Source organism: Neopelma chrysocephalum, unplaced genomic scaffold (genome assembly GCF_003984885.1).
Source record: "Neopelma chrysocephalum unplaced genomic scaffold, ASM398488v2 Primary Assembly neopelma1_71, whole genome shotgun sequence".
Taxonomy (NCBI): Eukaryota; Metazoa; Chordata; class Aves; order Passeriformes; family Pipridae; genus Neopelma; species Neopelma chrysocephalum.
In genome coordinates this window covers 15,739,962-15,884,140 of record NW_020897731.1, presented here as the reverse complement: position 1 = coordinate 15,884,140, position 144,179 = coordinate 15,739,962, and the positions used below count along the sequence as shown (strand labels likewise).

At 38.8% G+C, this 144,179-nt stretch overlaps 3 protein-coding genes and 1 long non-coding RNA gene across 6 annotated transcripts; 2 read left to right on the top strand and 2 right to left on the bottom strand.

Moving 5' to 3' along the window:
• The first annotated feature begins 39,490 nt into the window (after positions 1-39,490).
• On the top strand, positions 39,491-72,372 carry BEND4 (BEN domain containing 4). 3 transcript variants are annotated; one of them, XM_027686599.1, is made up of 6 exons: positions 39,491-39,894; positions 48,077-48,643; positions 60,889-60,980; positions 64,914-65,154; positions 67,886-67,970; positions 68,342-68,457. In XM_027686599.1, exons 1-5 carry the CDS (start codon positions 39,531-39,533, stop codon positions 67,942-67,944), a joined length of 1,323 nt encoding a protein of 440 aa, XP_027542400.1. In that variant the 5' UTR covers positions 39,491-39,530; the 3' UTR covers positions 67,945-67,970; positions 68,342-68,457. The 3 variants fall into 3 exon arrangements, with proteins under 3 accessions (XP_027542400.1, XP_027542399.1, XP_027542401.1); XM_027686598.1 differs by lacking the exon at positions 67,886-67,970 and having other exon boundaries at positions 68,342-72,372; XM_027686600.1 differs by lacking the exon at positions 67,886-67,970 and having other exon boundaries at positions 64,914-65,083; positions 68,342-68,458.
• A 3,697-nt stretch (positions 72,373-76,069) lies between these two features.
• Positions 76,070-114,208, bottom strand: SLC30A9 (solute carrier family 30 member 9). The gene is made up of 18 exons (XM_027686603.1): positions 114,062-114,208; positions 112,195-112,371; positions 109,638-109,700; positions 105,846-105,945; positions 104,402-104,494; positions 103,949-104,031; positions 102,820-102,878; positions 102,008-102,075; positions 98,478-98,580; positions 96,539-96,594; positions 95,023-95,158; positions 94,590-94,629; positions 94,074-94,145; positions 93,514-93,621; positions 92,394-92,559; positions 87,919-88,048; positions 85,156-85,269; positions 76,070-83,707 (listed from the first exon to the last, which is right to left on the bottom strand). The coding sequence occupies exons 1-18, from the start codon at positions 114,156-114,158 to the stop codon at positions 83,663-83,665; spliced, it is 1,710 nt and encodes a 569-aa protein (XP_027542404.1). The 5' UTR covers positions 114,159-114,208; the 3' UTR covers positions 76,070-83,662.
• Positions 114,209-114,400: 192 nt separating this feature from the next.
• Positions 114,401-117,103, top strand: LOC113969216. The gene is made up of 2 exons (XR_003534787.1): positions 114,401-114,531; positions 115,157-117,103. It is a non-coding gene; the product is annotated as an uncharacterized LOC113969216 (long non-coding RNA).
• A 7,012-nt stretch (positions 117,104-124,115) lies between these two features.
• TMEM33 (transmembrane protein 33) lies at positions 124,116-133,530 on the bottom strand. The gene is made up of 8 exons (XM_027686604.1): positions 133,470-133,530; positions 133,321-133,385; positions 131,895-131,989; positions 131,280-131,467; positions 130,244-130,311; positions 129,315-129,448; positions 127,298-127,381; positions 124,116-125,929 (listed from the first exon to the last, which is right to left on the bottom strand). The coding sequence occupies exons 2-8, from the start codon at positions 133,375-133,377 to the stop codon at positions 125,800-125,802; spliced, it is 756 nt and encodes a 251-aa protein (XP_027542405.1). The 5' UTR covers positions 133,378-133,385; positions 133,470-133,530; the 3' UTR covers positions 124,116-125,799.
• Positions 133,531-144,179: the final 10,649 nt, after the last annotated feature.

The window sequence follows — 144,179 nt, the reverse complement described above, 5'->3', positions numbered from 1 at the left end:
TTCAGGAAGAAACAGCCTGATTTCCCATGTAGCCATATATATTAAGCTCTACATAATCAAGACTTGAATGCTGAGATATATTTGGGATGTGATTGCTGATTTGTCCATTTCTGATTATCATCAGGACATTTCTGTATTAGCTAGATATTGCAGAAGTAGCATCCTTGGAATACTAGAATATGTATAAGGAAACAATTTCTACTAAATGACACAAACAAAATTAGTTCGATTGTAAACTATGTTGTGCAGATATATAAATAATTAGAAAACTTTGCATGTTAGAAGTGGTGATGAGAGGCTCAGAAAGACAACCACTAGACAATCTTGGAGGGAAAAATCCACACAAGGAAAAGATAAAACTGCCACCTGATGTGAGTGGAAGCAGAACTACAAGCAGTACTATAATCTACTTGACTCTGACTGACAGAAGCTCACCAAACCTCAGAGGGAGTGACTGCACTTGAGATGCATCTGTATGCCATGATTTTACCTTGCACTTGTGTTTAGAATCTAGAGCCACGTATTCAGGCATGTGCTGGTGCATTTCATAGAATCACAGAATCACAGGATGATATATCATTGAATGATATTCAGGCATGCTGCTGGTGCATTTGGAAAGGCATCCTTCCCAGTGGAGTCCTAGCTGAGGCTGGGGACTAGGGAAGCACCTGGGGCACCCAGAGGGCACATGGACACAAGGTCCCCTGGTCATTAGGTCTCTCCTAAGTAAGGATGATGGCTGTCATGAATGTCACCGCTGGTAAAGGTGTAGTACAGGTTGGTTTTGCAACTATGATGGAGCCTTCTCTCCTCCCCTCCCCTCTCCTCCCTTGTCCTCCCCTCTCTTTTCTCCTCCTTCCTATCAAAGAAGGAATGAGAAGATAGCCTGCAACAGAATTTACTTATTTCTTTTCATTCGTAAAAAACATTTATAAGAAATGGTGTTGGAACAAAAATTTTAATGAGTCACATCTCAAATGCTTCACATAATGTTTCCTCCATGATAACAGTAAAAGATCATCAGAGTAAGGAGGCTGAAGTTCCTGCGTCTGAAATCTTGTACGTACGTTTATCATTTAATGCTGTACAAAGTCAGGGTCACATTAACACCTTTGATCCTCTGGAGTCATTAATTCCATCAAAGTCAATGCAGCCAGACCTATTAAAGCTTAAGATTAGCAAAAAAATTACCACATCAGGAGGTAAATGCATTCTAACATGGTGGCACAACCTTTTCATTTGTGAAGATAACTAAAGTTTGAGGACAGAGATGTCTTTTCCTAAACTTTAATCCTTCAGCAAAGTCAGTGTAAAGAGGAGCACAATATCTGGATCCATATTCATTATTATCTGTTAGAGATAGCTCTTTGTGACAGGGCTACTTACATCTTAAAGCAAAGGAGGAAAGCTTTTGGACTCCAGACTTGGGAAACCACCACCACTGTTCAACAGAGGGGTTTGGGTAATGCCTGCTGTAGGAACAGAGGGAACATCCTCATGTCATTCATGAATGAGACCACTTATAGTGATTTTATCTCCTTATAGTGATTTTACATTGCTGTAAAGTGCAGCATTAAAATTTTAAAAAGAGAGGCCATATAATTAATAAATTAAAAAATATTCTCTTAGTTTGAAAATTGTTCTGTTAGTCTGAGACATAATGATGACAGAGGCTACCAAGAAGCCACTTGTCCATAAACAATTTTACTGAATAATTAAACTTATTTCATTTTACTGTTAGCAGCTGGAAGCACGATTGCTTCTTTTCCTTGGAGTTAGCATTAAGGTTTGATTTGAAAGGTGCTGCTTCAGTGAATGAGTAGTACAATTACAAAATACACTCAAATATCCCAGGAGCACTATTTTTAAGCTATGATTTGGTAAGATACTAGTTGCTGGTATAAAATTTTCAATGCTATCTTGTGCACAGATGTTATTTTTAAGGATAAAAAAAAAACCTTCTGGTGCTAAAGCTGTGGGAATGAGGCCATTTTCATGTCAAGAGTGATGTATGGACTGATTGCTCATGAAAGGTGAAGACTTGACTAACTTATCAGATGTCTACCTTTAGAATTATGGCTGGATGAAGCAATTTGATCAATTACCTTTACTGATGTCCTGAGCAATCTGAAAGCTTGTTTTTTTGTTACCAGTTTCAGTAGGGTCCAGTTTGATGCCCTCAGACCAACATAACTAAACAAATTGCTTTCCATTCCAAAGAAAATGTAACCTAAAGCAAGATATGATTTATGTGACACAAATGCTGGCTACAGCCCATGGGGTCTGCAGTGCTTAGCTCTGTCCAAATTACTTTTAAAACCACACAGGAAAACTCTGAAGTTCAAAGAATGAGTAGGACTTACTACCAAAAAATAAATTACTAGGACCTATGTGGATACTGGCAAACATATCAAACCTTCCAGAAGTGCAGCTTTTTATGAAATGTTTAAATGGCTGGAGAGGTTGGGGCGCCGGGCGAGCAGCTCTGCTCAGTAGGAGCAGCTGAGGGAGCAGCAGCACACAACCTGCTGCTCCAGGTTGACTTTTCTGTGAAACCATATATCATGCAATTAAAAACTGAAAACATGGGTACCTAACTGAAAATGCGTCTGCTTTGTTGGCGCCTGATACAGAAGCAGAAATCACTTTGCATTTTGCATAGTCCAAATCTCTTTCCTTTTTCTGTTTTCCCATTTAAGGGAGCCAGTGTTCTACTGCCTTTCAAAAACTAGAAGGTGGGAGGGTGCTGTTGGATAAAGATTAAAAAAATAATAAACCATTCCAGTAACAATCAAGTTTCTTACCTTCCTTCCATTTTGTCAACTCTGTGTGGTGCTGAGGTGTGGTGTGAGTAACAACAAAAACCAGAAAAAAAAAAAAGGACTTCAATCCCTGTTGTCTTTTTTTCATATTTGATATGAACTAAACTAAAGTAACATAAAATTGAAATGTTTGGAACGCCTTTATAACATAGGAAACGTTTAGGCAATGTGAGAATACACTGCATTTCCAGAGAGTATGAAACACTGGAGGTTTTTTTCCCACCTGTCAGGAGAGAGAAGAAGAGGACAAGAAAGGACAGTAACTTTTTTAGAGCTCCAGCCCCTGGAATGATAACATTTTGAAAATAATATTTTTTTCCTGTTTTCAAGATAGTTGTCTGGCCTTGTGGAACTGGGCAACTCTTACAATAGTTTGCTTAGGAGAGAAAACAAGAGTCTGACTAATTATTTCAGAAGAGGTGAGACAGGTAAGATACTCCAGTGCATATTTTCCCCACTTTTCTATGACTCCTGAGCATCTCTCCTTGAATTAATGCATTTCTTCACTTTTTTAAGGAACTTATTTAAGCTACATGTCCAAAATCATATCAATGTGCATGCCTCTCTCTTTAGGTTGTTTAGCTTTACACAAATGTCAAAAATGTTTACTTTTGTTAAGTATCACTATAGTTACTTGTAGTTCTTAGAAAGAAATTCAAGGCTAGTTGTTTATCTTGATTATTCGCATTATACTGGGCTTACAGCATGACATCAAAATTATCTGTGTATATTTGAGGATCAAAGGACTCTTAACAATACCTTTGTAGAATTAGATATCAGGCTGGACTTTTCTATAATGAAAATATCCAATTGTATATTCTACATGTCTTGTTGCTGCCATCCTTATTTGGGCCAACTATTCAGCAACTGCAGTCACATGGATTTACTCAAACATGGGATGCAGACTGTGAAGCAGGGGCAATAAAAAAACTACTCCAATGGAAAGCATTTCAACTGAGACTTCGGATGTCCTTCAGAAATTTTCTTTTTACAGGAACCCTGTGAAATTCAGCTGCAGCAGTCATACAGAATAAAGAACAGATTTCTCGCATATGCCTGTGTTCTCCAAAAATATGGTATGGCATTTATCAAACACACACCCCTATGCACAAAGTGGAAGTTTATAGTTCCCATTTCAAAGTGTAAATATGTTTGGGATTTTGCTTTTGACAAGTACCATTGATGGATTTACACTTGTGGAAATTGGAACTGGATTCCTGCAGGGTGCAAGTGTGCCTTTACTTCTTATAGGAATGAAATTGTATTTCCAAAAATCACGTAGGCAAAGATTTAACTCTGAATGAATTGCAGATTATTATTTCCGCCCTTTAAGTTGAAATTATACTTTCGAAAAATCCCTTGTTATTTTCTTTCGTCACAAATAACTCTTCTAAATATAAGATCTAGTTCAGACTCAAAATGTGATCTGAGATCCCAGCTGATTTCTTTCTATTCCCATATTCATCCCAGCTGTAAAGGTCTGTTGGTTAAATCAGGCCTTTAAAATGACTGCTCTGTAATTCTGTGTCTTACAATTCGGCCTTTCCCAATCATCTTTGTAACTCAACTGCCCTCCAAGGATTCACAGAGGAGTGACTGACTGGCATTGAGACTAGATAAATTATTCTGTTGATGGTGCCTAGGAGGTAATAAAATTCACTTTAGTCCCTCAGATCTGGAAAGCCAACGAAGCCAGGAGAAGGAAATAGCAGTAAAAGCTGTGTTTTGTCAAAAAGTTAGTGAGTGTGTGACTGTGAATTCCTACAAGGGGTAGTCTCTAGAAGAAGAAGATACCATTTCTGCAGCCACCTTTAGACACAGTCAAAAACTAGAAATAATGGATGATTTCTCTATTACATAGAACTATACCTCATTCATTTTCTTTGTGACCAGAAGATATTTATATAACAGTTTCCAGCCAGGGAGCTCAAGAAGCTTTAAAAACTCCAATTAGTCGCACCTCTGAATTCGGGCAGTGCTATCTCTATTGCACAGATGGAACAACAGTGACACAGGGAAGCTGTTTATCAAATGAGCAAAACCAGCCTGAAGAGAAGGTAAAGCATAAGCCCCCAAATGCCTGCCCCCTCTTCCTGCACTTTGACCATTCTTCTGTCAAAGAGTCTTAATGAGCTTTATATATGTATAGAAATATCAATGCATAATAATCTGCCTTAGCATTCCAAGGGAGGGCTAATAAATGTAAGAATAAGACATAAATCATTGATTAAAATGTCAGAAGTGATGAGAATAAAAGATTGGTCCTGCCTTTGCTGAATTACATATGCAAATTTGCATACACTACAAAATGAACATCTCTAAATGAATGAATTAGAATCTCATGTAGAAATGACTGAGCCACATTTGCATGCAACATTTATTAGGAGGAGATGTGCTTATTTTTGGAATAAACAGTGACAATAAATCCCTGGAATCTGCTGAAGCAGCCTATGCCTGCAGCTTGTCAGAGCACACTGTCAGCCCTGCCAGTGTCTGCAAACAAATATAAGTTGTGCCCTGAAAAACCATAACTGGCGGGTTCAGGAAAACATTGACACGTCCCAAACATTTACAGGAGTTTACCACATTGTTTATAGTATGAAAAAAATTAAAAACACTGAGTTTTTCTTGCTTTATTTCCTTTTCAGAAAGACAGATTAGTACTTTGGCACATTTGAATTCACCATCAGGACAGGAGCATCCATATTTATTTGAAGCAAACTCTATTAGCTGAAAGACAGGCAACTTTTCAGGGAGACCCATCCCAAAGGTATTGATGCAATTAAAAAGTATTGGAATTGCAAAGTACAGCATACCCTGCTATATATCTATCATCCTAAAATATCTGGCATAGAGAATCATGAAATAAAAGAACTGCCTGAAATCTAAGTTAACTCATTTGATGTATTCATTCAAAAAATTGTACTTTTCATAAGATTTCATGAAGTACTGAATCTTCTTTGAGACTTTATTTCACCCGCAGCTCCTTTTATTTGAAGCTGAGCATGCTCAGCATCTGCATTTTCAGCCACTATCAAAACTATTCCAAGCATAGGAAAGTCGTTTTAACTAGTTATAGTTAAAGCACAAGGGGGAGAGAGGAGACCAGGAGGAAGCATGTGAAATCCTCCCTGAGTCCCACCCACGAGCATCCCACAAGAGACTGACCACTTTTTCTTCTTCCTTTGTTGCTGGTTACTTCTTGAAACGAAGAGCTTATCGAAATAAATGTAACCCGTTTTTCCCTGTGCGTGGTATTTGCAGTAGTGACCCTACAATTATTTCAAGAGCTTTGTGTATTAATGTCGTAGTTTGACCCCAGCCGGCAGCTCAGCCCAACGCAGCCTCTCACTCACTCCCCTCGGTGGGATAGGGGAGAGAGTTGGAAGGGTAAAATCCCCATAGGAACACCTACGAAAAAAATTAACCCTACCCCAGCCAAAACCAGCACGATTTATCAAAACAATGATCCTTAAGGAAGAAAAAACTCCACCTTTTCTATGGACCTTACTGCTTTTTTCTAGAAAGTCTGTCGCCTGTATTAGTGGCTTTCATTAACGAGCATGTTGTGAGTTCCGACGACTGGCACATGCAAACCTCAGTCAGTGTCGGGGCCGGCGCCGGGGGCTCCGCGGGCCGGGGCTGCCCGGCCGCCTCCAAAAGGGGGCTGGGAGCGCCCTCTGGGGGCGCTGCCGGGACGTGCGGGTCCCTCCCGCTGCAGGAAACGGCGTGCGGACATGCGGGAAATCTCACATCCTGAACCCACTCCTGCTCGTCAGCACACCTTGGTCTGTCCCACCGCGTCCCCTGGTGGAGCATCCCCCGGCAGGTGCTCACCTCTTCACTCACTCGGAGCCGGAGCAGTCAGGTGCACTGGCTGAAGGCACTCTCAGCAAGTTCACAGGTGAACCCAAGCTGATTGGTGCTGTTGACATACACGAAGGATGAGATACCATCCAGAGGGATCAGGACAAGCTCAAGAAGTAGGCCCACGGGAACCTCAGGAGGTTCAACAAGGCCAAGTGCAAGGTGCTGCATCTGGGTCGGTACAAGCCCCGGTATCAACACAGGCTGGGGGATGAACAGATCGAGAACAGCCCTGCCGAGAAGGACCTGGAGGTGCTGGTGGATGAGAGACTGGACATGAGCCAGCAATGTCCTCTCACAGCCCAGAAAGCCAATTGTATCCTGGGCTGCATCAAAAGCAGTGTAGCCAGCAGGCTGACGGAGGCAATTCTTTCCCTCTACTCCGCTCTCCTCTCGTGCATAGCAACCTTTCCCATCTTAGCCATTCTATCTTAACATTTGGCAAGCTTCTATGTCAGTCCCTTCAAGCCCACAGCTGTTATTTGGAGGGACTAATTTTTAAAAAGGAGTGCAAAGCACAAGTTTGAGCAAGGAAGAGGGCATTGCTTTTCATAGTTTTAGCACTTCAGTCGACTGGTCATAATGTGGATCCCTCTGAACAAGCCACAGCACAAGCACAGAGCAACAGGGTGGTTCCTGCTCTAGCTCACTGGTCTTCCAGGGAGATAATTTTAAAAGAATTAAAATTTAGAAACCTTGGGAAGTTCACTTATCAATAAGCATATTTGATTCCAAGCAAGAGGATTTCTTCTAGGTTTCATCTTAGCAGTGTCACCAGCAATCTACTGGCATTTCTAAATTGTTTCTCAAGGCAAGGTGAAGCCTGAAGAGATTGTCCTAATCTTTGTTAGGACACCAGATTTCCCATTTTACTTTAGGTTAATTGAACACCTACAGACTCTGTTCTTCTCATCATAAACAAGAAGGGCAGCTTCCTAAAACAGACCCAAACAAACGAAAAAAAATTCCCAAACCAAGAGGGAGTTCCCTCAACTTACAAATCCATAAACAAACAAGAGGAATAAAAAAGATGTCCAAGCAGCTTATCTTTTAAAGATAATTGTATTCTTGAAAACACAGTATGCACTACCGCGCATACATTTTGGGGGGAAAAGCCTACGTGCTAAATGTATTTCTCCAGCTTTAGAAACAATCTTGTCATGTTGGAGAGATGCCAACCAGCTTGCATTCCCTGCTCACCTTAATGGACTGAGCATGTCCCCAGAGAGTCATTCCTCTGAAGTTAAACCCTGGATGGATTTATCCATCGTATACACTCATCAGGTTTCACCAGACACCACTAAGAGGAGGGCAGAAGGAAATATTGGCAAATGTGTCAAAAACTGGTCATAGCTATCTGACCATTCTGAGTCTGAATATAATAAGTATTGACTTTTTTTCTCTTTCTCTTGTATTTGGTACTATTAGTTCAGCATTTTGTTACCATAAAATTATTATCAAAAAAACAGAATTGATATAAGTACAGCCTTTCAGTTCTTAATTTTCTGTGTTATCTACACTCATTGTGCATTGGCTTCATGGGCATTTTTGTTAAAAATTCTCTGTTATCATTAAAGGAAATTAAAAAAAAAAAAAGAAAGAAATAAAAAAAGGAAGTCCAGTCCTACAATTCCAGAAATTTCTGGTAAGTTCAGTAGGGGAGGTACTAGGCATTTACAGCAAAAGTCAGACTTGTGCTTCAGGAGCTTCATTCCCAGTCTGGAAATCACAAACTGATGTTTATTCTGTGGATGTGTACAACATCCAAACTGATGGGATTCTCACTCAGCAGTCATCCACGAAGTACTTGAAAAATAAGTATTTCATAGCAGAGGGAAGTTTCTTTAGAAACCTCTATAGAAATAAATGAAAATTTTATGCCGTTTCTGTTGTCATGGTTGTCTGTGCCCAAATCCCAAAACTTTTAAAACACGTCCCAGTAGCAGGTACTGTGTTATCATGGTCAGGTAGAAGCACAGGATCTAGTTAGTCTTCAGGATACAGAAAAGATAGACCAATCTCTCTGAGAGAGAGACTGTGGAAGCTCTGACCAACTCAAGTCACAAACTCTTCACATTACTTTATTCAATTTTGCACTTGCCTTGATGATCAAAAGGAGACTTCGAGGTCTTGGTTTTCCCAAGTCACACCAAATTTGTCATTATGACAAAGTGTGATCTTAAATACCACAAGGCTGGTAAAATCCATAAATACCCACAGGGTCACATGTTCTACCAAGAAACCTGCCCCAGCCTGGGCTCCTCTCTCCAAGGGTCCTCAGGTCCCTGCCAGGACCCTGCTCCAGCACAGGTTTCCCATGGGTTCACAGCCCTCTTTCAGGCATCTACCCGCTATGGCGCAGGTCTCCTCCACAGGCTGCAGGTGGATCCCTGCACCTCATGGTCCTCCATGGGCTTCAGGGGCGCAGCTGCCTCACCATGGTCTGCACCATGGGCTGCTCTGCTCTGGTGCCTGGAGCATCTCCTGCCCCTCCTGCACTGACCTTTTTGTCTGAAGAGTTGTTCCTCTCACATCTTCTTACTCAGCTCCTTTCTGGCTGCAATTATATCTGCACAATAGGGTTTTTTCCTTCTTTAATATGTTATGTCAGAGGCATTACTACAATTGCTGATGGGCTTATCTTTGGCCAGTGACATGTCCATCTTGGAGCTGGCCAGCAGTAGCTCTGCTGGACATGGAGGATATTTCTGGCAGCTTCTCACAGAAGCCACCCCTGTAGCTGCCCCACTACCAAAACCTGGCCACACAAACCCAACAAAAATATTGACTGTATTTAGTTGCTGAACAGTTAGTGTCTGAATTTCCAACATCTGCAACAACACTATCAAGCCTAAAAATAATTGCAAGAGTTTCCTAAATCTCTGAAACCCTTGCCTCTCTGTCAGCAACAGCTGTTCCATTAGTTTAATAGTCCGCACAATGCCCCCAAGATCCTCAAATTACCGCTTCATATTTCTGCCTTGGCAATGCTGATGTATTTTGTGTGCTTTTTTGCCACCAAACCACTCTACTTCCAAAGAGAAATATATAAAACCAGGAAACTCTCTTCTATAGTTGCAAGCAAATGGTGCAAATGGTCCATGAGATGTGAAACTTTCCTGGGAAGTTTCCCCCCCCTGTGCACTTCTGGAGCGTTAATTTGACAATATTGTCTGCATAAATTAATGAAAGCACTGTAACATCTGAGTATCGTATAAATAAGGCTAGTAGCTTACAAAAGCAATTACTTTTCAGTGTGAAACACTAGGAGCATATAGGCTATTTTAAAAATACTTTCTGAATTTCTACTGTCCATTATTGCTAAATGTTGTCAATTCCAGAAAGAGTTTCTTTTGCCTTTATTATTCTTTTTTTAATTTACTTTGATATTATAAATATGCATTAAAAACACTTTAAAAACATGATCAAAATAAATATAGAGTGTGCTTAAAATATCCTGTCAGAATATGTTTTGATTAGAAAAATTCCACAACTCGATACTAAAATGTGTTGCAGGAAGATATTCAATAACATTGTGTTTCAGTTAGCGAAACATTTTCAAAAAGTTATAACATCTGTTGCAACGTATTTGGTGTAGATTAATTTGATTTTATCCTCCAGTTACTTAGTTCAGAAATTTTAAATTAAATATAAAATTGTAAATGTAATTCATGCCAAGCAGAACGTTCAGCTCTCTTGCTCCACAGGAATTTTTTTTCTGTGTCTTCCACAGAATGGGAATTCCACTAGAATTTCCCACAGAATCAGGGATCTGGGCAAAGATTGTCAGCCCTATTGTCAGCTCTGTGGGAACTTCTTGTCCCTAGTTCCTTGGCATCACCTCTCTGCTCCCTTCACTAGTAGCATTAATGAAGATGTGGTGTCTTGAAGGTTGATAGATTTGAACTCAGGGTGGCAGTTCAAAAAGGATATCAAAAGGATACCGGATTTCAGAGCTTCAGGATGGGTTTGGTCTCCAAGGTAGGTTGCCTCCTGTTTTCCACAGAGAGGAACCCAAAGGAAGATGTCTTTGGACGCCAGCTCAGCTGGCCATCGGCCCAGCCAGGCACAGCCTGTGAGCAAATGCAGGAGGGCTCTGCAGATTCCGCTCCAATTGAGTCAGTGTGGATGGAGATGAGACCAACCCTCAGGAAGCCTATCAGAAGGGTGCCCTCCTCTCCTTTGGATGGAGATCCACAAGCTCTTTACCAAAAGAGAATACTGAAAATGAGGCTTTTCCATGAAATCAAATGAGTTGTGGGCCCATTCGCCTCTCTCCAGTTTGTCTCCACAGGAGTGCTGTGAAGCAAAATCTGTCTTTCTAAAGCACTCAAAGCACAGAGGTGGGATTCACGGCATGGCCAGAGGCAGAGTGAGGGTAACCAGCCCCTGAGTCTTCCCCAGAACCTGTCACCAAGTGGAAAGCATTCACTCTGCAAGACTGATGTCACCCTGTGAGACACTGGATTATTATGCTAATTATTGGCTCCAACCAGTTGAAGTGTGTGTGTGTGGAGGAGGGGGCAGGTCAAATTTCACGAAGGTGAAGTGATGCCCTGCTCCATACCCCAGTCCTTTCGAGCCTCCTTGGGCAGCCCTGGAACAGCTGTCATTTACTGGACACTGGGAACACTGCCCCACAGCATCCTCTGGAGCCCCTAACCCAGCCCCAGAATGGCCAGCAGACTGGAAGTCCCATCTGGGGGTGGTGGCCACAGGGAGCCAGAGCAGATGAAACTAACACCATGTGGCCATCGCGTGGTTGCAGCCCTGCTATTTACTGGACTCCTGGTAGCTGGATCTATGCTGGATCTGGGGTGGTAGCTTTAATTCTCTTTCTCTCTCTTTCGTTACTTCTTCTTCTTCTCCTAATCTCCTTTCTTGATATTTGGGTAACTTAAAGCTGGATGGGTTGGACTTTGCTAAGTTGTATGAGTTAACATGTGCTAAGTCATTGCTTTGTAAAATGCTTTATTTCTAAACTTTTGTCAAATTCCCTTATTTTCTGAAGTTTGCTAAAAAAAGTTATTTGACCTCCTGAGAAACATGTGCAGTGCCTTCTCCCATGCACTTTCTCAAAGTATTAAAAGAACTGAAGTCCCTTTAAATAGATCCAGCAAATGGATTTTGGGAGTCTTGTATATTTTTAAAGTAAAATGCCACTGACGGGCTCATAGCTCAAACCTGGGGTCTTACCACCCCTGAAAGCCAAAAAGTCAGGAGAAAGGGAGTCAAGAAGATGAATAGTATTTAGACTAACAACTAACAGGTTGCTTAACCAACAAAACAATGTTAAAGATCAATCAAGCTGACAAGAGGTGTGAGCAGGACACTGGCACTTGCTCAGGGAACATGAGCAGCATTGTTGTCCTCTTGCAAGAATGTGCCAACACGTTTAGCTCACCAGGTTACAATAAGGATCACCAGCTTTGTCCACAGCCTTCAGGGATGAACTGCCTTGACATACCTACAGCCCTGCAGCTCACCTATGCATAAAAACTGCACAGTTTTAAGCCACTGGTTTTAAATCCTCATATTTCTCTATTAATGCATGACTTAAAAGCTGGCTTAGGTTTAGATTGTTACTCTTCAAGAATTAGGCTCTGCATTTCTCTTGAGAATGTAGTATATAAAAAGGAACAATGACAAAGGGCTGAGAACAAAGAGGACCATATTCTATCACAGTACAATGGTACAAACCCATGGTATATAAAAATTTTTAAGATTGTTCAGTTTAAGTCTTGGTAAGGAGATGAATGGAAAGGAAATATACTAAAACAATGTTCATTTATGGGCATTCATCATACACAGTTATCTGCATGATGACCCACAACTTATTGATAATGTACACCATGCAGTTAAGCATTGTTCTCACATTCTCATGTTGTCACATAATTACTCTGGGTCTGAGAAAGTACTGCCATTCCATTTTGTCAGTCCCAACCTTTAGTTGCTCAGGCCTTTGGCATTCCCACATTTCAGTATTCACCCTCACACATCTGATCTGTGTGAGCAGCTTCATGACTTCCTTTCTCCATTTTAAAAGGCTTATTAATTGCCATGTATGCTCATTTACAATTAAGAGGTCCCGATCTACACAAGAAATCAAAGCAAGTACTTTTCCTCACAAAGTCTAATTAAATTGTGGTGTTTAATACCAGAGGATGTTACAAAGACCAGGCATAAATGAGCTCAGAAGAGACTAGACACATTTATGGATGCTGGTGCTATTGCCACCTGTTAAACTCAGGTTCAGTGGCAACCTCTAGCTCAGGAAGTCCTTCAGTACCTGAAGGGAAGGCTTGTGCTACATGTGCACTGTTATTTATGTGCTTTCTTAGGCATCCACTTCTGGCAATTTCAAAGAGCAAATACTGGGCCAAATGTATGTGCCTTCTTTTCCGCCTGGAGTCTCTGATGTCACTAATTTTTACAGAGCAGGACAGACACAGTCGTTCATGAGCAACCAGACAAGAAAGGTGCAGTTCCTACTTCTTGAGCTGAAGGGAGATTTGGTTCAGGTTTGGGATACAGCTCCCTTAAACAGCACTAGGGGGATCTGCAGTGCCCACTCTCAAAGCCCACAAGGCTGCACAGAGCTAGTACCAAACACATTTCTCTGCCTTATTTCTCAGCTCAGAGCAGGTGGAGTGTGTGACAGGAGAAGGAATTGCAAAACACAGATGAATGGAAGAAAATGCAACCAAGCTACACATACAGACATCCACAGTCTTCAGTTTAATGCTACTAATCACTGTGTGACCAATTCAGACTAGATCCCTGATTTACAGGCCCTTGTGTGTATGTAGAAGATAACTGCTTTCAAGAAACCCAAAGATCACAGGTCCAGAAATACGTGCAGGATCAGTGCCTACAGGTACCTGCCTCTGGACTGACTGACATCCTCATCTCAATGGCACCTTGCCCCACTTCCCCTGCTTGGGAAAACACCTACAAAACAAGCCAGTCCCCCAGCACAGAGGAGACCCAGCCCAGCCTATTTATTTTTTTCTAGCTGCCTATTTGCATTTTGACAGCATCAATTATTGCTCTATAACAACATCCTTTCTTCTCAGGAACAGGTTACTGTGTAACTCTTTCACCTTCAACTTTCTCTGCATTGGCAAAAGCTATGTATTCTAGGCTTAAAATCTTGGTATTTCATCTTGGTACCTCAACCTTCCTATACAAAAAGCATGTCACCCTTTTTTGATGTCAAGTATCTCTAGCTGCAGCCCTAAATCCTACTTATAGCAATGAATAATAATAATCAATATATACTGTCTGTTTTCTTTCATAATTTCATGTATAAATTGCCCATATCCCTTAAGAATTGGTGTGGGAAAATACATTCTGTAGCATTCTTTGTAACAAAATAGTTACAGCCTATGCTACATACTAGAAATTCAGTGAGACACAGCAAGAAATCAATAAAAACACAAATTGCTCCATCAATACGTACATTCATCTATACTCTTCAAGGTTATCTTTGCTATGCCAACATAGAGACACATTTTCTCCATATATAGCCTTGCATATTAAACTAGGCAAGAGAGAAGGGAACGGAAACAAAAGCTATCAGTACAAATCTAATCTAGCTAGCATTTACATTCAAAGACTTCAGGGTTGTTTTTCTCCTCTGTTCAGGAAGCAGTCTGAAATCTAGGCACACCAGCTGACACTGACTCTACATTCCATGTACAATGGTCTTCTCCCAAGGCAGGTATGCTTAGCCATGGAAAAGATCCCCAAATTCACCTTATGTGTGTATTACTCTATCCACTGGTATAATATCTATTGAACAGGACTTCTTTTGCATCAGTGACAGATGAATGTGTTATAACAAATGAACTGATGTGTTAAATCTTGGTTGGTGATCATCCATGTCAAGGGAGAACAAAGAGAACCCACATAAATGGCTTTTGGGCATTTACGTACATGGACTTGTGTTGAAACCACCACCCCAGGAAGACCCCACAAAGCTTACATCTTTACTCATGTTCCAGTTCACAGATTATGAAGGTGGTATTTTCAAAGCAGAAGTAGGTCTGTCATGCACAAAAGCAGATTCTGCAAATGTTGAGCTTTAGGGCCAGAAGAGTTCATATTTTCAGTAAAAAATGGAAAAATACTAGGAAAGATGTGAGGTTGGGCCTGTCAGAGGTCTCTAATAGAGTCTAAACAAGAACAGCAGTGACAAGGAAAAGTTTCTTTGCATGAGGTCTCTGACACAGGCTAGCTGCAGCAGGAGATGCCTTTCTTCCTGTAGTAGTCAGTCACTGCAGAGAACAACATATCAAGAGATCACACTGGTGAATACATGCACTGTTGGTTTGGCGTGTTATTAATATTGAACACAATAATGCATTGTTTAGTTGCCGAATTCTAATTGCATCATTTATATATCATTTGTATGAATCAATCAAAGCCTGACTTGCCATGCCAGTATCATTGGTATTTTCCCATTGTGTTTGGTCCTGATGAAGTCTCTGGTCTTTTATTTCTATTTCTACATTACTATGTTACTATTATATGCAAAATTTCTGCAAGGTTATGCATTTTCCAATAGGAAGCGATCATTAAATTTTTTATGGTGGATATCTATTATTTTTGTGGGCAGATCTTCCTGATGTTCCCAAGAACAGAAAATGAGCCTTGAAAAAACCCAGAAAGAGCTGCTTCCTTCATGCCATTTTCCTTATGCTGAGTGTATGGGCAAGAGCTGTTCTCTTTACTCTCACCCATCACTAGTGAGAACATGAAGGTACAGATGTGAATGAATTTGATACGTTCTGGGCATCTCAAGTCTTAATGTAGGATCAGTCATGTGTTACTGGAGAGTGTCATGGATTAGTTCTTCAGTTTCTGATCAGATTTCCCTGCTGGATTGACCTAGAATTTATATGCCTTGATCCAATTTTTTTCTGGAAACTTGTATACATTTTAATTACTATGGATTTTTCTTTTCCCATCAGCTTGTCTTCTACTTCTTAGAGGAAAACTTCATAAAAGACCTTACCAACACCATACAAGAGAGTAAGATGGAAGTCATTGTTCTTGGAAAGTATCTTGCTGCTCTAGAGACTACTAAGTACATCTCTTTGGCCATGTAACACTTAATATGACTCTCCATTCTTCTGCATGTGAGGTGCATTTTTATTACTCCTCACTTTAAACGCATGTACAGTGTTTCTATGAGCTTTGCCATGAAACCTCAGTGAATCTTGCAGGCAGCAGCAGAAGTATCAAAGAGCCCAAACATCCATATACCATAGGAACTGCATAGTGGCACCATCTTAAAACTGTAGAAACTTTGTGTGCTGCAAAAGTTAAATAGAACATTTAGGAACTTGTTTGTTTCCTTATCTGAAGGCTGAAAGCAGACTTCATAAGTGTTTTCCCCTACATGAGGAGTCTCAGCAATACACGTGTTGTTATGATTTTTGCCCAGTCCGTGTTCAATATGGAAATGACAGTCTTGCAATTTTTGTAATCATCTCCCAATCTATCTCTGGATTTCAGCATTTAAGAAGACAGGGGCACCGCAATGCCCCATGATTAGCTCTGATTGTGAAACTCCTTCTATAACCAAAATGATAAAAGTGATCAATCACCTTAACAATAGTTAATAGCTCTTATCCAAAGCCATAATAATCCCACTCTGCAGTTTGACTATAGCAAGCTATTACCCTCTCAACCTAGTCTTGTGTCTGAAACATCACTGTTCTCTCTCATCCAAAAGCCTGAAAGGACACCATATACCATGGTCCTACAGGCTTCTTTCCACCTTCCTCCACCCCTGCACAGTAATTCCTGCTCCTCTCTGACTCTCAGTCACCATCCTAAAATCTCAGTTATCTCCCTAGGAGGATCTTATAGGAAGTCCTCAGTCTTTGAGACCACCTCTTGCTGTCTGGCTGTCTTTTACCTCAACGTATGTCACATCAGTACCAGACCATTCTCTTTCACACCCATCCTTTTTCCTAGCAAAATGGAAAAATACCACGAATTTTTAAACACATTATCTCTTGGCATTTGCATGTTAACAAAGAGCAGGAAAATGAGCTTGTTTCATAACAAGTGTGATCCCCCTGGCCTTCATTCCAGACCTGAAGGCCTGCAGTGAGGCTTACACAACCTATAACATCGCTCTGAGGGGTGCAGGGATGCAGCGACTCTACCTGTTCCAGTTCAGCTACTGCCTGTCACAAGGAACAGGCAATTACTGATGGTGCCACAACTTTAGGGTCATTCCGCTGAACTGTCTCGGCCTCTCTGGTTTGCCTCAAACATATTTCTATTCCTTTCTAATCAAACTAAGCTGAGTATAATGAATGTTAAAGGACTTTTCACTTTTACAGGTTATGAAATAAACCTTCTGAGAAAGTGAAGACAAAGTTTGTGAGAATGGTGGGGTATGAACATATGATGTTTTCACACAGAGGCAAATTCAACTGGGCAGCACACAGGAGGGATCATAGAATCATAGAATAGTTTGGGTTGGAAGGGACCTTTAAAGGCCATCTACTCCAGTGCCCTCTGCAATGGATGGTCATCACCATTTGTGTTTCAGAAAAAGTCATCTTCCTTATGCTAGACTCAGAAGGCAGCAGGATCTTCAGCATCCTGTAACTGGGTATTCATTATTGCCATCTGCATATGTGCTGCCTCAAACTTGTTGCTATTTTTCACACATTTCATTTGCAAAGCCAGGCAGGGCACTTGTGATGCTGATTTAGGGACTGATAAGTTAATATTTCTCAATCATTTTTCTGTGGATTTATCACTGAGAGCTGGTGCAGCTCATCAGCAATCCTGCATGGGTAAACTCATGAATGAAAAAAGGAATTCCTGCTGAGGTAAGACTTCTCTATAACCTTTGGAGAGCCACACAAACCTCTGTCCTGAGAGAAGCAAAGGGCACCATGGAGTGGGGAGAGATCTGCAACCCAGATCGCAGGATGAACCAGGAACACTTACAGTCTCCCAAGGCTTGAAGAGTAGCAGAGTTTCAAAGTATGCTCTCATTAATCATCTTTTCATTAAGTAATTCATTAAATAGTGGACAGAAAGAGAGAAAAAATCAACTCATCAGTATTGTAACATAGGTAGGATCATAAACAAGGTAGAGTAGGACAAAATGACTGTGAAAGTGGAAACAAATTTCTCAACAAGACAAGGGAAAATCTGGATACAGGATGGTGAGGGTGTTGCTGAACTCTCCCCAGGAACAGAACTTGGTCCTATGTGCACATATATTGATCTAGTGCAGTCAGCAGCTCCTCAGCTGTTCCCTGGGGAGACACAACATGGGATGAGCAAACACTTTTTCACTAAGGCTGGCCAGCACTGGCACATCACACACAGAGTGTTTTTGGCAAGATTCGTGTATCCAGAGATGTCTCTCTCTGAGAAGCACACTTCAGCTTCCACATCCTTATTTAATATATCAATAAGTAACCACAGGTTCTCTTTTCCCCTGCAATGCCCAGAAGTTGCATCCACTCTAGAGGGATGCTTCACTTACTCTGTGATTCAACAGAAAAGACTTCCCTAGCTGAGCTTTTGCATTATGGCTTAGGATGAGAGAAAACCCTGATTTGAAAGCATTCGATGGAGGATAAATAGGTTTATTCAGATTTAGTCTGGGGTTTTTTGCCTCCTTGCCTACCCTCAAATTCTTATCAAATAGATTTAGTATTTTTTTCACTGCAATGACTGTACTTTTTTTATTACATGGATTTTTTAGTTCAAAATTAGATCCCCTCCCCTTTGGCACATCTGCAAGTCCTTTTTTCTTAATTTATTATTTGCTTATACATTGAGTTCACACACTCTCTAAGTAGAGATAAGTTTCCCACTGTAAGCTCCAATGTTTCCATCTCACTTCCCACTGCCTGTGGTTGTTATGTCCATGAGAATATCTGTGTGGGCTAGAAAAATCAGAAATTTGTAGCTATAATCCATCCAGACCAGGCCCAGTCCAAGCGCCAGGGACTGTCTGGGGAACACCACCATGCAAACTGCTGATTGATGAAGAAGTTTGCACAAGGTTTCAGGCTGCCACAGTGTGGGAGATCTGGTAGGTGCCAAGAGCAGACATGCTGCAGGCGGCAGGGCATCACGGCATCACAAAGCCCCACATCTTCACTGAGGGCTGTGTGACAGCTGACAGCAAGTCATACAGCAGCAACACCAAGCACCAGTTTTGGTTCACAGGATCTCCCTTCCTCACTTCAGTCTCGTCTTCTTTTTCTGTGGGCTAACTTCATCTCTTGTCTGACTTGGCAAGACTAAAAGATTGTGAAGGGCAGCAAAGCCCTGCTTATGTTTGTCCTGCTTTTGTCAGAAATGCTGATCTAATGAATATATCATAAAAGAGATTGCTTAGGCTTAGCCAAATGTTTTCAGAACCAAATGATTCGGGGAAATAGTAGTTATTCAGTTAGATTATAGACACAGCCAAGAACATCAAAGTCCTCAAGAGCTTACTGTTTACCAGCTGATATAGAGAAGATCATGGAAACATCTAGCCCCTGCAAGAAGACTGCTGGTAAAAGAATTCCTCCAGTGAAGGTTTGAGACATGTAACCACATTGGAGGCACAAAGATAGTGGTCATTACAGTGCTTAGTGCAGGGAGTCATACATGTTCCCAAAATTGAGTGGTTTGTGAAAGACTCATAAATACTTGAATACCAGTCCTCAGACTACAAAATCACAGAGATCTCATCTTGAACAACCCTGACTGTAAACCCACTTTGGGCACGAGCTGCTCTGATACATGATGTCTCTTCAGAACTTACTTAAAAATGTGCCACAAGAACAACTATAAGAATTCACTGTCTCTAGAGGACTTACCCTTATTGCAGTGATTCTCCCACTTTTCTTTAAAACCACCATTTTATCCCTCAATGTGAAAGGCCCCATGAGACAATGGGCCTTGAATGATTGTGCTGGGATTAATTCTTTTTTTTCACTACTATATTAAAATTATCTGAGGCAATACAGTTTTTAGCCTGAGAAGATCTTATGTAATCAAACTTCTCAACAATGTCATTCATAATAATGACAATCCAGTGGGAATGTGCAGCATCTTGAATTAAATCAAGTAGTGTATAAATATAACCAAGGTATTCTCAAAGTAAATGCAACTAACCAGTTTAAAAATGGCAACTGGCTTTCAGTTTCTAATTAGGGTGACATTTTGCAAGGCCATTTCTGGGTGAGTTTCATGTTCTTTCATTCTGTTCTGCTTTTCTTATTTGTATAATGTTACCAAGGCATATATAAAATACATTTCAAAGTACAGATATCAGCTCATTTACAGCTAATTATAATAGGCAAGTGGTGCAGTAAATGGAACACCCGATTTTCTCCCCTCTTTTTTTTCCTTTTGTGATGTTCTCCAGGTGACTCCCATGCATAATGTAACACTAGCAATGCTGTTTGCATAATAAGCTATTTTCTACCACAGAAGCAGAAACATTTTATCACTACAGAGAAGGCTTGGATTGTGAATACATTTTCATATAAGTTGATTTATGTGAAAATTACCAATAAATGCATTCTAGCCATAAGTAAAATGTTTGTTCTTACTTTAAGAAGTAGTATTATTTGAAACTTAGGGGGAGGGGAAATGCACATCCGATCAAGGGAAAGTATTTTATTAGTATGATTCAAATGTCAGAGCTTGCAGTCACCTTTCAAGGTATGGAGCCCCCTGAGTTTCCTCCAGTGAAGTCAATGAGAGCAGAAAATACTCGGCACTAGACAGAATTACTCTGCATCTCACCACACTGAACCCCCACTCTATGGCTTTTACTGCAGTATAAACACTAAACCAATTTTGGCTCTAACACGGTGGTACCTTCTGCAGTCTTCACAACAGTTGTTTGTTGCCATCTTGTTTAAAAGGCAGCTACATTTTACTACTGTGAGGTTTCCTTTTTTAACATGTTTATTTGAATTAGAGCCACATTGTCAGTAAGACCAGCTCTGGAGTCTGACCTCCCTGCCACTGCTATAGGAACAGGACCATGAAGTCTCGGTCCAGTCCAGCAAATGCAGACAGATACCAACCCCTCCATGTGCTCCGGTAGCCCCACACCACTCTCATATACCCACGCTGCAGCAAGCAGAGCAGTGGTGTTAAAAAAGCCTCTACATGGCCCTACACTCCTCTCAAGATCAGCACAGGATCACAGCTCACGTGTTTGGTCGCAGATGAAATGCGACCTAGATGCATGTAAAGCACCAGCACCAGTCTCAAAACTGACACCCTTGAGACTAAGTTGGTGCCCTTTAAAGCCAGCAGAATAGAGGGCTTTGGATCCAGCCATTTACATTGGAGGGTATCCCAGAACCAATTAACTGCCATTGCAAGTGCGCTTTTCATGGGCTAGGGTAAAGAGGCATTCCTTGGGAAGTGCTGGACTTGCTCCTATTCGGTGGGGAGCTGATCCTGCAAAGTACAGTCTGTAAGCAAACTTTGGTCCTCGTGAACCTGTGGGGACCTCGGCAGAGCTGCCTGACACAGCAAGGCTGCATCCTAGCAGAGCAGATCAAGTTTCTACCTTTAAAACAATGAATAAATGTACACCTCAATTTTTCAAGGCAATACGCTGCTCAGATCTCCCGCTACTGTAAATCAAGGTGGGTTTATTGACACCAGAGGAGTTTTGCTGAGTTACATGAGCTGAATGTCTGATCCAGTGCTGGTGATCAAGATTATTTCTGCTTAAAACATAACTCACAGAAGAAAACTTTTCTTACAAAGAAAGTCCCTGGCTTTCAACCCTACAAAATTAAAAGGCTAACACTCCAGTTGGAGGAGGATTGACTACTCCAAATGAACAACGCATAACATTTTTTTGCCTGAAACACCACTCTGTAGTTGTAAACATTGCTTAATGTCATAATTTCCCTGTAGATTTCGTAAACTTCTGCAAAACCACTCTCTGTAGAAATCCATTGATTTCACCTGCATTATACCAAATAGATTGGCACGAATTTTCTTCCAAATACATACTTATTTTTCTAAATGCCTTCCAGTTTTACTAATTAACTTCTCTTCCTTTTCCCTACAGACCTGCCTGTGAGGAAGAGCACCGTTCAGCAAACAGCCTTGAGCACTACACACCGTTCTTCAGTTCAGCAGCTGAGAAAATGCTGTGACTCTTTAGCAGGTGTCACTGAACCTCAGTGGAAACTGAGCCTTCTGCAGCAGGCTCAGCAGTGCTTAGGCCTGCACTGCTTGTGGTCCAGCCCTTGCTGATGGCAGGATACACAGTGAACTGTCTTTGAGCGAGATCTGACAATGCTTCTGCCCTGGGTTGCCTCCAGGCAAAATCCTGCATCATTCATTCCCACGCTCTGCTGCTGAGAAGTGTGTGTACCTACCTCTGCTTCTCATTTACATTTGCTATTAGGGTCACCTTATAGAGCCCAACTCACTGTATTTCTCACTGAAGTGAAGGATGTTTTGTATAGAAAGGTAAATTAAACCCTTCTCATAAGGGAATGTTTCCTGGACACAACTGAGTCCAGGCTTTCCTGTGTGACTCAGCAGCACTTCTGTGCCCTGAAGTCTACTGCTTAGATGTCCAGCTCCACACCATCAGCCCAGAGGCACAAGTTAGCCAGCCTCTGCTGCTTGAGACCCCTGTTATATTTTCATCCCCTTTCAGGTGAGCATTGCAAGCTACATATTTTGGCTCAGGATCCCTTTTTATGGGTACTGCAAATCCTCGCAGGTCTCCCCTGCATGATATCCTCTTCCTGCTGTGCACTCATCCAGTCCCCACCAAAGATGGTCCCTGTCCTCTAGCCTGCTTGGTAGCTCTCCCTGCATGCCCAGGAGACTGGCTAGTACCTCTAAAGATGCCTTAGCAAAGTTTCTTGCCATTTCAGATTTCTGTCTGTTCTCTGTGCTCTGACACTGTCACTGCTGGCACCGGTGCTGTGGCAGCTCCATTGGCCGCAGTTGTGGGTCACTGAGTCAAAATCTCTGACATGAAGAAGGAGCAGCCCAGGTTACCCAACTGTAGGCATGCCAGGCTCTCCCAGTAACAGGTACCAAGAAGAAAGTCTTGGATAGGTTCCTTCACTTGTCCCCGAACTTGGGGCTCCCAGCATGAATAGTCCGGTTCAACTTCCCTTGTCCCAGACATAACAAAACTGATGCTAATTCACAAAGTAACACTATGTTTTCACATTTTCAATTTAAAAGCATTTTAAAACTATATTTATTTTACTACTCTTAAATACATTTGTGTCTCTAAGGTAGTAACTAGTATAGGTGGTGGAGTGTGGAATCAAGAAATTAAACTAACTCATTCAGACGAGATAGTGTGGAGACTAAAGGTGGGAAGCAAGCTACAGAATAGGGGTGTTAGATCATGCATTCTTAGTTACACATTTACTATGTCTATAACAGCACACTTTTCTATTTTAAACCCTACTAAGTGGAGACTGTTTAAATGTACTGCTGTAGTAATAAAGAAAAGGTCAACTCAATGTCTGTCTTGGCCATTAATCAATCTTTCCCATACTTTCTAATTATCTTGATTGCCTGATTGAGTGAAGCATGGGACACTGATCATCTATATGTTCCTTGGTTATATCTGCTCTTGGCACTTTTTTTTTGAGACCAGAGGATATTTTCATGTAGTCACTATTTTTTCAAAAGAGATCCCCAACTTCTTCCTCTGACAACCATCTCTTTTTCTGCCTTATCTCCCACCATTTTCTATAGCAATTTTGCAGGCTGTTCCCTATAAAATGTTGAAGTGTCTTTAATCATCTCAGGCAGCAATTTTGTGTTGTTTTTTGCCTCTCCTTTTCAGTAATCTGGGATTCCCAGTACTATTCTCTCTCTCTCTCCCTCTGATTATGAATTGTAGCTTTTTGTTTTTAGAGGGAGCTTAATGCAATGCAATAACACACAAACACAGGAACAAATTATAGACATGAAAAGATCAGATTTTTTTATAGTGATAATTTCCTTTTACTCCTGGGTGTCACATATCCATGAGGGACCCCAGAATTTCACCAAGACCAGCCAGATAGCTCATTACCAAGACACCTGGGACTGCACAGCATGTCTCCAACCCCAGGTGACAGGGAGTACCTTGTAGAAAGATATGACAGGGGAGAGGCAGCAGGTCACATTCAAACTGCATAGATCCACCCCAGGGATTGGAAATGCATGTGACAAATGGCACACAGAAAGGGGCAGTTGTGTAGCTCCCATATGAGCTCTGGGAGATGGTTTAGTCTCAGTTCAGCTGTACAGAAAGTACCAGGGAGACATGAGACCTGCAAGGATGGAAACTTCATCTTAATTCTTCCATACTGAATTCACTGGGAGTCTGAAATGTTTGAAGAATGCAGAATAGGATCCTTCAGAAACATTTCTCACCCTCTTTGATTATCTCTACAGCTTGATTGAATGAGTCATGCAACCCAGCTCCTTCAGATATCCATTAATGCCCAGCAAACAAAGCATATTCAACACATCACTGTTTTTTGTTAGGTTTGTTTTTTTTCCTGTTCACAAATAGCTTGAGAACAAATGTATTCATTGGCCAGTAATTTTTGCAACTTACACAGAGTCTACCATTTTCTCAAGTAGTTGATGGTCTGAGCACTGTCTTCCTCCAAAGCTGCATCAGTGGGCAGACAGCCTCCACAGGCTTTCAGTGAGAGGCACCAGCAACTGCTCCAAACCACTGCAAACCTTGGCCCTCGCTAGAACTAGTGCGCACTGGCGGTGTGAGGCTCAGGTACCCCAGCCACAACCCAAAAACCTGAATCAGACCGAGTTTCTGTGGCATGATATAAAAATGGAACTGGAATATGCCTGGGCAAGGGTTCTCCTATTTTTCCTAGTGCAAATGCTGTTACCAGAGAGACAACTCCAATTGTTAAACATCCCCTTTACACACTGACATCCTCAAAATCGAGGTAATTTCCCCAGCAACTCGGGGGCAGTGGGCTAAATCTAGGGAAAGCCACTGAATTCCCCAGTGCAGCACCAGGATCCACAACCCTGGGCTGAGTAAGCTGTCACCTTTCCAGAGCAGATATCCCCTTGGGTCCTGAAAGAAGTCAGTTGAGGTTGCTAGAGTGTCACACTCGTTTCTCCTCTCCTCCACTTTTCACACACTAATGGCAGAAACAATCCACAATATGTCTGAGTAGCTCCTGCTGCTCAGCATAGCTCAAGTCTTGGTGCTTCCCTGCTCTGCACATTAACCACCCACCAGATGTGTGCATCTCTCCCCACTGAATTGCCAGAGAGCCTGGCAATCTGATTTTCTTTCTTTCTTTTTTTTTTTTGATGCACTTTGTTGGAGCCAGCTACTGATTTTATAAATTGAGAGCCATGCTGGCAGGACTTGTGGTACCCTGCTAGATTCCACCCCTGGCAAATGGTGCAGTCTACTAGAAATAAACAGTACAGCCAGGTTAGCATGGATTAAGGGAGATTATTGTTGTATGACTTTATCTTATTTCCTAGTCTTCCAAAGAAAACTCCACAGTAATAAATGAAACAGTACCCCTAATGGAGAATTACTAGCTGCAAAATTATAAACTTTAGATTCAGTAATAGTACATTCAGGCAATATTTACATGAAAAATAAGAAAAACCTCTGACAGAAGAATCCTTCATGTACTTGTCTGGTTTTATCACTCAGCTCACAGTTTTATCTTGCATTTAATCATATTGCCCTTCATCTGCCATCCAGTAGCCAAAGTACTAAAATACCCTTAATCTCTCTGTATCTCATTACAATGTGAGACTATGGTTTTGCAAAACTTTCTGTTAAGTATGATAAATCTCAGCTGCATAAAGTATATGCTCAAAATTCATACAGTACATGGAACAGCATTAAAAATTCTAGGACTATTTTTAAGCAGAAAAACTGGATAAAATGATGCAGAAAATACAGACTGATAGGTAGGTAAAGTGTTATTAATAGATCATAAAGGCAAATGAAAAATATCAAATGCAATTTCATGTAATAAAAAACAGAGAGAAATATACATCAGTGGGTCTGATGGCATAAGACTTACTTGAAGATTGTATCCTTCCTTCCTCAGAGGAGGGTTCCCTGATATCTGTTTAGGGCAAGTACAATTGAAATCACTTTGTTTTGGTTTTAATCTCTAAATCTATAGTCAGTATGACATAACATATTTTCAGGCCAGAAGAACTTGATACAATAAGTCAACAATATTTATAAAGATAGCTATTTACTTGATTAACTCCTCATCAGTTTTAGACCACACATACTCCGTGACACATAGCACTACGTCCTTAATTGAATATGATTGTCGTTACACCTTGGCATTAAAATTATTTGTCACCTGCCTGCTTTTACAAGTGGAAATCCCTTTAAGCAAATGTATGTGTGAATAAATTGTTATTATTGTTGTTGTTGTTGTTGTTGCTATTATTGCTATTATTTTAGCCTTCTCTTGATGGAGTTTTACATTCTGAAGAGTACCAAGTGGCACTGTGGAAGTCTCTGGAATGACTGGATTTGGGCTGCATTATTATACTGCAAATAGCTGGCAATTTATTAGTTACACATTCCATTTGACTACACCAGTTTCTGTGTATTTTAAGATCTCTCCTTTTGAGTATCTCTAAGACCCCTGTTGTTTCAATTACTTATCACTGTAGCCTGAGGTATCATCACTATGCTGAGGATAATAAACAACTCCTCCTATTTCTGCTGCTAGAGCTGCGACTAACTTAGCATGATCAAGAAGCAGCATAGGATGGCGAAGTAAGTGCCATATGGTAGGTGGTTGATCCTAAATCATATTCTGCTCTGCCAGCTTTATTGTGTGGTCTGGGGCAAATCTCTAAAAATCACTTTTTGGAAGAGCTGAGCCCATAATATATACTGAGTACATAAGATTGCATAGTAGTTTTGAAATTATATATCCTCTGCTGTTTCTTTGCTGTAATAGGGTTGAGGTCTAATGCTAGGGACATAGCAGGAGTCTATTTAATACAGCAAATTTATAAATGCAACATTGAAGGACTAAGCATCAGAGCCATTTCATTTGCATTACAGCATGCAGCTGGATGTCAAATGCACATTCTGATGAGGATAGCTTTAACACTTAGGGTCCGAGGTGTTTGTCTTCTCAAATGTAGTCATAATGCTTTACTGAGTATTGGTTTTGACAACTATCCCACAACCCTACTGTTCCCTTCAAAGTTTGGATACAGCTTCGCCTGGTTCTTCTAGTGAACGTCTTATTAACACTCTCTCCATAGCTTATTTCTATTTTCTCACACCCAATACCAATATTTGACCCGTTTAACACAGAATTTGGGTCATGTAACTTCTGCTAACTTGTTATAACCAGGTCCATCCCGTTGATTAAAAAAGTCTTAGTTTACAAGAACTTCACCTGCCCTGAAGAATGTTGTAGTTTAGAGATATATCTCGTCTGTGTCTATTCATCATCTAACTTGAGTCAATTTAAAGGGCAAGGAATTTTGTCATCTTTTATTTGCTTACAGTGCCATAGAAGTTATACATTAAGAGCTTTTTCCTTTACAGAGGAGTAGAGAAAACAGTCTCTGAACTCCAAAATCATAGAGAATCCTTCTGTTACCATGCTTGCAATCATGTCTTTCAGCTAATTTATTCACATTAAGTCTAGTGTCACAAAGAAAAAATGCTTTGCAAACATTTATGGCTTCTATGAGTCTGAACAAATGAATCTATAAGTTCCTGCCTCTTTAAATACCTTTCTCACTCTCCCCTCAATATTCAAAAGAAGCAGTCTGGTTGCTTTCTCCTGCTGGTGAGAGACTGTGAGGTCTCAGGCATTTGAATGTGGCTTCTTTTTCTGGGTCTTATGGACAGATCAACTTGCAGACTTTCAGGCTCAGATATTGCCCAGCTCTATTGCAGGACTGTATTCTTTCCTTATTCTGACTGTACTCTTTCCTTATTCTGACTGTACTAGGCTACAAGCACAAAAACCCTGGTGGTGGGACCAGGCCAAGAGCTGGAATCAATCTCAAAATGGCTAGTGTGATTTACTAAAGAATGGTAGAGTCCAAAATCTTTGATGCTGCCTTCCCCCACAAATTTTGCTACCTCAGACCCCTTGGAGGGGTTACCCAGTAAATCAAGTATCGAAAAACAAACGGGAGAGTAAATGTGAGAAGAAAAGAAAGAGACGGCAGAAGCTTTCCATTCTGGCATGATGATTCGTTTGACCTAATTAGGGAATTTAGCTAGTACCAAGTTAGGACTGAATTTATAGCACAGCAACTAACCATGCATAAACTGTACAGATGCTGTTCATGCATGGCCAATCCAAAGCACCATTCCACCTGCAAAGAGCACCAGCTGCCTCAAACAGGCACATGTTAAACCTGTCCATGCTATGGATGAGATTAAGTCCAACCTTTGACTAAATACCACCCATGCCCATTAAACCATACCACTTCATACTTAGGCATTATCCCTTTGTCTCAGTAATATGTATTACCAGAACATGTTTTATCTATATTTTGTATTTGCCTTAATGGATGTTGTCATCTGCAAAGTAGGTGCCAAATCTTGCAAGGCACAAGTGTAATGTAACAGAGTAGGGGACAGGAACTGGAGACACATCTCGGGAGACAGAGCTGCTTCCAACTATGTCAGCCCTCCAGGACAGCTGTCTTCCACAGATCTGGCCCTGGAGGGAATAACAACCAGCAGAGCTGAGTGTTGAATAACTCCAGGGTCCTTATTTTGGAAGGAAATTCTTTGTACAAGAAGGGAAGAGTCCACAGAGAACTCATACAGGTCCCCATGGATGAACTGTGAGCAGAGCAAGGCTGCCAGGCTCTCCAGGGGCACTAGCTGCTGGTAGCTGGGTCTCTCGCAGAGATGAAAAGATTGACAGCATCTTGTGTATCCTTATTGGAATGGTTAGTCTTCAATCTGGGAAAAAAAAATATCACTGAAAAATTAAACAGAGAGACAAAAGGTTTGTTTACCCTCTCTGCATTGAAGATGTTCAATAGGATGCAGAGTTACATTCCCCAGTGCTGGGGGTGTTGTGCAGTGATTTGTTCCAGTGCAAAGTGTTTCTACAATGCCCGTATTTTATATCCCACAAAGAAAGCAAAACAACCTCCCCCCAAATTACTGATGATCTCATTTTTTAGCATGTAGGTAAGTAATGGGACAACTCCCTACAGTCAGCACTTTAAGTTTGTGTCCTTAAAATGAGACTCTGATTCCTCTCACATTAACTTTTCCTATGTCTGCTTGAAAATCCTACGGTATGAGTCACTGTAGCATGGCAGGAGTAAACATCAAGCAAGTCTTCCCCATATGCAGAAAACTAGCTCCTCCCTCAATAAAGACAGAACAGTTTTTTTAATTTGTACCTCACCAAGATGTAATCTTGAGATGTTACAGATAGATCTGCATTACAGATGGTTACAGGCATTTTAAAGAATACAAAATTAAGAATTCAGGTCTTTTAAAGTGAAAACTGACACTGTTTTTATACTGCTTTATCTGCAAAGGCATGAAAAATCTCAGACTTCAGAAGGAGTAAAAATCATCACTCATATGTTTTTCAAAGTATCATTGATTTCCCAAAATAACCTTTGTACATGCATAATCTTCTAATTGTAGATTTTTTGGTGTTAATTATACATAATACCTTGCTATCTGTCAAGACTTTCTCAAAATCTAATTCCCAGAACTAATATTTCTTGATCTTTAACTAGTGAAATACTGACTTCTAGACCCAACGAAGAGTGAAACAACTGGAGACCTTAAACCTCCAGTGGAAAAACACTGTCATTTCAGGCCTGTCGAGGAGTAAAGAAAGGACTGTTCTGCATTTTGGGAAAAGAAAGGACCATTTCTCTAGAAACTCGGTGAGTTTTTAGCAACAATTGTTTAAAGAACCTCATTAGCATAAGAAAAAGGCTCTTGGTGGAAATGAATTAGCAGTCACAGCGCAGGTGAAGCAGGCAGATAATATATGCAAGGTAAATGGAATTTATTGTGAAAATGGTCTATCACATGGCTGTCATCTCCACCTGCTTTTCGCCTGACATACACTCCCATGTCATAGGAAAACAACCCCACTTAAGTTTCCCCCCCATGTGGGAACACAGCCTGTACCTGGAGAGTGTGTCAACTCCTATGCCCCCTAGGGTATCTCTGGTCCAAAGCCCCCAGGGTTGGTTGCCATCACTAGCTGGCCCACCAAGGGCACCCCATCCCAGCCAGCAGCTGATTGCAACAATCTCACAACCAGCACCCCTGGCATTTGAGTCAGGGAGAGAAGCCACTGAGGTACAGATATATATGCCTCAAACTGCAGAGAAACATCAAGAAGGATTCAGTTGTCCTCCACTCATTGCCTTATAAACATCCAGTTCTACAGATCTAAGGTAGGATCCTGCTTGAGTATGGAGCAGTGAACAGGAATGGAGTTTTACGGGGACAGTCCTACAAAGTTTTTAGGCTGGTGTCACTGAGTTATTGATGTACATAGAAACATTCCCAGTAAGGAGTAGTTCTCAGGGGTTCTCCGATGGTAAACAGTTAGACCAAGGGGTCATCTCCATCTCTCCTTTCCTTGTGGCAGGGATCCCAAATATAGGGTATTACTGTCACCATCATCAGCATCATCAGTATTTTGTATAGAAACACTGGCAACTTCTACACTTTGAAAGCATGGTTAGCAGTGGTTGTTTGGAGAAAGAATAGAAAAAAATTAAATGAGCCCTTGGCAGGTAGATCCTCCCAACTCGTGGTTACCAACAATATAGTGACTTCTTGGCACAGACATTGTATCCGTAACTCACATGTAATAGTCAGTAATAGCCCCATGCTCTACACATTTCTCTGATGTCTTTTGGATGCATTATACTTTGGGTCTTCTTAACAGTCTAAGGTGGTGGTATGTTCATGCGTGTGGCATGTGAAATAAGCTTGTTTAAACTTGCTAGTTGAATGAATGTCCCCCAGCTTTTACAGTTAAAGGAACACTGAATCTTCATTCTTCATTTACCTTTCCTACACCACTTATCCTTCTATAACCCCTTGTTATAACTCTTATAACTCTTTTTAGTTATCCCTTCTCCAAACTGACAAGTCCATGTTTATTTGCAGTCTTTCTATATGGAGGTTTATAGAAATCTAGTTGGATTCTGCCTAATTCACCTCACACTTTGCAAGATGAAAAAAACGTGGATATTATACTGTATAATCTGAGAAATAATATTTGATCATGTAATTAGACTGTATCATAGGCAAATGCACTAGGGAACAGAGTTAATGTTGCATGTACAACCTTAATTTTGTTTCCTGACTTTTAAATGCCGAACTAGGCAACTTTAACATTTTCTTAATGCAATTTTTGTATGGAATATTATATAGCCTATTACATATGCATGCATATTGAAATATGGAATACATTAGGCTGCAGCACACAGGCTGTGGCACACACATCTCAGTACTAGATACCAGCACTAGTCTTGACTGGCACTGGCTCTGTTACACAGGTCATATCAGAGTGGTGGTCTCAATGTTTCTGAGTGTCACTGCCCTGTTGTTTATTCAGTATTTACTGTAAGTCATACGGGAATGTTACAGATTGTTATCTTAAGAAGTTGTTGGGGGTTTTTTAAACTGAATTGATACTTAAGAAGTTGTTGGGGGTTTTTTAAACTGAATTGATACTACTTTTTACAGCCTCCTCTTCTAGAAAGCTAGCCTTATTCAAATATTTAGGCTTCAGCAGCTTAAGAGAAAAAGTATGTCCTTGGAAGCTTTAAAAATTATGAAAATGTAAAAGAATACTATAAAAACATAAAACAGTTTTCCAAACATAATGACACCATGGCTTTACTTCCTGATCTCTGCAGATCTCCGTGGGTATTAAAACAGTATAATCAAAAGCTAATCATCTCCCCTTTCAAGTGTAAGAAGACCTTTTCTAGCTACAAAGAGCTATAAGATGATTGACTTCAACGCTGAATTGTAAAGGATTAGACACTGTCCTTTCTTCATCTTGTTCCACACTGTAATATCAGGGTATCTCTGAAACTGTATGGCAGTTTCAGAGGTTAGAAGAAATCCTTTGCAGAGACATATTACTGAACACACTGCTGGGAAGACACTTGGATGAACCAGAATATAGGATTGATTGATGTAGCTAATCTAAATAATTCAATACTCAGTCATCAAATGAAAAATAAAGCACATCACACATGTATTGTCATGCATTTGAGACACAAAAGGGTGCTGTTGGACATCAGGTTTTATTTCCTTGGTCAAAGACATCTAATATGTGTTAGGATTACAGAAAGTTAATATCGTATGACAGGAGTAAGAATTCTACTGTCTTTGGAGGTTACTCTTGAAGAATGTCACCATGGACTAGATGGAATATACCACTTATAAATCACAGCAATGTTCTTCCAATAGATTAAGTGATTTTTGAAAAGGGCAAAAAAAATCAAATAACATATTCAGCTCAGCCGATCATCTAGTGAATATTAAAAAACCTGATCTGATGAATAAATTATTCAGTAGAAGCAGGCAAAATTAACAAATTATATATTTGCTGAACAACAGTTAAACCATTCAGCACATATATAATTAAATATTTATTCATACATATTTATAAATAGTTCTTACACATTTTTTTGTTTCATCCAGGTGAATAAAAACTCTCAACTCTTTTATTCTTTCTTCTGAGGATAGTGGAAATAGCCTGCCTTCACAAAGCCTGATCTCAAGTCAGCATCTCATCAAAGCCAGCTTCATTTGTATTTTTAATCAGATGCCTATGTAAGTGAACATGTAAAATCTTAACTGTGTAAGCATCCATTTCAATGTTTAGTATTCAAGCTTTCTGGATGTTTATGTGTCTGTCTGCAAGGCAGTGTAAAGAAAGGAAGGCTATGTTTGTCCTCACGCTTTGGCCAGAGCTGGGGCAGTGCATTTTCTTTCAAACCTGGACAGCTGTCTTTCTTGGTACTTGGGTTTTCCAGAAGCCACAGCATATTGCTTTCATACATATATATGGTTACAAAACAACAATTTGCTTGGAAATCATGGTCTCATCCATCATTAATAGAGATGATCAGAAAGGATGTTTATTCCAGCAAAAGAAAATTACAATAACTGTAATATTGAAAAATAAAAGGGGCTGGAAAAGTACAGAGACAAAAAAAAAATCCCGCAAGCCTTTTTTTCTCAACAAGTTAAGTTCTACATAAGTGAAATTCTTGTTCATGGAGGGACAGTAAGAAATGCTGTCTTCCTTGCTTCCTTGAAGAGCCACTCTTCTACTAGCTGGGAAGATTTTCATAAATTTTTAAATATTAGTTCAAATTAAAATAATGTAAATTATCTAAATTCTGATCTCCTTTATCCTACCTAAAGGTGGCAGAACCAGCACCAAACCCAGTAGATATTTCCAAGGATGGTAGATGATACAAGATTTCCTCCATTATAAATTAAGATTCAGAGACAGAGCATGAGCTAAAGTTGATCTCAACTCTTTGTTATCAATGGCCAAGTCTCTCTTCTGTTGTAAGTCACAAACTCATTGTTACATAGCAAAGAAACAAGAATATAATAATGAGGATGCTGAAAAATGGTCAGGATATAAAGAAATTCTCATGAGAGAGTAATCACAAACATAAAGCTAATAGATGCTCAGCATATTATCATATTATCTGAGACAACTACATATCATAATTTTTTTCCAGATCCTTTTCATTTAAACAAGTAAAAGCACACATTTTTATAGAATGTTACTTATTTGAAGTGCTGTTCTGAGATCACCTCTTGATGTCTTTTGGGTGCAACTCATCCATGTGCAGAGAGACAGAGGTGGGTGGTGCATTAGGTGAATTCCAGCCTCTGCCAATACAGCATCTCTACATTTACCATTGAGAAAACATAGTTTCACCTTTTTTTTTTCCTAAGCAGATGCAGCTTGTGGTGGACACACTCCCAGGCATAAAGACTTGTAGGGTGATGGAATTTCTTCTCACTTGAAACTGCAGCAGTCTCCTGGCCCTGCCCCCACACAATTTTGCCTTTACATGCTGTTGGGTTTTTTTTTCTGTTTCTATGAATGTGGAATTAAACTGAGTTTGTGTTTCAAAGCACCTCTTACAACTGAGCCATTCTGTGCTGCGTCAGTCAGTGTGCAATTGCGCCTCAGGAGACTCCAGGTTTTGCCCATCACTTTCCTCTTTTATGGACTGCAAGTAATGATTTTGCCTCCAAGGACAGTTCTTCGGGGTTTTGCAGAGGATTAATTGTGGTACTTCTACACTATTACTAATGTAGAGAAAGTCTTTCATTTCAGTTCTGTGAAGTGGTTGAACTCTGCATTTAAGAATGAGTTGTTGTCATGATTTCATGTAAGTTTTAGGGGTTGCTTGAGAATGGGATAGTGATAAAGGGAAACATAGGGAAGAGTTTATACCTTCAGTTCCTAAGAGGCCCTCTTTAAATCTGGGAAAGGCGTCTAATTTGGGCTGAAGCCTTTCTTCAGCAAATAATCAGGTGTCATTCCCATACTTCCATCACTGTTGGTATCTCCAGGCATCTGTCAGGCCTGTGTTTTTCATCAGATTAAGCCTAGTTGACTCTCTGCTTGGTAGACACTACAAAGCTGATCATGTATATCCTGTTGTGCTTGAACCGCAGTTAGGTTTCCCATCTAGATGAGTTTAAGGAAGATTCTGCTTCCAGATGTTTTCCTCTGTCCATCCCATCTGTGTTTTAATTGCAACTGATGTGCACAGCTTCCTTGACAAAATCTGACAGTATTTTTGAACAGCCACCAAGCTGTGTGGGTGCTGGGCCCAAACATAACACTTCAGTGCAAAGTAACAGTAACATCTCCACTGGGGGAAGTCAGTGATTTCTACTCTAATTGAGTTCTAGCTCAGTGTGACTTCTAACCTGCAAGGACAACCTTTTTGCAAGCCTGGACAACAGAGATTGGAAAGTTAAAGGGCAGAAACTAGAAGGATCAGCAAGAGTCACAGAGGTTTGGCCAAGAATCACAGAATCATAGAGTATGTCGAGTTGGAAGGTATCCATAAGAATCATCCAATCCAAATCCTGGCCCTGCTCAGGACCATCCCCAAGAGTCACACTATATGTCTGAGAGTATCACCCAAACACCTCTTGAACGCTGGCAGGCTTGGTACTGTGACCACTTCCCTGGTGAGCCTGTTCCAGCAGCGAACCAACCTTCAGGTGAAAAGTCTTTTTCTAATATCCAACCTAAACCTAATGTTCCAGAGAGGAGAGGCTATTCCAAAAGAGTACAGCATAGACAATGAAGCTTTTTTAGGGCAGATGGAAGTTGAGACTATGTTATGTCATCTGTTTTATCCATGATATATTTCTAAAAAATTCTTAGCAACAAGTGCCCTATTCTGTTTCTCCCTTCTTGAAACTGCTTTATGTAAGCTATCTTTAATTAAAATGAACTTTTCCATGTGTCCACAATTGATTCCTTAAAATATTAATAATTTTCCCTACATTGAATATCAAAGCCATTACTTTTTCCTGTGTATCCTTTAACTCTACTTAAATAATTCATTTATCCATTTTCCATCCCTCAGGGAGACCCTTTTTTTGTTAATACAATGTGATCGCATTTAAAACAGAGGATATTTCCTTCTCCTAAAGATATAGGATATTTTCTTTCTTTCCAGTGTTTATTCAGCATAAGAATCCAGTTAGCAACCACTTTATTAAGATACAAATGTAGCATGGAAATATGTATCTGCCTGTGTATAAATGCCCTTTCCACTGCTCATCAATCTTGCACTAATTAGAAAGACAAAAATATTTTAAAACCAATTAATGTCACTGAGAAACATTCCAGTAATTCTCAAAATACAGTGTAACTATGATAGATACATTTCAATTATTTCAAAGCATTTTCTCAGAGCACTGAGTAAGCAGAAGGGAAAAGAAGGGGCTCAGAGCTGCATTACTTGGCTGCTGAATCTCTGACATAGGATGTGGATTAAGGTTTAAGTGAGACCAGCAGTTCATGTTCTCTCTCAAAAAACTCCCAAGTCACCTGATTAAAGTGCAACCTTGACAAATATGCACAGCGTTGTCTCTCACAGTTGGAATCACCAAAGAGGCTAAAAACAGCACCATGAGCTGCATAATCTCTAACCTCAGGGGACAACAAAAACAGAGAATTGCTGTGTCAATCTCATTTCCTTGTTAGGCTCATTATCATAAATGCAGGCCTTTGGTTTTGAATGCCACACTTCAATAACATTTACCTATCAACAGCTGCTGAAATATTGAATTCCACAGTCATCTTTTCCTTTTGATGCTTTCCCTTTTGTTTCTTTATCCATAAACATGAGCAACTGAGCTAAGCTTAAATTAACTAGCTGGGGTTAAATGTTTAGGGCAGCAAATTATGGCTAGCCTGCTTGCAGAGTGGTTTAGATTACAGAGGAGAGTTGCCAATCTTAGCTCTCATCATGCACTCCAAACGTGCAGAGCAATATTGGCAGTTCATGGTCAAATCCTGCATGCTTTAGTTATCACAGGAGCACTGCTCCCATGAATAAGTGGAGCAAGATTTAGCCCCAGCTCAGAAGATAGAGATGAATCACACTTTTATTCTTTGAGTACCTCACGGTACCTTCAACACAGGCATGTTCAGTGATTGATAGTCTGTGTCTAGATTAGGTATTTTTCTATATACTGACAAATATTCTCTTAGCGGTGGTTTCTAGGAGCAGAGGAGTATACACTGCACCAATGTTGGGTTTCTTATTTTTCATTGTGCCCTTTGTCTTTGTTTTGATTAGGGGTTTTTCTAAGGGTCAGTTACTTCCTATCATTTTTCCACTCTGAGTGCTCCACAATAATCCTGTTACACATCTCCAGCCCTTATCATCAGTAAAACAGTGGAAACTTGCATCAGTAAACAGGTAGGGAAAGACACAACCTTCGCTTCAGGGTCACATCCCAAGTGGTGGCACAGTCTAAGGGAAATGAAGGTGTTTGGCTTTCTGAAAATGAGCTCCTGGTATCAGTTAAGGCTTTTTTTTTGTTTGTTTTTTAGTTGATCAAGGCAAGGGCTATGTGTTAACTGTTTTCATCCAGTGTCCAATCAAACTGGGACTGTAATTCAGAGATAAATGTTTGGTTAATAATAATTTTGTGATTGCAATGCTGTTACTCTGAAGACCACTGGGGAGCTGTAGGCTGTGCTGCAGGGAGCAGCCATGGAAAGGGGCAGCCCACAACTACTCACGGCAGGCACAGCAGCATCTCCCCCCCAGTTTGACACCATTGCTTCACCCAGCCTACCACTTTGCCAGTCCAGGGCCACACTCCTCAGATGCAAAGGCACAGAGTCCTCCTCCAAGAGTGACTGCATACCTACAGAGCTTATGAGGAAAATGGTGTTTCCCTAAAAAAAGATATCCCATAAAGGAAAAGGTGGGACCACCTTTCGTTACACAGGATTGAGCTGCAGGAGCCTCTCAGGTTAGGCACAACACACAGTCTTTTGGCCACAGGACCACAGTCCCTTTTATGAAACTCAGGGGAAGTCACAGAAGGAAAGGGGGAGACACCAACACATTTTTTAGGTCAACATACCCAAAAGAATCACTGACAGCAAAGTAGAGGAAAAGTTGAGCCTTCATAAAAACAAAGGGGTATTTTGGTGGTGATGGGCACTGTCAAAAAGCTCAGCAGAAAGAAATCCAGTGCATATTCCATTTTCCTCACAGATGAGGTCCCTGTCTCATTTCAGTGGATAAACCTGCTTCTCTCTTCATATCCATAGAGACCCAGCATCTGCCTGATGAGCTGCAGGGACCCCAGTAAAGAAGGCAGCTTGGAGAACATGATCTGCCATCCTTGGTTTTCTGTGTTTGTACAAGGTTCACATCAGGCAAGGGCTGTTTCCTCCCACCAGGAGCTGAAGGGTAGGCATCAACACCAAAGAGTAGTGAGCTCCTAGGAATGTAGTTGACACCTCAGCAGGTAATTTTTGGCTGTTTATTTGAATCTAACTATTAAGAGCCCAATATTAACTTTATACAATTTTAATACTGACCTCCGAGAGCTGCTGACCACAGCTGTAGCAGAGGCCAGTCAGATGAGAAAAGGTGGAGGACAGATTTTGTTTCTGAGTGGAAGCAGACTGTATCTCACACATATTTCCAGTCTCTCTTTTGTCTTACAGTACAATATTTTTTTAAAGCACAAGTGATCAGAGACAGTCTGAAAACAAAAGATTTATGATTGATTTTGCTTAGGTAAAAAAGCGATTTCTATTACACTAGCCTTTCCTTAGATGCTTTTGGCTTCTACAAGGAATCAATTTATTCTATTTGTCAAAAAAATCAAAATCAGAAAAAGCCCAGCTCCAGGTATGCCCTGCATGAAAGAAATGCCCAGTTGTAGAACTTAGCTCCACTTTTCTGCTGTAGATGGGCTGAAGACCGCAGGAGTTAATTACGTCAATAAAGAAGGTTCGCTTTTAATTTCCAGCAAGCCAGACTCTGACTAAATAAATAAAGCTGAAATGGGAGAGTGATGACCACAATAAGTAGCTGAAACTCCATGTCATGACAGAGGAATGATTTCCCACCCGCCACTTAAATACAACTAAGGTGTTCTGTAATTTTACTTCCACAAGCTAAAGGGTTTATTGTAATCCTGATAAATTATAGCAACAGAAGCAGGCGAGAAGTGGGACAGAAGAAGGAAAATGTTAATGCAAAATATAAAATTGCCTTGCAGAAAAGAATAGGGAGAGCAAGCAAGCAGTTTGTTATCATTTATTTTTCTTCAACATATCATTTGGTTTCAGCTGTCTCCCATCTCACCCAGATCTCCACCATTTCTCAGAAACGTCTCTCGATGGCATCTCATTCTCCTCCTGTCTTTCACCAGCGTTTCATTATTTCTTAACTGTCCCTGAAAGGGCCCGGGAAGGCGGTGGGGGGAGCGGGCGCGGAGGGAGAGGGACCAGCCTGCGCCCCACGCGTCGGCCCCATTTAAGCAGTTTCCAAAAAGCGAGGGGGGGGGAGGTGTGGTGTGTGTGAACTGGGCGTTAATGTTAAATGTGATTATTCTCCCGGATTCCTGGAAATCTGACATGCATGAGTTACAGCGAAACCTCTTTTATTTCGCCATGAAATGCTTTTGCATAATGAGAAAGAAAACGTCCTCTGTGCCCTAATCAACTCTGACAGGTCCTGGACTCCCAAATACTTTTATTTATGGCATTATTTATTTCACCCCTAATAACTGGGGAGGCGGGCCCGCGGCTCGCTCCGCGCGGGGAGAGGAAGGGAGGGAGGGAGAAAGGGAGGGATGGCTGGCCGGGCGGCGGGGCTCCGCGCCCGGCCAAGGGGACACAAAGTTTTTGCGGCGGCCGGCGCTCGGCGGGGCGGAGCGGGGCCGTTCCCCGAGGCCCGGCCATGCCGTACCGCGCGCTGCCGACCAGAGCTCGCAAGGCTCCGCGGCCGCTCGCCCCCCCGCTCCGCAGCTCACCTGCCCCGCAGAGGGGGGCCGGAGGCGGTGGCTGCCCCGCCAGCGCCCGCCTCCCACCCCACTGCCATTAGCAGACATTACCCTAAACACTTGCCGGTCGCCGCCCGTCTCCCTCCAGGCATTGGCGCGGCCGCCTGTCAATCAGGCCGGCGCCCCGCCGCGCCGGGGCTCCGCCGTGCCACAGAGACGAGCCGCGGCGGCGGCAGACACAGCCCTGGAGCGGGGCCGCGCCGCGCCGGGGGAGGCGGCGGAGGATGGAGGAGGAGATGCAGCCGGCGGAGGAGGGGCCCAGCACCCCCAAAATCTACAAGCAGCGGGGCCCCTACAGCGTCCTGAAGACCTTCCCCGGGAAGCGGGCGGCGCTGGCCAAGCGCTATGAGAGACCCACCATGGTGGAGGTGCCCCGCGGGCGCGGAGCGGGGCAGCCCTTCCCGCACGCCGCCGAGCCGCTGCCCTACGCGTCGCACGGCCCCTTCCCCAACGGGCCCGCCCGCCCCGCCGCCGCCCCCGGCGCTGCCCAGGGCCACCCCCGCCCGCCGCCGCCGGCCCCGAGCTCGTCGGGCCGCTATGGCCCCTGCCCGGCGGCGGCGGGGGGCGGCGGCGCGGAGCTGAGCGCAGGTACCGGCAACTCCTCTCCTCCGCCGCGCAACTTCGCGGGGCACTTTGCAGCAGGCAGGAGCGGGATGGGGGCTGCGGGCTCCCCTTTCCCCGACGCGCACACCCCTCTCCTGGGCGGCTGGCGGCGGGCTGACCCCCGCTGGGTCGGTCCCTCGACTGGGGGCTGGCGGCGCCGGGCGCCCCGGTGCTGGGTGTGGGGGTACGGGACGGGCGGCTGTGTCCGCCCGTCGGTCGGGCATCGGCCGAAGTTCCCGGGGCGGGCAGGGAAGGGTCGCGCTGAGGGCTGTGCCACAGCCGCGCAGGACTTGCCAGGGCGGGCGCCGCCGGCCGTGCGCACCTGCGGGAGGGAGCGCTGCTGTCACCGCTGCCGGCGGGGCGGGGGGCGGACAGGCTGGGGGAACCCCGGGCCGGCCGCTCCGCCGGGGAGGGCAGCAGGCTGGGGCCGGCTGCCGGAGGAGCTGCTGGTAATGGAAAGGCTGCTGATGGAGAGGTGGTGATTTTAGCAGAAAGAAAATAGATCGGCTGCTTGCCTGCACCGTTTTCGTAAGATGCAGCGAGGAACAGGAGATCAAATTATTTTTATTTTTTTCCTTCCAAGGTGTAAGATACCGTGATGCTAAACGTGCATCTTTCTTCTTGTGATGGCTTGGAGTTAAAAACCACGTAGATCTTGATATGCAACCTAAATTTGGCATCAGGAAATGGGAAATTGCATCTTTAAGCAGAGTACAATCAAAAATGAATTACAATAAATCCTATATAATTGCATAGGTCATTCTCTTTAATGAGATTTTATTAACCTGACTGTCAAGCTTTTGAGTCAGGCAGATATTTTATCTTCTTCAACTGATAAAAGTGTCAGCTATAAACCACCATATAAATATTCATAAATCTACACATCTGTGGCAGCCTATCAGCATCATTCTTTTGGACATTAAAAGCATTCTAATTACTTTCTGTCTAGCAGAGCTGAAATGCTGCCTGTTATAGTATGTGCTTGGCAGGCATGATTGCTTTTGTTTGCCATCACAAATAGCAGCATCCTATTTTATATACTGATGGTCCAGAATATATTCAGGGTTTGACTGAACAGGATGAATATTATGAAGCACCATCTGGTTTTGATAACATTGGGTATATTAACTCATCTGTTAATTTTTGACACATCATTGATTTATTTATTTAGAAAAATTGGATCCTGTTTTGGTATGTTGCTGTTTGCCTTTGTAACAAATGTGATGACATTTCCTTACTAAACAGGGAGATACGCTAGTTAATAGGATATATGGCTGTGTTTTAATGCCTGTTTTCACTTAGAAGCAGCCGTGTACTGGAGGAATTTATCATGTCTTGTTACAAATAATTCAAGTACTTTACCAAAAAAGTTTAATACTTGAATAGATTAGCCTGAAAATTCACGTCTCTGACGCATAGCTCTGTGATCTGTGGCAGAAGGTCATCTTTTTCCATGAAACTACTTCTTGAAATGCCCAAGTGGTGGTACTTAGGTATTCTATGTGGCTCACAATCAAAACAGTGATGATAAATGTAACACCTACATTTCTTTACAAAAGCAGATTACGCCATGGAAAACATTCAGCTGTCTGGTAGATGATATACAATGCCATATTCCCTACAAAGCCCTCTGGGCTTTGGTGAGCAGAAGTTTGGACTCTTTTCTGCCTGTGTACATTGTACTAACCAGGCACTAGAGTGATCGGCAGAGTTTGTCATTGATTCAGTCCTGTGCTAAAGAAAGACATAGTTGAGGAACTGCCATTTGTGCACTGAAGTTCTTTGAAGTCCCTGCCCCTTCATCTGCACGTTCAGGCTTTACTTTTACTTTAGGTTCCTAAATGGGTCCCAACATACCCTTTGCTCAGACTTAAGTACCAAGAGAAACAGAACAGGAGAAAACAAAAAAAAAAACTTGTTACAGTGTGCAGAAGTGGGATTTTGTACACGTTCTTACCAGAGGCTGATAGTTGTTATCAGAGGTGGCCCACGAAGGTAAGGCGACTAGAGCACGTCTCCTATGAAGACAGGCTGAGAAAGTTGGGGTTATTAAGCCTGGAGAAGAAAAGCCTGCATGGAAACCTCACAGCAGCCTTCTAGTATTTGAAGAGGACCCACAAGGAAACCAGAGAGAGACTCTTGAAGAAGTACTGTAGGGATAGGACAAGGAGTAATGGGCTCAAAGGGGAAATTTAGGTTAGATATATGGGAAAAAATTCTTTATGTGAGGGTGATGAGGCACTGGAACAGGTTGCCCAGAATCGTGGATGCCCCATCCCTGGCAGTGTTCAAGGCCAGGTTGGATGGGACTCTGAGTAACCTGGTCTAGTGGGAGGTGTCCCTGCCCATGGCAGGGTGTTTGGAAATAGATGAACTTTAAGGTCCCTTCCAACCCAAAATATTCTGTGATTCTATAAAGCAAGAGGCAAGGTTTAGACCTCCTGGGTATTGTAATCCCGGAGGTAAGGGTGCTTTCCTGAGCTATGCACCGATCCTTCCTGCTTGGTGATGGAGCAATACCATGCACCTTTTGTTGGAGGAGACATAGTGTTGGTAAGCTGAGCAAGGAGCTGGTTGGGAGCCCAGAGCTGTATGTATGTGAAGTACTCACATTGACCAGAGCCTTGAAATCCTCTTAACAAATGTGTGAGCCAATTTAGTAGCTCAAGCTGCCTCTCGGGAGGCAGAGCTGGGGTTTTGCCCCTGAGGAGTGGGAGCATTTGCATGTGTTCCATGCATGGTCACTCTGCACTTTGCCCAGCATCTCTAGATTTCCCACAGAAGCAAGGGGCAGAGGCCCAGAACAGCTCTTAGCCAGAGGTTTATCTCAAGTTGTGGGTGTTGTAGGGAGGGACAGGTCCTTCTCTTAGCAGGTGTCCAGGTGCATGTCCATTCTCCACAAGGCAGTCACCATCCATGACTGGTACAGTTTTCCCATTAGCTTATCCCTGGCACTTGACATGTAAACACTTGAATAAAGGAGTGGAGTGCTGTAAGTCATGGTTTTGTAGGGACACCCATTTCACCTCAGTTTCAGAGATCTTTTTGCTGATACTCTTCACCTGTGCAGGCAACAGTGAGCAATATGGCTAGTAAAATGCCATTACTGGCATGCCTAACTGTGCCAGCAGCTTAAGCACTTAGTGCAGTTGATTCTTAATCTTCAGCCATGGCACTTCTGAGCTGCAAGTTTGCTTTCCGGAGCAGGCACCTCAAACACAGCCACAAGTAAGGATGCTGCCATATTTTTGCAGCTCTTGCCAAGAGTGACTAGTTTCTTCCTCAGTCCCTCCCTAAGAGACTACCCTCACTTCCAGACTTCATCAGAATTGCAGGAAGACGGAAAGAAGGAAAAGCAGGTATTCTCCACCCAGTGCCACAGCAAAGAAAAATCTAGCTTGAGATCCCATAATCTAGGGAAAAATCATGTATGAGAAATGTCATCTTGCTATGAGAAATGCTGCACTGCAACACAACCCTTCTCTCTCCTCTAGTGAATAGTGGTTACTCTGACCGCCGCTGCTGCTGCTGTGAGCCACACATATGGATGCATTCAAAGCCCCATTTTCTTACATGAAACATTAATTCTTTATTATTTTCCTGCTATGAAGACAATGTGTATATTTGTCTTTGGTAGCATGTACATTAAATAGTATCGTAATCCACCAAAGAAACTCATCTTCCTTAGGAAAGCATAATGTAGACCTTACATTGGGGCTTAAAATTTAAGGTGGGCTTTCATGGAAAGCAGAGAAGGAAGAGCAGAGCTGTCCTAGAGGTATTACCAGTGCCAGCAACCTGGCATATTTAACATGACCAGTTAATAAAGCTCTGTCCTGCCAAGACAGAAAAACAGTTTGTTAAGTGAACAGCAAAGGTGAAGATCCTTGTTTTGGCCTTAACTGAGGAGCTGGGAGCCCTCATCTGGAAGTAGATCTGTCAGATCAGTACTGAAATGGCCAGACTGTGATCTTCATGCAAAATGCCCAAGAAAGTATCACATAGTCATGGGAGGTGTCAAATGGTCTCGGTTTTGTGACCCAAGTGTAGATATTTACAGCAGTGGTCATATCTAAAAACATAATGACAAAGTCTCTATGCTTAGATAAAGCCTACTTTGGGGCGTACAAGGCTGCTGCCCCAGGATCTCAATTAATAAAAATATGGTTATAATCAAATCAAGAAATGCAAATAATCAGGTGAGAGGGCTGAATCACTTTAAGGTGAAGAGTGAGATGATTGAAACTGCTAAGGAACCTGGACTTCACAGTCTTGCTGAAAATTAAATACCAATGAATACATTCCCTGCAGGGAAGAATCTATGGTATTCAGATCCACTCAATAGTTACAAAGATGACTTTTTAAACCAGCTGCCCAAGGATACCAAGGAAACTGTGGAAAAGCCACAACTTGAATCCAGAGCCATTGAGACCAAACACAATGCCTTATTAATAAAGCTGTCTGGTCTAAGTATTGAAAAGATACTTAGGCGTAGGAAAAGCTGAAGTTATACCTGCCAATTTTTCCAGACATCTTTTCTGATGCATTAGTGTAAGTCATCAGGTTGAGTTTCAGACATTTGCTCTTACTAAACCCTGTTTTCAGTCTGGCAGTTGAATAGCTAAGAGGCTCCCATAGTTCAGCATCAATGAGAAAAAGATGTAAAGATGAATGCTGTATCTGGGAGTTGATACCTGATTTGCCATATGTATCTTCTGGTTGCTTGTAGCCTCAAATAATCTAGTTATGAATGCTTATACTTTCAGCAATTTAATCCTGCTCTCTTAGTGCTTTATGGGCCTTATCCAGCAGGTCCACCTTCAGGCAAATGTCTTGTTAAAGTCAGTAGAAGTCCTGTTCTGTAAGACTAAAGACTGTGGGGCCTGAGACATTAGAATTACATGGTTGATGAGCATGGTAATAAGGAAAAGAAATATCACAATAAGGCTGTAATAAACTGTTTACCCTGTTTTAGTCCAGTGCAATGATTTCAATAGAATCCTACTTTCATAGAAAATACATACATTACATTAAATCAATTAAGAATTATATATTGGTGTTTATTCAGTAGTAATCACATAAAACCAATTTTTTGTCATTTCTTAAGTGATTAGATGTTGCACAGTGCTTGCATTTCTAATTACAATCAGTCTGTAAAAGCTGAAGTCCCAATTTCTACAATATATGCTAAATGGGCAGCATTTGTTTTTAGTTTTCTCCATCACAAAAATAACTGTAGTTATTCTCATTTAGGGTTGTTCAGACTGTGGGTGCATGCACTATAACTGGTATAGAAGTAGCTTCAAAGTGCTACCCACTTCAGCACAGAGTCAGATGTTTCCAGAATGTGTGCTGAGAGCATCCCTCGCTGTTGCTGCCCAGAGGTAGCCACAAAAAAAGCATTTGTGACCTAGCCCTGCTTTGTCATGACTCTCATTTTTATGTCTTTGAGTATGGGATGAAGTTAAGAAAAAAAAACAGTAATTGCTGTTACTGTGTCTTTGTAGTAGATCTGATTCTGAACTGAAGACTAAATCAATACTGTCATTTCTGTATAAAATTTCAGTTACATTTTAAGCCATTATCACAGGGAATGTGCCTAATGCATTACATTTTACAACAAAACTAATAATTAATTTCGTCTTTACTGATGTCAGTGTGTATTATAGCATTCTTCAAAACTAGTATTTTGAGTGTCAGGTTACTTTTTGCTGTTTTTTAGGAGAAACCATAATAGTAGAATAACATCTCTTATATTAATCTAATCCCTTTTCTATTGTTTCATTCATATTTTGTCCCCTTGTAACAAGGATATGCAAAGAATGAGTAACTGTTTTGTCAACAGGGACAATAATGATGAAAATACAAACAGGAAATACAATTTTAGGTCTGGAATCAGATTATAGGATTAAAATTAATGAAAAAACTGTTCTGTAGTAGGATTGCAAAGTTCCAATCAATATCATCCTGTAATAATTTTAAAGGGAAATGTGGGAAGAAATAAGGCAAAGAAAGCACAACTTGAGATTGTTAGTGATGCTTCAGTTTCTTGATTTTCCTTTGGTTTATCAGGTCCCAGCTAGATAGCTGCCATGTCACTGGGGTTCCATTCTTCTAATTTATATTACATCTGTTGTGCTATTTGCATTGTAAGAGTTAAAGACAGCTGACCTTAGGTTAGTGCAGAAAAAGAGAGGGAGAGACAGCAGGTATGGAGGCTACAGAGCACCTGGCACCTTACTGGCACCCACTTGCAAAGGGAGTGGCAGTGCCTGTGCATTTCGGCTCCTTGGAGTTTGTAGTGTGGACAGAGGGTGTTGCATGCTGTGCACCAAAGGTGTGTTGGAGAAATCTGCCCTGGTTCATCTGAGCCCATTTACAGCGATGTGTTATGGCTCTTTAGCACAGGAGGCTGATTGCGAGGACGCTTAAAGTGACCTTAGGGCCACTCCATACCTTCATATGCTGCTGGGCAATCCCTGCTTGGCCTTGGGCAGCCTCATGACCCAGCACTGGGCTTGGGCTTGCTCTGTCCACCTCACATCACTGTTCTTAGAGTTAAGTCCTCAGGAGATCACATCCTCGGGTTTTGTGCCAGGGAGGACTCCTCTGACTGTGTTCAAGACTGAAAGCATTTGTATGCTGCTTCAGCCCTGTCCTCTTTGCAGAGATCTGGAAGATGGTGCAAATGCAAATTAATGTTGTTCCAAATATTCTTCAGGCCAGCTGTACTAACCTCAGTGTGAAGTAGATTTTCCACAAGACAGTGTATCTTCTGGATTGTGAAGAAGTACTGTGAGAAGTGGCACCTCTTAAAGGCCTGAATTCTGAATGTTTCTGTTATTTATGTGTTATCAGTGTGATGAGGCTATGTTTTCATCTCTACTGATGAAGTTAAGATAAATGAAGGTCTGGGGTGCTTAGTCTCATGCATCTGTGGCAGGTTTCAAAAGTAAATGCATTTATCACTTTCTAAAAGTCAAGTCTGCCTGAGAAGTGCTCTCCAAAATTGGCAGCACTTTAACCCACCAGTCTTTTTTTCGTATGCAAAATGTTAGTTACATCTGTTTAGGCACCTAGAGGAACTCAGCTATGAATAAGCTAAAAAAAAATTAAAAAACATTATTTTTGTTGGGGTACCTAACAGGTCATATCATACATGTCTTGGTCATTTTCTTTCTGAGTCCAAGACGCGTTACAGCGGCTTGAGCTATATACATAGACATTGCAGAAATAGATCATCCTACTGTGTAGCTTGTAGCTGCTATTGCTCCCTGAGGTGTGACACCTCCTGTCATTAGAGGTAAGGCTGACTAGGTACAGCATGGCATCCTTATCCTACTTCCAGAGCTGAGCTGCTGTCTCCAGAAACTGCTACACATCTCCATGTGGAGTTTCCTGATTGTATCCAGTGCATCTTGAAGAACTTCACACTGCTGCCCCTGTGTGATACTGGCCTGCTCACAAACTCATAGGAGGTCAGCAGGACAGAAAAAATTCCTCCTCTGACCAGAGGAGCTTCATGTTGTACATTTGATGTCTTTGCTTTATTTAAGAAGAGGGCTTTGTGCTTATCACATGGGTTTTTGGGTTGTTCTTGAACATATCTGGAACCTAAAGCAAAAGGAACAGAAGCAAAGTCCATAGAATTGGGTGTGGGTTGTGTGAAGTGTCAATGTCAAACAACTGCAGCAAAACCGAAAAGGAATAAAAGCAAAGCTTAGAAGCCTTGTTGGAGAGGAACAGGGCATAGGATGAAGATGTGGTGCAAATATGTACAGACAACGCTCTCCAGCATTTTGAAATAGGCTTTCAGAAAAGTACTTACTTGAAATTTTACTTGTAGCAAATTGGATGGAATTTGTATTTTCTTCCCCATTTTCCTGACTTAATCCCTCTGAAAGAAGATGGCAGTAAGCTGTGTCTATCATCACAATGCATTTCTGATTAACAACAAGGGCACAAGGGCACTCTCAAAATAGAAACAAAGTCAGGATTGTTTTAAATCACAGTATTGCAGAAGTATTAAAGCAGAAGCCATAATTTTAATGTGTTCAGAAATAAAATGCATGCTACAGTAAACGGTTGTGTACGTTCATCTAGCTGCTACTGCCTGGCATAACCTTTTGCATTAGGTTTCTGTGATTCATCTTTTCTTTTGTTGCAGAGAGTCGAATGATTCTGGATGCCTTTGCCCAACAATGCAGCCGGGTTCTAAGTCTCTTAAATTGTGGTGGAAAACTACTGGACAACAATCACTCTCAGTCCATGATTTCTTGTATAAAGCAGGAAAACCCAAATTATAGTGAAAGACAAGAGCAATGTCAGCTTGGGAAAATGGTCCATAGTCAGACGTCAGACATTTTAGACATAGAGATGCAGTATATGCAAAAGAAACAACAAACCTCAGCCTTTCTGAGAGTTTTTACTGATTCCCTTCAGAACTATTTGCTTTCTGGGAGCTTCCCTTCTCAGAACACCTCATCAATAAATGATTTTAGCCATTTGGCAGATGTGGATCCACTTTCAACCTCTCCAGTACACACTTTAGGTGGATGGACATCTCCAGCAACATCGGAATCTCATGGTCATCCATCGTCTTCTACGCTTCCAGAGGAGGAAGAGGAGGAAGAAGAAGAAGGTTACTGCCCTCGGTGTCAAGAGCTAGAACAGGAGGTAATTTCATTGCAACAAGAAAATGAGGAACTTCGTAGAAAGTTGGAGAGCATTCCAGGTAAATAATCTCTTGCCATATAATGTTGCCAGTCAATGATTAAAATAGTTTGGGTAATAGTTTGTTGCAAGTCCTAGTCATTTTTTAAGTCATTTTCTAGTCATTTCAAACACTGGAATTTGTCTCCAGCCAAAATTCCTATATCTGTGCCCAGTGGAAAAATGTCTGCTGATACTCATCCCTATAAACCTTGAGTTGTAGACTAGTGAGCTGTGTTCAGGTAGGGATGTACTTGGAATCTCAAATTCCACATATCAGGTGATTTGTCGCAGTAATTTCAAACATATTCTTTTGTAACTCATTATCTGTCGTGTTCTTTAAGTACATTGCAGCTTTTAAGACTAATTCCCTTTTGGGCCCCCTTTTTTTGGTTACTTAAGGAAACTATTCAAAGTTACATCCATACTTTTACCTGAAATAAATTTGGCTTTTAACTTGAATAGTATCTCTTAAATTGCTGTTAGCTTAGTGAGAAGCATTAATACATCTCCTCCCATTCATCTTCAAATAAAACCTAATAAAAAAGCTCAACAACAATTTTTCCAGTTCAGCACTACCTACAAGACACTGGGAGAGAGAGAGAAAGAAGACAGAAACACTCAATCTAATAGAAACCCCCTATGCGAAAAGCTTCTCTTGCCCTTTAAACCTAGGACTTCTCACTGTTGTGTCAAGATACCTGACGAGTGGTATTGGATAAGAGCAAAGTATCTTGGACCCATATATTCTCAACTTTCAGCACAGGTGAAAATATACCTCAAATAATTATACTAAAAGCAAATTGGCATTTAGCAAAGAAAAGAAGCATACAACACACTTCTGACATGTATAAACACTAGAGAGCTGCACCTTTGCTACCTGAATTTGAGGTGATTAGGGTAGATCAAAATTAAATGAACTAATCTCTAAATGACAGAAAAGCATGTATAATATAGCATGGGCTGCAAGAGAGAAAATACTTGAAAGCTGTTAACTGTGCAGAAAGAAGGCAGTAACCAACTACTGCCCCAATATGGAGGGGCAGTTGAAAAATCTGAGCAAAAAGCAAGCAGCAGTCTTCATAATTCTTCTCCCCAGCTATCAGTGATGTATTATGCATTATTTATATCACATTGTGTTTTTCTTTTGTGCTTTGGTCCATAGGGGTGCAGACAAATCCCATAAGAAGCATTGTTCAGTGCGGAGAAAACCCAAAATTTAGAGTAATTCCCTCACCCCTCTCAAAATCTAGAGTTACCACAACACATGCACTCTCACTGGTTTCAGTAGTGATTAGTACATCATCTGGGAACACTGCGTGACAAAGGGGATTGTGTGCACTTCAAGTCCTGTTGCGTCCTAGCTTCAGGTGTGTAAGACCAAAAATGATCATTTAGGATCTGTAATCTGACCTACAGCTTTCAGTCTGAATGCAGTACTGAATGTGGTAATCTTTTTGACTTTTACTAAAGCATAATTTACATTTGACTCAAGTAGTATGCCAGAAGGCCTCCAGTCCTGAGTTAAAAACACTGGTGAGCAACAGTTTTACCTCTTACCCTGACACTTGGTTCCAGTGCTTAATTACACTGGTGAAAATATGTGCCTTATTCCCCGTCTGACTACCTGAAATCAACTTCTAGCCATTGACTTTTATACTTTGCTCCACTAAATTAAGTGCTCTCTAAGTCTTGGTACTTCTTCTGATTGAAGGTACTTACAAACTGAAAGCTGACTTAATTTCCATTTTAGATAAACAAAGCAAACAGAGCTTCTTGAAACTCCTCAAATGAGTTGAATACTTCTTTGCAGTTCTTTTCTCCCCTTTTGATCGTTTCTTTAAAATTTGGGCACTGGAAATGCGTACAACACAGTCCTATCTGCCTGATCAACAGTGAATAGTCTCTTTGCTCCTACCCATGGTTGCCCTGGTCAGTTGACTACTGGTTGTGCTGCTGAGCTTCTCATTCTGTGCACATTTCTTCCTAGATGTGCGTACTTTGTATTTGGTGGTGTTCATGTACTAAGTGTTCCAGTTTGCTCTGCTTGCCCTGCTTGCCCACTGTTTGCCAATTCTTCCATTTCTGTATCATCCAGATTTTTTTTTATTCTTTTTAAATTAACTTTGTGTCCTGGTTAGAAATGCTGAACGGTAATGAGGTTGTTAGACCCTGTTGAACCTTTCTAGAAACACATCTATTAATGATGATTTCCACAATGACAACTACTTGAGTTGTCAGTAGCAAGTTCCTAATCTATATATGTTCTACTCTACTGATGTTGTGTGTTGCTCCTTTTGCAATCAGCTAACTCATGGTAGTAAGTTAAATCCCCTTAAGGAGCCTACGTGTCTTATATTGTTCAACCTAGCTTTTTCAAGTGAATCTATAATCTCATCAAAGAATGATGATCAGGTTAGTCTGACAAGATCTACTTTCCATAAGACCATTTTGACTGGCATTAATTATATTCATGTTCTTTAGTTCTTAGTCAATTGAATCCCATTGTGATCACCTGTATTTTGCTAGGATTAATGCTGGGTTAAGCAGCCATTATTTACCTGGGTCATCATAGTTACCCTTCATCTCCCTTTAAAAGCAATAACCGTGCATAATCATAGTCGTTTTACATGCCCCGGGAGTAATGAAACTCCTTGTTAACAGTGTATCAAAGGAAGCAGACAAAGATACAGTAAACGTGCAAGGACGTAGGACTTCATCTGCCAACAAATAATCATCATCAGATGCATCTGTTGCTGTCTGGTGACATACAGATAGATCTGAAGTGACTCGTGTGTTTGGAGAAGCAGTAAGAGCCACTGAAGCTGCCTCAGATTTTGCTATATGGTAGGACAGAGATTTGAGCTCCTCAGGCAGTCCCACAGCCACCACTGAGCAAAGTTAATCAAAAATCAACTAAAGGCAATGTCTAATTATATTTGTCTCTAATGCTGATTTTGTTCCAGTGAGCTTCTACTACCAAAAAAGCTGGCAGAAATTTTTCTGTTACTTGAAATGCCCAACTGTGTATGTAAATAGGAGCAACACTCATTCTCTGAGCCCTTTTTTTCTTTGCCCATCAGGATGTTGCATGCCTCAGGAGGGAGCCAGAAAGCCCTCTGCAGAGTGTTTCCCACTTCTATCAAAGTCATGATGGAGCACAAACTTTCTTCCTTGTGAATTTGTCCACCTCATGCTGGGCATCCAAAGGGCCAGGGAAGGCAATGAGTGCAGTGCAGAAGCAACTGAGGAGGCATCAAGGTTGCCATACTGTCTCCACGAAGCCACCGAAAGAGCAGGATATTTTTTACGTAGTGGTTTCCTTCTCATCCTTGGGGGAACTGGGCCAGAGCTGCTTGATGAGGCTGGCAGGGGACCCTCTGGGGTGGTGTTGATGTGCACTGTGCTGTCCCAATGCTCTCTGAGTCTCCCACTAGCAACCCTTTTAAGAGACTATAAAAGCACCAACTCCTCCCTTCTGGTGTATAATATGAATCATTTTATCCTTTTCCTGAAATACTTTGCGTTTCTTTTTTACTTTCCATATGCAAAAGCCCTTTTAAAATCCATGAGAGTTTGCGATCTAAAAATAGTTACCAAAATATATCTCTGCCTCTAGTTCTGCAGAGCAAGGCTCACAAAGACACTACTGAGAAGAAGAGTGTTTCCTCAGCAGATGTAAAGGCAATGACTTTTTTTCTTTTTTAACAAATATTACAGAAGACATATCCTCCTGTAGCTTTTGGACATAGAAAATAAGATTTTTCACTTTTCAAGACTCTGCCCTGTTGCTGTAGAAGCCCTCCAGTTCTGTAGGATCTTTTTGCCTATAGCCCAGCATCACTTTTTGGCAGATCACCACTGGAGAAAAATAATTACATGGGTAAAATATTGCGTATATTTTGGTTGTTGCATGGGTCAACATATTTTTCTCAAAAAATATGATTTGACTGAAACAATACTTAAATTTGTGTGAAATCTTAATTGTTCCAGCTATGGAATAAATGAAGAAAAATTCATATTTCGGTTCTTGGGTTTTGGAGCAGTATGACTTCTTTTTCAGTTTCCCCAATATATTTTTTTAGGGAAAATCATTAACCAAACATTTTAAGGTTTCAGTTCAATTGAAGAGAAACTTTTTCATTTAGTGTGTTATTTTTTCTTGTTTTGCAATTATCATTAGATGATTTCTGGAAGGAGTGTGGCAAAGTTATCATTGGCTCTTTAATGTTTTGAGACCATCAAGAACAGAGCAAATTAACCCATCTATATGAGGAGAAAAGTGTATCCTAATCTCTTGCCTCTGTATAGAAATTACTAGGGCTGTGATACATTCCCAATAGTGAAATTAAAGACCTATTTGTGGAACTGCATGTAAGACCTGGATTTAGACCATCTAATTTATCAGGATATTAAGCAGTTCTTTGTTATTGTCAGCATGATTTTCTTGCAGTTTTTGACCTAAAAGGAAGAAAATATTTCCAGGTGGTTAAAGTAAAGGCCCAAAATCATGAGTGAGGGTTTGCCTTCTGGTGCTCCCAGCTTTGCTGCATGGTTTTAGACAAACCAGTCTGAAAGTAGTGAAAAGGTATAAATAAGTAAGATGAAGCACAACAAGGCAGTGATTATTCTTGCCTCGTTAGCACAGCAGCAGAACACACTACAGTAAACAGCAGAAGGATGGGAATGGAAACCACCCTCAAATGTAGAGAGCTGATCACCTATAGAGACGGCATTCAGGGTGGCTGCAAGTAGCCAAAGCAAAGCAGCGTTTACAGGTAGAGTTAATATCAACATAATTGAAAAAGTCAGCCAAGTTTTCCAGGAGGTTTTGTGTGCCCAAGGCTTGACTCTTTTTCCTGACTATTGGATGATCTAATAAAAGATATTACTTTTCCCTAGAAATCCGGTCCCCTTTATACTTTCAGAGCATCATATTTCCAAAGAGCCTACTACAGCCACAGCATAGATAAAGCAGCCATCAAGGGTTATGATGAACACTTTTTCATGTCCTTTTTTTTGGTCCTTTTTCTTGATGTTCACATTTAACCACTTCTTTGGTTTCCCTTGATGTCCTGGATGTTTTGGTCTGATCTGTGGCCTTGTTCTGCTGTTCAGCTTCAAAGTGTGAAGTTACTGTGAGAAGAGAGAGCCTCGAGCACAGTCACCCAGTGTTTGGCATGAGAACCCCTTTGAATTTGCAGTACAGCTTTGCTTTGCTGCTTGCGGGTGCTGGCTTACTTTACTAAACCTGCCTGAATACAAAAACTTACTGAGACATATAATTGCAGCAGACCAGGGCTTTATTTATCTGTTTTCTGCATGCTTCTGGGTACAAACTCATGAGAATTTGGGAGGTCAGGTTTCTTAGCCTTCCTTGGGGAGCAGGAGCTGGTGGGAGTTTTGTGGGGAGCTGCAGTTCAGCCTGGCAAGGATGAACTCCCAGTCTCAACTTGGGTTTGCCCTTTGCAGGTCAACATTTGGCATTTTAGTGACACAAACGGCTGTCCCCACTCATCGGGGACTCTTTGATTTCCCTGTTTGTTATCAGCAGCAGAAGTGTGTTGTAGAGGCGTTTTTACAGACAATATCCCTTCAGCAGGGAAGACTTCAGAGCTCAAAGAGAGCATAAGAAGGGATACCTTCTAATGAGTGGAGGAAAGTGAGGGAGCACAGACAAAAATAAAAGCCACAGGAGCATGTGACAGCATCACTTAAATGAGAGATGCACAGCTGCCTTGCTTTATCTCTTTTCGGCTCTTGTTTAGGTAGAGGTGTACATACTAGAGGCGTATGGAAGGGGAACATTCTTATTTCTGGAAGAAATTTAAAAAAATTAAAATTAAAACTCCAGTGGCCTTTTAGATGCAGATTAATAGAAAGTTAATGGTTTTCCACTCCACATGGAAAACACTACTGAGAGGCATTTTAAAAGTAATGGGATTTTTGCCAGAATTTTTTCTCCCTTCCCTGTTTTTGACAAGCATGTAGGTCATCTTAGGAAATCTTGAACACTCTTCTACACATAGTGTTGATTATTTTGATTTCTCCTGTCTGCTCTCACTACAAATGGTTGCTGCTTTTATTTTACCATCCAGTCACAAACATCCAAATTTGTAGGGTCTTGAGCACTGAGATCAGTTCCTCCAGAGATCCTAACCCCCATCTCTCCTTGCCCCTTGTTGTTTTTCCAGCTCAACAACTTGCCTTCATGGACCATCCAGCTTTCGCTGGCTTTCAGCTGACTATTGAAATAAAAAACCATATGAGCTAAAATAATCTGAGCCACGTACACTTGTCCAAATCTCAGGCAGAGAAGGCATCTCCATTAATGTTATAAGAAATTCACACAGCCATGTGGTTCGTCAGCACGTTCCCTATCATTTGTTACATCTTTTTGACAGTCGAGCATCAATTTAGAAATGCCCTGCAATGAACTCGGAGAGAAGCATCACTCAAGGTCAAGCAAAGGAGGACACATTGCAATGCTGAGCCAGTCGTAACTAACAGCTGCTGGCCTGAGTGGGGTGGATGTAAATGTACACCCTTCCCAATTCTCCTCCTCCTGGCAAGTCAGAGGTAAATTGTCTTGAGTGCTAAGGGATTTGTCTTCTGCAAAACACCAGGAGGAATACTAGCCAGTGTCGGCTACAGAGCACAAAATCTCATTAGTGAACAGAATAACCAGATTTCATACTGTCTGTTTATGGGGCTGAAACCACCACAGGCAGACATACTGCCAAGCTGGGGGTGAGCCATCCTTTCTCACTAGGCCTGTCTGATGCTGCGGGAGAGGTCGGAGATACACTTTATTTACCTTGGAGATGTGCCTTATTTACAGCAAACCTAAGCATGTCTTGACAGTGCTGTGCTATGGCAATATAAACAGTCCTGGAGTGTTTTACACTGGGAGGCCACATTTTGGGGACAATAAATGAGAGCCCTCATTTTGACAGATACCAATGCAAGTGATGTTGCACAGTAACATTTATAATGAGCAAAACCCCAGCCCAAACCAATAATAAAGATGTTCTTGGCACTTCATAAAAAGTTGGAAACAATTATTAGAGCCAAAGGTTAAAAAAAAAAAGAGTGGGTGATTACTGGGAAACATTAAAAGCATGTTATTGAAGGCCCCAAAAGACTATCTAGAAGGAAAAGTTTCATACTGGTTACAAAAACAACCAGCTTAGAGGGAAAATGAAGGAACAGTTAGAAACATAACAGATAGATTAGAGGGGAAGTTGATGGTGATGAGTGAAAAGCAAAAGTTAGGATCAGTGGCAAATTAATAATAACAATTAAACCTGGAGCATTGTCTTGAGAAGGCTTTCTTTTTCTGGCAAAATTAAGGAAAAATATGGCCTGCTAATAACAGTATTGGACCATTATCAGATGGAAATAGGTTTTATCAATAATATGGAACTGCTCATTGAGTATTTCTGTTTTAGTACTTGTGAAGAGTAAAATAATGCGATCACACCAATATAATGATGATGGTAAGCAGGTAGAGATGTTTTCCATTTCCATCGTAACTCTGGGTGTTAGCACACATTCATCAGCTGCTTCACGTGGGACTGCAGTCTCAGCTGTCTATCCCAACTCCCTCCCAGTGTGGGGACAGTTGAAGAGCTTGTTAGTCAGAGCCAGAATTGCCAGACTTTTTGAAAATTATAAAGAGATGTGGATTCCAGCCCAGGTTATAGGACAGAGTGGTTCAAGAACAGAGTCAGAGATGTCATTGCCAAGAGAGCTGCAGCATGGGCTGCTGGGAGGGGATAGCTGCTTGGGCACACCAGCTTTTCATCCCTTTAGTGCACATCAACTTATTACCAAAAGAGCTAGGCAGCTGCTACAAAAGTGTGATGTTTTCAAAATCATAAGGTTTGGACAACTCCCTTCAGGAACTAAAACAGTATGTTCTGGAATATTTGGGATGCTACAGAAGACCAAAAAATGCAAATACTGTGTGGTTGTTTTTTTTTAAAGGACATAGGAGATGTCCTTTATGATTGTGGGTTTGTTGGCCTGATATTGAGCCCAGACTAACTAATTGCACAGCTGATACCAGCTTCAATTAATAGAGTACTAAAAGGGAATAATGCCATTAGTACCAGGCCAAATTATGGTTTTGATGAGACAAAAACTTTGATTGATGAGGGCATTGCAGATATTCAGGGTGTTACATCATATTACAAAAAGTGATTTAAAAATACAAATATATTTGTATCCAGGAAATTGCCACAATGCAGCTGAATTTCTAGAGGAAATTTTTGTGGAACTGTTCACAGCCCGTGCTTTTAATACTTTAATCCATGAAAGAAAGCACACAGTCATTGCTCACAGCTTGCAAGCAGTGCAGAGGTAGCAGTGGATGAGGAAGATGAGAAGTGACAGACTTGGCCAATCACAGTGCTGATTATCATGTACTGAGGCACAGAGAACATCACTCTACTTGGTTTCAGCCCCTGGGAAATGTACACTGAGAAAGGCTTTTGGATGACACAGTGATTTTCTGCCTGAGTATTGACGCATAGCATGGCCAAAAGGACCACCATGGCCTTCAGCTGTACCAACTTGTAAGCTGGTGTAGGGACTCTGCTTTTAGCAGGAGCCCAGCACCTTGAGAACATCAGTGTTGAGCTTAGCAAAGAGAAGATGAATAAATGACTTCACCACCAACTATAAGCATGTAACAAGTGACAGGCATTTTCCATTTATTTTTCCAAAGATTTTATAAACCCAGTTGAAAGAAAAAAAACAAAATGCAGACTTGAAATAAAGTTTATATTCCTGAGGGTGAAATGGTACACGCTGTAACAATGAGCTGAGGGTACAAACTGCATCACTGGAGATGATGACTTGGGTTGTAGTGTGTTTTACCCGCTGATGCTGTCTGGTGCAAAGAGGATTTAGTCCAGGGAGTTGCTGTGCTGTGTGGCAGCTCAGGCTGAAATATCACAGCCTGGCTTTTGTCATTGGCACATTTGGATGTCCACCACACTCACTGTTCAACTGTGTATTAGAAATTAGGATACTCTGCAGAGAAAGCTGTGACAAGCTATGTCGAATAAGCACTTGTTACAACATACAGATGCCTAGAATACCAATGAAGTCTTAAAACTTGGATCAATAAACAGCAAATACCCGCCACCTCTTACACATGTCCTGCTTAGCATCTTAGCAAGACCAGCCTTCCCCGGTATGCCAAGTGCCCTGTAGCCCCTCCTCCTTACCCTTTAGCTCCTGCTAAGACCTTGCTCTTTCACTTGCTGCAGGCCAGCTTACTTGGCCACTTCCAGTGGCAAAAAGGTTGAGGAAGGAAAATTACTTCCTCAGGTTGAGGAAGGGCAGGAAAATTACTGCCTCCCCACAGTCTTTCTACTAAATTATAACAAGCCAGTGTTATTTCAACATTGGTGTCTTTCCCCTTGGTTACAGTAGGTGCAGATCCTTGTTAGTGATGTTGGTGCTAAGTGGAAACGTGCATAAGAGATCAGCTCTTGGGATTATGATCTTGTTAACTCTAGAGACCACATCAAAGACAAAGATAAACAAAATTAATAAGCTAGTACATTTAAATGATTATTCATCTTCACAGTTGGGAGCCCCAGGCTCTTACAAAGTTATGTTTGCTGTAGGGTTTGGAGGAAATAGGAATATTTGCAGAGCCATAAGAGGGACTGTATCTCAGTAGCAAAATCAAAGCTTTGAGTTTCTGCCTCGTGCTGCCCTCTTAGTGGCTTCTTTTAGGCTTCAGTTAATATGGCAGTCGAAGAAATCTGGATTTGCAAATAGAACCTGGTATTTGAAAGGCTGAGGTTATTTGTACCAACAGCAAACTGTGCTGTGCAATGGCATTACAAGTCAAAAATGTTCAGCATCCTCAAGTCACTACAGTGATAAAAAAATCATACAGTTTTGTGGCCAAAACATTACTGCTTTTATGAAGATAGAGGGTTTTATAAGCTTTGTCTAGCTTTTAGTACTTTTGTGTTTCTCACTGGTAATGAGAAGGCATTTTATCAGTAGCATACAGTCAAAGTAGAGCTCTACTTCATCTGCTGGGGACACAACAGGTTAAATAATTTCCTGTCATCTCACTTGTGCCTCATCCCTTTGGAAGAACACAGGTAAACATATCTTTGGATAGCCTGCAGTGAAATTACTTACTGTGTGAAAAATCAGCAACAGGAGTAAATACACTGGTGGGTCACATTACAGAGAAGTCAGTGTGGGGTGCAATAACATAGGAATTTATTCGTCATATCAGGCACTTGCCATGGCTTCTGTATGCACAGTCATGGGAGAGTGGAATGCTTAGACAAAGTTTTAAGAAGCAAAGCCTTGCCGGTGAGTCTCGAGGTACAGAAGGGACTCTCTTGCTTTCTAAACTCCTTCTCAGCCTTGGGCTGTGTTAACCGTTTAAATTTAAAGGAATTATAGAGGTATGATTAAACCACTTTGTCCTGTAGGTTTTAATGATGGCAAAACAGATATGTTTATATAAATGAATTATTTATTATGACAAATTAGCGAACAGGTGAACAGATGAAAGATCTTAACCAGAATTATTTACTACACAGTGTAAAAGCTAAAAAATCTACTAGTAGAGTATTATATAACAAAGTAATATAGTGCACTGTAACAAAACAATTATATTAAAGCTATTGTATCGAAGCTAGCAAAAGAAACAATCATTAAGTAGAGATTGATATAACTCACCATACAAGTGGGCAGATCTCTGTCTTTCTCTTAACCCCTGGGGAGTAACCATGAAGAGGCGTCCCTGCTTCAACCTCCACACTTCAAGGAACTATGTGGAAGAATTTGCCATAAGGAAGTTTGGACTGGGCTTTTATAGTTATGAAGGGATGGACTGGTAGTCACAGACTTACAAGGTCACAGACTAGCTTATCTGTCACATCTTGTTTCAACAAAAGGATGTATATTCGAAATCTGGTGAACCAGGATGGTCTTAGCATAATTTAACACCAAAACAGCACCCTGGTGCCAGCAGCTGAACTTGCATGATAGTTTGCATGATGGCCTGCATAGGATGCATTATTGGATTTTAGGTCTGTTCAGGATGGACTATCCTGCCACACACACTGCTGGATGTAACACCACTTAGCCCTCAGTAAAGAATCTGTTTTGCACTGAATTGTTCTGCACCCTGGCTGCCTAGACAGGGGCACAACTGCTGCACAGTCTGAATGCTGAGGAAACAGTGCAAAATACCTGTAAATCCTACTTTGAGACATTCTCAGCTATTTCAATGCTGGCTTTCAGATTGCCAGCTCGAGAGAAAGCCCAAAACACCACTTTTTTCCAGGCATAAAGGCTGAATGCCAAGAAATAATAATAATAAAAAAGATTTCTTCTGGGTTTTTAGCTGAAAACTATGATTAAGTCTGAATATTTTACAAAAACAATCCATACGAAGTGTGAGAGTGATAAGGGACCTTAGACGCTAATGCAACATTACGACTGACTTGCATAGGTTTTTGTGTAACTCTCCTATGGTGTTTCAGGCTCAGGAGAAAAGAGCTGTATCTCAGAAATACTCCAGAGTTAATCACAGTTGTGGCAGCATCTGCTTAAGAGAGACCCGTAATTGAATCATCCCTAATTAACCTTTCACCTCAACAGAAGAGAATAGGGTGTTGGTACCACTCCTAAAATGGATGAGAGTGATGGGAATGGAAAGCATGAAAGATGAGGGAAAGAGAAATAAAGCAATTTGTTTAACACCTAGTTTTATATCAAATTTGGGAGGAGGGAGGGAGGGAATAGATATTAAGGTATATGAATCATTGAATCTCTTCAGTATAGTTAATCAGACTGTAGTTTCAAAAACATTTGAGCATATTTACATGTTAATCAGTGCCATATTTAGGTCCAAGAAATGTTTTCTCCTTTGTATGGTTTGGGCTTTTTACAGTATTTACAGATTTTTTTCTTATTATCGTTACTGCTGACCTAATTTGTATTTGTAATAATTATAATTTCAAACCAGGAAAAAACCCTTTGAAAACTAGTGGGCAGAAAATAAAAGCAATGTCAGAGATCTCAAATAGGAAATACATCTGTTGTACATTTATTAAATGAAATGCCTACACAAATCAAAATGAGAAGTATTTCCTGTTTGAAATGAATCTCACAGATGTACAAAATGGATCCTGAAGAACACTGCTTGATTTAGTATTGTTGTTCTATTTCATGGTATATAGCTAATATACAATAACTGCAATTTGTTTCATGCAGTGCCCTGCCAGACTGTTTTAGATTATTTGAAGACCGTACTTCAACATCACAACCAGCTTATGGTACCACAGCCAACAGACCATCCAACTGAGGTAGTATACAGTGAAGACAAGCTACATCTTTTTATGTTTGAAAATTCATTGAAAACATGTCAGCAAATAAATAAGCACTGAAATAATATATTTAGTTGTAAAAAATATGTAAAATCTATTGTTAAACTGTCATTCTTAGCTTCAGTAATGCCCCAAATGGAGGAGACTAATCATTAGTGTAACCTAGAATGACTTTACTAAGCAATATGCAATTCCCTCCATCAGCACTAGGTGCACTTGCCTTGCTTCAGGTAATTTTTTTCTCACTTTTCCTCAGAAACATCACTTTTTTGATAAAAATTTAGGCTAGGGCTATCTTGGTGAAAACTGTAGCTGGGTGACTGGCAGTGACTGCACACGGCAACTGCTGGTACAGAGGGGCTGCAGCCCATGTGTGGGGATTACCAACATGTCGTGCACAGACACAGACACGTGTGTAGCCCTGACATGGTTAACGCTAAAATACATGTTTTCTTCATTTTGCAGACAGACCCAAATATAGACTTCTGCAAGTCTATGGAGAGCTTTGCTTTTCAGAAAGCATCCCAAACAAAATGTTGAGTGCGAACAATTTTGTACTTGATACCGAGTTTGGGGATTTTTGTAATTATGACCTTTTTAAAAGTGGTGCAGTAAAAAGCAGGACATTTAAGTCCTCCCCTTCTCTAGAAGGTAGATGTATAGGTCTCTCTAGCAGCTCTAGTGTAACTCATGTTAATTTTGCTCCAGTGTCTTTCTATCCAGGCTTGTAAAAATGCCTGAAATTAAGTGGTTTTGTTGAGACTTTTCTCGTTTAGGCTGTCTGTATTTGAGACCCTTGCTATGCATGTTTTTGTATATGTGTCACTGTACATTCACGGAAACAAAATCAGAAGAGGAAAGACTTAGGTGTAGTCTGATCTCCCTTTGCACATAAATGATACGTAGTGCAAGCCTCACATAGTACAACTTACCATAGTTTCGCTGAAGATATTTAGCAGCAGTTCGGGGTGTGCATCACTTTTTTCCTCCATTCAGTTTTATCCTGTGCAAATTGATATATACATATTTATATTTATATACAGTTAGTTATCACTCAAATATATTCCAAAGATTCATTTATCATTTTTTAATGGTCTTTTTCTTAACCAAAATTTTCAAGTACTGTAAAAACTGAGGCTGTTCTGTAACATCCCACAAGGAATACCTTGTTGCAATGTGACATAATTTTTCCTTCAATTAAACACATAGATATAAATCTTTTATTCATGAGCTTAATCATATACAAATACAAGCATGAAGGCATTTGTATTTTGGTTCTTCCTTCGGGGTCTGCTTATTTTATTTCTGGGAGGTTTTCTGTTTGTTTTAGATTAATGAGTGCTGGACACACTAAACCACATCATATATTTAGTGAGAATGTTTTGCCCAGAAGTACTGTTCTTTCAGAGGAAACAATTAAAGTGTGTCTGTAGCAGGATCCCAGTAATTGTTTAACGGAGTAGCATAACACTGTCGTACCTTTGGAGAAGAATGAGGAAAAATATCCTAAATTTCAGTGGGAATAAGGGAGAAGCATTATAAAATTGAGGCTGAGGAAGTTACGCAAAATTTATTGCCTTCTCCTCGATTAATAGTAATGTGAGCTCTCATGAAATCTAGACATTGGGCCTTTCTGCACCGTGTTTCCATCAGTGCTGTATATACATAAACACAGAGGTAGCTTCTAGGATAGCTTGCTGCTCAGCAAAGCCACATATGAGCATCCGTCCTTAATGCACGAGGAAGCCTGGAGCCTCACCCTGTGCAGTGGGTTTGCATTGCATAAGCCCTGCCTGCCAGGGCTTAAAAGAAAGACAGTACCTACAGAGTTAGCTGCAGCTTGTACTTTGCACTGGTATCAGTAAGAATGGTCCTTGCTTTACTAGAAGCTTTTTGTAATAGGAAAAAATAGGTTTCAGAAATCTAAGGTAGGAAAATAATTGACTTTATAGAAAAGGGATGAGGAGCTAGATGCTGAAAAAAATAAGTACCAACGTGAGTATCACATGGTCCTGTGTACTGCTGTAGTGGAACAAACCAAGGAAGTACTTGTGTCAGCTCCCTCTGGGATACTGTGTTCATAGTTGCTTTAGCATAAGAGTATAACAAACACCTCCAAAGAGCTTTCCATGCTGCCCCTCTGTGATTCCTCCTTCTCCAGCCCCTTCACCATTTTGGCAGAGGACAAGGAGCTGGACTGGATGGATGGTAATGTTCCTTCATGTCAGAGCTCTTCCGATTTAGGCTTCCCAGGGGCTTATGTACCTGCTAAAAATTAAAGCAGCTTCTTGTATCATGAATGAAGGGGGAGGACTTGATCCTAACCCATTTGCAGTGTTATGAGGAGACAATGAAGTGCAAAGAGAAAGTCCCAAATTATAACAGAGCTAGACTACAGGCGAAGGGTCTTTCTCTTAGGGACTACAAGCTTGAATTTACAAGCTTCAGAGGTAGTAAAGTGTTGAGTTGTTCTGGGGGTAGTGGCCCCTCAGACAGACAAAGCCCATCTCTTCCTTTATATTTTGACTTCCTTTGCAGAGTTTTGGATTTGCCCATAGCTGTCTTTGCCAGCAGCTTGCAGCAAGGCAAACAAGTAGCAGACAGTCACACAGGCTCAGCTCCCAGTGATGCTAACCCCACTGGGAGGCGGTGCTACTCTAGATCATACAGATTGTCTAATGGCCCCCTCAGCACAGTCCTCACTAAATTCAATTTTCCATATATCAAGCTTACAAAAAAATTAAAAGCAAATACCTGAGAAGAAACTTCAAAGATGCACTCAAGCTGTCTCCCAAGATGTTATAATAAATATATGAAAGAAGGCAAGGGTAGTCCTTAAAACAGCTTTGAGATATTAAAGGCCTGGAAATGAGGAGAACTTTGCAGCGGTTGCCCACAATTGCAGCATGTGGCTGATTGCCTCAATGAGCACCAGACCCTTGTTTCTGTGGCTCACTGCGAGTTCCTGTCTAAGCTGAGGGCTATGCGAAGAGTTTACTAAATAGGCTTCTAGATTTATGCATTTTGATAAAGAAGTGCAGCTGTAAAAGTGAATGAGTCTCTAGGAGGGTGTAGTTTGGGGTTTTTGTGTACTTAAATTATTTTAAGCATATTACCAGTACCATCTTACATTAATTGGGTAATCCTGGACTATAACATTTTATGGGCAACAAGAATTAAATACAATTTAGGTACAATTGACTTAAGAGGGCTTATAAATGTGTGTGGATTATAGGAATCCCCATAATTAGTCCCACAGCATTCATTTAATGTTGGAATGTTGAAGCACACAAACTATGAAGGTTTAAAGCAAAATTTCTTTCCAGCTGACACAGTGGCATTTCTATAAAGCTATAATTGGAGTTAATACAGCATTCATTAATAATAATAAAGCTTTTAGTTTCCATAGTTCCTTTATTTATTTTCTTTACATTTTTCACAGTAACATAACTGCTGTCAAGTTTCAGGTGTATTCTACAGAAGTAATAAATTTATTATAAAAATAGACCAAAAGAGTCACCCCTGAAGTAAACTGTCAGCTGCAATGAAGTGATCCATTTGATCACGCTCTTCAAAGACCTTTCTAATGCATTCTAACATATTAAGAAGAAACGTTATAGTTAAATAATATACCCAGTCACTGATTCTTAACTCTTTTGAACCCGCTTGTTAAAGTGGAAATTATCAATAACCACCTCTCAAAATGTATTCCTTGTGCCTCACTCAAGCTGACTTCTAGAAAATGGAAATGTAATTTTAAAAGTAATCATTTCTCAGTAAGAGCAATGTTCACTTTGGGTTGCGTTTCACTGTCAGTATTGTGGCTAATTAAAAAACATATCTTCTATTGCAACTGACATTTTTACCTATTTGCCTTGTAAAATAAGCAATGGAAATATTTCACTTTTCCAGGGGAGTAAGCAGTTGCTGAACAACTACCCTGTCTACATCACTAGTAAACAGTGGGATGAGGCTGTAAATTCTTCCAAGAAAGATGGACGACGGCTCCTGCGCTATCTCATCAGATTTGTTTTCACAACCGATGAGCTTAAGTACTCATGCGGCCTTGGAAAAAGGAAAAGGTCAGTGCAGTCAGGAGAGACAGGTCCTGAAAGACGTCCTCTGGATCCAGTAAAAGTAACATGTCTCAGAGGTACTGCATCTTTTCGCTCAGTGTCCACCATATGTGATCTCATTTCACCACATTGGCTCTGGCTCAGTAGAAGCATTTGGCTGACAGTTGCAGAACTAGAAGGGGTTTTACAGGCAGGTGACAAGCATCCAGAAACCCTCCACTTTCTTTTTATACATACATACATGTATGTATGTATGTATTATATATGTGTTTTGGGTGGTTTTGGATGGGAAAAACAAGGCTGCTTATTTAAGAGAGGAGGAATGCAAGGCCACATGACACTAATACACTTTAAACAAAGAAACAAATCCAGACAATCCTCATTACACTCTTTTATAATAAACTATCAGGGTATTTTTTAACCCTGATACACAAAACTAACCAAAGGAATAATTATAACCTAATGTGTAGAAGAACACAAGGCATCATTGGTGTTAGAAGATAACCAAGTTTCAGAATAGGTTTGGACATCTTATAGGGTCAAGAACATCTACAGGTGAATTACCTACAAAGTGTATACAACTGTGTTGTTAAGAATTTAACTTCTTTTTTGGGATATTGATGCAACATTGGCTGAAAAAGTTAGGGAATAACTTTCCCCCATGTTTAGCCTGAAAAGGAAGGGGAGTTTTGCAAGCATTTCGCAATGTCAGAGAATGAGGATATTGGACAATATAGAGAAAGGGTACAGATTGAGAAGGATGTTCTGTACTTTCATTTCCTAAAATTGTTTGAAAGGCCTGTTACAAAGATTTATAATAGAACATACAAACCTGGACTTTTTAAATCCCAAACAAAAACATCTTTTAATATCAACATCTGCATTTTATCAATGCATATACTTATTATTTCTTTAACTCATAGTTAACTTTTTAGTATTTTATGAGCATATACATGAAATTTTGGTTGAACTAACTCAAGAATATTTAGTAATCAATGCAATGTAAAAAGCTATATTTGATCAGTCAGTGATAAAAATATCTTTAGTTATTCAACTGGAGTCCAAAGTGGTTATATACATCAGATGGAGCCTCTTCCCATCCAGGGTAGAAGAATCCAACAGGGCTAAGTGGATAAGATTTGTGATTGGGGTACATTGATGTAACCAGGTAATGAACTCATTTTGCATACAGGCAAATTAGGCAAAGAGGCTCTTTTTATACTACAAAGGAATCTTTTAACCAGACCTGAATACTCTATCAGAGCTTAACTGAAGGGCAATTGCATTGCACATTGTGCCGTAGAGGTCTAGAGAAAGATCCAGAATTCCAGAAGTTTTCCTGAGAACTGAAGGCTAGATACAAGTGCTTTAATATTTATTAAGTTACTTTAAATTTCGCTTAATAATTTACACACAAGCAGAGTGTTGATACCCTTTTCTTCCTCTTTCTTCCCCTGCCTCCCAAGACTACCAGTAAATCCACCTGTACATGGACTTTTGCTTATGGCCACTCTCCTTTCTGGGGTCCTGGACATACAGAATGTGGGGAGTGCTCCTAGGGAGAAAGAGGAAGGGTAATTTCTTTAATTTTCAGAAGCTTGAAGAGGAAGCCAAAACTTTTCAGTATCTAAGGACCAGCTAATAAAGCAGAGTAGACAACTCTCCGTTTGAGCTTTTGTGCACGGGTGCAAACAAGACAACTTTATCCAGTGCTAAGAGCTGGCCACTGGCTCCTGCCCATTTACAAGGCAAGGTAACAAGTGTCTGAGTAATTCTCAGCCAATGGCCAATTATACCTTTCCACCATAGCAGAGAGTGTAAATTGGTTGTCTCTCTGCACTCAGAGTAGTTTAAATATCTATAAACATTTTTAATATATTCCTACAACTGACTAGTGTCTGGAACCAGCTTTAAAACAGACTGGCATGCTTAAATTATATCATTACTCCTTTATGTGGTAACCATTTCTCTGAGAAAAAGACAAGTCTGTGGAGGCACACATGAGCAGAACTAGGAAGGAATTACTGTTGCCTGTGCGGATTTCCAGGGAAATGAATTTAAAACAGAGATTGCTATCACTTTTGCAGACACACTGCTGGAGGAGCTATGCAAAAATCACATCCTAATTGTCCAACAGATGAGATACCTTGCAGGCACAGGAACTCATGTAAAAGCACAGCAGTCCCCGTCTCGAGATGTGGTGACAGTAATGAAGTTACCTTACACCACTTATTGTGCTGTTGGCTTGTCAACAGTAGAAAACAGAATTTAAAAATATTCTGGGACACACAATACTGCATGAAGGAATAACTAATATTACGGAATACATAAGAAGTTCCGTTTCCATATGAGCTATAGTGTATCCAGTATCTCTAATAAGGTGCCCTCACATTTAAAATTGGTTTTGGATGTTTCAAAGTCCAAATACACCTATTTGAGCTATGTCTAGCAGTTACAACTCCAGAATTGGTAAGGCATCTTGTGCAAGGTCTAGCATATTACATGTCAAAGGATCTGAAAAATAAATTATAAAAAATGTAATCATTACATACAAATAGCTGCATGTGGAAGCACCAGCTACTTTAATAGCCAAATTACATGCAGTGCAATTCATTTTCTCCTGCATTGAAAACTATTGGAAGGCTAACCAACTCAGCCCTCTAATCTCATTTAGCTATTTCTAAGGCGAGTTTAGTCTGAAAAAATAGGTGTGAAATACAGGGAGAGGAAAAAAGCAGAACTTAAAAGGAAAAATATCCCGAACAGAAAGGAGCATCAAACAGAAATAATGGCAGTGACATTTTCCAGCAGGTTGTGGGCTCCTGCAGCCTGCAGGTGCTGAAGCAGCCAGCAGAGGGAGGTCATAAAGATCCACGACAGCAATCACCTTGAGGTATAAACACCAACAGGTTTCAAATTAATACATCCCGTTCATGTTAGCTTTCACGTGTATTGCACATGCTGAATCACAGCCTTCACTTCGAATTAGTTCTTTTTATTTCTGCAAGAAGGTATTTTATCTCCAGGTCCCATGCATCACCTATTTAGCTCAGGTATAAAAACATACACTGCATGTGGAGAAACACACTTGTACAGCAATAAAATAGGTCCCAGTGGCATTATCATGGCATCCCCCATAAGGCTTTACTTCTGCTTAAGTAGAGCAGCAATATCCCCTTTTATTTCCTGTGAGCTATTGATGCCTGGGTGATAAAGAATGCTGCAAAGACAAGCTGTTTTTTATCCTTGCATGTTTTCCTGCAGAGTTTATTAGGATGCATTGTACTTCCAACCCGGACTGGTGGATGCCATCTGAAGAGCAAATAAACAAGGTGTTCAGTGATGCAGTAGGACATGCTCGTCAGGGGCGTGCGGTGGGGACTTTCCTTCACAATGGGAACTCATATTATGAAGGGACTGACCATCCAGGATCACAGGATGAAGTCTTCAATAGAGGTATGCAAGATGGATCTGGTGATTGATGGCAGTGAGAACCACCTCATACAACAGTAGCAACCACTTAATTTAGGAGATACTATTTGTTAAACATACTTAACCCTGCTGTCATTTAGGAGTCCAAAGCATGTTTGAACACATACTGCGTGTACATTTCAGCTTCTCCATCCTACCATATTCCAGTTAACAGAAAGAAATCCATTTCAAGTCCTTCTTAATAAGACTTCTCAGTGCCTATTATCCAAATACTTCATAGCACACTCAAAGGAAAAGTGCAGTTCATTTCATCTAGTTGTAGAGAAAAGGTCATTAAAAACTAAAAATGTCAAAAGAAACAGCAGCTACTATCTCGTCTGCCCGTTGATAACAACCCCAGACCTGGACCCAGAACAGCTGGGTGCTATTTGCTTTCCCTGAGTAGGAGATGTAAGAACAAGTCTGCACACTTACAACGAAAAAAAAGTGGTCTCCCATTTCCTAACAGAAAAGAACACAATTATAAATGCTACCTTAAAATACTGCACCAGATGAAAAATTCAGGGACTTCCTTAGGCAACTCTTCCAGGAAATTAAGCTTCCGGGTAAAACAGCAGCAATCATCAACAGTAGAATCCTTCAAAGACCCAGAACAATAACAGGCACTTCCAACAGCTAAAAAATTGCATTGTATATCAGATAGACAATATATTTATCTAGATTTCTAGAGGAGCAGACTTGATCATGACAGTTTTCATTAAAACAAGATTGCTAAAAACAAATTGCCATTTCAGAAGACAGATTTTCCATTGTCTACTGCTATTCTGCAGCCATATTGTATGGCTTTAGAGGCTTCAAATTGCCTTTTCTTGGTTTTGCTTTCATTTGTGTTTTATATCCATTCCTTGAAAAAGATGAGACAATGTGCTGGTTTTGCTCAGAGTTGGATTCAGGGAGGGGTTGGGCAAGAAGAGCCTAGTTTAGACTTCTGTATTTGATAAACATGCAGTCCATACTATCTAAGAGCTATAAGAAAAGAGCTGTTAGAGCAGAATTCACAACGGTACACAACATGGAAGCAGATACCAGCTTTAAAAACAAAAACCAGTCTACTAAAAACCTTTAATTTTAAAGGTTTAGGAGTCCACTGTCCCTCCAAATTGATGCACTCCAGAAATAGGCAATGCCAAAGAAATTGTACCCTTTCCTTTCCTCATTGGGGTGTTCGCATCTCCTTACCCTTCTCTGGTTGCTCAGGCCCATGCAGGCATCCTTTACAGCCTGAACCAGCTCTTCTCGAGACAACATTTCCCCACTGGCAGGTACAGGGAACTGGTTTTTGTAAAGAAAGCTCACTTCACTTTTGACCATCCTTAGTGCTACCTCATCAGTGTCGACTCTCCTGAATGCATATCTCACACTCCCCAGCTTTCCTCACTGCCTTGTGCAAGCCACGAGAATAGCTACTAATTGCTCCTTTTACTCATCTCCTCTCCTTCCCAATCTTCTCCCTGTGCACCAGGCAAGGCAGGAGGCACCCAGCCCCTTCCTCAGAGATCAGGAAGGGCTCTCTGGAGCGCAGCGCTCCTCTAGCCCCAGGCAGGCCGCAGGGCTTCGGCTGTCTCTCAAAGCTCAGCTCGCCCACACAATAGCTTCTTCCTGCCATCTGCCTCCTCTTTGCCTGCGGTTGTAACCAGTCTCTCATGGCCCATGGGGCATCTCAGGACACGGGCTCCACCATGCACTGCCATAGACAGGACCTCACTCAGCCAGGATATGCTTTAGGCCCTTAAATGTCCAATACCTCTCAGTTCATTTTAATTTCGGTGATTTTTTAGAAAGGGGTTGAAAGGCACTCACTGGACCCAAATTAACTAATTTATTTTCTAAAAGTCAATTACCAGTTTATTCACAAAGGACCTCACTAGAGCAAGGGGTTTGGAACTGCATCCCCTCATTACAGGCAGGAGGGGGACATTACAGGCAGGACTTTCTTGGAGCGATCAACAGCACATGGTGGACTCTAGAGAAGAAATTCAGTGTACAGAAATGTCACAGTACAGATATCCTATAGTAGCTTTTTGGTGTTGAACTTACACTTTTCTAAAAAGAATTATAATAGAAGATGTTACATTGCTCAGATGGTGTAAGTCTTGCTGGTCTATGTTTAATGTGGTGACACATGCCAGAACTATTTGGTAAAACATGTCAGAACGTGTGAGTCAACATTATACTGTAAATTTGTCCACAGCGATATGTATCATGCTGTATTTTTGTAAACATTGTGATGGTTTCCTTTCAGATATTTAATTGTATGATGTTAAAGATACAAACATTTCATTTTTAACAGTCTCAGAACAGATTAACTGGACTGGACAGACCTCTCATGTCTAAGGATTTGCTGAAATAACCAGTAAGCTTAGCTTTATTTTTAGTGTAAAAAGTGTAGCCAGCATCCTGGAACCACTCACAATCCTCTACTCTCATATTGTGCAAAATAACCAAAAGTATAGTATCATCCTGAAAGCCATTTTGGCAGTAGAAATGGCTTTGCTGGTTTGGACCTTTCTTTACAAACAAAATTTTGCCCTCAATTGCTTATGTGCACTGGCCAGTGACATGAATCATAGTCACAGACAGGCATTAACAGACACCAGCTCATATTTTTGTTCATGTTTGGTTTTAAATTAACAGAGTATAAAAAACTTTTCTCAGTTGTCTGTCTTTAATTACCATCATGACCACTTGACCCACCCATTTCATTTTAAAAACCCCAAAATTTCCACAACAGCTTATTCCAGTTATTTTTTTCATGAGGTATTATAAATTCATACACATTGAAGTGTCTAAATATCCGCAAGATGTTAGGTATAATACTATGGGACCTGAAATTATAGATAGCACATAAGCCTTTGCAGGGTGAGATATCCATATTTAAGCAGTGTGCTTTGTAAGCCAGCACATCCCTTCCCAGCTCTGGATGTAGACAGCAGGCTTGCAACAGAAGGAAACTGCTATCTATCATGTCACTCCAGAAAGTCCCAGGAGGATAGAGATTCTTGTCTTATCCTTCCATACGCTTTAATCTTACTGTCATTTATGTATCTGCCTTCTCTCAAACTTTGTGTAGCAGCACTGCACGCCCATCTGTGCCAACATGCCTTCGCTATATTTTCTATGACAAATATTTGTGGAGAAACTGTGATTAAAAAAAACATTAATCCTGATATTTTTATTGTTATGGTGTAGTTAATTCTATGAATACTTTCTAATGATGATTGTACTGTGTAAAGTAAGTACAGGTTAGGGATAGACCTTTATCAGATATTGTACAAAAAAAAAAGTGCATAGTGTAATATAGACTAGTAAGGTTTTTGTGACAATTTCTATAGGATGTGTGAATTGTTTTCTATGTGGCAACACACATTTCTTTTAAAGAATATAAAATCTTAGAGAATTTTTTAAACAGTCAATATTTTTTAATTATAAAGACATTTGTTACCTACAGTTTACTATTTCAGGTGTTAGTTCTAATTTGAATATTGGTTTTATTACTACATACCTCCAGTTCCATTTGTTCTGTTGCATAAAAATGCACAATAAAAGTTAGTCTCTGGTTAACCTGTCTCTCTTTCTCTATAGGTATTGTTGTGTCAATGTGACAGCCATCACAACTGGCTCTGACTATAAATATATATTAAAAGTTTTAGACTTATGTTTATATAAAAGGCTAGAGCATTTTCTTTTGCATTAAATGCTTGTTTGGTATGACACACTGGCAAGCACAGTGAAAGATTATGAAGAATTCAAGTATGAATATAAAATAAATCATTTTCATCTCAAAATACAACTACATATATTTATGTGTTGGTTAGATAGAAAGACTGTTCAAAGGAGGTACCCACCTGCAATCTTAAGACCTGGATTTTCAAGCAGTGAAGTTTAAATCCCATTTTAATTCAAAATTCAGTGATGGCTGAATGTAATGTCTCCTGTTCTCTTAAACGCTTTAGAGAATCCTGAGTCCAGATAATCTGTAGACGAATTACAGTGACAAACATTCACCATGGCAAACCCCTTCTGCAGGGCTGTGAAGCAAGATGGGCCTGACTGCAGGCTGGTGTCAGACATTTGAACTGGTTGCCAAATATTGCCATAATAAAGCAGTGCTTTTAAGTGCCTGTAATGCTGCAAAATTAACTGGGATTGAGCAGGTATTTTATACAGCCTGCTGCTGTATTTTTTTTTGTTTGTGAAATTAGTGAAAACAGTTATTAGTGAAACTCTCACCAAAATAATTTGAAGTGATTCTGAGAAGTTTAGGCAAAAAACCCCTGAATTAACCCGTCTGGGGAAAAAATTACAATTAACTTCTCTTTGAAAAGCTCTGACTTCCCAGACTCTTGGGCAATGGCTGGAAACATCAGAGGGTGGTTCCAGAGGTAGAACTGAACAGGAATGGGCTGTGGGGAAACCAACAGGGTGAAGGGGCAGTACAGGTAGCATAGAAAGCTGGCAGGGAAGGAGAGCATATAGGTAAGGAACCAGAGGCAGCAGCTGGGTTTGTGAAGTTTTAAAAGATTAGGTCTAACAGCAGAGCCTGTAAGAAGGTGATAACCATGAGAGTCAGTATGTGGGGCTGGGCAGGCAGAGAGAAGGGGTAAGGAAGAGGTACCTAGGATGGCGGAGAAGCAGGGATGGGAAATAACTGAAGGGGAACAGGCAGTACAGATGGGGGCTGCAATGCAGTAATGTCACATTTTATCACTCTTCCACTAAATACCTATTAAACATACTGGTAAGGCAATGGTTAAACTGTGCTCATGCTCTGCCACAGTGCTGGTCCCCTCAGAAGCACAGCCTACCTGCTGGCAGTTATGTCTTTGCTGAAGCACTAAGATGTTCCCAAAGAGAACCTTTAAGGTTCAAGGCAGTCATTGAATCTCACGCATATGAAGGAATTTAGTTTTTACCTAATTTATTTAGAACAGGCTCACATGCAAGCTGAGATTATAAAAGTCTTTGTAATCTTATTTTAATAAGACTACTCACATTGCAAAGTCTTGCCCTGAGGAGTTCAGATAGGCAGGAATGGATGCTTTCTCTGCCTCCTTCCCTCTACTGAGGCACTGACTGAAGCCAGTGGACTGAGTGTCAGGATATGAAGTGCTTCCATCACAGTGAGGAGACTGAACCATCAGTCCCAAGGGAACACAGCAAGAGGTAGCATGTTTCAACCTCTAGACAGTTCTACCTCTTCTTTCAAAGGGGTTTTGTGAAGATCAGTGCTACTGAAGAACCAGAGCTATAGCGCTAAGCACAACAGAAAAGCCCTCAAAGACAGCAACAAGCGTGCAGAGTAGTTTGAGTGCATACAGTACATAAAACAAGGCAAGATCAAATGAGGATAAAACAAATACCAAATAACTGATGAAGGAACAGCATCCTCACGCAGGAGGCTGGGGTGCTGGCCAATAGCAGCAGTGTAGAGCAGACATAGGTAGCCCCGAACACAAGGAGACTGAGGTACATTTGCACAGCAGCATTTATTTTGCTCTCTCCTAACATCTGAGTTCTTGAGACACTGCCTTCACAATGTTCTCTTATCACAGCTTTGTGATCAACTACCTCATGCAGCATGGACAATACATGATGAGTACTGACTTGCAAACTTTAGCTTCTGTTTGTAAACATGCACATAGATGGTATCCCAAAGAGAACAGGGAAGAAAGAACTCATCTTTCCTTACACCGGACTCTTACTTATGCTCATCTGCACCATGGGTAACTACAAATGGTCTCCAAGTGCTTCAGCAGGAAGAAAGCTCCAGGTGACAATCATATGAGTCTCAAGTTATTGATAGTGCAAACCAATATCAATAATGTGATGACCACTCCTTTAGTGGGGCCTATTTAAAGCAGAAGCTCTGCCTTGGTTATTTCGTAGCAGCAGAGTCCCTTGGATTACTGAGCAGATCTCAGCATATGACCTTGCTCCGTGAAAACAAAAACCCTCCTACACAGACTCTTCAACATCTGAAGAAAAAAGCAGCTTCTACTGCAAATTTAATGGTGTTAAAGGGGGGAAAAAAGCCACACCAGCAGATTAATTACCTGAGTCAAGGGGAAAAAATTCTGACATGAACTTACACAACAGTGTTGGGAAAAAGCTAAAAAACCCTTTTGTCCTTAAAAATGCTTTAAGCTTTCCCAATCATCTGACAGATATAATTGCCTCAACTTAGGCTGTCTTTGTGGGAAAATGGAAAGAAACAGGTTTGCTAATGACTCAAAGTAGTTTCCCATTAGAAAAGTTAATATTAAATTTAGTTCCCATTTAGGAACAGGGTCAATAGTACAGCTGAAAAAGTCTAATTAAACCTTTCAAAAATGCCTAGTAGTGTGAGCGAAAAACTGAAGTCTTCTTGCAAAAGGATATGAACCTGAAAGAGCCAACAACTGAACTACTTACTGAACTGATGGAAGCAAGATTTTTTTTCCATTTTCTAAATTATAATCCAAAATAAGAAGCAGAGGAGCAAGCAGTTCCAATACAGTCTCTTGACAAAAGGAATGTGAAGGAAATACCCAGGGTACCTTTCCAACCCACAGCATCAGGAAGACTATTCCAGGGCAAGACTAATTTCCAAGAAAAAAGTTAACCTTGGCACATTTGTAAACCCACCAAATGCTAGATAGAGCATCGCTGTGCTTCTCCCTCAATGATCCAGAAGCATCCAACTGCCTACCTAGCAGATGGAGCTCCTGGAACACAGATTTTGGAATTAGTCTTCTCCACCAAAACCCCTTGTTTTGAACTACCTGGAGACTGAAGTTCTACAGCAGAGGTCAGAACCAAGGAAATCATTGCAAGGCATAAAGGGGAAGGAGCAGAATGGGTTAAAGCCACAGCCTTACTGAAATGTCTCTCATCAAAGCTTCCAAATTGTCCAAATTCATTAGTATCTTCTTCCACAGTATTTGATTTTCATTTTTGCTGAGATCTCGGTTCTCTTTCATGAGAAGTATGATCAGTGAGGTACAAATCTACAGCCAAAGATACCTACGTACAATTATAACATGCAAAGACACAGGTTCATATATGAATGTATTTGTATGTGCATCAAATGCAAGATGGGTTTTCTTTATGACTGCCTTGGAAAAAAAAACAACCAACATTTTGACCCTAAACTTAATGGTTTGCATTATCCAGAGTGGTCTAATTTATTTCAGCAGTAAACTGATGTTCAATCAGTATTTTGGGTGAAAAAAATAATATTTCTCTAAAACATTGAATATCTGTTTAAACTAGACACTGAATAACATTTAAGCCACCTCGTTTGTAGTAAGGAGAGCCTAGAAAAGATCCTATTATGTCTCAATTCAGTAACAGAACTGAAGGAGTCTAAATTAAAAAAAAAAAAAAATCACAATGGAGCTTGGGTAAATCAATATGGGCTATTTACTAGAAGCCAAGCTGTCATGACTTCTATGAAGGCAGAAATTATGTCCCTTTTCCTAAGGTTTTCAAAAAAAGTTTAATTGAAACAGTAAAGGAAGGTTTACTTTTCATGATATTTTAATAAAGTCCCTCATAAAATACTAGGAAAGACAGACAAAATTCATTCTCGAACAGCACTGTTAAGATCACCTCCAACCAACCAACTGCAAGTCCCATTTCAACCCATTACCCACAACTTAACATGATTATTTAAGAATGGCCGTTCAACAAATACCACAAATGGTAAATAAAGCATTTGGAGGATTCCAAGATACATCATGTGAAAAGACAGAGCTCTCTCCCTCTTTCATAGTGGCTGATACCACTTGCCTGGTTATTCAGACAGCCCAAAAGACAGTCCAATATTTGGACTTGACATCGAATAGACAAGAGACAAGGCCCTGACGTCTGTCCTGTCTCTGCTCAGGCAAATCTTGGTTCATTAGGAAAACAAACAAACAAACAAACCAAAACGACAAACATTCCTTGAAAAAGGGAGTCTCTTAACTATGAAATGAGACACCTTTAGCAATCAGGACATTATGCTGCATAGCCAAAATCTTTCCTGCAATATGTTGCTTGACCACCTTACTTCTGGTATCTGATACCATACAGACAAAAACTCCCAAGTTTTTCAAGCTTCTCCACTTTATCACCCAGGCTTCTGGCATTTTTTAACCTTCTTTCCAACCACATACAGATTTTTTAGCCCAATTACAAGTAGTTCTTTCCATAACTGGATAAATCACCAGTTTTATCAGTATTAGTGATAAAAAGCAGCACTTTAATGAATCAGAGAATATGTTAAATCCCGTCTAAGCTGACTGATTTCAAGCTTTTTCTTAAGAGGCTTGGACAGCTTTGCTGGGATTGTGAAACTACAGTTACTATATGAATCTAATACATAAAACCAACCTCTTCAAGGAATTTTCCCCATGCCCTTGACTATACAGAGACATGCAACCCATCTGTATTGCTAACTTTCTTCATTTCATCCTTATGTCTGGATCAGGACAGGTAGTCCAAACAGGAGATAGTGCCAGTGGGGCCTCTGGGCCAGGCAGAAAGAGCTTTCTCTGTACTGGGGAAGAAACTGCACTCTTTTGAGGATGGGGGTGAATAGGATAAAAGGCAGAGTTGCCATAAAGTACAGAGTATTAATAAACAGAGCTTGGCTAACTGGGCACATTGCTCCTTCACCGACTGGATGCTATTTAACAGTGTGTGCACTGGCAGCATCACAAAGGCAGACTGAATAACTAGTACAAATAGATGGATATAACCTTTGTTTTGCATCCATAAAAGTTGTATGCATTTTGAATTCAGAAATTTAACAAATCATCAGCTGCCTAAAGCCATTGTTAGTGCTTGCCTTTATAATATATATAAAATGGCTTAAATTAACAGAATGCAATCTTTACTGGCTATGTAACATTTTACTGAGTAATTACAAGTTCCAGACATGATACAGAAGGTACCGAATTCAAGTATAATTACAAAACAAAGAACATATGCAGGTAAGTATTTCAATATCTTCACCTCACAAATCAGAATGACTCCCCTATACTAATATGGAGTAACCAAGACACAGAATGAAAAAGCCAATACACCAAAAAGCAAGAAGGGCGACTGGGGCATGGGGGGGACATGAGGGAGGGTGGTGAATTTGATTAAACGGCTGCATGGAAAAATAGATTTCAACTTTGACATTGCCTTTTGAAAGTTCTACCACCAGTGACAATCCTCACTATTGAGTTTCAAATTTAATACAATTTTGGCAATAGCCAAAATGCTTTCCAAATGCTTCTCACTTAGTCCTTCAGCATATTTAATTTGAAGAGAAACTTACAAAATCCCCTTTATATTACATCATATATACATCATTGCAGTGTTTTTCTTCTGACTTCAGATTTGAAGCAGCTGATCACAACCTCAAAAGTTTTAAATACAGTCTAAATTTAGATTACAAAAATCAAACTTATGCTAGAGTGTGGACCTGTATTCCACTATTTTTACAGACACTTCCTTCCCATAACAGCACTTTGAATGCTGGCTATACAAAAATTTGACTGGGCTTACTGTTAGTATAATACTTTTAAAAAGCAACCAAGACACTCTATTTTAATCGGTGGCTTTAACTTACACAGAAAAAAAATGTCCACAAGTACTTCATGTAATATGGAATATTTTCCACCTATCTATAATAACCTGCTATAGTATTTGTCTGTGGTATTTAAAAAACATACATCATTTTCACATATTTTAAATGTTTTAGCTACTTTTCATAATGTTATTTAATTAGAAATCTTGCTTATCCACAGATATTTAAGCAACTTGAAAAATATGGACTAACATATTCACCAATGATTACAGTTCACTACAAGAATTCTGTAGACATTAGAACAGAGCACCTTTTTTTCCATAACATGTTCAGTACGGTTCAATCATTTTCTGTCTAAAAGAATTCATTCATTTTCTCTTTAATTCGCTCCAGCTCCCATTTCCACAATTAACATTACTCATCCTCCACTCACCAAACACATACCTCACCAACAAAGCTCCAGACTGAGCTTACACCATCACCCTTAGTAGTAAAACTAAGTTTTCAGAGGACAAATAGATTTGTACCTGCAAGGCTGAACACCGTATTAGGACACAGTTAAACAGAAGCACCGATTTTCAGTACAGGAAAAAAAAGATGAGTTTTTGCTGGGGGTGGGAAGAAGCAATTACCCAACTATCGGAATATTGCTAAAAGAAAGAGAATGCCACACTACCTAGTTTTATGCATTCTAACAAAATATTAATTTCTTACTGTTCCTTTCTTCTCCAATCATAATTTCTCATTTCTGGACAAGATTTTTAGATTGTGTTCATCCTTTCCTTTTCCCAAGTGCTCAACATCTTAGGTCTTTTTCCTTCCTTATATTCTTTTCTTTTTACCACACACTTTTAGTTTGTTTTCTTTTGCTTCAGCAAAGTCTGACTGACTGCAGTTTCTATAGTCCATATAATCACTTAGAGCTCCTGGCACATTTTATTTTCCTCAAAGGACATGCATTTCAAAAATCTGACTATTGTGCTTTAAAGCTTGGATTCTTATTTATTTTTTCTTTTTTAATGTAATAAAGATTAGCCTACTTTTGATCTTACTTATTTGTATCTCACTAACAAGAAAGGAAAAATTACTTAAGCTGCACAACCCCTTTATAAAAAAAAAATCTTTTTGGTACATCTCAACTTCTCATTTACGTTACGCAGGTAAACTGAAAGGAAGATGTTAGTGGTACCCTCTATTTCACTAGCAATAAGAATAGAGGCAGCACAATACTTACGCTAGAAGAAAAATTAACACCGTCATTTTATATTCACTTCTGTAAGCCTTAAGGAATGTGCAGAAGTGAAGGTTTTGTACAGGAGTCAATACTCATCAATTGTTCTACCAAGACAAAATGCCTTAAGAACATATGACCATAAGAGGAAACACTTTGCTTTCAAATCTTAAACAATATGCTTCTGTGGTTTCTTCTACAAGGAAAATATCTAAATCAACTTTAGAAAATGGATTTTTCAAAAATTACCACATTTTCAATAAAGGCCTAAAAACTCTTGCATGATGCCTGTATTTGATGCACTCATCATTATTAGAGGTACTTCTATAATGTATATTTTTTCTTTGTTACAGAAAAATCAGCTGAAATTATAAAAGAGAGAACACAGAACTGCAATTAGTGTACAATCTAGACAAAACATACCTAAAAACCTTCCCTGTACTCTCCCTTATCAAAGAGGGGGCAGTAAAAATCTCTCAATAAAAACTGAGTCTGCAGACATAACTAAAAAACCTGCACCTACCATGAATCAGAAAACTCAGTTTTGGCTAACATGGTTTGTAGCTTTTAAAACAGCAATCATTTTTGTCAACTATGAATGAACAAGAAGTACCGTACAAAATCCAGACACCAAGAGTAGAATTTAGCCCTGCTGTTAAAAACATAAGATGTTCATAATGGCTTGCTCCTCTAAAAGTAAGAGTCATTTTAAAAAAGCAATAAAAGCTGTATGGGAATTCAGGGAAGGAAAAAAACAGAGCCTAAAAACCTTGAGTCCAAAACTGAGTCACAGAAGGTGAAGGATGCAAACTTGTCCTTATAAAATACGTTCTCCTGTTTCCTAAATCCCCACTACTTCTAGACCAGAACACAAAACAGCAAACAGTCCCTGAAATACAGTACTCCACTGGAGTATTTATTGCTACCATATCCTTAATAAATGCTTTAGAAAGTGGAGGGGGAGAGGGAAACCACATCAAATACTGAATTCCAGTGTATAAAGGAGAAATTTAGACTTGAAATTCATTCCTGGGAGAAAGACAATCACTTCAAAATTTTATCTCTTACAGAAAAAAAATTCTACAGAAAAACATATTATTAGCATCCAGCCAACCTGGACTTAAAATACATTAAGATCATTCAGTATATTGGAACACAAAGACAATTTTTTCAAACATCGCAAGTTTTACAGAATTATCAGACACTGCACAGCATGTAAGCAATCTTCCACAAAGCAGAGAGGGCAGTATTATTTTGAACACAATTTGAAAAAACAGAACCTGCAAGGCCAGTCTACAAAAATAAATTATTTTAAAACACCACACTTTAATTGAAAAAATCCTAGAATGTAACTTTATTGTTAGGTAAATCCCTACTCCTTTTCTTTAAAATCAACCCAAAAGAATCATCATGCAATTGCATTTGTGATAAAGAAAAAATTCACTCCTCCACACTTTGTAAGTTTTCTTTAATTCTGAGGATTCTATAATGTAAATGTATTTGCTAATAATTTTCCCAAAAAAACATTAAAACAAAAGTAAACTAAGTCCTGGACCCACATCACCTCAAGTTTTTTACTATAAACACAGTTAAAGAAAAAAAGCAGTAAAAATATCAAATGTGTTAAAAACAATCTGCAAATTGTAACATAAAAATTAAAATGTAACAGCTTGGAATTACTTTTCCTTTCCAACCTGACAGGCTCCATGAATCAGTATTTTCCATCCTGCATGACATGTAAACTTACAGGGTATTGCCGAAACCAGTCTGTATGCCTTTTTGTGCTACATCATCATCCAGGGCACTTTAAAAATGGAACTCGGTCCTCACACTGCTTGACTGTAATATACCTAAAAACATTCATGTTCTGGCTTCTTAAATTTAACATACTGTGTTGCTATAATTAATAATGTAACTGGGAAACAAGGAAGTGAATTCTATCTTGGAATACAAACAAAAGGTGTGTGGATGAGTATTCTTCTGATTCAAATATGGAAATTAGGATCAGAATTCAGATGAATTACATCTCCGATGAATTAAAAAAACACTTCTATAGGCTCTTGGACCAGATGTCCTGTAAGAATATAAACTCATGCCTTCTCTTGAAAACAATATGAGAACACTTTGCTATTGAGATAACATTTACTAACCTCACAGGGAAACTTCTGTCCTGCAAAGTGCTTACTGGCACTACTCATTCATCAGTAACTCCAGCACACAAACCATTTCAATCACACTGGCTGTCTTCGCTAACCTCCACAGGAAGAATATTTTCCCAGTTTTACTTTTCTTCAGGTTTTTAAGATTTCTGGAATGACTGGCTTACTAACATGTTTATTCAAATTCAAAATCTATATAAATATTCTAGGGAAAAGAAAACAGGGTATGCGTTACCAGATTCCAGTGCTCTTCATGAATAAGACTAATACCAGCAGAGTGCATACTGAGATGAGATGAATTTTACATGGCAGGGTGAGGAGAAAGGTAAATTATTTATAAGGTGCTAAAATATGCCTTAATTATTTGATACAGGAGACTTCCAAATTACCTTTAAACTGCATTTCAAATCATCAGGCTTAAATATACTAAGTAGTTCTACAATAGGAGAAAACCAGATAAAGCAAGCTTTTTTTTAATTAGCCATAGAAAGGTATTATGCTATAAAGAAGCCACCGGTGAATAGGGATTACGGACAAAGGTACTGAAGAGTAACTTAACTCTGGAATGTTTTTCTACTTAAAATGACCAGCATGCAAAATGCTTTGCAGTTGCCAAAAAGGCATGCTATTTTAAATTCTCATAATTCACTGGTAAGTGACACTTAGTATGAAAAAAAAATTCTAAAAAGCTTTCAGTCAAATCTGGACATATTGGTCTCCACAATTATTTGCTGCAATGCTTATAATTTAATATTAAATTGATTTTTGAAGACTTGTGTTTCATATCAACATTTCTTCTTTCAGCAAGTCAGTCACTATTCAGCAACTGAGTTACTAGGATGGTCTTATTACTACCTTTCACCCATGAGCAAATTTTATGTTAAAGTGCATAAACAAATTTCCTCAGTGTTATTTATATACAGTTATTCCACTTATATTTCAACTTTGTGCTCAATACTCATGACCTTATTAATAAAGACTGGGTCTCAAAGAATCTGGTACAACTTGGGTAACTACTGCAGAAAGCCTTGAGGCCAATTATATACAGTGCTAAAATCTATATTTCAAAGTTATAAACTAAGACCTTATCTCAGGATTGTTGAGGACCACTGATAGAATTACTTTACTTTCCGAAATAAGTATGGTCAACTTTTAAAAAACAAAATGGTTTTGAATTCAGATAACAAATAATATCTAGAGGTAAATAAATTAAGAATACAATGTATTAATTTGTTTAATTATAAATAGTTCATTTTTTACTATTGTATATTCCAACTACATCTCTCGCACCTTCTAGAAAAGACCACATCTGGCAATAGAGCCTATTAAAATATAAAAAGCCAAAAATGCCAGGTAACTTTTAATAAGCACTACCATAAATATCCCCCAGATTACATCTGAAGATAATTACAAATAAGAAAACAAGTGTCAGAGCAGGGAAAAAAAGAACAAAACTAAAAAGAGGAAGTGCACCAAAATTCGTACACAGTAATTTTTCACAGTAGCTTAATATACTCTGGCTAAACCCATACAGTTGGCTCCACTGAGGTGAATAATCTTATTTTTCTGAAGTGCAGTTGGTAATCTTGGTAATCATAATGGTGGTAAAAAGCAAGTTTCCAGGTCACGGTACTTGAGAGAAGGCCAGTGCCCGTTTGGAAGAATTTATCTCATAGAAAAGAAAAACTATGAAACAATCGCACAATTGAAATAGTTTAAGGTTGGCAGGTTCCACTGGAACAAACTCTTCCTAGCTAATCTTAATATCTCCCAAGAACCTTTAATGATATCTTGAAAGAAACTAAAGAAGTGCAAACTGACTGCAAAGGGACACAAATGGAAAACTAAGTGTGTTATATAGTTTTAGGCAGCTGTATTTGCCTAACTAAACCTCAAGTTCTGAATCACAGTAAATATATTCAGACAGACTCTCCTGTGGAATTTAACTCAAGTAGCTTTTGAAAACTGATTTTGCCATGGAAATTTTTGTCTGCAAGTCTAGCACTCTTCCAGAAACAGAAGCAGTGCTTACAGTCCAGGAAGCCTACAGCAGAAGTAAGCGAGGTATGGTGCTGAGGTCACTGCAATTTCAGAAGCTTTTCAGCCCTTTACGTGACTTCTTTCCAAAGGAGTAGCAACCTGAAGATTTCTTCTGTTCCACTCTATAGTATCTCCAAATCCACATGACGAACATCAGGATTTCGTTGCTGAAATAAAATTTAAAACAAACATATTGAAAATATTCACATCTTTGCACATAGTTACTAATAATGTATTTCTGGTATGATGCTGCCAACTGGATAACAAATCCCCTTTTCGGGTAACGTAGGAACTATTTTAAAATGAGGAAGAGCTTCAACAAACATTGCCTATACTATAAGCCATTTTTTGAAGTCATCTTTTTATTTGACAAATACTTCTCAACATCACAGCTAAGTTAGTTCTTATGCTTTAAAAAGCATGAAGCAGTTCTTGATTTTAAAAAGGCAGTTAGGTTTTATATAAAACTGTCCAAACAAACATGTATATATATACACACATATATACACATATCTCACTTTCTTAACAGGTACTTTCCTGAATAATGGGTAAGATTGCTAAGATAATTTGTTCTATACTAAAGCTATTTATAAACATTCAAAATACTGTTTCTATTAAGAAATATGCACTTTCTGATATTACAGAAATATGTTATCATTACATTGATTGTATAATCCATGAGAAAGTCTCTGACTTCAGAAGTCACTCAGTATGTGAACCAGACTAGCATATTGAGTAAAGCATATTCAACACCAACACAATCACTGAAATCCCTACCTATACCAAAAAAACATTATTCACATTTATAAAATAATTAGTCGTGATCTACTCCTCAAACACCATGAAGAACTGATTCTGCTGGTGCAATTAAATTCAAAAATAATATTTTGATTTTTAAACTGCACAACTGCGGGGACAGAAACTAAAACTAGAATATTTATCAAACGTAATAAGCAATGGCAGACATGCTCTCGAGTAGTGTCTCATGGCCAGAAAAGACAGTCATGGCAGGACTATTTCTCTGGCAGTCAGCATACTTGTAGTTCTGAATTCATGCCAGAAAGATTGACAGCCACAATATACCTGTAAAATTAAAATGGAAACAATCCTTTGTTGCATCAGCCAAAGGATATTTAAATTACAGGATGAAAAAAAATTATAAGGAATTTGAGAGGCTTGTAAAAGAGGTAAACACTGCACCGCTTCAACAAGAGCAAAAGATGTTGAATAACATTCCCATCACACAGATATATTTGATACAATGCTAAGCACCATATTAAAAAAAAAATTGAAATTTGTTTTTATGCAGTCAAAACAGAATGCAACAGCCTATAAATAATCTGACTTCATGAGAATACAATAATATAGATAAAATCATGTCTGTTTAATGAAAATATTGTTCTGTGTTGGTATAAAATGGAACAAAATACACAACAAATGGATCAGTGGCAAAGTAAGGGTTTGCTGGTGGTCAGAACTTAGTTAATAATACTATAGGAATACCAACCCCTTCCTTCTCCCACATTTACAAATGAAATTCCAAAAAGTAGATGCAGTGATACTGTTTAAAATATATCACAGAATAAGCACACCCTATTATCCAGTCAAAATTTACCTTCAGGTCCTTTTCAAGTCTGTCTACTTCAGCTCCCAGTGTGTCGATGATATTGTCACCATGCTTAAGCATGAAGGCTTCTAATTCTTCAAGGGTTTTCACTTGCTGAATTTCCTAGGAAGAAATTAAATTTAAGAGATTGAGATGACGGAAAGAAAATAAAGGAATAACACTCCAAAGAGTCTTGACATATTTCAAGAGGGAAAAAAAAAAAAAACTAAACAAAACACTTCAGCTTTTGCCATTTCCTTCCAAAACATCATCTGTTCTTATGTCTCAAAGACACAGAAGAATAGCATCTATTCAATGGAAACAGCTGGCTCTACCATTACACCTGCATTTGATATAAAACCTTCTTCTATCTTAAATTGATTTCCTCCTTAACTTTCCAAGTAAGTTTAGAGAATTTAATTCATTTTCTAGAAGTTTCTGGGGTATTCATTGCTCACAGTAAGGCAGAGCGGGGTACCCTGTGTATTCTTTCCCCATTTTCATACATTCTTGCTGTTCCATTACATTGTCTATTCTGGGCATCACATAATCAACTTATCTGAAAATCCAAAAGGATTACTACAAATGCTGCTGTAAATACAGCTCCTCCATAGTATCAAAAACTTGAAGATAGTTGACAGGAACTAAGACTAGGAGACCCACAGCATACGCAACTGAAGGAATGAGGTTAGGGAAGACAGTTATACCCCACCCTCCAAAAAACCACAGACATCAGCAACACCAAAGCAGGTGTTACATATTGCCTTAGAATCATACAATAGTTTGGGTTGGAAGGACCTCAAAGATCACTCAGTTGCACCCCTGCTGCCACGGGCAGGAACACCTTCCACTACACCAGTTGCTCAGGGCCCCACTCAATCTGGCCTTAAACACTTACAGGGATGAGGCATCCGCAACTCCTCTGGGGAGGCTGTTCCACTGTCTCACACCCTCACAGTAAAGAAATTTTTTCTTATATCTAATTTAAATCTATCATCTTTCAATTTAAAACCATGTACTTTCTTTAGAAATCTCACACTAAACTGGCCAGAAGCCATCTAGCCCGTAATATCTCAGCCATAGTTCAGGCAATACAGCTGCAGTATGTTCAGGATAAATATGTTATTGCAAACAGATACAGTAGCTACTAAATAGTTAATTCTTCTTGTGTATACAATTACAACACAACACCAATTTTTTTCCCCTCCCCATTGCTCTAAAAGTGAAGAGGAATAATGTAATTAAGCAAGTTTAAAAGATCTCAACCACAACAACCCATGACTATGATCACATCAAGTCTAACAAGAAAAAGAAACAGGATAATCTTAATGACAGCATTTCAACAAATATTTCACAACTGTAGAAAGAGTAATGTCGACAACAATACTAGTTGAATGAGCTAGTTATTTGAAAATGAATCGATCAAAAGGCAAGCATGATGTCTGCCTTTGACTTTGGATGGCTGAGTCCTACTGAAAGTGGCTATCCCTCAACAATGGTTTTATAGCTGACACAAGGTTACTACATGAAATAACAATGACCTGTGTAAGAAACAGTTGCCAAACTAGAAACAATCAACAACATCTTTCCCAACAATACTAGAAGTATTGGAAGAACTAATGAAGGTTGTATGCAATCACCAAAGGGAATAGCGGGTAAAGAACAAAAGCTAACAAAGCCTTTGAAAAGAAGACTAGCTTACTAAACAATGGCAACAGCAAAGCAACTGGCAATATAAAATCAAGCAAACCTGCAGTGCCTCAGTGGTACAAAGCTCTTCCTCTCAAAAATGTATTAAATTGAAATCCAATATATTAACAGATCAGTTATTGCACTATATATACACATACATATTTTCTTATTTTGACATTAATGTGTTTTAAAAACTGGGATACTGACTAATGGTTTAAAAATTGCAACGTAAAATTTAAAAGTAAACTCAAATAACTTCTAAGTCATGTTTAACAGACAGACATAAAATGCAGACATCTGACATCTACATTTCATTTTGAAAGGGTAGCAAAAAAATAAATCTTGTAGGTACACAAGCAAATGTATATACGGAAGGTATCAGTGAAAACTGGTAAGCAAGCAAAACATTTTGCTCGCTTAAAACTCCTTTTAACTTAGATAAATTATTATTTACTTCATACTTCATAGCTTGCCATATAGAATCCAGCTGAGAGCAGTTTTGCATTTCTATATTGAAAAGAGGGAATAAGAAAAGCTACTCTGAACTACACTAAAATCAGACCGACACTTAAAGATGTTTTTGTTAAACATTGTCAAAATGCTAAATCATGTGATGCAAGCAACCCATATTCAAGCCAAGTCTGAATGGCCAGACCTGTAAAGCCTAACACTGCATCATCAACAGCCAATGCAAATGGCTCTGCCAACAAAAGTGCTTATTTGCAAGTGATAGGCTTCTAGGTTTAACTATAGATCTTGTAATTCAATAAAAAATTTATTGGAATAATTATATTCTCAAAAAATTTTTTTACAAGTGTGTATTTTCTAACAAAAAATAAATTAAAACAATCTGCCCTCCTACCCAGGCCCTACTCAGCCCAAAAGTGTCTCTGTTTCAGCAGCACATTATACGATTTCATGTACAGACATTTAAAACACTAACACAAAGTAAGAATATCTGAAACCCTTCAAAATGAAGAAGTGAAATATATCTCACCTACTTGCAAATCTTGGGTTTAGACATACTTGAAATTGGAACGTATCAAATACTAGGGTTACAAAATCATTTTTTAAACATACTTGTAGCAGCTGTTCAATGTCCTGTTTTTCCAGGTAAGACCGAGTAACAACACGTCCATCAAAGTCTACTTCTGCCTTGAATCTCACTTTGCTCATTCCCATGTCTGTGGCTTTAACATCATGAATTGCTCTGAAACATATAAATTTTTAAAGAAAATGTAAAATAACATAAACCAAACCACTAGCTAGTTTGACTTCTGATGTTAACAATATTGTCACAGAAAAGTGATCCTTTTAAAAGGTCATTGTCTTTAAAAAAATATCCTCATTTTGCCACCATTAAATACTGATTTATATTTAACTGGTTATATCATTTCCACAGGTTTCTGCAACACCAACACATCTATAAAAGGCTCACTGTAATAAAAGACAGACTACAAAAATCATCACAGATTTAGAACTAGCTTAACAGTATATTTAAAACAAACAAAAATTCTACAATTAAAAATGTGAGAACTTCCCTATTCCCTGTTAAAAGTTTAAGTTCACCTTATTTGCTACTGCAGAGAAGTTTTTATGTGTATACATGACACTATGTAACCATCTTTAAGTACCCTCAATTCTGAGGTAAGAAACAATAATGTATTGTTATTTACTGAAAGGAAACATTGAAATTATAGAAGTGTCCTTTCCTACACTTGGTAAAGGCATCAACTTCTGAAGAATTTTCAGATACATCTGATAAAAGAAAAAGTTATGGATATTGTGTTTGGAACTCGTTTTTGATCATACTGAATAGGTGACCATGACTTACCAAAATACAGCTGTGTGTAAATGCTGAAATTGTATATTTATCTAAAGGTTTCTAATCAATACCAGAATATGAAAGCTGTAATATGTTTATATTTTGGTTCTTCGAAAAATTCTTTTTTTCTATAGCACAGTTTTATTCCAGTTTGTTAGATAAACTCAGTGATGTGTGAATATAGGTAGTAAACAAAAACTCCTCTATTTTTCAGGGATAAGAAGCAAACTCAAGACCAAGACACATTGTGATGCATTTCAACAATGAAATAAATATAAAACAAAATACTCAATTTTTTCTAATGAGGTTGGTAAAAACTCAGTTTATCTTTAAAGCCAAGAGAATTTAAAATTGCCACTGCAGAGTAAGTTTCCACATTTTTCCATCCAGGCCAGAAAAAAAAAACAAGTGGAGACTAAAATAAGGGATATAAATCACAAAAGTTTCATATTTTTTAAATTCTTGCCTCTAACATTCCCAAAGCAAAACAAGTATAAAATATTCCAAAGGCTTTTAGTTTTATTAATAAAAAAATGCATTCTTGACAATTTTTTAATTCTAACACAAAATTTAGATTCAGCAACACAGCTCACTTGAAAGTACCAAACTTATTCCTCATTCATTTTGCTAAGTTGTGCAATTTCACAGAATCTTTACATTTTAGCATGCCCTTTGCCTTAAGCAAATTTGCTCTTCCCAACTAGAAACGTTTCTTTTCATCTGAATGTTTATAAATCAGAACTAACTTCACAGTAGGTGCTGGAAGAAAGCAGAAGGCATGTTATCTTGAAAGGAGCCTGCTAGAATGAACAGACAAAAAAGAAAAGGAGATGGAAATTTTAAGATGAACAATCACAGGAAATTTTTATGGAATACTTCTTGTAATACTCAGGGTAGAGGAAAGGTAAGCACGTTAAAAAAATAAATAGAGCATGAACTAAATATAGAGACACCAAGAAAGAGATCTTAGTAAATATTTAAACAGATTAAAAGAACTATCAGCTTACTTGTAGCAATAAAGACTTTCCAGCTCCATTCAAATTTACACAGCTATTCTGTGGGAAGGTACCAAATCAAAACAGTATTTACTGGAGTAACCTGGCTGGCATCAAACTACCTGGTCACAAAGAGGGTATTTAAGATAACAGATGTGGTTACTGAAGAGAATTTGAAGCCATGTGATGCAAAAACATTGAAGACATATCAAGTGCCTATCAGACCTAAGCAAGAAGATAACAAGTTATATTTGAGATTCTCATTAATCAGTAACCTGATAAAATTCAGTGAAATGATGCACATTCTGCAAATGTGAAGCAAAAAAAAAAATCTACCTTACTGCACATAATCTGTCCAGGAAAGATAAGACTGAGTTAAGATGAGAAAAATCACTAATCATTCAAAAATGCAAATGTGTATGCTAAAACTTAAGCTAGAAACTTCCTTATGGAAGCTTCTGGATGATTAGTAGACACTATCAATTTCAACTAGGGAAAAAAGCAAGTTTTACATTAAAGAAAAATTTGTCAGAAAACATCAAGTTATGGGTTTGAGCAATCAATTGTAATTTTTTTTTCCTCCAAAACAGAATGACAGATTTTCCACCACAACAGTAGCACACCTATGCAATAGCTGTTACAATGAAGTAAAATTAAAGATTAAACCATCACTAGGAATAGCTTATGCCTAGGAATCTATCATTACAATGCATAAAAACAGAATCAGGACAGTCTATACAACATCACATATTTTACTTCACAGTTCTGAAAAGCTAATCTCCCACACTTCAGTTAAGTTCAATACGAGAAAGATTTAGGCACCAAAGGTGTCAATGAGAATTAAGAATGGAATGGTTTTATATCAAAATAAAATCAAATAATTTTCCAGCCGAGAGCAACTCTGAAAGTCCATTCTGGATCACGAGTTAAATATAGGATACAACTAGAAATTACCAAGAAAAATTAAAAGAAAGGAGAAATAAAGAGCCACAAGCCTAAAGGAGAAATTATGAAGTCCAAACTGATAGATGAAACATAATACAAAAGAACTTCTTTTAAGGGATTGGAAATGCACGTGACAAATGGCACAGAGAAAGGGGCAATTGTGCAGCTTCCATATGAGCTCTGGGAGATGGTTTACAGAAGCACAGAATATACCAAGTTGGAAGGGACCCACAAGGGTCATTGAGTCCAACTCTGGCCCTGTACAGGACCATCCCCAAGAATCACACCATGTGCCTGAGAGTGTTGTCCAAATGCTTCTGGAATGCTGGCAGGCTTGGTGCTGTGACCACTTCCCTGGCAAGCCTGTTCCAGTACTCAACCACCTCCTGGGTGAAGAACCTTTTTCTAAAAATATCAAAGCTGATAATATAATGGATCTAAGAAAGAGATAATTGAAGAAAAAGTGCACACAGAAGGTATGAGAAGTACATAAACACGTTTCAGCTTCTAACCTCAAGAAAAAAACATGCAGTCTCTCATGAAGTCTTCACTTCTTTTATTATTTTATTCATGTTTTTTTAAAATTAAGGTACTTGTTTTAAAAAAAATGTCTAAAGCAAGAAGGAGACGAACTAGGTCTGCTCTGTTGAAAAGTTAGAGCCATCTACAAAATGGAATACAATATAAAATGGTGTTTGGCCTAGGAGAAATTTTATTATTTCAGCCTGAGACAAGCAAAAGCCATCTGCTCACTTTGGAAAAAAGAACTAGAGAAGCCATGTACAAATAATCATGTGAACTCACCTACTCTAACACAGCACCGCTGACACATGCTTCACCATTCAGACTAATTCAGGGCAACAACAAACACTTTAAAATAATTTAGTTACTGACATGAAAATTCTAACACAATTCTATTCCAAATAGCAATCTTGTTTAGTTTCTGGAATGAAGGGCACATTGTCCTGACCTCTTGCCTGCAACTGAGATGATGCAGCACTTAGTTTCTTTCAAGTATTCTGGTATTAAGTAATGGGCTTAGGGTTTTTTCCTCCACAGGTCAGAAATGACTACAATAAAAAAAGCACTAAAATATTTCTGCTGATTTACACAGTAATACATTCCTGAAAAAAGATGAAAAAGAAAACAAAAAGGGGTTTACTTCTAAATCAAGGTTAGTAGGGTTAAAGCTAAATAGCTCCTTGAAAAGCATTTAAGCAAGATTTCAGAATTACGACCTGTAAGTTTACTACAAATTGCAGACTTGCGAAGAAAATTAGCACTGAGTTAATTTTATAAGCATCTAAAATGCAGAATCTATTACATCATAATACTGCTGCAGCACTTCTTGTCAATTGCTACAGAATTCCAGACACTGAATATTAACTAATAGAATTGAAATATTTAAGTGCTAATAAACTATAAAAGCAACAGAACAGAATAATTTAAGTGCTTGCATTTCATGCATTTGAAAAGAGTTTTAAGTTTGTGATGGCTTTCTCATTAAGTCATTGTCAATTCCTGTAATTAATGTAGCTGTTAGAACATATCTGCAATCTTATTTCAGCTGTGGAACATCCAAGAGGTACAAGTATTCACTTATTCAAAGTTTTAGCACAGAAATAGAAGTTAGCAATAATAAAGATTCTAAAATCTCAGTACAGAAGAATCCACACTAAAAATAATCTCACCAGATTTCTCTCATTTAAAGTGCTTAAACTATTTTTTCCAAATGCTATTTTCTTGCTTTTTGTTGTTCTTAGTAGAGATTGAGCTGTAAAGATTCTTACCTTACTACAGGATCACTTTCCAGTAACTCGGTGAGTCGCTGCAGTTGTTCAGGTTCAATGGATCGTCCCAGCAGGGCTTCAGTGTTAGTGTAGATTAGAAATGCTGAGACAGTTCCTAACAAAGTTCCAACACCTAGAGACCCCACACTGTCATAATATGGGTTTCCTAAACAAGATATGTCAAATTAGTTTCACAGAGCTTTTCTAAAACATAGCAGAGAATTTCAATTTCACACTGAAAAGAGTACATAGTTTTGAGAGATTTTTTTGGTTTTGCTTTTTGGTTGATTTTCTTTTTGGTTCGCGTTTTTTGGGGGGGGGGGGGGTTGGTTGGTTGGTCCATTTTTTGAGGAGTTTTTTTTAATTCAGTGAAAATTCTTTCCTACATGGAGGAACAAGATGAAGCTGAAAGAAAACAGGCTATCTTAAGATAAAGTCTTAAGTTCCTCCTGTCCCTTGGCCACTCCTGTCTCCCGCAGGACTAATACACAAGTAAACTCTTGTCAGCTATATGGGTTTCTATATTAATAAAGGTAAATTTATACACAAAGTTATATGCACCTAAACATAGGTAATAGAAAAAAAGTCAGTGTTCTTTTATCAGTAACTCAAAAATTTGCAAGTATTAAAGATTTCTGGAATACAGTACTTATTATATAACTTTCACTTATTCATTCCTATTCAGATCTGTAGAAATAGTACTGTATTTTTAAGTTCATGAAGGAAGCTAGAGATGAAAGAAAAAAATTACTTTTATACAAAAAATGAAACTTGCAATTAACTCATTAGAAGCCACAAATAAACAAAATTACAATCTTTATTGTTTTAAAAAGTCAATACTTCAAAAGGGATAAATCATCACCCCTCTTTAGAAAACTTCACTGTGCAGCAAAGACATACTTTGAAACAAAGTGATAACTGACTGCAATAAATATTCTTTTAGTAAAACATAACTTCGTTTGTACGCCAAAACAGCTCAAAAGGAAGTTAGACCCATCTGCTTACAGAGTACAAGTATCAGAAAAAAGAGCAGAGACACCTATATAAACTAAATGCACTGTGTTCCTATCACACACAGGAGTAAATCCACATCCTGCTTTGCCTCTGTGCAGAATTTTACCTGTTAAAGAAGTCAGACCCATACAGGTAGCAGCTACAGCCACGCTCAAAACTGCTGCAGCATCCTCCAGTAACACCACATTTGTACTAGGATCACGACTCTGCACAACTGCACATACAACAAAAAAAAGTTAATTGCTTTGGAAACCTTAGCTTTATTACATTATGCACAGTACTTAAACTAGACTAACAACAGCAACTTAAAAAAACATTTCCATAACTATACAGGTGTAAACTGAATTTTTGCAAATGCACACACTTCTGAAAGCATTTATAAATACACAGAACAAGCCCAATTATGGAAGCTTCTCAAAAACGTTTGAAAAGTTAAAAGGGGCATTTATCCTGAAAAATACAAGCACTTCAGCCAACTATTTAAGTAGCAGTACTTAAAACAACAGGTTTTCACCTAATCTGTGAAATGTTATTTGCTACTAGAATAGAAAACCGATCAATAAAGCAAGGGGAAAGGGAAAATAGAGAAAATTGTTTCTGTCATTACGCTAGTGAACAGATTCTGTTTTAAGTAACCACATACCTTACTGCTATAATGACACATACCATATTGATAAAATGACAGGCCCTTGGCACGAGCACTCCTGCGAATTTCATTTATAGCAACAAGAAGGGTAGCTGAAACAACACCAAAGTTGTTGCTGAAAATGGTTAGAGGCAAAAAGACTTGTTTCCATTTTGAAGAGGAACTTCTCTTTATATCATAGCAACAGATCATCAAGGAAGCTCTGATTATTGATAACTTTGAATAACAACAAAGCACAGTTACTATCTTTTCTACATGTCTCCATACAAATCAGAACAGTCACATTCTTTGATAGTTTAATACCAAAAAAGGCACTCCATGTCTACTTTCCAAATGATGTGTTCTTTGACTTATTATTATATAGACATTTAAGAAAAAAAAATGCTTTCCTACTTTTTTTGTTTGATTACGACTATTTGCAACAGAGTTCAAAACTTCACTGTGTAAGCAAGGATCAATTATTACTGTAATTACTCACACAGTACTCTTAAGAAATTACAAATATGTAAATAGAAATATTTCTTGAAACTGCATACCTCCTTCAGATACCAATGACCCTGCTAAAATGCAGTATGCCTGTATGGAAAAAAAAAATTATTATGTTATATGCATATTTGTACAGATCTCTTCACCACAGACTATCTAAACTCAGCATTCCAGAACCTCTGTGCATGTAATTGTCCCTAAACAGAAAGAAACCAACAATATTTGCATTATGCAATATATTGCAAAACAGGAAAGGAGGACCTCTTGGGAGGTATGAAGGAAGATGCAAGGTTTAAAGACCACTTTTGCTGCAAGATCAGCTGTAGTTTAACAAGATTTTTTTTCTTAAAACACATTCTCATCAAGGGTGGTTTGAGTTAATTGTGTTGGGATTCAAACTGACTCAGGAAGTGAATTTCAGACTATGCCATTATTTTTTATTAAGTCACTTGTTAAATACAATACCAAACCAGATCAGCTTACCCAGAGAAGAGATTCTACAGGATGAGGGTGGAGTAACCCTATGATCCCATGATACCAAGAAAGTCCTGCACCCATCATGAAAATGCCTACTCCACTAATCAGGGAGGCAATGTAGCGCATGTTTGTGAAACCATACCTAGATGAAAACAAAGAAAGTGATTTAGGAATATAAGATTCTGTATCTCTGCAAACATACCCCAAAGTTTTCCCACTAATTTTCACATCTTAAATTATCATCATATGACTTGGCATCTATTTAAGACAAAGCTGCTAAATCCCAATCTAATCCAAGGGAAAAAAAAAAACCACTTGAAAAAGGGTATCTCGTACATGCAAGAACATCAAGCATAGATATTCTCCTAAATTGTTTTTAAACAGCTGAATTGGGTCTTGTGCAGAGACTAAGAATTTTACAACTGTAAAAAAACCAAAACAAACAAAAAAAACAACAAAAAAGCCCTAAACCCCACCAATATTCATGTCAGTTTTACATGCTAGTGAAATGCTACTTCTAAATGAGAACTCTAGCCTTGTAGGTGGCTGGTCTACATAATTTATAATGCTAATTTAAAGGAAATAAATTGTATACATCTTTCAGTAGTAGATGACTATGGACATTCAATACTTGCAGTTTTTAAGAGCACTGTTCTAAGTGTGAAGAGTTAAAGCAGTGTAGATTTATTCTTTTTTTTCTGTATTAACTGCTACTACAAACAGTACACTTCTTTAGCCACATTTAAGAAACCAGTATTTTGTTCTATTGACAATATTGAGAAAGAAGGGAAAGAAGTGAGATAGAGGAAGGAGATACAATGAATATGTGGAGAAATTTAAGATTTAAATGTTTCAAATTTTAATGATGCTCTTAATGAAAAAAAGTTTAACTAATTCTGTAAATTAGATGTACTTTTGAACTAGTGTTTGCAGGATGAATGACTTGTCCAAACATACGAAGTGTAAACCAGGTCAACACCAAGAAAATGTCATGGAGAGTATGGCTTATAGTTTTCATGAAGATGTAAGAACTTATCAAGTAATATCCCTATTACTCAGATAAAAACAAAGAGCAGTTTAAGTCAAATACATCTCCTTATGGTAGAAGTAATTGCCTTGCAGCAAAGCACTTGTTAAAAAAAGAAAGAGGACAGTAATTTTTATTTTTTAAAAAATCCTGCAATTCACATGAACAGTGTTTAGATCTATTCACTGGAAGAGGTAGGAGAGCCCCGAACAACTTAGAGAAATAATGTCAATTAAAATAAAACATAGCAAAAGCATACCACAAAAAACAAAACAAAACAAATCACACATGCACAAAGCCACTGAAGCTATAACTACAACTCCTGCAGCATGGGAGAAAACCCTTTTCTTATTTTATCTATTGTAAAATCAGAAACAAAAAATTTCTGAAATGACACAAAACAGCAGATTAAAAAGAAAAAAGTGATGCAAAAACAAGAACAGATCTTACTCCTATATATAGTTAACAAAATCTTTATTTACTCAAAAAGCTTACGGATGACTAGGGTCAGGTGTCCTTGCAGACTGACTGATGCCCAAAGCTAGCAATGCCTATTTAGGACAAAAGGAAAAAGACTTTGTTAAAAAAACCCGAACATGAAAATAAATTAGAAACATTCTATATCAACTGAACTTCAGGGATAAAGACAAATGCAATTTCTTGATCTGCATATACGTTTTGTTACTGATATTTTACTAGAGCTGGAATATAATCCTCAAAATCTGTCATCTAAATCTACCACCTCCAAGAAATTGTTATTTATACCAATATATATAATATTTATTCAATTACATGGTGTGTGTATATATAATTACTGTTAATTATAATTTTAGAATTGCAACTAAAAGTGAACATCACATGCAATCATAAGTGTTGTTGCTGTGCTTCAATGTGAAGGAATGAAGTTTCTCAGGGAACAAAGCTGTTTAAATAAACCCCTCTTGAAGAGAAATTATATTGAGATTGTGGTGTAGCATGGTGATGACATACTACATTTAAAGCACCTACTTTACATGGCAGCTTTTTTCAGTCTATTATTAAGGAAGACAAAAAAAATCTTGCTATCTAAATTGCCTATCTGCAATATATTTAATTAGGCACGTATTAAGCTACTGATGCAGTAAGTTATAAATCCATACCTCAATTTTGCAAAGCATGTGTTTTGTTTCAGGACTATGAATTACTGAAACATAATAACAAGTATTAAAACTTAGACACTTTAAGTAGCAGCAGCAAGCTGCTTTGAGGAAGCAAGGTGTCTCCTGTGTTTTTCCCAAAACCACATACTCAAATATTTGGGGAAAAAAAAACCAAACAAAACCAAACCACATTTCAGTGGAACATCCCTTCAGCATATATAATACCACTATCGAGCTTGGTTCACCTATAAATTGACACACTTGGCCATTTCAAGGCTGGTCTCCCTATAAATTTAAGTATTATCAGTTGAGTTAGTAGCACCCCATCTTCACTTTACATCTGAACAGCTGAAAGGTTGTGTAAAAACAACAAACAAAATGTGAGTCCTCAACTCAGTCTTTCTGGATAGAGAAGCATACTAGGTCCAACTCAAGCAAAAAGGTTGCCAAAACTATTCTAATACGCTTTTCAAGATATTCAGTCTGCTCTAAGGTCCCATATACTCCTCAAATTTGGAGGAGCACAAGACTTGCATTTTAGTAGTCACAAGTTACCCAAGGACTCCTCTTGCTTGAGCTGCAGGAGGGTTTCAGCCACTCATCTTTAAGGGTTGGGTTTTTTTGCTTCCAAAGCCTCACTATATCAAACACTGCAACAAGATAGATTCTTACCATAATGGGAGAAGGGAAAATTTCAAGGTCTCACAACATATGCTTCAAGCATATCACAGAAAACAGCGGAAAAAACAACATTAATTTTATCTCTGCACACTAATATTATGTGCCTAATTCTGAGTCTGCCACACCACTTATCAAAGTAAACATGCCAAATATGTGGCTACTTGTGCTGTGAGAGGCTGATAAGGTAATCAAGGAATAGAAAAAGAAACCAAGATGCTCAAATTCTCATTATTCTACCAAGAGATGACTAAGCAACAAGTTTGTAATTGTATTATAATAACTGACAGCAGTATTTCAAGTTAACTTTTAACCAAAATATTAACCAAAATAAGAAAGAGAGACTCTTTGTACATCATCTTAGTTTCACGTCCCACTCATGAGCCATGAAGCAGTTGAGTATAGTTCTGCTTACTGCAACTCCTCTCTTTCAACATATTTCTAAAAAAACTTCAAAATCTACATTCTGACTTGTCTCGTTTTTACATTAATACAAATTAAAAACCATCCAATTTTAATTTTTTATTCAAGTGCAATACAGCTACTATAAGTATCTTTCTTTATTCATGAAAATTATTATAAGTACTAACTCTAGCAGAATGGGAAAAAATACTCACCTGGTTACATGTGTCTGCTAAAGAATGTATGGCTTCTGAAAACATACTTGCAGAACCCGTGTAAACCCAAGCAAGTAGCTTAAAGAAAAAATTCAACCCATTTCTGAAAACAAGAGAAGAAAAAAGCTAAAGAACAACAGAATATTTGATGTTTAATATTTTCAACAAAACCACAAATGCTGTATGAATTACCTGCCAGAAAGTGGTAAAACTGAATATCAGTTTAATCATTAGAGACCTGTACAGATAGACAATGCATACAGATTTTCTGCATGGTTACTGTTAAAAACACCCTTTCAGCTAAACGTGATAAGGTGTTGAGTTCATCTGAAGGTACAATTCAGTTGTGGGGCCCACACCTGTTGAGATGGCACAACAGGCACTCAGCTGGTATTTTATTTCACCCTCACAAATTCCAAAGCTGTGAGGGAATTTTATATCCTAGAAATCTAATTCTTATTTGAACCCTAGCCACACTAGGGTTTTCAAATGTTGGGCCCAGCAAAATCAATCTGTTCATGATGTCAATTATGTTGGTGATAGGACAGAAAGATGAAGAATGCTACATAGGAAATAATTACAAAAAACATAGTGGGTCTACAGAGTCATTAAGGCTATTTGGTGTTTCATGTTTGACTAGATATTCACATGAATAACACAATAGAAAAAAGTCAGTTGGGGGGGGAAAAAAGTCTTTTTTTTTACTACAAGTAAAGTATGTATTGCTTTAAAAAACAAATTCAGCACTGTATTTGAAAATAATAAGCCCTATGAAAGCCTAAATTCTGCTGAAGAAATAACACAGCAAAGAAAAAAATAATCCAAACCCAGCAGATTCTGAGAAGGCAAATAAAATACTCTGAATAGGTTTGAAATGAAGTTATCTTTTACACCAGTGACCACCAATTCAGAAAGTATTTTCTCTGTTGTACTGCACTGAACTGACTGATTTAGCTACCTCATTTCTATCTGCATGGACCTGAAAGTAGGAAACTGAACAGAACACAAACCAAATCCAGTTAAGGCTGAAAGATTTATTGTAAAGTTTTGGACATTGTGCCAAGAAATACTAAAAAAAAAAAAAAAAACAAAAAAAACCCAAAAAACCAAAACAAACAAACAAACAAAAAAAACCAACTCCATGATTCATTAGATAAAATTCTATGCAACTGTTTATAACTGTAAGTTATAAACAAAGTCCACTTAGAAGGCAGACATTCACCAGCAAAATGAGGGGACGAGTGTTGAAACAGTACATATCTTCCTTCCTGTCAGAAGACCTGTCAATTTTAGTGTAAAGTCTAAATTTAGTTGGTAACTTTAAAATATACTGATACATAAACAAAATCAGCATTTCTTTGAAAAGAAATACACAAATGCAAAAGTAGATAAAAATCAATTATACAAATCAAGTTTCCCAACTTCGCAATTTCAGTTATAATTATAACAAATTCAAATAAACCTATCCTGACGGAACTGTAAACTTGAAAAAATTAAAGGGCATTAATATTTGCATTTGCAGATCTATCATTCCAAATTTGTCTCAAAGATAACCATCTCATAACTCCAAGATCTATATGTGGTACAGGAAATACAGAGAATTGAGAAATATATATAGGGAATTGTGCCATCATGTTACTGCCCATTTTTTATACTCTACCTTACAGCATAAGATACTGATCTAGACAGATCTGGTGTGATCAACCATCTCTGTCTAGGTACATGAAATATTTAGACTTTTGAAGAAAGAACAGTAAAAAAATAAATGTCAGAATTTAAAAAAAAAAAAAATTAAATTATTCAGATCCATTATGAAGCTATGGAAAAAAAAAAATCTTTTATTTAGGCCCTAGATTTGAGAAATAAACACATTTGTTTCCAAAGAAGTGGTAACATTACTAACATCCTCCACCACCAGTATTTTTTAAAAAATATTATGTGCTGTGCAAACTTTGTACTGCTTAAAAGGTAAAGCATTAGTGTGACAATGAAATCACTTCAACAACACCAGACTCTGAAGAATGTTTTGCTAGTAACAGATTTGATAAAAAACATTACCCTCCTGTATTTCTGTAACAGAGCTACAGAGTTCCCCATCACACACCAAATTCTATTAACATAGAGCATTCCAGTGCAGCTGGTCTATACTTTCACACACAGATTCACAACACAACTCTGCTTTCGACTGAACGACATTTCATTCTCACTGGGGAAGGCTGAAGTTTGTTAAAAGTCTACCAAATCATTCCAACTGAAGAAGTTAAGACAGACTGGGCTTTCTTGACACAAAGCCAGAAACCATTAAAAAGAAGGTCAGGACCACCAACAAAGGAGCACTGATGGTGGCCTTGACTTAAACCTCTGAAAAGTCATCAGGTATTTGAGGGCCAAGAGTCACTTGAACTTCTGAAAAAGCTCCACAAAAAGGTGTCTGAGCAATACAACAGTCTCTACAAACATCTGCTGGCCTGGCTGCCAGGCATTCATGTATAAAAATACCTAATCATCCAAAAGGTATTTTTGCTATGTTTATAGCAATGCCCTATTTACAAAGCAAGAGGAAAGGTCTGTTTTCTCTATATCATTATAAGAAACAGAAAGAGGTAGAAATGACCACAACACCCCCTCTTTTTTTTCCATTAGAAACATCCGTACTAGCAATTCTTACATGTTTTTAACCTAGAAGTCTCTGAACAGTTACTAGTAGAATACTCAATAAGTGGGAGGTTTTCAGTCAAGCGAGCTTTGAATTTTAAGTCCCCAAGTAAAAGAATACAGTTTTGTAGGACCTCAAAAAGTTACTTCCTGCTCAAATTGATTTTGTTTCCTGTGCCAAAGCAAGCATTTTCCTCTGTTTGTATTTTGCTCTCTTATATCAATAGTGTCTTAGCAAATAAATAGCTTTTATAAAAATAATTTATTTTAAAACTATAAGGTTTCATGGCAAATAAGTTTTAGTCATCATTTCCTGAGAGGAATTTAACACACTTCTCCCTGTTTCATGCCAGATAGTCTCTGTGATCATTTGCTTTACATCAGGATCATTAATTTGTTTCATTCAAACTTTTAAGACATGTGAAAGGCAAAAAGCCCTAAAATATCCCTTTTTCAACTAGAGAAGAAAGGAGTTAAATAACAGCATAAGGAGAAAAGTGAATTCTTTTCTGTTGCTTATGCAGAAGATTGTTTCAAATGTATGAAAATCTTCCTCTCAAGAAGGAGCAAGAAAAAAGGACAGCTTTACTGTCCCTTCATGTCCTCCAAAATTTTACTTTAATAAACTGTTTAGTCTTCAACTCAAAAAAATTTGCTCTTTTCACATCAGACATTTATTCAATACCTGATCTGTATATATATTGATGAATGTATTCACATCAACTCTCCCATCAACAATGAACAAACAAATCTATTAACTTCAGTTACAGAGACACAGACATCTTTATCTTAAATACACACACTGTTCCTATTTCCAGGATAATAAAAATAAATTGCTTTATACTTGCATAAACAAAATATTTTTTTTTACTTACATGCAAATAGCTACCATTACCACCTTCCCTGGTCCCTTGAAAAACATAGTTGCTGTACTGGAGCGTGGCTACATAAAGAAATAAGAGATTATTAAACAACTAAATCTTGACCTCATGAGACACCTACCACACAAATTATTAAATAAAAAAACTTTGCACTGCCCTGTATTGCAGAAGTGAAGCTACAATCCTTGAAGATAACTAATTCTCTACTGAATGTTCAGCCAAACTGCACTTGGGTCTTATATATTTCAACAGATGGATGGCTATAAAATAAACAACCAACAAAGTCTCCAGCAGAGGCCACTGCAGCCATAAGGCCAGGCACCAGCTGTGCAGCAGAACAATTATGAAATCATTTTACACAGCAGAGCACCAGGATCTCAGGCACGTATCTGCTTAAGCAAAGCGGAAGGGCCAGTAGTGCATAGCCAAAAGTATTAATCTTTTGGGGTCTTTTTCCTTAAGAAACTTATTTAATTTCTTTAAATTAACAATATATTTGCCATACATATTAATAGGTTATACATGAAATCACAAGTATAGCTACAATTTTGATAAGAAGGCAACCGGAAAAAAAAAAACTTACTGGTGGTTTACACTGTCACAGTAGGAACCCATTTAAACTGTCATCATAACATTTACTACTGCATTACAATCAGAGATAGATCTGGTATATTACAATGCAAATAAATGTTCCTATAATATTCAGTTAGTTAAGCTTATGTAACCATTACACAAATTTTCCTTCAAAAAGTGTCATAGTACATCTCGCGACACTTTTCTAGCCAAAAACTTGAAAAGGTCCTTACCTTAGTATTTCCAAAGAACTCCTTGTATTCCCACAATAGCCTTTGGTTTCTAAATAGATCTGCAATACAAAATTATTATCATAAATATGTACTAGTAACCAATAGTTTCAGGAATTTAAGTCTACTTTTTTTATGCAGCAGCCAACTTCTAATAAGAGCTACATGATCTATCTTAGTGGAAAAAAATTTCTCCTTTGGTATTGTTAATCAGAAACACACATTGTTATATACTCATGCAAAATGCCAAATACAATGTTATGATCCTATACATTGTTGCCATTTATACCAACAACGGATGATGCACAGAAGGAAAAAACTCAAAATACACTTCATCAAATTCAGGCATTTTATTTATATCCAATAATTATTTTGCAGGTCAATAAAAATTTTGAAGCTACTGACTGCACTCTCAGTACAAACACATACAGATAGTTTAACAGGTGCCTGCAGTTCTAACCTTTTTACTGGAAGGATGTTCCAGTGGCACAACTGTTGCAAAGAAATTGACAGGACCTCTAATTTTAAGGTGTACAACTTCACTAAGTACCTTGAAGCAGCATTGCCTCTCCTGTGATTTTAACTGACTAGACAGATCCAAATACATTACAAACTACTGATTTGACTGTATCTGTCATTGATAATACCAGCAAGGGTAAAAACAATAATATTAAGTAAAAAAAGACAATTTGGGGGTATTTCTCCCCTTCTGAAACACAAAGGCAAGCTGAATTCATTTTAGAGGAAAAATAAATAAGTAATGGTATGGTATAGAGATTTGGATCAGTTTTAAGTATTTTCAAAATTCTAAATTAGAAAAAAAATGCAAACTCACTGAAAATGTAAGCTATCATCTAAAAATTGAAAGCCCCCCCCCAAAAAAAGAGTATGACTATAGATCTCAACTGAAGGTATATTCTTGCTATAGCACAAAGATGATAAATTGTAAGACAATAACAGACTGTATCTGCATAGATCATAACATGTTATTCTAACATTATGCTAAAACCTAATAAGCAACTGCTAATTCCAAACGTAGATGTTCTCAGGGAAATAACACACTACTTGGCGGATTTCCAACAATTGTACTTTGTTGTTTACATTTCAAGTTATTTGAAAACTCTGTACTCACTTTCTCTGTATTTGATCTCTGCCTCTTTACGCCGTTTTCTTTCTCTGGCAAGAGCCTCTGGACTACCCCAAACTTCAAGAGATCTGCATGAAGTAAAAGTAACTTAACAATGGTTCTCTTCATGCAACTTTTTTTTCAGTTTGACTACATTAGAAATGCCTTTCCTAAAGCAGAAAGATAAGAACCCCCACAGACTACAGTACAGAATAAAAAGCTCGGCAAGAGGAGGCTGAATATAAGCACAAAAACATACCCTCCAACTTTATATAATATAATTACATAACAATGTAATTATTACAATAATTAGGATACAAAATCTGTTCATATAGAAAATAGAAAACCTTATTTCCCTTTCACATTGCACACCTGACTTTTGAAATTTTTTTCCTCTCTCTCTCTCATATAATCCATTTAAAATAACTCAAACATTTTCCTTCATAAAAATATTCTTACTTTGCCTCTACATCTGATCTCAGGTATACGGTGAAAGTCTCGGTGTCATCATGGGGACTTCGTCGTTTAATTTTCCTCAGCTGGTCTAAATCACTAAACAAAGTAGACAAAGAGTTTAGTGCAGGAAAAGGTTCATATTAGTCTAATTTGACTTTTATATCTGGGTGATGTTCCACAATTTTGATATTACTAATCTGCTATACAAAAAAAGTGAAGTTGTTTACTTCTGTCAAAGAGAACATATATACCACATGAAGCAAGTGATCTCCATGATACTGTTGAAAACTATTGTGTTTTTCACATCATGTCCTCACACTATGAAACACTATACACTGAAGATAAAGTAATAACATTAAATAATAAAACATCCAATAAATGATCTGCATGTAATTGATAATGTGCACATGTGCTAGGCAAGAGGGTTAATGAATTAGCATCTCTAAACAGGCATCAGAAGTCATGTGACAAGAAAAGTTAGGAAATTTAACCCCAAAACCTACACACACAGCACAAGCTGCAAAAGGCTGAAGGTAACAAAGCTACTTCGGGAAGCAGATTAATTTCCTGTGCTGACTAACACATTAGGTCATCTACAATGAAAAGCATTAAGTATTTTTTTTTTTTTAAATACAACAGAAGTTTTAATTTTTAGCCCCACAAATTATCTAGTCCTTTTTTCTTTTTTTTTTTTTCTTTATTCTTATCCCTTTTGGTCAATCCAGCAAAACTTTAACTAGTTATGATAAATATAATGCAGAGGGCTAACCATTATTTGTCACTGTATCCTCAGCAAAGGCTAATTATAGTGACACACAGTGTAAGTAAAAAATGGGGAGGAACAGCAACAGCACAAAAGTTATAAACAAAGCTGCTAAGCCTTAAGATTTAATATGGGTCACATACATAACATGCATGAAATCTGACAGACACCTCAACTAAAACAATATTCAGTAAGACTTGCTGGCAGGTATGGCATGTAGTAAAAGGCAGTAAACATGAATCAAGTAACAATAGTTAGGTTACAGCAAACCAAATTATATTTTATTCCAAATTACAGACCTCACGTAACATGAAGTTTCCGCTGACCTTTTAGAGATGTTCACATCAAACCATCACGATCCCAAAAAGCTGAATCAAGAGTTATTTGACATCCCTCCCATAAAGCTGCTCTAGGAGTTGGTCTCCTCCCAACTAGATTTATGGTCATATAAGTACAAATAAATTACTTTAAGAAGCAACTATTGAAACATGCAAATTCAGTGCAGGCTCCTAATCCCCTGTAACACTAAGTAAAAAAGAACTAACTTCAGCCACTTAAAATTACGTATACCACAAAAACACTTAGAAAAAGTTGTCATGCCAAATCACTCTACAATCACAATTACTTTTGTTGCACATATGAACAAATACTCAGAATTTAAATTTCAACTCAAACCCATCATACCTGGATTTAAGACAAAATTCATTTATTGCTCTGACTCCAGTGATGAAGTTATTCTGGGTGTATTTTGGTCCATACTCTCTTTTTTTAAGGACTGCTTTCACTTAAAAACAGAAACAGATAAGCAAGTTAAATCACTCATGAAGACTACAGCAGAAACTTCAAAAAGTAATTCAGTCTAGTCTCATACCTCGAAGGTGACATGTGAGAAACAATGCTTACCAGCGATATAGAAATCTATAGAGAAGAGAAAGGAATCTTCCTCATTGTGGAAATGAGTAAGAGTAGAATGATTTATCTCCAAAAATGCTACTTGTTAAGTTGTAGTTCAGGATGCTCAAACATCCCACATACCACTGTCAGCTACTTCTCCAACTTCAACGTCAGAGATGGTGCTTGGCTACACAGATAGCATTTAAATATGGCAATTTGGAAACCGCTGCTCTAGCAACTGAAATAGCAACAGATAGCTGCATTTCAATTTTTTCCAATACTTAACCAATTCCACCTTCTGCAAATCAGATTTTTGACCTTTGCAGACCATACAGAGAAATGAGACAGACTATATATGTCATTGTTCTCAACTATTGCTTTCAAAATTAGTACACTTAACATTGGGCATTTATAACAAAAACATACATTCTTTATTTATAATTCTCTGTATGTCTAGAAGATGTACTTTTATCACATCAGATTTTCATGCACAAAGAAAAGAATACTATTTAGAAAAATGATAAACGGAATTTTAAATTTATGCCATAACTTCATCTTATTTTCAAATGTAAGTTACTACCCTCACATCTATTATAAACATTACGCTCATTGGAAGAAGAGTTATGTTTTCTGACGGATATAACATTACAGAACACAACTGAAAACAAAAAGCTCAAATTCTACCCATGAGAAGACTTTAGAGCATGCATGAACTTCCTGCATATCACAGGACTGATACGATTTCTCTAGGTAATCCAGAACTACTACTTATGTCACAGGATAGTTACAGAAAGATACTGCTTCTAAAGACTTTGAGAAAAGACAATGTAGAACTTCGGGATAAAACATTTCTGAGTTTTGAAACCTTAATGGCAAAATATGTTGCTTGACACTCAACAATGCACTAACAGTACAGGTATTAACACTCATCATAATAATCTGATTTCTCTCATCCAGCTTGAACTTGAACAAATTTTTAAGTACCTGAGCAATCACATTCATCCCACAATGCTCCTGAGTGAAAGTGACAAAAAAAAAAAAAATTGAGATTTCCTAAAAACAGTCCATCATTTACTAAGGTTAGAACACGGTGATAATATTTAATCAAGAATGCTTCTTATCTTTTCTTATTTAAAAGAGATACATACCCAAATCGTATTAACCTTACTAAAAAGTAGCTTGTGGATTTATCAAACTCTTATTAATCCATCTTTCAGAAACAAAGGTAAATTTCACTAAGATAAATTAATATAATTGTACATTGCAGAATATCTCAACAATCCTACTCTCAAGTTCAAATAACTGTATAATACTGGCAATAAATGTGGGGAAAAAAAATCTATTTGGTATTTCCAAGAGAAAGACAAAGCTCAATAAAAGATGATGTAAATAAAATACTTAGAAAAGCACATTTTTTTAAGATTAGTAATCCTTTAAAACGTTATTGTCTCAGTAACATTTGGATCAGAGCACCATCTTAAGATTAGAATTCCATTTCCTAGGCATTATCAAAATCCTTAAACTAAATGTTGTTCCCTGTGCATCTATAATCTACAGAAGGAAAACTCTTCCTACTAAAAGATGTATCTATTTTGATAACAATTTCACAGTAATTTCTCCTATCTACCTTGTATTATCCCCCTGCATGCACCTACGTGACAACAGACCTAAAGAAATTGACATAAAGAATGTAGACAAAAGTGTACAGAAAATATACATAGACACTGATAATGTTAGGAAAAACTATTATTATTTGATGTTTCTTTAAATTTGAGAAAGACGGAGGACTTTGGAAGGACTTTTGTTACACAGAAGGCTAGGAGTGATCAAAAGCAGTTTTTAATAGCATAATTCTCACAACAGAAGAATAGAAACTATTGAAATAAAGATGGAATGAAATCAAGTCATGACAAATTAAAAACATGAAAGTTATGTTCTTGTTTTACCCATTTACATTTTTAAATGATGTAACTGAAGACAAAAGTATATATTTTTGCTTGTATTGGGTTTGCATGGCAAGGTTTGGTAGTGTGGAGTTGCAGGGGTGGCTTCTGTGAGAAGCTGCCAAAGCTGCCACTGTGTCTGACAGATCCAACGCCAGCTGGCTCCAGGACAGACCTGCCCCTGACCAAGGCTGAGGCCATCAGCAACAGTGGTAGCACCTCTGGGATAATGCATTTAACAAGGGGAAAAATACATCCGGCACAATGACAACTCCAGCCAGGAGAGAGGAGTGAGAACATGTGAGAGAAACAGCTCTGCAGACACCAAAGTCAGTGCAGAAGGAAGGGGAGGAGGTGCTCCAGGTGCCAGAGCAGAGGTTCCCCTGCAGCCCATGGTGAAGAACCATGATGAAGGAGGCTGTGCCTCTGATAGAGGACCTAACACTGGAGCAGTGGATGCCCAAAGGAAGCTGTGACCCTGTGGGAAGCCCACACTGGAGCAGGCTCCTGGTAGGACCTGTGGCCCCATGCAGAGGGAAGTCCATGCTGGAACAGGTTTGCTGGCAGGATTTGTGACCCCAGGGGGCCCCACATTGGAGCAGTCTGTTCCTGAAGGACTGCACCCCATGGAAGAGGGACCCATTAAGAACTGCAGCCTGTGGGAAGGACTCAAGATGGAGAAGTTCATGGAGGATTGTTTCCCATGGAGGGACCCCACATTAGAGCAGGGGAAGAATGTGAGGAGTCCTTCTCCTGAGGAGGAAGGAGCAGCAGAGACAATGCATTATGAACTATGCCCAGCTCCCATTCTCCATCCCCCTGCACCACTGGGTGCAAAAAGGTAGAGAAACTTGGAAGTAAGATTAATTCCTGGGAAGGAGGGAAGGACTGGGGGAAGGTGTTTTAAGATCTAGTTTTCATTTCTCACTACTGTACTCTGATTTGACTGGCAACAAATTAAACTAACTTTCCCCAAGTCAAATCTGTTTTGCCTGTGACAGCACTTGGTGAGTGATCTCTCCCTGTCCTTATCTTGACCCATGAGCCTTTCATATATTTCTCTTCCCTGTTCAACTGCAGAGGAGAGTGGGTGGCGACCTGGTGTCCAGCCAGTATCAAACCCGCCACATTACTACAGACACAAAAAGGAATATTACAGGACTCAGATTAGGCACTTCCTGTGGTCAAAATATATTTAGAAGCAACACTGATTAGATTAACTCAGTACTAAGAAAGAACAGAGGAAGACTTAGAACAAGGAACAGGGGAAGATCAAGTATTCAGCTTAGCCACGTTAAGTCTGAGATGGTGAACGGACATGCCTAAAAACATGCAAGGAGAACAGACCATGATAACAGATGAGAAAATAAATTAGTCTTTTCCTGATGAACTCTGAGCTTAAATGAAACAAAAACAAACAGAAGAGTGAGTAATTAGAAGGAATACTTCTATATTTGATTTTTCAGGAACCATTTTTAAACAAATGGGTATCAAACAAACCTGACATACAAAAGTCATTTAAAAATGTTATTCACATAACTTCTTTACACAATTGAAAAGGAACCACAGTTTCCCTACACGCCTTTTTTGATTACTAGTAAACAGCAGCAAAGCTTCAATGCAGTAAACATTTCTTTACCTTTTACTTGAATTGGCTGTTTAGGTGAAGACTGCTTTTGACCTGCATTGGTTGTATCTTGTCCTGTAAAATAAAAGTAAAGATCACTGTAAATATGGAAGTAAAGACTTTGGTTGGTATAACAAAATAAGAATATATCTTAATATTGCTTTTCACCCTGACCATTAAAAATATATTTGGTAGATTTCCAACATTTAAAACTCACAAAAAACAGAAACAGTAAAAAAAAAAAATAAAAATTAGACATTTAATACAGCATTGATTAATAGACTCCTAGCAGCTTGAAGAAGAGCACCAACTTCCAACATACTTCAGAAAGTATCCTGAATTCAAAACAAATATTTTAACAGTGTACTTATAGTTCGGGACAAGTTTTTATAGCTTATGGCTGCTGTATATCAGAGCGTCTCAAAGCTTTCAAGCTGTGATTCAATTTTAAGGGACTGAAGCTTCTTCATTTACAAAAAGTAAGCTCCTTAAAATACAGAATATTTAAACTAAAATCCACAACTTCTATGTAACAAGATGGAGCTAGAATGAAAAAGTATTTTAGCTGGTCTTGAAACTTGAAGATATGATTCCATCAAAAAAAACCCAATAAAATATAATTTACAGTGAATAATTTAATCTTAATATTTGGAAAGTTATAAAATCCAGTAATTTCAGTGAGATTTCTATTTAGAAACCAGAAGTACTACTTGAAAACACAAACAAATATTGCATCCTTGTCTCATATATCTTGACACAGCTACAAAATTCTTATAATTCTAACACATCAAACCAACATATCCACTCTTTTGTGCCCTACTGCTCTCTAACACCGGAGGTTTGCCACACATCCATAATCATTAACAAAATTAAAAATTACATCATTGAAAGTGATATATTAAAAAAATAAAGATTTTTCAAGCAGGTTAGTGTTAATTAATGTGATACTCCTAGCTTAACATGCTACTCAAACCACTTAAAGATCAGATATTCTTGAAGGTTGGACTACATAACAATCTTTCCATCAGGCAATTAGTTAATGCCCCAACAGCAACTGAGGACTACACCTAATAACAATTCAAATATACTTTCTTGGAAAAATAACACATATAAATTCATGCAGCTGATCTTGTTATACAACAAATAAGGCTGCACCATAAATAAATAGCATTCTTTAAACAGTCATCCCTATTGGTTACTGTTTGACTTGAAAACAAAAGAAAAAACTCCCTTTGTTGTTCCTTTACTTTCTTTTCTTACCTGGTTTAAAACACCAGACAGCTGATGCATGAAAAAAAGTTTCCACTAAGACTGCTTAGGAAAAACTGAATGGCATCGTCTTTTCAAAAAAATGTGTACAACCATTTGTATCACAAACACTGTTTAACAAAAGATCGGGTCACAAGATTTCAGAGCAGGGAAAAAAAGGCACAAAAATATTAAGATTTATATCCACGCACAGATATCTATGTACATCAAGTCCCCTTTTGAAGACTACTACCTCAGCTTATAGACTAAACAAAATCATAGTGCATCACTGAGAAAAAAAGATATGGAATACTTCAATTCACAGTCACTGTTTTTCAGACAAGTAGAGATTGATATGATAGAACCTTCAAAACTGAACAACATTTAAGATTCACTTTTGTACTTCCAAACATGAGAAATGTAATACTCTTAGTTGGCTACAGTTACTAGCTTTTAAAGACTGTTGCAAGCCTCAGGAATTTACAAGTTACTAAAGAAGGAAGGAATATCTGCTACCCTGACAATGAAGAGAAGGAAATTTTCTTTAGAAGACCACTTGGTTGAAGACAAAAGCACAAAGAAAGACAGCTCTCATTTTAAAAAGCATCTGTTATCTCTTAAGCACTGTAGTCTTCCAAGCCTGTATCTGTGCAGTCCTACAGTTAATAAGCATCAAAAATAGAGGATGCTATGATGGAGCAAGGACAATACAGCTCTGAATTTCACAAGCACCTATCAAGTACAAGATTGACAACTGAACTGAACAGCAAGGAGGGCCAGGTTATGTACGATGTATCAAATGTTTAATGTGAACACTGAAGTTCTAACAAGTGCCAGATTAGAAAGCTCTAGCAGATGAATCAGCTCAACCTTCTTTACCAGTCATTTATAGCCTGGCCTGGAGAAGTCACAATGCTCAACAGTCACACTCATTCAATCTCTATCATTAGTTCATTTCACACAACATACCTGAAATACTACCAAAAAAATTCAAATGTGCAAGCAAAGTGGTGAAAGATGAGTAACACATTCCATTTCTTATCCCTTAAGTTATGTAAGCCTTTCAACATCCACATTTTATCCTGGCCACTTTAAATTTGATTCCTCTAAACTTAAATCCTGTAAATACCAGAATGCCAAAGAAATAAATTTCAGCATTCCTCCCTGCTTATGCATTTGAAATTCATATATAAACACCCACAATCAACAAATACTAAGAAATCTGCAACAATAATATCACACAATTGAAAGAAAAAGTTATCACTAAGGACATTAAGTTTTTACATTTTTATAAATACACTTTATTTTAGCTCAGTACTACCTGTTTCAGCCTTATTTAGTGTTTCTTCACGGGCTGACCTATTTGTATCTTCTGATCCAAGATCTTTTTTCTGACCATTGGATGTGTAAACTCTCACTTGACTCATCAACTGCATGGGCAGGCGATTGTATGGCAGAATATAAGACAGGCTCCCGCTTTTCATTGAAGCTTTCCATCCTAACAAGGGGAGGAAAAAAAGCTGTTTCAGACAACCATTTTAGAAGGAAAAAGAAGGAAAAGCAAAATTGGAGTATATACCATGCTTTCACTGCCTCTCTTCAAACATCCACTTTTAAATTTCATTCTAACATTAGGGATTTTTACCCATACAATCCAGTATGGATATGGATTTTTCCCAAGACCTCTGGATGATCTAAGGATGTTTAAAAAAAAAAAAACCAAAACAAAAAAAACTCAAACCAAACCAAACAAAAAAAAAAACACAACAAAGCTATCTGACAAGATTGGCTTACTGATACATTTAAGTCACATTATAGTCATACTGTCTCAAAATCTTTAAAAACCAAGTATTGATAAAAGAACAAATACAGATCACTACAAAACTGTTAGCTAATGCTGCTATTTCGTACAAACCTCGGTACAAACAACAGCTTACCAATTCAGAAAAACTGAACTGTGTGCATTACGCACTTGCTACAGAAACTATGTAGAAAAGCACACAATATTGTATAAAACACTTTCTAAAAGCCCATTGAAAATCACCCTAGGTAGGCAATCTTCCATTTCAAAAGATTAGCCAAAAGTAGAGTTGCATGCAGTACAGACCAACCTGTATCAGCAACCAGTTTCTTTTAGGGAACACAAACACTCCTGTAGAGAGGGCATATAGTCCCTCCAACTAGAAATGCAGCAGGGAAACTGGCTGCACTCACCAAAAGAATAATTTTTTTTAAATAATCAAGCAGTGCTGGTAAATCAAGTCATGTAAAGTATGACCTCTCATATATGAATAACACACTGCTCACAAAAAAGGTAATATTTTATAGAAGTGTTTATTCTGTAAAAGTCTCAATAGCTTTCGGGTTTTTTTAGCCTTCTGCAGTACCAAGGCACTTGCATGTGTGCATGCACTGACCTGACGCTTACTGAAGGAACAATTTCACCAAAAAGGGCAGATAAGCTCTTACTGACTAACAGTTGACACAAATGGGACAAAAGCCCTGAATACTCAACTCAAAACAGCTCAATGAATCAGCTTACTGGTTACAAACTTATAAAGCACCACAATAAATATATGGCACAAGATGAGCAGTGTTGTTTCCTAAGCTTTGGTGTTACTGCAGCAGTTGAAAAGGGTAAACTTCATCAGCACGTTTAGAGGACATTTTTCTTACTCATACACACACATGAAACCGTTAACGGGTATTTGCTGCAATTCAGCAGTCAGTGGCTACAATTAGGGGGACAAAACTGGTGAGAATTCAAATGTCATGAGGTCTGTAGTCTAAAGGAAAAGCCGGGACTCGCGTCACATACCAACACAAACCCTGTCAGGCTGCGCTTCATTTTATGTAATTCCTGCAAACTTCAGCCCCAACACAGGCATGACGCGCCCGCCTTGCGTCAGACGGGGCTGCCACGACCCGGCCGAGGACACTCGGGGCCCGGCCCTGCGCTAGCAACAAAAACCTAGGCGTTTTCCTTCCTGTTGTCCAAAATTTTGAACGTTTTTCCTTCTTTTTAAAGCCGATTAGCAGAACGCAGCCAGCGCTCCCGGCCAGCGCCGCTGCCTCGGGAGGAATGCCGGCACTCGCTGTGCCCCAGGCGAGAGCGCAGCTCCATCACAGCTCCCTGCGAGCCCCGGTCGGGGCGGTGCGGCGGGCCGGGGGCTCCCAGCGGGACTCACCGTGGCAGGTGCGGGGCCGCGGCGCCGCCTGGCACCGCAGGTACAGGCGGTAGAGGCCGCGGCAGCCCCGCCGCTGGGCGGCCAGGGCTGGCATCATGGCGGCGGCCGCTCGGCAGCGGCCGGCGGGCGGGCGACGATGCGCATGGGACAAGGCCGGCGCGGCGGCGGCGGAGCCCCGCTGGCCCCGGGCGGCGGTGGTAGCCGGAGGCCGGCGGTGGGCGGCGCCGCGAACCCGGATGTGCGGGAGAACCGCGGGGCCGGGGCGGGCGGGACCCCCCGCGGCCGCCGCTGACTCACCCGCCCCGCCCCCCGCGCCTGCGCCGCGGCCGCGCGTGACCCCGGGGAGCGGCGGCTCGGCCGGGCGGGCTGTGGGAACTCGGCCCCGACCGCGCCCCCCCTTCTGCCTCGGGAGAAGCTCCTGCTCAGGAACTGCTCATTTACCGCTGCTGGTAGAGGGATAACGCGTACGGGTATGCGTAACATACGTTACGTTCTAAGTCTGCTAGCAGAGCTAAAACCACGTAAGATAGTGGGTTTTTAATAGGATCACAGAATCTATGACCGGTCACCACCATGTCAACTAGACCATGGCACTAAGTGCTATGTCTAGTTTTTCCTTAAACATCTCCATGGACGGTGACTCCACCACCTCCCTGGGGAGCTCATTCCAATGTCTATCATCCTTTCTATGAAGAAATTCTTCCTAATATCCAACCTAAGCCTCCCCTGGCACAGCTTAAGACTAGGTCCTCTCGTCCTGTCACTTGTTACCAGGGAGAAGAGAGCGACCCCCACCTGGCTACAACCTCCTTTCAGGTTGTTGTAGAGAGTGATAAGGTCACCCCTGAGCCTCCTTTTCTCCAGCCTAAACAACACCAGCTCCCTCAGCTGCTCTTCATAAGACTTGTGCTCCACACCCTTCACCAGCTTCATTGCCCTTCTCTGAACACAGATAACATTCAACCAAGTATGCTAAACTTGTTTGCATGATTTCTATGTGAAAATGAAATCCTAACCTAAGCCCTCCATTAAAACGCACTTCCTGAATCAGTGCTAATAAAACAAGATCTGATTAAAACTGATGTCTTTCTACAGGGAGAGTGCCCTGCGGTTGGTCCTGCAGTCAAGGGTTGTAAGGGCTGCCTGTGCACAGCTGTGACACCTCCTCCTGCTCTGCTCACCTTCAGCTTGGCTCAGGACCATGCCTGGAATCAGTCCCACTGGCATCAGATTACACACTTTTTTATAAAAGTTTTTTTCAGAATAACTTTGATACTATTTTACATGATCCTGAGAAAATGTCTCAGGCTTCCTTGTCTTCATTTGCACCCTGGGAGGAACATGGGAGTTCACCAGAAGTTAGCTTGGCAGGGAATTTTGATAATTAATGTACCTGATAATCCACAAAGCATCCTCTCACTGAGGAGAGTTATAATGGTGCCCGCTGTTAACACACCCAATTAAATTTTGAACAAGGTTTGCTGGCACATCTTTACCACCCAGCTACTGAGTAACATTGCCAATGCAAGTTTTCCTAGAAGCCCAGTGGAAGCAGATCGAAGTAAAATACTTGCATGAAATAATTAACATCCATCTTCCCAGTAGTCCAATTGCAGCCATACCAAATGAATCAGGAGTATTGCAACAGATGCTGTATCATTAAGTACCAGATGTACAGCAATGGAGTTAAATACTAAATAGACTGCAAGTTGTAAAGTAGCACAGCTGAGGTCAATTCACCTCTTTTAGTTGGAGTCTAACATGCAGTTGATATATGTTTTGCTTGCCTCTTGTTATTTTGGCAAGAGCCTAACTGCAAAAAAAAAAAGAAGAAACATGAGGGTAAGAGTTCACTATTTTTTTCCCCACATAAAGATGTTTGAAAGAAGATAAAAATTCTTTAAACATTTGCAATTCCTGTCTCTGCTATACTCTAGAAGAGATGCTAACTTCAGGTTTATCATTTCCTCTCTAAAACCAAATGGAACTACTATTTCATATTCTTTTATCCATCAGAATAACTGAATTTGCCTTGCCTGATTTTGTTGGGGTAAATATGAAACAGGAAGAAAAATAATAAAACTGAAAAGCCACAGATAGATTAATAGACACTAACAGTGTGGTGGTCAACTGGGATTTACATGATCAACTGTCCTGCATGACCCTTTATATTGACAAACACTGAAAACTGATGGAGACAAGAAACAGGCAAAAGAGCATCAATAAGAGACTGTTCTGCATGGGATAGCCAAGTACATAAAGCAATTGATAATGAATTATCAAGACTCGTGGCATGTAGCTGCAGCATCCTAAGAAAAAAATATCAACCTTATTTATGAGCATCTTAACCATTAGTTATCAATCACTAGCAATGAATAGAGAAACTCTCTAAATGATAGGGTATTTTGGCACATCCAAACTACATTTAACAACTTTTTGCCTGTGGCAAGGACTACTATGTACAGCCCAAGCAAATTGGTGAGATCTTGTTTTCATTCAGTACAGTTCCAATTGCATCCTAAGGTTTAATTTTGAATAATGGTTATTCAATGGCTATTTTAAGCTCCTATTTCATAAAATCAAGCCAGTTTAAAAAAAAAAAAGCAAAATCTCATTTCCGTTCAATTTGCTAAATGCTGAACTGATAAAAAAGTACTATGTCTATATACCATGCTTGTACACGGGCTTTTGTGCCATCTGAACCTCTGTCTAGGGGACAGAGGTTGCTCATATACCAATTGCGTGAAGATCTGGGTATATTGCTCATAGGAGGAAGGAGGCTGGCTACCATATCAGAGTCGTTTCCTCAGGCCTCCTTTTGCAAAAACTCTGGAAACTTCTTGTATACAGCATATTACCTTGCCTATAAAAAATTATAAGTTTAAGTTGCCTTACCAGGTCTTCAGGAAGAACAAGGACTGTGGTAACAACCTTTTAAGATTTAGAACCTGTTTTATGGAGACACTTGAAAAGTTGACGTAGAACTGCTTGCAGATCAAGAAAGAGAGGTGACTGGATTGAAATACAGACCTTTGGAAACTTTTTTCCTAGTTCCTGTTTATTTAAAACAACTAAGTAACTGGCTGGATTTCTCGAGCTGATGGATTAAAACAGTCCATCATGATGAAATTCTCCAATATTACTGCCTAGCAAGAAATCTGTGATATGTGAAGGCTAATAAGCAGTGAAGGATTTTAGTGTTCCTTATATGAAAAATGAAGTAATATAAAGCCAATTTGAATATTTTTAATCTGAAATTCATTAAATATTTCAGGTTCATACAGTGGAGGAGACTTGAAATGTCCCCAGATCCACAGCAAGAGCTGATGGTAATGACTTAATATCATTTAAATTACTCTTCAGGATTCCCATTGTATCCTGCCTTGTATCTCTCATACAGCATAGCAAGGGACAAAAAATGGAGAAGGGAAAAGGGAAAGACTTTATTTTTGTACTTTTTATGATACTACATATATATAGTTAACACCAAGCAGCTACATACTGATAGTTCAAAAAAAATATGAATTCATAAAGTGTCCAGTGATCCCAAACAGCCCTTAAGTTTTTCAGGTAAAATATTTAAATTCACAGAAAAATGAGAGAATATTTTGTGGCAGGCAGGTGCATGAGGGGAACGACTCTTCCAAAGCATAGAATGGTGAATCTACAGAAGTTTGCATAACACCACTCTGAGTCATGTAGGTCTGTAAAGTAATTTCATGGTCACTGGGTCAAAGATCTACATAAACTAAAACAAAATATTTTTATTTCCAGCACATGGATAAGTGTTTGCAGTTATTCACATGCAGTTCATTTACCTGAAAACCAGCAGTCACATGCAGTTTCTTGAAGTGGGTGCAGCAGTACTCAACCCAGCAGCAGCAGCAGCAGCTACTGAGTGCCAAAGGAAAATAAATCATGAAGAAGCATTATTCTGCTGGAAAAATGAAATGGAAAATGACTCTCCTGTAGCCATAGACTCATGAGGAGCACATTACATTACTAAAACGTTTAGCTTCGTAGTTGCAAACCAGCCACTAGAGGTCAGTGGTTTGGAATAAAATTAGCACAAGAAGGAAGAATTCAATTTCATTTCAAATGGCCAAATCATATAAAATAAAATTTCCACCCTTTGAGCAGGGAAAAAGTATTCTTAAGGTTAGCAGTGCTTACCTTCATCCTAAAGCAGAAAGCTAGTTTAAAATTCTTAAAAACAATACTAGGTACATAATATACCAAAAAAACTACTCTTATTCTCTACAGTAATATGCAGACATGCATAAGAATGCAGGACTGGAAGAAGCTTCTTGCATCATCAGGTCCAGTCTCCTGCTACTCCACCTGTCCTATAATCCCTTACATGACCAAAGAAAGGACCAGCTTAAAAGCAGCTTGATTCTTTTGCTTATAAGAAAAAATAAGAATTACAAGAATGTTAAATAAGCTCAATCAGTACTTTTAAAGTGCATAAAGGCAGGATATCAGAAGGACCTGTGCAGCACAAGAATCTTCTTTCAAAACTATTTCCATTATAAATGTGTAACACTGCAAAGAGAAAAGGCTGACAGAGGGCAGGAAGAGGCTTTTTCATCATAAAATGCAAAGTGTATATCCAAATAGGAAAAAAACCCTCAAAATATTATGTTTTATTTACTCATTTATCCACTGCTGTAAGCATACATACACATTGATGCAACTAAACATCTTACCTCTGCCCCACAGTGATGTTAAAAAATTGAGATAATTAGAAATAGAACCACTGGATGCTCAAACACATGCACACTGAACTAATGCTTGATGCTATAACTGTACTTTTCTAAGGTTTCAATATGTCTCTGTATTATAGAGTTACACAACTGAAAATTCTAGTGGACATGAAAATTCAGAAAGTCAATCCTAGATTTCCATCTGCTATTACAAAAAAGCTGTCATTAATGGCTTTGATTTAAACTTTATCACTGAAAGGATTCACAATTTAGTCAGAACCTAACTGAAGTTGCTACAGCAGAAAGTATGTTGAAAGGGATTGTAATAGGAAACATCTGTCATCTCAAAACTGTTCAGATTTTCTAGACTGAAAAAAAAGTAAATCAAAAAATGTTAAAATGCTACATTACAAATATCATGTTCTATCCAAACACACATTAGGACAAAACCCCATGCAGTTGCACATACGAAATCTCCCACCCGATTGCCAAGAAAAAAACATAGCAAAGCAACACGGAAAGAGAAAAGAAAAAAAAAGCCAAGAAGCCCAGCAATAATATAGACCAGAGCATTTATTTCTTTACTTTTCCACTATAGGAGCTTCAAACATAATAGAGAAGAACACATAATTCCACTGCAGCTATTTTCCGTTTTAAGTAAACCAAGATTAGCCTGTCAGTTTGTGTACAATGTAGCAGCATCTGAACATGCTATTCCAACAGTATTTTAATAGAGAATAAATTCAAAATAATTTACAGCTTGAAAACTTAAGTACTATCCAGAGGATTCTGATTGCATGAAACCATGAATGGTGAACTGGGGTTTGTGAAAGCAACAGAACACCCAGTAGGATTTCCAGACCTCTTTTTATTGCAGAGATGAACTTTTCTGCGTTCTCATTATTTTTATCCCCATTCTTCTTCCTTCTCTTTCTATTGCATTTCTACCTGTGTGAAAACTATAGCTGACTTTGCTTTAGCCCTTGCAGATAATCTAGCCCTGCACCTTTTTTAATTTCTGATTTTCAGCTTAATTTTCCTGTGCAATATCTCAAATAACTGATGCACTGTCTTCATCTAACATACTCTTCCTCTTCACAATAGCAAAGGATCATGAGTGAATATTCATAGGAACACATACGGCAAATGAAAATGTCATGATCAGCACTTGTTCAAGGAAACCAGTTTCCTCACCCAAGGCAAGAGTCTGGACTGTTGTAGAACTTCACTCACCTCAAAGCAAGATATCACGGTCAGACACATGGAAAATGTTATAGACATGAACTCAGATTATCTTAAATGAAGAGCAAAGTCTTTCATGGTTCCTTAAAATACAATTCACACTACTGTTTTTACAAAACCACAGCTGTATGGAGGTAGCCAGCTGTGGTAGAATAAAGCCCAGCTGGTTGGCACCAGGGTTGAACAGAATTCCACTAATAAATGCACCGTCGCAAATGAGCTAAGCCTAGCCCATAAGAAGAGGGTAACATAGGGTCACATTATTAACCACACAGGTTCACAATTTTGCTTACAAGTTGCAAAACAAATTATTATTATACTGATATAAATTCCAAGTAAAAAAGCACTAGCCACAACTCATTTTCAGTTCAGCAGTGGCACTTACTTAGGTAGTGGGATGTAATCAGACACAAAATAACCTATTTTAAAATTCAAAGGACAGGACTCCTGCCAAAACACAGGTGTACAACTTTCTCTATTAACACCTACACTGAAAATATGGCAGTGAACTGGGCACATAGGTAGATTTTTTCCCACAGAACTTGGGCTTAACTATGCCAGGTGTAAAGCAGAATAGTTCCAATGACTTAAAGATAGGGATCAGCTTTTTTTTTGGTTTTGACATACACATTAATCTTCCTGTTCCCCTAGAAAAAGCAAATGAGATGCCGCAATAGCTCACTGCATCCTACGCTCTTCTAAACATACACAAACACACACAAAATCAAACCCAACACCCAACATGCACCTACAACATTTAACAGAAAAAGCTGTTGGTCAGTAAAAAGTCACTCACAGATTTGAACTCAAACAAGTGCTGTTTTGCAACACAACACTGATAATACTTAAAATCCAGAAAAAAATATACAATCTGATTTCAAGAACAAAACCATAGCCGTATCAATACAGAAAACAATTTAATTTGTTTCAAAATAAATATTTGACATACAAAGCACATACAGTGAAAAAGGGTCACAATAAATTACAAATGGAGATACTTGCTCATTCACTGAGAAAAGCCCTTGATATTTCCAATTTCATACCATCAAATTTATCATTCTTGCTGATTTAAGCACAGCACCGAACAAATATGGATCCCAGTGCTTTCTTTCACAGGTACTGATATGGATAATTTACTGCAGTGATCCAATTTGAAAATCAGTAGGGACCAGTAAATCACTGCATAAAAGAAAGAGCGAATGAGGTGCTTTTTCCTTAGTGTCAGCAGCCTGTGATTATTATGTTTATTAGATTTTCTTGAAAGGGCTTCACATTTTCTCAAATATGCAGGAGAACTATATTTCCCCTCTGAGCCCTTACATTAGCATTTTGTACCTCAGTCCTTGAATACAAGTAAAAGATGAATTTTTCAATTAATTTTAAAAGTTTATACCATCTGGATGGCACAGAACTAAGCAATGAAACTCCCTTACCTGCACAACATCTGCTATTATCACAGAGCTAGCTTCTGCAGAGAAGTTAGTAAGTAATGCTGACATTTTATGAGAAAGATTTTTTGAATCCACATTTAAGATTAAATTCTATTACATTATCCATACTGATAATGCATCTTTGAAATAAAGGATTGCTTAAGGTTCTGTCCTTAAAAGGTGATTTAAAATAGCGAGGCCTGACTGCTCCTGTGACTTTAAGAAAATTACAGCACAATAGAAGTTACAATACAATGATACACTAGCCAATTTCAGTATATATAGTTTAACCATAATAGATGCACTGCAGCAATTAAAAATTATAGACAATTATTAGATTAGCATACCCTACTACCATCTAGCACATTAAGTGTTTGCCATCTTGTTCTGTTGTATTATTTTTCATCAGTGCAGAGATGATGATACAAGGGACCGTACCTAGCTCTTCATGTGGAAATCAATTTTTGATACTGCTTTAACAGGGCACGCTGTCTAGCTCAATGTCTTTTCTGCCCTTAATCTGAGCACTGTAAGGTACAGTACTTTTTTAAGTATTTAAGCCAGCAGTTGGTATAATATTGGGAGCAGGACCAACAAGTCATGTGTGGTATAGAAACAAATCAGTTTCCTCTGGGCACTTGTCCAACTCTCTTTGTCCTATTTCCTGCTCTGCCAGAGTTCTTACATCCCCTCAGGAAAGTGCTCTTTTCTTCCACGTCTCCATTCCTTTCTGTAAAATGGACAAGAACTGTACTTCCTTAATAAACATGGGATCTGTACAGCAAATGTTGCACTACAGGTGCCCAACAAAGAAACAGTCCAACACAGACTGTACAAAATAACCAGACACATTATTTGTTTCGACAGTACTATAGCACATATAGTTGGCAGCTCAAAAACTGTTGGAAGAAATAGTGGCTCACGATTGTAATGGACTTTTTTTTAAATCCTTAAAACATGCAACTTAAAATATTAACAGATATTGCTCACCTTAAGCATCCATCAAAGAAGGAAGCCAAATATAAAACTGACAGCACAGAAATTACAATAAAGTATACAATTAAATAAAAGGCGATAAAGGAAACAATGGATGTATTGGTGAGTTACTTGGTGTGTAAAAAATCCCAGCTGGTATTAGCTATTCCAAAAGTCTCCAATGGCTCTTGATACTTTATTTATCTACAGGTGACAACAGAAAATGTTATGCTGGAGCATCACTTGTACTTGTTTGTGCAGAGCAAGAGGTGGGTCTACTCACAGAATCTATGCAACAGCACTTATCTTACGAAAGCTGAGATGACAAAAAGCAATGACCAGTGTGATTTATACCAGCGGAAACAGTTACCTAACACTAGGTAAGTAACCTTTCCATAAAATAAAAACTCTTCTGCTTCACATTTGGGGTTGACAGGCATTTTATGGTCAGTTGCAAAATTTCTCTGCGATCACAGACTTCTATCACAGCCTCTGTATCACAGATAGCTGCTGACAGCACAACTCTCTTCACCAGAAAACCTCAAGCTATCAGGATACAACCAGCAATTCACATCTAATTTAATCGTTAGTGTAGAAGCAATCACAAACCATGGCAAGTAAGCAGGCACGAGGACAGAATGTTTTTGCCAGTATTGAGGAAATGCAGGGTTATTGCTTAGGCAGCCAAAAGGCTGCAGTAAAAATCAAAGCTGATGCAGAGTACAGGCCAGTTGCCCTATTTATTTGGTTTGAACATTATTCTTATAACATTGTTCCATGTTTTCATGGCACATCAGAGAAGTTAAGTTTTCCCAGGCCATAAGTCACTTATTTGTCAAGCAAATCCTTGCAAAACCACAAATATACTAGCCAAATCATATCAAATCAAATCCCATTTATGAAACATCTTCCTCCTCTTTAAGGAGTCCATTTTTAAGACTTAATGGAAAGAGTTAACAAGAAATTCAGTATTCACATTTAAGTTCTACTTCATGGCACTGTCTTCCAACTCTCAACTCACTCATTGTCATTCACTTACTCCTTTTAATCTTTCTCATCCATTCCTAGAGTTGATCTCAAGACTTAGCATCCTTCAGTTACAGCTGCAATATATCAGATCCAGTTTAGACTCATCTCTAATTTAATAACATCATACAATTAAGGAACAGTAGACTGCACCTGTAACTGCAGTCCGACCACAAAAATTTGCTCAGAAGGAACATGTTATTCTGCTTACATTAACTACAGATTTATTTGCCTTCCACTCCCAGCATGGGGGACCAACTTAGATGACCGAATTAAAATCTTTAAATCACATTGGTCGAAAGAGCTGAAGAGAGTCTGAGGTCTCTACTCAAAAAACACATCATGTACCATGAAACAGGGTCTAGGATTGTGCTGAGGAACTGAAACAGTAATAAGTAGGTCTAGATTTTTTGCTCTGATTAGATACCGTTGTTGCAGTGCTTATTTTAGGGTTAGATTTTGAAGGAAAGGGTCATACATTTTTGCATTCTAGAAGGCAAAAATTCCCTATAAGATAATTTAGAAATGCACAGGACATTATATCCCAATTCAAAAGCAGCAGTGGGAATACAGGAACATGCACACATACACACAGGAAAGCATTCTGCTCAACTTCCAGGTTCAAGCATCAGTATGTTCTGTTAGAGAGAAAATAAGCTTAAAGAGCCTAGCAAGTTACATTTAACACTCATTTTATTGCAGTAGAAATTTTAGTCTTTATAAAATCCTCAGGATTACAGGATATACATATAGTGAAACTCACTGCAAATCTTTAGCAGCTGTAGAGCATTACTGCATGCAGTTGCTTCTGCAGTGTGCAAGTGTTCTATAAACAGCTAATCATGTTCAGAGAGCGAGACAAGTAGTCAAAGAATATCATATTCAATTAGCAACTGGTTCATCAATACCAAGAGGTTGAGCAAAAAAATGAAATAAGTTTATAAATACATGGCTCTGATCTAACAAATACAACTGAAAAGTCTGAATGATATCCACATCACAAACAAGGTAACTCAATAGTTACAAGAAAATACTCTACTTCAAGACTGTTTTTGAAAAAGTTTCACATAAGATTTCTCTGACCATGGAAGAATAGTGCTATAGAAGTTTACAAAAGGCCCTTTAATTTTATGCAATTAGAATACTAACATTAACTACAGAAGATTAGGCAAATATTTTGCCTTGAATTTATGGAAAGAAGTTTTGTTCAGACAGATAACATTATTTTTACACGACCTACCTTTCAGCTGCTGGGTGAATAGATAATCAGCACTCAATTTAATATTCACTCGAATTAATATTCATTTCTGTAGTCATGACATGGCTTCAGGTCAGTCATCAGATGGATTTATGCCAAGAAATCCTACACCCATTTGTTTCAGAAGCTGCCTACACAGGTTCAATCCTTTATGCAAATTTCCCATCACAATGAGACTCTCAGAAACTGGAATAACAATTTATATAGATCTAGCTATAGATTAATTTTCTAAAAAGCTAACATGCTTGAATTACTGCAGTCTCAAATTTTTGTGGACATATAAACAAATCTGCAATGAGTCTGCAAAAGTTACTTCATTTACATTGATTAGTTCATTTGAGACATGGTTAAAAGTTACGTCTTTGGCTGAAAAGCCTACAGGTCAGCAGTTTGGCTTGGTAAAACATCTTGTTATGACAAGAAAACTGCAGAGTTTTCTATGATCAGAGTCTCAATATTTCTTCCAACAGTGTAATGTAAGACTACGTCACAAGGTAGGAACTTGGAAGAGTTCTTTTTAAGTAGTATAATAAAAATAACCTCTCCTTCAGAAAAGGTGTTATCTGTGTCAACTTGATAGATTTTAATCCCTTGTGTTAACTCCAAAGTGGGTCATATCTCTACATTGAGTATAGTAAATTGGACAAAATAGTTCTACAGATACATTTAGTAAGCAGAAGAATACTGTCCAAAGTGTACTGCATAGGTATGTGTACCAACTGCTATCCACTGGAGATATCCTACAGTAGCTATGGTTCCAACTAACATAAACCAAGGGAGCATAGACCTCTTACAGTTTTAATCAATCTCAAACAATCCTTGATTCAAAAAAAAAAACAAACAAAACAAAACCCTGTATGATTGGGTATGTTTTAGAAAGGATGCAGCTAATTTTTTTCACCAATTAACAATATAGTACAGTAATTTTAAGTTTCCATTATTTGTTTTTGATATGCTAAATTTCATATTATCTCCAAGAAAAGCATATACATATTTTTATACAGCCTGGAGTGAGATCAGTGTAAAATCAGAAATTTCTAATCATCAGCAGAAGTGCCAGCTGCTCATAATGTTCACAAAACACAAGTGCCTGAAATTTGGCTATGCAACAGTTGGTGCCAATCTGCTTATAAAGGAAATGCTGCTGAGGCATAGTCTTCTTACAAAAACAGGGCACGAGGGCTTCATTATTAAGTGTTCAACAACAATCCTGAGCTCGGTGAAGAGAGTCCTGAAAAAATGAGATTTAAAGAGAGTTTTAAAATGCTACAGCATTTATCAGAAGTGTTATCTAGATCTGTGTTTTTCATTCACTTCTTTCCTTAACATCACACACACACTCTAGCTAACAACTTCTTTGGATCAACTCAGTATTGCAGTATCTTGCAAGAGCTTCAGAATTCTTGGCTTTTAAACATTAACATTTTAATTAACTTTATATCCATCCTTGGCTGGAAGCTGCTGAACTAAAGACAGGAGAAAAATTCCACCTTAAAGCCAAAACAAAAAGACGCCATTAAAAAAAAAGAGGAGGAAAGAATAATGCTTTATCACAAATAGTGTAAGGAGTTGGGAGGCAACTGTGTATGTGTGCTATTTCTTGCCAATATGCAATAACAGTGCACTCTAGAAGCAACTATTAGAAGACAGACATAAGAAATAAAACCCAGATCACCATTTTCCCTTAAAACTACAAAAATGCCAGCAGAACATTTTGGATAAACTAGTTCTATTGAAAGTCAGTTTTAGTATTGCACAGCTTAGATTATTTTTAGATACTAAAGCAATTTCATAGATGTTGTTGTTGTTGTTGTTGTTAAAAAAAAATAAATATATGTACCAGGATGGAACAATTAATTTCTTACAAAATGGTAGGGAACAGGAGGCAATTAAGGTTATGATTCTCAGACTTGTCTTCACATATCACAGCAGCCAAAGCCACTTCCTTGGCACTTTAGCAAAACATTGTCTAATCGAGTAATGATTAGACTGGAAGGTATGCTAACAAAAATCTTACGTTTTGCAATGCTTGTCTTAGAAAACTAAGAAAGCACTGACCTGAGAAAATCCTCATAGAAATATTTATGGTTTCAAAGTCTAAAACAATATTGGCTCGACCAACTTTCAAAATCAATAAATTCTATTTCAAATATAATTAACCTGATTTGTGAATTTAACTAAAGGAGGTAATGAGCATGTTTAAGATTATCTACAGATTTTTTTTCTGTCAATGTAACACAAGTTCTTAAGCGCCTATTCATATACAGACTTAGCCTCAGATATATCTGAAAATCTAAAAATAAGGATATCTTTCTGATAAGAAAGACTTTCTTCTCCCAAAGTGTAGTTTTAATTGCACAAGCATGTTCTCAAAGCTCCCATTCAAGAACAATGGTACATTTCTGATCAGTTACACGAAATAAATATAACCTTGAACTGGCTAGGGTTTTATTTAGCATCCAGGTGTATTTTTCATTCTAAAATTACCATCTGCAGATTTAGTACTATGAGTTATGCATTCATTTTAGAACGAAAAGATTCCAAATGCCTGAGCACTACGCAGTTAAACACTAACTTCCAAAATCAATTTAGTACTTACCGACAGTACGGATTTCGCCGAGAAGAGTAGCGTAACGTAAGAAACCTATAGTAGATGAATGGCTGGAGCAGGCTCCCTTGTCCACTGAAAGAGAATAGTTCAGTAGAGCTTAGCAGTGACAAAAAAAAAAAAACAAACACCAAAATCAGTATTTTTCCTCAGGAAAGCAAGCAAACTACTTGGGTTCAAAAAAGGGCTAGATTTGGGTCACACTGGTTCAGAAAATCTAGATCTGACAAGAAAAAGTACATAACCATACACTTTTAAAGGCAGAAACTTACATTATAGAATAAAACTGCTCAATCAAGCACTTAAAGAAGTGCTGGTTTTGTATTGATTTTATATTTATGAAGTTTTTTTATATGCGTCATTTCTGGTGGCGTGCAAAGAATCACAGAAATGATGGTGACAAATGCTCAGTATCAAGAAAAAGCTTGTTGGTCAAGCAGGCAAACTGGCTGAGATAAGTAGTGCAGTTACAGCGAGTAACTGGACTCGCAGCACTTTGACTATCTGGACCATATTTCTAGTATCTTCTGCAAAACTTGTCAGAACATGTTGGAGACAATTATAGATGTATTCAGACATGCAAAGCTGATATCCAGTTATTTCAGTTACACTGAAATTAGGTTTTGATATTCTACAAAGTTGCTGTTTCACATGACGGTGCTATAAAATAGTGAAAGTGTAGCACACAAACCATACACAGCAAAGCACAGAAATGCCCTAAGTTTTAGTGACAGAAGCTACTTTGAAAAACATAGTATTTAAAAGTTCTATTTGAAGCTGAACATCACAGTTCCAGCAAGAACTCCTTCAAGTACGAACAATATCTTTACCCAGGAGAAAAAAATGTAAAGTGAAAGAGAAAGAGAGCTACAGGAGGAAAGAACGAGGAAATCTTGAACCTGTACATTATTTACAAGCAATTTAATATCCTAAAACAATTTAAAGAACAAAATCTCACAATAGCTGCATTTAAACATTATATGATTTTAAATTTGACATGATCTTTTTTAAGCTTCAGTATCTACTAGATGACATATCAAGTAGCAACATTTCACATACTACATTTTCCACAGAGAGAAAAAAAGAAAAAAAAAAAAACGAAGTTATCCCAAAGAGATGTTCAAACCACTCAGAAGTTTCAATACTGGATACAGAGTGGATACAGTTGGTAAGCGGCCTTATATGAAATGGAATCCTTGAGACCTGAAGTACTGAAGCACTCAGCTGACATATCAAGAGATAAAGACAAATTATGCATTCTGTCAACTTCCAAGAAGATAAAGCCTCCCTTCTGCTGACCGTGAGACCACTCAAGACAAATGCTCTTACTATGCTACAACTTATACAGAACAAAGGGTATATTCCCCCTCCAAACATTAAAAGGCAATGACCCAAACTTCAGGTCATTATACCTATACAACTTCAGTAGGATTCCAACATGCATACACTCAAGATCCCTAAAATTAATTCAACAGGATGCAAAGCAGGCATAACTAAATGGAATAAAAAAAACCCACAAGGGTCGCTGCTCAGAAGTAACACAGGAGAGAACACAACCTACTACTGCTTGCACACTTTTTGCATATGGAAACTTCATGCTACTTAAATTTCTGGAATCTAATTGTCAAAAACAAGAGCTTACTTTCAGTGAAGCTGAAGATCTTAATATTCTATTAAACCAACCAAAATTAAACTAACTGAACAATGTACTGATAGAAATGCAGGTGAGCACAAGTTGCGAGCTCAAAAAATTTCAATGTGACTCAACAATGTCACCCACGCTATGAAAGAGGAGGGGTTTTTTGTGCCCACTTATGTCATAGTGAATGCTTTTTGATGTCATGATGCAGCAACTTAAGAAGCCTAAGAATCAAATTTTAGTTGAAGTTCAAGCCCTGGTCAGCCAGAACAATACAAGTGGAGCACTATGATCCAGAGAACTCACTTGCAAAAAAGTAATCTTGTGTAGCAAGTTTCTAATTATTTAAATATTTATCGTAATTCTTACCTGAAGAGCATAAAAACTGTAGCTGGCATGAGGAAAATTTCATTGCAAGCAATGAATTTTAGAATATTCTGTTGATTAGCATTCAGTTTCTCTAAGAGATTTCTCAGAAAAGGCAAACTATTTGAACTTCGTGCCTTTAAAGAAGAAAAAATGATTTACAGAAAAAATATGAGTTACACCTATCTTCACTAGCACAGAGAAATCAAAATACAAACGACTGTCATTTACAACTAATTTCAGCATTTTAAGACTTTACCAGAATTGAGATTAACATCCCAAAGAAAACCGTAGGCTTGGAACTCCATAATTTACAAAGAGTTCAATTAAAAACATCAGGTGTTGCAATCCCCTCATGCACCCATTTTAGGTTCGACTGCACAGAGACAGCCAGAAGCCTTATTCTGTCCACTAGGTGGAAGTGCCCATGGTAGCAAGATAGCCCAGTTTAGGAGCACCAAAGACTGGAGTTACATTAAGTCGCACAAGGCAGTGCACTGAGCAGCAAGTCCAACTGGCAAGTATTTTGCTTGCTAGTCTCACCCTGTAGTTTGTTACCTTACTACTGAAACAGAACAATAAAATTCACAGGCTATGGTTTAGTTTGAAAGAGACATGTCTTATGTTTCAACTTAACTGTTACACAGCTTTTGTTTCCTTCAAAGGAAAGCATTTGAAGAAAAATAATCAGTGTCAACTCCAACATATTACTGAGTCATTACAGAAGGGGAAAAAAACCAAAAACAAATCACAAAACCCAGCCAACTCAAAAAAGTTCTCAGATTCTCTGTGCTGACATTCCACGCTACAAAATCACTCTAATCCCTCTACCACAGCCAAAGGAAACCAAACCATAGTTGCAACTTAAACCTGTTTATAAACCCCAAGAATACCAACAGTATTAATCGTAACATACATCATGTCATACTTACATCAAGAACCTTCTTTGTGTATGTGGCAGCATGAAGCAATGAGAACAGCAGAACTGGAAAAATACTCACTGAAATAAGCAATAAGGAAAATTACACGTTTCATTTCTCCATGATGTTATACTACACAAGTCATAGCTTGGTGGCTCTTCGCAAGAATGACCTATAGGCTGGAATGACCTATACTGGATGAAGATATGTATAAGTCTAATATCTATATTTATAGCTCTTCCCTTTGCTTCTTACACCTCTTTGCTATACATTTTTATTAACTTCAAAATATAGGTGTCTGCAAGTATGCAAAAGTATAACATACACCATTACACACGAGTGCATTTCTCCTGAAATGCATTCTTTCTGCACAGAAGACACACGTGAGGTTACTACTTAAAATCTATTAAGTACATGTAATCATAATTTTTTTATTAAAAGATGCTACAAAATTAATTTCTTTACCAAAGAACATGCAGTTGCCAGCCATTCACATTTCACAGAGCAAGAACACAGACATTCCTCTGCCAGGGAGATTTTTTAAGAGTCAGATGTGAAGCATACATAGCGTGGCATAAAGAAAAGTCAGTTCTGATATGTCATCTTTGACAAGCCACAGGGAAAGTATTTTTTGCAGACTTTATCAGTTTAATAACTTATTTGAGAAAGCTACCACTGAATAATTGTCTCTCTACATGATGTATGTCCTGCTACAGTGAGAATTCATATATAAACCCTGTATTGGCAATAAATGAAAATTACCAACTTTTCCAAGTATCACTTGAGGCTGGTCATAAAATCCACTGAACTTAAGTCTCAGGAAAAGAAAATCTAAGTAGCCAGAGTCTGTAGTGCACTAATTATAGAGCTGATTAAACTGAATATGGATCGATCAGCATAAGCCTTTCGTATTTTACATAGAGCATGTTCTATGAATAGCAAACAAATTAGTTCAAACTAGTTTTTCAAAACATGGCACAGGTGATGAAAAGAACCAAGTTTTAGATATATTTAAAAACTTTACCAGGATGACACAAGTAAAGGATACTTGTAACAGGGTAGGAATTCACAAAGATAAGGGAGTACAACAGGTAGTGGCAGCTGTCCTCCAGCAAAGCCTGGGCCAGAAATGCCCTGCTAAGCTGAAAGTGCGGTAGCCTTTGATGCAGTCGGAGGGCACTAGTAAGAGCATTTGCCAGCAAGGCACGCTGATAAAAGCTTGCTGCTTCATGCAACCTGCAAATCATCAGAGGAGACGTTACCATATGAACCAAGCTCAGAACTCTTCCACCCTTGAGAATTGCATCACAGCTGCACAATACCTGAGTATTTCTATTATCGTACAGAAGCACTATTTACAAAATACAACTCAAAAACTCGTAACACTGACTTACTGCAGGTGCCTTAAGTAAAACAACTCAATATGTTACTGCATAACTACACACAAAATCACGCATTTACTACTACTTTACAGTTGCTCAACACATTTTCCAAACACATCTAAAAGTGTTTTAAACCAATCTAAAATTTGTAAGCTGTTCTGACAAAAAGCATCCAAGTAACCTGAATAACAGCAATTTACCCTTATGTGAAAAAAAATTCTATGCAAAGGGACTCTAGTTCATAAATTTTTAGTGCTATTTTAAAATATTACAGTACATACCCTAGAAGAGGCAGGACAAATAAAGCTGAGCAGTAAACTGTGAACAAGCGGGAAATCCACATTGCTGTATCCAACTTGTTAGCCATCAGAAATTGCTACATTTGAAAACAAAAAGAAACCAACCCCAACATAAGTTGGTATGTTGATATTTGCATAAAATGAGCATTCTTCCCTGCTATATTAAATTGCAAATCTTCTTCCAACCTTGAATATAAGCAAATTATAGCTTGAAGTAGAAAGCTGCTTTTGTTCTGTGATACTTGACTCATATGATGCTACTTGCCAGATCAAAAACAGCTCTGCTTCCTCAGAACCAAGAAGCTCCTTTGTACACTACAACCAAATACAGTGGTAAGAATTTCTGGGAAAGTAGTTTTTCTATCCAAATTGACCTCATTAAACAGCCAGCTCCACAACTGTCACCACATAAGGTCTCCAGACCTGATTTTTGCATCTACTCCTTCAAGGTTCCTTTTAGAATACGCTGGACACACCTTGGGCTGAATCTCCATAATTCTCAGCGAGGGGAAAAAAATAAAGGGTCAGGTAAAGTTAGCATAACTACATGCTTATAATTACAAGGAAACTGGCATCGTTTTGGCCTACGTATTCTTGGCTTCGAAAAAGCAAAAGCTTTTTACAGGAATCTTGCACTTCTCCTGTTGTTGAGCTCTTCTTAACCACAGCCCCTCTCAGTCTTGATATAGCCATGGTACCAGAAAGGCTCTAACAAAACACAGCATGCTTTTGGCTATTATGTGCCTCAGAGTCAAAACATCTGCTTCTTTGCACCTGAGAGTTCAAGTTTTTTTCCAAATTTGAACCACCTTCCAGAGATTCCTCTTTTTCTCTATATTCCTAGTGCGTCTCTATGGAAATTACCAGAAACTAACTAACCTGCAAGCATCTTCATATCATGATCTAGTGTCTTACCTGCACAATATAACTACAGAAACGGCATGAAGTTATGACAGGGGAGGTTTAGGTTAGACATCACAGAAAGCTTTTTCACCCGGAGAGTGGTTGGGCACTGGAACAGGCTCCCCAGGGAACTGGTCACAGCACGAAGCCTGACAGAGTAGTAGAAGCATTTGGACAATGCTCTCAGGCACATGGTGTGACTATTGGGATGTCCTGTGTAGGGCCAGGAGCTGGACTCGATGATCCTGACGGGTCCCTCCCAATTCAGCATATTCTATGATTCTGTGAAATACAGACGCTGCCACACCGAATTACTTTCGATTGAGACATTTTCAGGAGCGGCGGCGCACCAACAGCACGCTTTCAATCGGGAAGCGAGAGTTGCTTCCCCCTGCCCGCACCCGAGCGGGCAATGCCATGCTGCGATTCCAGCAGGACCCAACCCCTCCGCCGCTGGAGAAGCACCGCGGCCGGCCCAGGACCCTGAGGCCCGGGAGCTCCTTACCACGGCCCCGCCGCCGGCCCCGCCTGGCATGGGCCCGTTCTGCGTGGAGTCCGCCATGGCCGCACCTGCGGGGAGAGAAGCGCCTCAGTTTGCGGGACAGAGGCGACCGCCGCCTCCCGACCCCCGCTCCCGGCCCGGGCGCGACCCACCGCAAGCGCCACACCGGGCACGGCACACGCTCCGCCGGATCCTGCCCCCGGATGCGGCAGGACGACACTTCCCGTGGGCTGCGGGGCTGCCGGGCAATGTAGGCGGCGGATGGGATGCTCCCGGCGGCAGCACGAGGACGTCCCGGCGGGTTCCCGGCGGTTCTGGGACTGTGGCTGCCAGGGCGAGCCCACTGGGGAGGGCACTGGCCCCTTCCCGCGCTGTCCACAGCAGCCCCGACAGCTGGTGATCAGCTGGGTCTGTAAGGTTTGTAACAGGGGCACTTCTGCGTGTTGACAGCAACAATGTTAATGCTCGCTTCGGCCCCAGGTTGGGGAGTGTTTGCTCACGGAGGGCCAGCCTGGCTTTCCAGAGCTGTGCTGTGCATTAGCAGTGTAAACGGGAATCGTAAGATCACAGGACCCAGGCACGGCTCTCCGCAGTTCCCCGGTGCTGCGGTAGTTCGGTGATGTCACGCAAAACCATCAAGGCTGTGTCCGTGTGTTTTAGTGTCATTGGTTCTCCATAATGTAAAATGGGGGGAGGGGGGCGAGGGAAGGGACGGGAAGCCTCTTTAAAGCCACGTGTGCCTAAAGATTCGTACTATCAGTGGTATTGCATTAAAATGCAACAGTTTTGTAACAAGTTTCTGAAATGTTTGATCGGTAATCGCTAAACCGTAAAGCTAAGGAGCTTCAATCAAGTACAGGTATGTCTGCAACATTGACAGGACGACCAAGCTGGAAAGCATAAAGCAGAAGAAGCCTTCTGCTCACTCAGCAGCATGTAGCATATGTAATTTGCAACATCTTGGAAAGGTTTTATCCTCCCTTCATTAATCTAACCCTTGTCTTTAATATTGATTGTTTTTTTAATTATTTGTGCAGGATAGCTGTGTGAATGTGTTTCTGTTCTCAGCTGGAAGTCTGTAACTCGTCTGAAGTGGTATCAAAGTAAAAGAAAACGAAGTGCAGGCCTCGACCAACGCTCTGAGTTTTAGCTCCTATAGCCTCGTGCAATTTGTGCTTCTAACTTTCTCTCAAGGATGTGCAGTAGGTTCCCCCTTCTGGCAGCATGGGTTCCGGGACGGCAAGCCGTCTGCTCCAGTTTCTCTAGTCGTTCCCAGATGCTTTCAATTACTCTTCAGCAGCAAGAAAGTCATGTTCTTGGGACCAAGGATCTTGGAATCAACATCTGCAATCAGCCTCATTTCTGGCTCATGATGATTAAACTTGAAGATTGATTTGAAGACACTCGGGAATAATGTGTAATGAAGTATGTTGACAGGAAAAAAGCAAAAGAAAAGTCAGCTGATAGGGATTCTAATACCACAACAATTACGAGTAATCTAAGACTTTAGGCTAAATAACACTTTTTAAATTGAAGGTGCAGAACCTGATTTTCCACTTCTTTCCCAACCACGTATCTCTCACTAAAGTGACTGAGAAGTAGGCATAGGAACTGCCTGCTGTTTGGGGATTTTTTTTCTACAGGTGGAGGAGACTAGTAAACAGCACTAGAGAATTAGGACTCTCAGTGTATCTGCTGGGCGTTCTCAGATGTGTAATAAAAAACTGACAAACATTTATGCTAAACCAAAATAAAGGCTTTGAATATAGCCCCAGTAAACTGAAGTTAAACTAATACTGGTTTATTTTATTGCAAAATGAAATATTGATGTATCCAGGAGACTTATTTAGATGCAACTGAAATGTGGAAATACACATTGAAGACCACCAGATGTTTAATTGAAATATCACAAGGGGAAAAAACCTAGTCTTCAAGATTATTTGTATTTCTTAAATTTAGGAAGTACTTAATGCACATGCATGCAAAGCATTAATTTCTAGAATCTGGTTTGCTATCTATTTGTCATAACACCAAAAGAAGTCTTTCACAAATTTGCTGTAATTTCATTTAAATAGAATGCTAAGCCATTGTTTATTCCCCAAAGTTAATGGCTTGAGAAGTGTCCTATTTTGGAATACTTGATAAGCAATATCCCTCTTCGACCTTTGCAACCAGTCCCCCTTTTCTTCATGTGGATGTTTCTTTTCCTGACTTTCCCCTTCACTTTTGTTCTGCGCTTGTTGCTTTTTGTTTGATATAGTCTCTCCTGCTGAGCAACTCGAACCACGCTACTGTTTACTTACCTTGAGAGAAGGCATTAAATTATATCTTAAGAAATCAAGAGTCAGCTATTGGCTTCTCCATTTCCCAATTCTCCTCTGCTATTGCTGATTGAGCAGAGAGGAGGAGCAGAAATTGATCTGTTTATTATTAATGATTTTGTTTCCAACAGTTGTAAGGGTTCCATAGTTCTTCCATAGTTCTAGAAGTTCTTCCATATCATCAAGGCGCCAGTTTTCTTTCATTGGTGATTGATAGTTCAGATATTTAGAAGAGTATTCCTGTAATTGCTGAGGACTTATCTCCCTCATTAGCAGTATAGTCCCATTTCTCCTCTGTGGCAGTGCAGCACAATCAGCATGGACATAGCTGAAATTGTAACTAACACACCTCTGTTTTCCTCCAGTAAATTTATAAGTCTATCAGAGAATTACTCACAATAATGATATCTGGGATCAGCTTGCTTATAATTTAAAAAATTATGGATGCAAAGCAATATATTTTGACCTTTTATGCCCAGATGTATACACCTACTTCCACTAACCAACTTGATGTTGCAGGGAGGAAAAAAAATAAAACACCTTAATATGTCTGCAAAATAATTCACATATTTTAGAATTAAATGGAAGAAATTGTGCAATGCTTTGCATTTATTTATCAAGGCTGAGACTGAGAGGCTGAGACTCTCCAGGGGCAGTGCAAGGTTACTAATGCTCACAACATCACCACTAGTTAAATGTTCAATGAAGACTTTGGGTCAAAAAGGTTAGTAATTTGCTTGTAGGCACATGAGCAGTACCAAAACTGGGCTAGAAATGGAATATATAACTCCACAGTCCCCATTGCCAATTTTTTTCTTAGTCACTACGTGTTTTCAGATAAAATCGTATGCAAAACTTCATATGTCATTTGAAGCTAGTTTGAATATCCGAAGAAGGCTCTTATGATGTTTCAAATTAATTACTGAGAACCTCATTAGAGACATTATGGAAATACTTTATAAACAATAATTCTTATTCAATACATTCAGCCATAATAAATATTTTACAGAACCAGTATTTTGCATTACATGTTGTTTTAAATTTGAACTTTTTATTGTCTTTTTAGTAGCATCACCATCAGAAGTATGCTGTCTTTTGTGGTCTCCAGTGGCCTCAATTCTTAACCATCTTAACAGAGGCTGATGTAGCATTGTTTAGGTGGTGTTTATCACCTTACAGCAATGGGCATTGTGGTTCAGATAACAATTTATCTATTTTGTCCCTCTTGATTTGAAAGAAGATACTGTGGCTAACATCTGTATACATGTTTTCATTTATTTCGAATAAAAGAGAGAACATTCCTCCAAGGTCGATAGGATTGCAGTTCCTCATAGCCAAACTAGCTCCATTATTTGTATATCAGTAGTGTATAGCACAAAGTGCAAAGCTAAAATAAGGTTTTATGCAAAGTTGTAATGAACAATTTGGTTCTTGTTTGTGGTTATCTCAAGCTGGCTGTCCGAATCTCAAGAAAAAATAAAGGACATTGGGTAAATGCCTGTTACATTTTTCAGAAAAAGAAACAGAAGTCTTCTGTCTCTCTGTACCAGATTGCTTTGTGATTTTTGCTCAATGGTCTGAAGCAATATCAAATATGTTCTTCTTTCTTGTCCCTCGCAGCTGGAGTTTCCATTTACTCACCCTTCCTGGAAGCAATACCCTTTTAATCACCAAGTGTGTGCCAAAGCAGTGAAAGAGAGAAACCACAACCTTTTGGAAGATGTACAGAATAGATGTGCAAAATTCCTTCCAGTTGCTTTCTGTGTCAGCATTTTCATAACTCTCAACATTTTGTTATATTCCTGTGTTACTAAGATAAATGAAACGTAAGCTGCAAGTGTAAGCTTAAGACTGTACAAAGAAAGAAATATGATAAATTTATATATATCTTTTGTAAGATTGGAGGTATGACACAAGGATTGGCATGTGATTGAATCAGTCTTGCCAGTGTATTTTATTTGCAATGTCCAACTCATTAAGGACATGAAAAATACTGGAAATTTAGGAATGGAAAGAAAGATGGACAAGTGTTATTTTAGTAAATTAATTAAAGGAAGGTTACGAAGATTTTAGAAATCTGGAACTGGGGACCCCTGGTGGCCTAGTGGTTAGCATGCAGGACTCTCACCGCTGTGACCCAGGTTCGAATCCCAGTCCCCCCCGGGCAGATGGAGCCCGTTAGCCCTGTGAGGCCATCCATCTATGAGAAGGTCACTCTAAACAAACCTACGTCCTGAGGACCTCACTGCCATTGTCCAAGCTTGCTTGGCCCTGGCAGATGAACCTTAGGATTAAAGGGTGGGCTCAGTTCAGCGCAGGCTGTGTCTCACCTAAAAAATCCATTGCGCAGGCTGGAAAGGTAATAGACCTTTCCCCAAATCTTCGTTCGCGAAGACTGGCCATTATTATATTATTTATAGAAATCTGGAACAAGAGACCATATCAACAAATGGAGAAACATGGTGAATTATGGATGTAAACTTGTGACTATCTGTAGTGTTTGATTGTAAGTACCATAGCAAAAAAGATTGATAAGCATCCTCTTGCAAGCTCAGAGAAGTATCTGAAAGTGTATTGATCAATGCTGAACTCTTTACTGAGTTGTTGGTCAATGGCTCCCTTATCTCATACTAATCACAGGCTATACTGAGGGAATAAAAAAAGGACAAGGAACAAAACTCCAAAGCTTTCCAAAGGAGAAGTTCTGTTATGATGCAAGGAATGTTAGCTCTATGTTTGCATAGAATCATGAAAAGAAATATTTGCTTTTTAAAATAATATCTGTTATATGATCTGAGCAAAAACCCCACAAAGATGGATGACAGTAACACTTGACATGGTTCTGCACTAATAGCTAAAAACTAATAACACTATAATCTGTGGTCCAGTCTTTTTTAGCACAGATACTATTATTATATTTCTGCCACTCATTCAGAGCAAGCAGATGTTTGCAGATAAGTAATTAGGGTTGCAAGCTGTTTAAGCTGAATAAAAATGAACTACCAAGAAATTTTCTGCTTTTATCTGAAGGTGACACAAGGCAAAGACTTCTGTCAATGCAAGTGTACCATTCAGTATGTCGGGAATCCCAGCTCAATCACGTACAAAACTTTTCTTGCACAGTTACAACAAACATGAGGGCTGCACATTTTTTGTTCTCTGCACCCCCAGAGCTCCCTCTAGTTTCATCCACAGGCATCTTAAGCCTTTACCCATGTCTGTCAGTATCATCTGCACTCTTACAATCATTATAAAGGTACCTAGGCAGTAAATGTTTTATAGAAGACCTTATTAAAATTAGAGGAGGCTTCAGAGAAAAGATTTTCATTTTGAACTGGTTTTGCACAATCCAGTATGTCTTCCTAACTAGGGTAGGTTCGAGTGATCTTATTTATTATCTTGTATAAATTGTTCTTATCTTTTAATACATAGTCCAGATGCTGAATTTTCAAAAGTGGTTTGCGGTACAGAACTCTGAAATCAGTAATTTTCTGCATTTTTTGTGAGATCCCATTCAGAAATTCAGTCACAGAAAACTGGATGGGTGATTACAGGATAGGAATATGTGGATGTTTTTTTAACATTTGATATTTGATATTAAATTTTTAAGCACGGTGGACTGACTTGTCCACTGACATGTTCCGCAGACATTTTATTGCTTATTTTGGAGCGGGGATCGTTTTATTCATTGGTGTTTATGCCTTCACAGTATATCCAATTTCAGACAGCAGGCAAGTGCTCCATGGGTTCAAGTTCATAAAATTAATCCCTCTTGTTCTTTTTTTTTCTATATAACTAGATTAATTTATATTTATAAACATTGCAAAAAAACAGTATATGCATATTTTATCCAACTGTTTTTTGTGGCCTCTGATAATCAATAAGAGCTTAAAACTTAGAAAAGATAAAGAATACATGGAAAGACAATCAAGTTAATTAGATTTGTCCTTCCAAACCGTCATAGGTAAAGTCCATCCATTTAAATCTGATTTAATCATGTGCTGAAGTGGCATGAAATTGAATGAAATCAAGCTGTCTATATCCCAGAAAATGTTCTTGCTGGGATATAAAAATCCTCAAGGATACCAATTAGTCAGATAGTCTACTGATAAGTCAAGGATAAGTTTTTCACTCAGTCATAATGCTTCCGATTTATATATTGACCACAGTGACTGGTAATGGAAGAGTATTATTTGAGGCTTATAACTTTTTATTGAATTCAGCCTTCCGTGCTGTGACTTTTGCAGAAATTACCTATCTTACCTTTTTTCTTTAACCTTCTTTGCTTGCTTATCTATAGCCAGTATACCTTATTAGGAAGGTAAAATACAGGGGGGGTTAGAGTTCAAGAGTGTGGTGGTCTGGACAACCGGCGGAGAATTAGAACTCCAAATAAGTCACTCCCCTTTTGTTTTTCCTTCCCCCACCCCTCTCAATAATGAAGGGGCAATATGGAGAAACATAAGTAAAAATAGCAATTTACTAAAGTAAATAGCAGTAACTACAATGATACAGAGGAAATCCCCCTCTGCAACCCAGGCAAGGAAAGTTCCACCTCCTGTGCTTAAAGAGACTGTCCATCAAAAATTACATTTAGGATAGAATACAAAATTGGTCACACCCACCTAATGCTAACCCACCTCCTTTCCCTGTAACTAGGACAAAGAGATATCTTGCATTTACACAAAGGGAATTATAAGCAATCTAGAGAGCATCACAAGTAAAATGAAGAGTTAAACACAGAGCAAGATTATTGACATGGATGACAGCTTCTGAAATATAATAGTCAATTTATTAGCAATCAGTGACTTGGTGTCCTAGTTAGAACAGCTGGGACCAATTCATCATTGGATGGGTGTAACCCAAACCTGTGTATTCTATAGCCTTCCATGCCATTTCCCAGAAACTGTTATCAATAGAGCATTTACACCCTCTGCCCAGAGCAGCCTGACTCCTCAGGCTATAAACTAGGCGTTAAGAGGCCTGCGAGATAGGAAGATGTTCCTGTCCTCATACCCTTTTATGGAATTCCCCACTCTGAGGGAAGGACTGAGCATTCCTGCCTGAACTGGAGAATATATAAACTTGGGGTTTTGGAACCTTTTTACCACTCGTGGGATCCAGAGGAAGACTGCAGCTCACCGCTCTCAACCAGACTGAGACCACCACCCTCGACTGGACTGCAATCACCGCTTTTTGACCAGACTGCAACAGCTCTCCCACCAGCAGGTTTTTCCCCTCTCCCTGTACTTTGGACTCGGGGGGGGCCAAGGAACACCACTTTTGTTCATGCCCCAGGGTACTGGGTTATACATTTGGGTTTTGCGGGTTAAAACCACTTGTCTGTCTGTATAATTGTACTTATTGTATTATTTTAATAAATTGTTATTCTGATTTATAATCTCTCTTTTGAGTTGAGTTCATTTCCTCTGCTGGTTAACTTTTAAACCAGCACACTTGGGAAGAGAAACACAGGGAATTCAGGGCATGTCTGTAGAAAACTGTCTATACTCACTCTTAGCTTCTTCACTAAGGTTTAATGAGACTTTTGGTGAGTTATACCATTTATTCTTGCTGACAGAAATTTTGTTGAGTTGCATAGTTCTGAAAAGTAAACAAATTTTCCTAATCAAAAGATAAAACTGAGATTAAAAAAAATCTGCTTCAAGATTGCTTTATGTTACAGTTTGTCCAAGATCACTAGAAATAGTTCTTGACTGGCACCTTTGTTTTAATTTTCATGGATGACATTAGAGAGAGAGTTTTTATTTAAAAACCTTGAAATATTAAAAAGTCTGGCAAGCTTGTCACATGATCCCTTTCAAGTCTTTTGTCTGCAGCAAGAAACAAAGTGTAAAATAATTCTGACAGGAGCTGGAAAAAAGTTCTGAAAGTTCACCTGATGCAATAAAATTCAAGGACTACACGGGTACTATCCCAAGAAAGATGCCTAAAGGAAAAGATACCCAGCCAATGTTTGGTATAATTCCTATGATAGCCCACTGGGGAGGCAGAAGCTATAAGAAAATATCCTCAGCAGGTAAATTCATAATGCGTGAGGTAGGAAACATGGGAAGATGTTTGGCCACTGAGAGTCATTCACGCTAAGGATTTTAAACAGCATTCTAGGATTAAGACTGGCAGGATGGAAAAAAAATAAAATGGGAAAAGAAGATGAAAAGGGAAAAGTTTAATTTCCATACTAAATTTAGCGCAAGTAAAAAAAAGGTATTAAAATAGCTAAAGGAACATCAATCTGGGGAAGGTTGAAGTGTAAGAAGAAAGCTGCAGCAGGTAGTGGGCTTAGTGACAGGTGTGCTTGAGAAATGGAAGATGAACAATAAGAAATGAGAGAATAGTTTACATGCAGGACTGTTCTTGTTCCTTATGCTCATAACTGCACAATGGCACAGGTTATAGTATGGAGATAGGGTTATCTGCAGTGTTGCAGATAGGAGGACTTTTCAAGATGAGTAGATTGCATTATCATGCAGAAAAAGCCCTGGATGAGTTCAAGAGCTTGAGAAATAGAAATAAGATCAAATGCAGTAGTACTAAATGCAAAATCATAACCATGTGGTCTCAAGAAAACTTCTAGGGGAAATTGATCCAATCGTGTGGAATTGACCTAGGTGAAGCTGAAGGTACAGGACTAGCAAAGCATGGATATGAGCTGCCAAAATGATAGGCAATCTGAGGGATAAAATGATCCTCTGAGCAATAAGAAGAAATTGAGAAATATTATTGCCGTTATATGTGGCGCAGATGAGACCTCATCTAGAACACACTGCACATATCTGGTGACATAAGTTAAAAAATAAGGAAATGTCACAGATTATAGTGATTTGTATTCTTCAGAGGAATAGCAGATTTTGTGAGAGAACAGTAGAAGATTATTGCTCTGTATTAGTTAGGTAACAACAGGACAGGCATGCAATTAGTTAAGCTGTAGTTGATATAAAAATAAATGGGTATAAATTGCTAATCACTTATTTAGAGTAGAAAAAAGAAGAATCTGTAAGAGCCTTCCAGTATAAACAGTGGAATTAAAATATCTAAATACTTTTAAAATGGAGTTTAGTAAGTTTATACAGCTTGACAAACCAGATGGTTCCTTTTGTGATTTTAAGAAAGTCTTTTTGAACCACCCTTGAAGCTTTGAGTTAATTGTATCGGTTCACTGGGAGATGTGAAACAACATCAGACATGATTGTGTCTACTGTTTTGTTTTGAAGGACACTATGAACATATCCACAAAATGAAGAAGATCCTTTGAGATCTGCTGCTGATAGTGCTGATACACTAAATAATTATTAATTTTTCATAGCAAAATGTTTCTCCATCATGCGTATTTATTCTTCTGTGATTTTTTTAAAGTAATCTCAAATCAGAAGGGTACTCTGCAATTTCTGAGGGAAAACAATTTTGCAAGATGTCTGGAAAAAGGCATCTCTGAGGTTCTGTGACTGAGATGCCATAGGGGATCCCGTAGTCAAATGACTAAAGTTTCCCCAAAAATTTGCCCCCCGCTTTCAATCTGGAAATAAAATTCCCTTAGAAGTGTCTAGAAAACAAATCACAATGCAGGAGAAAAGTCTGTCAGTGCTGTATCCAAACACAAGGTAAAATTTTGTCTGAATTTCCAAACACCAATCTCTCAAGCTTCATTGACTTTCCAATCTTTGGCCTCCTTTTGGACCTATTTTGGGCACCATCCATGCCAAGCAAGTCAGAACCTTGTTCATCAGCCATAATCCCAAGATCAGCTTTTACTCAGTAGCTTATTGATGGTTTGGACCTAAGGTACAGCTGAGGTAACAGCCCGAAATATGAACAGAGAGGAGGTCACAGAGCTTGTCCTCTTGAAATCCACAACAAAGATGAGGCACTTTTGGCCAGGACACAAAACATTCACTAAATTAACATGGAAGAGTTGTCCATGACCCAGATAATGATTCTGTCAGAACTGTAGAGTTCAGAACATGGTAACCATAAAAGCTCTGACTACCCGAATGAACCACAGTCCTTTGTAAAACCTTCTTCCTTAAGAACATTTTCCAATACATCTGCTTTCATGAAGACCTCCGCCCAAAAGAAACAACTAAAGATGTTTTTCCGGAACAAATATGAATATTGATAACATTTGCTAGTCTAATGATCTTACTATCCCATACTGTCAGTGTACACTATTAGATATGATCTGTTTTTTACACCAGTTTTAAACCAGAGCTGCCTCAGGCATAAACCATAAAGTTTAATTATTTTCACCTGTGAGCATTAACTCATGCAATAAAATAAAACTTGAGTCAATCAAACATTTATTAGTCTTGGCTTTACATAGTGCTTATCAGAGGATTTATCATTTAGCAAAAGAACTGGAAAATAATAATTCAAAAGTAAAACATGGATGAGCCAAAAAAGAATATAAGAAAGAAAACATAGATCTAACTGTGACTTCTGATTAATGCTAAATTTATAAGTGAATCAACAGATTTCTATTCCTAAAGTATTTTTACCTCCACTTAGAATATAATTTAAAAT

What these genes read in the sequence shown, in the direction of transcription:
- TMEM33 (XM_027686604.1), bottom strand. Translation starts at nt 133,377, where the DNA reads ATGGCGGACTCCACGCAGAACGGGCCCATGCCAGGCGGGGCCGGCGGC. An exon ending in GGGCCGGCGGCGGGGCCGTG is followed by an intron (nt 131,990 to 133,320) that starts GTAAGGAGCTCC and finishes TTTCAAATGTAG; the next exon opens with CAATTTCTGATGGCTAACAA. An exon ending in ACACAAAGAAGGTTCTTGAT is followed by an intron (nt 129,449 to 130,243) that starts GTAAGTATGACA and finishes TCTTCTTTAAAG; the next exon opens with GCACGAAGTTCAAATAGTTT.
- BEND4 (XM_027686598.1), top strand. Translation starts at nt 39,531, where the DNA reads ATGGAGGAGGAGATGCAGCCGGCGGAGGAGGGGCCCAGCACCCCCAAA. An exon ending in CAACAGACCATCCAACTGAG is followed by an intron (nt 60,981 to 64,913) that starts GTAGTATACAGT and finishes TCACTTTTCCAG; the next exon opens with GGGAGTAAGCAGTTGCTGAA. An exon ending in AAAAGTAACATGTCTCAGAG is followed by an intron (nt 65,155 to 68,341) that starts GTACTGCATCTT and finishes GTTTTCCTGCAG; the next exon opens with AGTTTATTAGGATGCATTGT.
- SLC30A9 (XM_027686603.1), bottom strand. Translation starts at nt 114,158, where the DNA reads ATGATGCCAGCCCTGGCCGCCCAGCGGCGGGGCTGCCGCGGCCTCTAC. An exon ending in GAATTTTGTCTTAAATCCAG is followed by an intron (nt 104,495 to 105,845) that starts GTATGATGGGTT and finishes TACTTTGTTTAG; the next exon opens with TGATTTAGACCAGCTGAGGA. An exon ending in GTAATGGTAGCTATTTGCAT is followed by an intron (nt 98,581 to 102,007) that starts GTAAGTAAAAAA and finishes TCTTGTTTTCAG; the next exon opens with AAATGGGTTGAATTTTTTCT.